We start from the raw sequence: 124,572 nt of genomic DNA on the forward strand, positions 1-124,572 counted from the left end.
GCAGAGGTGCCCTGCAACTAGATGCCACAAATACAATACAGACAACAGCAGCTAAAGCAGATTAAGAGTAAGACACCTAGTATGCTAAAGACAGTAACCGTCTACGATGTGCGCAAAGTATGGAGCCAGGAGATTATCCGGTCAATGAAGAGGAAGTCAAGGGCAGCAGCATCCTGTCCAGGCATAAGGAAAGGTCACCTCTGGCTTCCACAAACCCAGAGCCATCTCCATGGGGTGGGGGGCAAGACCCCAGCTTTAAAGGAAACATTCTGGTGGCCCAGCCAAGTGTCAACAGTCACAGTACAGGTCTGCCACCCCATGTTGTGTTGGGTGCCATTAGGGGCGGGCCCATTAGGTCTTTCCAAACAAAAAGCAGTTAATCCCACTAGTTGGACCTGTGTGGCCAGGAGCCAGCCTATTCTGCTACACACAACATAGCCCGGGGGCATTCATAGGCCGTAATCCTGGCAAAGTGTAAAATGTGTTTTACAGTAACGTTTACCAATGACAGTCCTTCTGACCTATTGGCATGCAGGACAGGAAGAGGGTGAGAGTCTTTTCCCCACACTGCCAGCTGTCCCCACATGGTTGCATTAGCCAGGTCAATTTTCCGTGAAAGTCCAGAGGAGGACACCAACAGCAACTCGCTGTAGACCCAGCAATTAGACTCATTTTGCAGTGAGACCATCGTTGCTGCCCAGTTCCTCTGCTCAGGCTAAGGATGAAATGTAAGGCATCTAACAGGCACAACACAGGGGAGATCATGACCATCAAGCAAAATACAAGCAGTAACCACATTCTTCCATGATTCCACTCCTGCCTGTGTTTTTTTGTCCTGGTCTGTAATACAGTTCGAATACCTCAAGTCTTCAGGAATACAGGAATGTGTCTAAAATCACATATATGTGGCCATCCTGCTCTATTCTGGATGCCTGAGCCATAGTTAATTTTGATTTTTTTTTTTGTGCAGTGGCTTTGAGATATACTTATTAAAAAGGAAGGGAGGGAGGGAGGGAGGAAAGAAAGAAAGAAAGAGAACGAAAGAGAAAAAAAAGGAAGGAAAGAAAAAAAAGGAGGGAGGAAAAATCAGGAAACTTGGATACAATCTGAACTTTAAAAATACAGTTTTGGGGCTTCCCTGGTGGTGCAGTGGTTGAGAGTCCGCCTGCCGATGCAGGGGACACGGGTTCGTGCCCCGGTCTGGGAAGATCCCACATGCCGCGGAGCGGCTGGGCCCATGAGCCATGGCCGCTGAGCCTGCGCGTCCAGAGCCTGTGTTCCACAACGGGAGAGGCCACAATAGTGAGACGCCCATGTACCGCAAAAAAAAAAAAAAAAAAAAATTAGTAGAATAGGTCTTAACAGGCCTGGTCCAGATTTTTGTGTCAGTTGCCTACCACTGTTGTCATCTTTTTCTTGGTGTGGATTTCATTTGGGGTTAGCAGTCTTCTCTGTAGACCAGTCCAATGTAGAGGCCCTTCTTAAGTGGGAAATATGATTACAAGAGTTAATTTCCTTCAGTTCTATTGTGTCCTTAAGGATATCTGATAAGCGTCCTTTTGAGAAAGACTCTGTTAATCTTTTTTTTTTTATTTTATAAATTTATTTATTTATTTATGGCTGCGTTGGGTCTTCATTGCTGCACGCAGGCTTTCTCTAGTTGTGGCGAGCAGGGGCTACTCTTTATTGCGGTGCGGAGGCTTCTCATTGTGGTGCCTTCTCTTGTTGCGGAGCACGGGCTCTAGGCACACAGGCTTCAGTAGCTGTGGCACGTGGGCTCAGTAGTTGTGGCTTGTGGGCTCTAGAGCACAGGCTCAGTAGCTGTGGCGCACGGGCTTAGTTGCTCCGCAGCAATGTGGGATCTTCCCGGACCAGGGCTCAAACCCATGTCCCCTGCATTGGCAGGCGGATTCTTAACCACTGTGCCACCAGGGAAGTCCCCTGTTTTATCATTTGCACTCATAGGAAATATTCCCCCACTCTAGTTTGTAAGGTGAGACCTGCTATCACATCCATTGTAATTATCAATATATATTGTGGGATTGGAACTATGAACACTTCATATTTGGTGGGGGGGTAACTGCCCAGTTTGTAACATCAGTGACATCTTTTTGCTCTTACCATTCCACCGCCATACCCAGGGCTCTCTGTCATACAAAGAGTGCGCCACAGGGCCAGCTGACATTTCCTTATATTAATGTCCATTCAGCCCTGGTGTCCACCAGGGCTAAGATAGTTTGTCTGTTCTTTAGGGACCAATAAATGGTTAATTCTACATGAGGCCTCCAGTTCCCTGAAACCTGCCTTACTGTGGCCCAGGATCTTTCCCTGAAACCTACATTACTGTGACCTGGGACCTTCTGGGACCTTGGCTATACCCCTAATCTAGTGGCCTTGGGGGCTGACACATTCCTTCCACCTCCAGTGGTAGGGCCTCTTCCTCTGGAGGAGTGGAAGGAGTGTCTTGGGTCTCTCTTATTCGGTAAACTCTTGTTCAGACTTTAGCTTCTGCCATAGCTCCACTAACGTAGCATCGGGCTGCTTATCTATCTTGGTCATAGGGTTCCCCACCGCCACTAGGTCCTGCCCCATCTGTTTTCTAGTTACTCGGGTGAGTCCCCGGAAGGAACAAGGAGGAGCCGTACTTCCTTCTCCCACGTCTTTGGGATTAGTGGTTCCGATCCCCTGGTGCCGTATCTTTTCCATTTCTCCCAACTCTGCTATTGTTTGCACCACCCAAGCAAGTGGGTGCCCTACGGAGGGACTCAGGATGCAAACTAGAGCCCCATACCATTGCCCAGGAGCAGACTGGAGGATCGTGTTCTGCATGCCTGCTGTAAATAACTCATTGTCTGGGCCCCAATAGTGCTGGGCATATATGGTGGGTTTCGTGCCTAGTTTTCTTAATACATCTTGTAGTTTTTCCATGGTTTGCCAATGGAGAGGAGGAGTAGGTACATCCCCTTCATTGGGCCAGGTGGCGCAGCAGGCGGCCAGTATCCAAGAGAGCAAGGAAATCACTTTGCCCTCATTGATGGCCCCATATAAATGCTCCCAGAGGGCTGGGTGCCTAGTCACAGAGGCCACCTTTGACATATCCAGGCCAGGTAACATCATGCCTTCCCCACCAACATCCCAGATATGCAGCAACCAAGCCACGCCTGATTCCCTCCCTCTTGTCACCCAGTTCAACTAGTTCAGTCTGGGTGCAATGTCTGAGGGTGGCCAGTTAGCCCCACTCTGGGGGAGGGAGCAGATCGTCATCTGCACTCTGTGGTCTAAGCCGCTATTTATATTTGGTGGTCATCACAGGGCCAGCCACTGGCCTCACTGAGGCAGGGAGTCCTATAACCTCATCCCAATTTTCCTCATCAGTGCTCTTGTAGGGTCCCATACTTTGGGGTCCCAATGTGGACAGACCATGACCATTCGGACTCTCTGTCAGGGAAGTTGCCTCCCCTTTAGCTGGGCCACGCAGCAGGCTAATGTCTCTGATGTCCCATCTTGTTCCCTCAATCTAGCCACTAATGTGTCTGTAGTTTCAGTTTGGGCCAGCTTAGTGTTTTCTCTCGTTTGTTTTTTTTAAATTTATTTAATTAATTAATTTATTTTTGGCTGCGTTGGATCTTCGTTGCTGTGCGCGGGCTTTCTCTAGTTGCGGTGCGCGGGCTTCTCATTGCGGTGGCTTCTCTTGTTGCAGAGCACAGGCTCTAGGCGCCCCGGCTTCAGTAGTTGTGGCTCAAGGGCTCTAGAGCACAGGCTCAGTAGTTGTGGCACACGTGCTTAGTTGCTCCACGGCATGTGGGATCTTCCCGGACCAGGGCTCAAAACCGTGTCCCCTGCATTGGCCGACAGATTCTTAACCACTGCGACACCAGGGAAGTCCTTCTCTCAAGTTTTTTTTTTTTTTTTTTTTTTTTTTGCGGTACGCGGGCATCTCACTGTCGTGGCCTCTCCTGTTGCGGAGCGCAGGCTCCGGACGCGCAGGCTCACCGGCCATGGCTCACAGGCCCAGCCGCTCCGCGGCACATGGGATCCTCCCGGACCGGGGCACGAACCCGGGTCCCCTGCATCGGCAGGCGGACTCTCAACCACTGCGCCACCAGGGAAGCCCCTCGCAAGTTTTAATTCCTCCTCTAGACGCCTAACCTCAGCCTTGTCTGATAGTTCACCATCCATGGCCTTTCTTAACGCAGCAAGCAACGACCAGCCCACAGCTGCAGCCACTACCTTATTGTCTAACTTCTTTTCTCCCACTGTAATGGAGGCCAATAGCTCTGCAATACCCTTGGGGTATCTATGAGTTCTCCGTACTCTCTTGGCGGCCCCCATTTATCAAGAACAGCCGCCAGAGGGTCTCACATGCTAGCGCACAGACACCCTGGGATTTTCCTGGTAACTTTCCATTCCCCATTCTTATTTCCCGACATCTCAGCACTCACGGGAGTTTCCCCGGCCTCCTGGCTGTCTAGACAATTGCTGGGTGCACCTCACAGGCCTGCGAAGCTTGTAGTTGCCCAGCCACAAGACCAAAGAAAGAGCCTGGAGGCACCGACAGAGACGTCAGTGATTTATGGGAGCGGGGAGCTTACACGTCCGAAGCAAGGTCCTGGAGCAGCTCTGCACCGTGGAAGGCTGACAGCAGGCAGGATGAGGCAGCAGTCTTGTACCAGGGGGAGGGGGAAGCTACCAGTTATAGGGGGAATTGACATCAGGTTGGCTCATTGGTTACCAGGGAAAACAGGGAGGAGCAAGTCCCTCATAGCCTCCTGGGGCAGATGTTTCCCTTAGATAAATTATCTGGATGGAGCCGTTCTGGCCTAATTAGAACAATCACAAGCTGGGGGTGGGGGAGAGGAAGAGTAGGTGGGTGCCAAGCACATGGGCAGTTACCAATTAGGCTCTATGATTAAGAGGTAAGGTCAGTCGCCTATAGAGTCAGGGACTGGGAGTAGTGGAAGCGCAGAGGGCGAGAGAACAGCAATCCTGAGTGGCCTGATCATACAGCAGGTTCCCCCCTACATGTTTTTCCTGTATAGTCAAGATATTTTATTAAGAAGAATTTCAAATGTTGCAGGAAAGAAAGTGGGGCACAAGAGGATGGTCACATCCCAGGTCTCAGGCTGGTCCCCGGGACAGCCACCAAGTGTGGGTTCTTGACATTGTGCAGGAAAGAGTTCAAGAGCGAGACATAGTAAAGTGAAAGAAGGTTTATTCAGGGAGATACACACTCCATAGACAGTGTGTGGGCCATCTCAGAAGGCGACAGGCACCAGGGTACAGGGTTGTCAGTTTTTATAGGGTTGGATAATTTCATAGGCTAATGAGTGGGAGGAGTATTCCAACTACTTGGGGGAAGGGGCGGGGATTTCCAGGAATTTGACAACTCCCCACTTTTTGGCCTTTTATGGTCGGCCTTGGAACTGTCATGGCGCCGTGGGTGGGTCATTTATCATATGCTGATGTATTACAATGAGCGTACACTGAGGCTCAAGGTCCAGTGGAAGTCAGTTATCTGCCATTTTGGACCTAGTTGGTTCTATGGTTCTAACCAGTTTATGTCATGTCCTCAATGGCTGTCATTCTTTTAAAGGTTGTGCCCTGCTCCCTTCCTGTGTCACAAACATGCACAAAAGAAGAAAGAATAGTAAAATCAACCTCCATATCCCCATCCTCAGTAATTGCTTCATCCATCCCTTTTATCTTTTTCCTTTTTCTGAATTATTTTAAAACAAATCTCCAAATCGTATCAGTTCACCTCTACATCCTTTGGCGTGCATCTTTAAAAAATATGGACATTTTCTTACACAACCATAATCGTCCTGTCACATTTGATGGAAACATTTTTAAAAACACGTTTAAATGAACAATTCCTTGATTTCATCTAATACCCCGTTCATACTCAAATTTCCCCTTGTCTCAAAAATGGCCCTTTTCCAAATGGTTTCTTCTAATCAGGATAGAGATATGGTTCCACTAAAGATGTCTTGCCTGTTTTAAAAAGAAAAATGGGTCAGTAGTGCTCTTCTGTTTGCTTTCACCCCTTGACATTGTGTCTGAGAAGCGTCCGTGTAAGGAAAGAACTAGGCCATTATTATGAACACCTGCAGGGCCTTCTCTTCTACAGATGTGTAAACAGATAGGTTAGGGGGTCCCCAGAGAAAGAGAACCAGGAATGGCTTTCTTGCCATAAGAGAAGCCTCTTTGGCCTAGGCCATTTTGTGATCTAAGCCTGGCCACAGTGCTTGCCCTTGAACAGGTCTCAGTAATTAATGACCTTTAGGGAACAGAGGAATGCAGGAACAGAGAAAAGGCAGTCAAGCACCAGTGCAGTGATAAAGCAGAGTCCTAGTTCCTCTTAGTTCCTTCCCCTACTTAATAATGTATCTTTGAGTTCTGCAGGAACTAAGGCCCCAGGTGGAGGGTGGGGTGATGTTGACACGCCTGACTTCAATCAGCTAAAGCTTGGACTCTGTCGACCTTTGCCCCAATTCTATGCTGAATTCTCCTCTGCTCAAGCCCCTTTATAAATACGCAGGTATCCTTAGCTTAAAACTTCCCCAATTCTGCTGTTCGGGGAGATACAGCTTTGAGAAGAATCCCCGGTATTCTCCTTACTTGCCGCAAGTAATAATAAATCCTTTCTCCTCCTGATCTTTGGCTTGGTTGTATCTATTGGCTCTACACCCACCAAGAGGTGAACCCAGTTTCTGTGTAACAGATGTGTCATCAAGTTGTAAACCATTTCTGGATATTTAGGTTGTTTCCAGTTGTCTTGTGTTGGGACTTCCCTGGCGGTCCAGTGGTTAAGACTCCACGCTTCCACTGCAGGGAACGTGGGTTTAATCCCTGTTGGGGAACTAAGATCCCGCACACTGCGCAGCTGGAAAAAAAAAAAGTCCTACAACCAGGTGTTTTGTTTTGTCTATCACAAGTGGTGCTGTAGTTGTTGTCTGTCCACATGAACTATTAAAGAAAAAAGAGCCAAATTCAAATCTCTTGCAGCCATGGAAAAGCAGCTCAGGATGAAAGACAAGTCCTCCTGGACCTGGAAATAGGACCTAAGTCTGAAGGCGATGCTGGCGGCAATCAAGCTCCCCTCCCCTCCTCACATCCTGACGAAAGGCTGCTCTCAAGTCGGACTGAGTCAGGTTGTAAGAAAAACAACTGGGGCGGAAGGCAGGAGGGAGCTCTAGAACCTCCAGGAGACCCGGCTGTGTTTACAAGAAGGAAGCACAAATCTTTCAAGCTCCGAGAGTCCCAGGGGAACAGCTGCTTCCAGCATCTGTTTCCTCCTGCAAACAGGATGTTAAACTATTGTCCCTTCTTGGCTCAAGGTTTGCGTTTAATTGTCCATCCTTTCCTTCACTGTGGGCTTTATGGATCTGACCTTTCTTATTCCAGAATGTAAGGAAGGTCTGGGATTTTTTTTTTTTTAATCTCCCAACATCTGGGAAGAGGAAGTTTAACAGGTTTAGTATTCTCACATTTGCTTCCGAACGCTGCCATCGAGTGCTGTGTGGCTAACACATTTGTGGTCGCTTTGTCCTTTGGGGCATTAAGTAATTTCAGGCATGTGTACCTAATCACTGCTCTGCTGTGGGCACGGGGGACATGGCAAGGCTAAGGGCCAGCTTGCTTAAGGTCTGAGGTTTCTCTTCCCCCAATAAGGACACCCTGGGGACTGAGTTTTGAATCTAGATTCAATCTAGGTTCTTTCTCTTGCTTTGAATAGAATTGGGTGTGTGTGTGGGGGCGGGGGGGGGGGGTTGGCTTGTTGTTTTGTTTTGTTTTCTTAAATTACAGAGTCTCTTTCAACTAGACAAAAGAAACAGAAAATCTAAACTTATTTTGTAGGGAATCTCTTAGAATGTACAATGGACCCAGAGGAATATGGATCATTTTGCAAAACCCTGTCATTGATCTTGCTGGCCCAGCAGAACCCTAGGGGCTTTGTTTATAACATGTCTGGGTGTTCCTACAAGCCATTCCTTAAGGAAGTGGGTCTGGCAGAGGGGGAAATGGCTCTGAAAAGCGTATTCAAGGATCTTGGTCCCAAAGAATGTAAAACTTCTGTGGACCACAGGGGCGCTGGCAGCCAGCAAGTACCACGCTGCTCTGTGTCCTTTAGCTGAGGCAGCTAAACCGAGCTCCCGGGTTAAAGGATAAGAACCAGCACCGTATCATCGGGAAGGAGCACACAGTGCAGAGGGCACGGGGTGAATCCTCTGACACAGGACACCTCAAGACACGCCAGGCTCAGACAGGAGGCTAAGCTCATGATTGAATGTTGGCTAATTGAGGTTGAGCAAGAGAGAAAAAAGCTCAAGGGAGAAAAGTGAAATAAACTGAGGAGGAGAGCTAGCACTAGGATGGAAATAACTGGCCTCCTTCCATGACCTCTCTCAAAAATACCATAAGAGAAAGTGAAAGATTTGGGTTCATTGTAAATTTTCTGTCTATTTCAATTAATTTCAAGCTTTTAGATTATGACTCTTCCAGAGCCGCCCTTCAGGCCTCTTCCTCCCTGGGAGCCCGCATGCATTAAAGTCATTGCAAAATGCAATCCCTTCCTGTGGAGGCAAAGGCCTGGTAAAGCAACCTCACCGCTGTATGACCTGGGCATTAGACTAACATCTGATCCATTATTAAGCACTAGTTTGGCATCCTGGAATCACATTAATTGGAGAAATACATATCGATAAGAGGTTTAGCCTAACTGGCCTGATACATTTTCTCCTATGTATTAATAATTCCCCTCTGATCCAAGCTGGTATTATTCTCTGACCAGCCCCTAGATAGTTAAGAAACATATCTATGGAAAAATTTCAAAGAGCCCAGATTCTTGCATCTTCCCATACATAAAAGAGCACTAAAATCATTAATTTGAGATGTCTGTTCTTTGTGATTAGCAGTAATCTTTTTATGTTCAACTACATGTTTTGGGTTTTTTTCCAGCAAAAAAACTCATATATATCCTGGCTCCTCCCCTACTTCTATGGAACAGTTTCTCAGACATCTGAGAGGCTGTCTCCTGCGATATCGTCCTCAGTAAGACACTGAATAAACTCAGCTCACAGCTCTTAGGTTGTCCATGTTTTTTTTAAAAATAGACATCTGTAACCGCTGTGCGGACCATTTCTTATTCATCATTGTAACCCGAGTACAGAGTCTGGCTAGCAGAGTTGATGGTAAGTAATTTTTGTTGATTTCCCTGAAAGTCCATATAGTTTACTTATTCAATAAATACTAGGTTCCTACTTCTAAGAGTGCTTGTAAGAATTAACTTAAGATGATCAAATGAAAATGTGGTTAAATCACTAATTCACATTTCCTAAGCACTGACTATATATCCAGGCACTGAGCATAGCGCTTGGAGATAGGGAATGAGGACAGAGCCTCTGCCCTCTAGGAACTCATAGACTTGGGGAAGAGAGTTCACAGGCTAATGAGAAGGAAGGAAGGAAAGAAAGGGGAAAGAAAGAAGAAAGAAAGAAAGAAAAAAAGAAAGCAGGAAGGAAGGAAAGAAAGAAACAAAGAAAGAGGGAGAGAGAAAGAAAGAAAGAGGGAGAGAGAAAGAGAGAGAAGAAGAGAGAGAGAAAGGGAGGAAGGAGGAAAGAAAAGACAGGGCTTCACTTCTCCGTTACTCTCTGTTCCTGAAATCTTCATCAATTATCTGCCTTCTCCTAAAAAGAATTCTAGCCAGAATCTACCTTCTCAAGTGATGTTCCTGAGAACCTTATGCTGGAAGCTCCCTGTAGATAATGAGGGGCTACCGTGGGAGCTGACATGGTTCTAACTGTTCAGGGCTGAGGCTGTGTAGCTGAAGACAAAAGCTTGGAGCTTGACCAGAAGCTGTTCCTTGGGCCGTGGCCAGAGCAAAGAGCTGGTGCTGCCATCTGCTGGCCACGGAGAAAGTAGACCCACACCCCGCCTGTTGGTAGGAGGAGGGAATGGCTACCTGATGGGGAGGGATGGGAACCTGTCACAACCTGTTTAGTTTAGAGGTGAGGAAACTGACGAAAAGGTCACATAACTGGTTTGTGGTGTAGCTGGGGCCAGAAAGCAAGTTCAGGATTCCTGTAAAGCCTGACGCCGGCTCCTCCGGATGCAGACACGTGGAATGTAAACTCTCTAAATTGCAGTTTGGCCGTTTCCTACTTCTTCCTCTGTTTTCACTTTCTTGGATCAGTGCTTAGGGAATTACCTCATTGTACTTCTAGTAACAGGCTGCCCTCCCCCTGTCGACCTCCTCCAGTCTTTGCTTTGGCTTGGTCAGAGGCCAATAAAATAAAGTGAAAGAAGTTTTGAAAATCTTGGAGGATGAAGGATTGTGGGCACAGCCCAGCCCCCAGCTTCTCCCTGGAGGACTTCATCTGGGAGGTGCTGGTAATGTAAATGAAAGGTTCTGCCCCAGGAGGGGGCGTGTAGGGGGGGTTGGAAGGACGGCACTTCACTTCCAGGACAGCCTCTGCAGAACAGACCCCCAGATGCTTGGCCGAGGACATCTCCTATAAGCTCCACGTCAAACACCTCTCTGCTATAGGCCAAGCGTTGCTCTCACTTTTCTCCTCATGTGCACCCACTCTCCCTTACACACTCACTATCTTCACCCACACTTGCCCTCCACCCTCACCTGGAAGGCACAGGGTAATCAAAATGACTTCCTGTCAGAGGCAGTTCAGCTAAGTCTTCAGAGATGTCTGGGTTTTGTGTGTGCTACTCTCTCCACCATGCTGTTTGCTGTGTACACACCTCTAGTATAAATACAGTGAAATATGGGCTAAGTGAGGTTGACTTGTGTGTCTGTTTCCACTACAGGACCTATGAGCTTACCAAGGTCAAGGATTGTGTCTTTTATGTCTTTGTGTCTTAATCTCTGGTACTTAATCAATGCCTGATGCATGGTGATCAGTTAAAAAAAATGTTAGTTGGATGAGTAAATAAGTGAATGATTAAGATGAATGTTATATAAAATAATGAAGGCAATTAGAAAGCAAGGAATTTTTATGTAGCACATGGGACAAGTGTGCAACTTGCAGGATGACAGCTTTGAAGGGGACAATATTTAGGCAAAGTTCATATCTGATGCATTTGTTTAAAATCAGTCATCTGTCTAATACTAACTTTCTGCTTGTATGGCACAGTGTAATTTTTCAATTCCTTTTTACAACTTTATTATCTTACTTGATACCCACACCCAGTGCTGAAATAGGGTGGTTAGGTGATGAGCCCCCAGGAATATGCTTGTGGCAGGGCTCATGCTAGAACCTAATGCTCTGGTCTCCTAGCCAGCTGGCCTTACCACCATGTCAGGGCCCAGGCCCCTGTGACTAACCTCCTGGTATCAACTGGGATTATCCAACCTCCTTAGTAGAACTCAGTTATATTACCAGGAGGAAAAACACAGCTTTGCCTTTTGCAGAAGGACAATGAAATACAGGCCTATGAAAGAACGCACCCACATGGGGCACTGCCTGTGGAAATCACTAGGAGAATTTGAGGTGTACGTTAATGTCGGACATGTCGATGTCCATCAGAAGAACCTCTTTCCAGGATCAAAAGGTGACTAGAGTCAACAAAATAGAAATCCTGGGGCACCTGCTTGAGGAGGCCACCTGGGTCTGTGAAATGAGTGAACAGGAGGGAGCTGCAGCAACGCAGAGAGGGGCTGAATCTACACGTGTTCCACGTGAACCATCAGAGGCACAAAGTGCCTATGAGAAATGTTCTGTCTGCCAACAAAGAGAGACAGTGACCACAGATGGCACTAGGGCAGCTTCTCCAACATCTGGGAAATTAAGTTGAATGCTATGACTTTGCTAAATATAGAAATATATCGACTCTAAGCATGTAAAAGATACATCAAAATTGCTCATCTTTCCATTTAAAAATTTATTTCCAGGAGTTCCCTGGTGGCCTAGTGGTTAGGATTCTGGGCTTTCACGGCGGTGGCCTGGGTTCAATCACTGGCCGGGGAACTGAGATCCCACAAGCCGCGCAGCCAAAAAAAAAAAAAGTATTTCCACAGATATTTGATCCACGTGGTTAGAGGGGCTTTGGAGGCTGCAGTCACGCACAACAAAGAGGTGTCTCATCAAATCTTGCCCTTACAGGCCATGAGGAGAATTTGCTATTTGTAATCCTGGGCTATATACAAAAGATTAAACAACTGGACATTTAAAAATAACCATTTTCAGTTTAATAGATTAACTAGAAGTGTATCTGTTGCAACATGTACCATTTTGATATTAAAATTTTTTGATCTGATACAATTTTGCATGGGCTGAAAATAAACAGATCAAGCTAAAACAACATGAAAGGCAAAGGGAATTTGGTTAAAGCTGGGAGAGAGGAAAGCATGACACTACCGACCCTTTCTAACCCTCCAGACAGAGGAGAAACCCACAGGTCTGGTTCTGTGTCTGGAACAGAAGGGAATATGCAGGAACCTGGATGGTGCTGCCTATAAAGAAAGGTTAATAATGGATAATCACAAGAGAATGAGTCTTACTAAAATCTTGGCTCTCTTCATGAAATGTTAGAAAGGATTGTCCAGAATATTAACTCTCATCAGGAATTTGTTTTTTTGAATATCCTGCATGTTTACCTTGCCTGATACAACTTTTTCCCATGGTGGGAGACTCAAGAGTGTCTGAAGCCACTGGTCTTCTGTTAACTCAGAGCTTGAGTACCACCATTCCTGAGAGGAGACAAAGAGAACACAGAATTCATCAGTGCTCCTCAGCTTGTGTGGTCAAGAGTGGGGTAATCCCCAAATGGTCAAATGTCCCCGAGCTTTTAAAACCAGGCGAACCCACAGGCAAACAATGAATTTTGCTGCCCAAACTAGGATACTAACACATGACCCTTTAAATAAACATGTAGAAGCGTACATCCATTCACTTATTCAACAAATACCGAGTATAAGGCACTATGCTAGGGACCCAGTGGTTTTTGCATTCTAAGAGTTCACATTCTTGAAGGGAGGCAAGACATGGAACACAAAGTGGAATGTGGTGAGACCTACGAGAAGGTGGAGATCTTGCTAAAGGGGATTTGCAGGAGGGGAAGATCCCATGAGAACTCAAAGGGGAAGAGGAGGTGCAAATACCTGACCTATGGACGTGTCACCCCTTTCAGTAAGCCTCTGATGGCCTTTCACACTGGGTGAAACCCAGCCGGGCAGTGGGCTTCTGGGGCTCCTTCGCATCCCCTGTGAGCATCCCCTTCCCCAGCTTGCTAGCTGATGCTACATACTTTGCTCATGTTCAGCCAGCATTTCTCCAGCACATTCCCTTGTGTTTCACAGAGCTGTAAGGCTGTGTTCAGGAAGAGGTTGCAGTTCTGGCCATCTCCCATTAGTATACAGACATAGGCCATCAGGTGGTAGAGCCTCGGGTAGAAGACAGGCCCAGTGGTATTTTGAGCCACCAGATTCTCCAAGTTCTAGAGAAAAAAAGCAACATTCAGAAACAGACACGGGTCCTTGCCTGGAAAGATTTTTCCTCCTCAGATGATTTGGGATCATTTCAAGGGTATAAGCAAAAAAGCATATTACAGAGACATACACAGAAAGTAGTGGAGATTAGATGATAACTGCCAGGTGGAGTAGCCCCAGTGGCCTACCCAGACCAAGAATGTGATATGGGTGGGCGCAATAACCCTTTTTGCCAACCACTTTTTAAAAATGAAACTAGGTCCCCCTGAAATTCAGTTCCCCTGCTGAGTTTATGATTAACCTCTCTATCTAAAACTTTATTCTCTCTCTTGTCCTGCCTCCCTGTTCCCCCAGGATTGAGGAGTATCAAAGAAAGGGGGTGACGGAAACTAAGCAGGACCCTGCAGGGCTCTCCCACATACAAAAGCCCTTCTGTGTCCCCTGTTTCCTGTTTGTAGAAAAGGGCTTTGGTCTTCTAGGCCTTCCCTGAGTTCCAAAGGGCAGACTCAAGCAGTTACTAATTAGGGAAGTGAGGGGATGCAGAAAAACAGTCAAGAAACAATAGTTCAGTGATAAAACAGAGTCCTAGCTCCTCCCCAAGGGATATACATCACAAACTGATACAAATCTTTGAGTTCTTCTGCAGGAACTAAGACCCCCACCCAGGTAGAGGATTGTGACTACATGCTGACTACAAGATACAGATCCAGACTGGTTGGAACCAGAAAGCTGATGATTAAGATTCCTGAAATACCACCCTATTACATCACCACCAGCCAATCAGAATAAAGTCATGTACCCTACAGCTCTCACCCCAAAATGTTGCCTTTAAAAACCCTTCCCTGAGGGACTTCCCTGGTGGTCCAGTGGTTAAGAATCCACCTTCCAGTGCGGGGGACATGGGTTTGATCCCAGGTCAGGGAACTAAGATCCCACGTGCTGCAGGGCAACTAAGCCTGTGCACTCTAGAGCCTGTGCACCACAACTAGAGAGCCTGCACGCTGCAACTAATGAGCCTGCGCACTCTAGAACCTGCGTGCCACAACCAAGATCCCACGTGCCGCAACTAAGACCTGATGCAACCAAATAAATAAATAAATATTTAAAAAAATAAAAATAAAAACCCTTCCCTGAAAATCTTTGGGGAGTTTGGGTCTTTTGAACATGAGCCACCCATTCTCCTTGCTGGGCCTGACAATAAATGCTGTACTTCCCGTCACCACTACCTGGTGTCAGTAAATTGGCTTTGCTGTGTGGTGGGCAAGCAGACCCAAGTTCAGTTCAGTAACAACAACAAAACCACAATATTTTCTTTTGATTACCAAAGCAATATAAGTTAGTTTTCAAAATTTAGAGAATTATACCTCAATTGAAAAAAAAATGTAGACATTGGAGAGGGGGGAAAAAAGGGAAAAACGAAAAAACAACTCAGAATTTAGGGAAAAAATGAGGATAGAAAAAAAAATCACTCATAACCGTAACACCTAAAAAGAAATATTTTCACATTTGGATACATACTCTCCCGTTTTGTTATTTCTTTGCTGTGGACAGGGAATGTTGCCCACCATCGCAGTTCTACAAGAATCAAGCCATTAGCCACTGCAGCCACCCACCGATGGTGGGGCCTGAGAAAAACAGGAAGCATTTTGTGTTTTGGATACTGGCCATAGATAGTTAAGATGCATATCTAAGGAATAATTTCAGTGAACCCAGATCCTTGCATCTTCCGTACATAGAAAAGTGCTAAAGTCATTAATTTGAGATATGTGTTCTTTGTGACTAGCAGTAATCTTCTGATGTTCTTCCCAGGAAAAAACTCCTATATATGCTGTCTCCTTCCTTACTTCTTCAGAGCAGTTACTCAAAAGCTATCTGAGAGGCCATCCTCCAGGTTACAGCTATAGTCCTCAGTAAGATCCCTGAAGAAAATTTAACTTGCAACTTTTACGTTGTGTGTTTTTCTTCAGTCGACACTGCCTATCACTTACACACACACACACACACACACACACACACACACACACACACACACACTCATACCCACCACAACTGGGATCATACTGAAACAGGAGGGAAGGGGGCAGGGAACAATCTTTGAAAGAATAACATAGCCCTAGGACAGGACATAAACTGATTAAAACCAAATGGGTCCAAGGTGGTGGATAGGTTGACTTTCACTAGACCTTGAGACTCAGTATACACTCACTGTAATACATCAGCAAGCTAAATGACACACCCACAGGTACCATAACCTTTCCAAGAATCCATAAGGATCAAAAAGTGGGCAGTGGCCCAATTCCTGGAAATCCCCACCCCTTCCCTGAAATAGCTGGAATACTCCTCCCACTCATTAGCCTATGAAATTAGCCAGCCCTATAAAAACTGACAACCCCCATACCCTGGTGCCTTTCTCACCTTCTGAAATGGCCCACACTCTGTCTGTGGAGTGTGTTTCTTCCAAGGCCTTTCTCACCTTCTGAAATAGTCCACACTCTGTCTGTGGAGTGTGTTTCTCTCTAAATAAATCCACTTCTTACCTATTACTTTGTCTCTCACTGAATTCTTTCTGCGATTAGACATCAAAAACCTGAGCTTCAGTAATCCCTGAAACCAGGTGTGTGATCTCAGTTGTAAGACTATGGGTTTTGGCCGGGTTCGGGTCCTGGCACGGGGGTTCTAGTCCCAATCTGAGGTGCATAGTTTCAAAATTAATCACCAATACAGTAAAATTTTTTTCTCATTTAGCACCACGTTATGAATATTTTCCAATGACATGATTCTTTTTTTTTTCTTTTCTTTTTTTAACATCTTTATTGAGGTATAATTGCTTTACATTGCTGTGTTAGTTGCTGCTGTATAACAAAGTGAATCAGCTATATGTATACATATATCCCCATATACCCTCCCTCTTGGGTCTCCCTCCCACCCTCCGTATCCCACCCCTCTAGGTGGTCACAAAGCACCGAGCTGATCTCCCTGTGCTATGAGGCTGCTTCCCACTAGCTATCTATTTTACATTTGGTAGTGTATATATGTCCTTTCCACTCTCTCACTTCATCCCAGCGGAACTTCCCCCTCCCCATGTCCTCAAGTCCATTCTCTATGTCTGTGTCTTTATTCCAGTCCTGCCCTTAGGTTCATCAGAATCATTTTTTTTTTAGATTCCATATATATGTGTTAGCATATGGTATTTGTTTTTCTCTTTCTGACTTACTTCACTCTGTATGACAGACTCTAGGTCCATCCACCTCATTACAAATAACTCAATTTCATTTCTTTTTATGGCTGAGTAATATTCCATTGTATAGATGTGCCACATCTTTATCCATTCATCTGTCGATGGACACTTAGATTGCTTCCATGTCCTGGCTATTGTAAATAGTGCTGCAATGAACATTGTGGTACATGTCTCTTTTTGAATTATGGTTTTCTCTGGGTATACACCCAGTAGTGGGATTGCTGGTCATTAGTTCTATTTTTAGTTTTTTAAGAAACCTCCATACTGTTCTCCATAGTGGCTGTATCAATTTACATTCCCACCAACAGTGCAACAGGGTTCCCTTTTCTCCACACCCTCTCCAGCATTTATTGTTTGTATATTTTTTGATGATGGCCATTCTGACCAGTATGAGGTGATAGCTCATTGTAGTTTTGATTTGCGTTTCTCTAATGATTAGTGATGTTGAGCATCCTTTCATGTGTTTGTTGATAATCTGTATACCTTCTTGGAAGAAATGTCTATTTAGGTCTTCTGCCCATTTTTTGATTGGGTTGTTTGTTTTTTTGATATTGAGCTGCATGAGCTGCTTGTATATTTTGGAGATTAATCCTTTGTCAGTTGCTTTGTTTGCAAATATTTTCTCCTGTTCTGAGGGTTGTCTTTTTGTCTTGTTTATGGTTTCCTTTGCTGTGCAAAAGCTTTGAAGGTTCATTAGGCCCCATTTGTTTACTTTTGTTTCTATTTCCATTTCTCTAGGAGGTGGGGCAAAAAGGATCTTGCTGTGATTTATGTCATAGAGTGTTCTGCCTGTGTTTTCCTCTAAGAGTTTGATAGTGTCTGGTCTTACATTTAGATCTTTAATCCATTTTGAATTTATTTTTGTGTATGGTGTTAGGAAGTGTTCTAATTTCATTCTTTAAATGTAGCTGTCCAGTTTTCCCAGCACCACTTATTGAAGAGGCTGTCGTTTCTCCATTGTATATTCTTGCCTCCTTTGTCAAAGATAAGGTGACCATATGTGCGTGGGTTTATCTCTGCGCTTTCTATCCTGATCTGTATTTCTGTTTCTGTGCCAGTACCATACTGTCTTGATTACTGTAGCTTTGCAATATAGTCTGAAGTCAGGGAGCCTGATTCCTCCAGCTCTGTTTTTCTTTCTCAAGATTACTTTGGCAATTTGGGGTCTTTGGTGTTTCCATACAAATTGTGAAATTTTTTGTTCTAGTTCTGTGAAAAATGCCATTGGTAGTTTGATAGGATTTGCATTGAATCTGTAGAGTGCTTTGGGTAGTATAGTCATTTTCACAATGTTGATTCTTCCAGTCCAAGAACATGGTATATCTTTCCATCTGTATCACCTTTAATTTCTTTCATCAGTGTCTTATAGGTTTCTGCATACAGGTATTTTGTCTCCTTAGGTAGGTTTATTCCTAGGTATTTTATTCTTTTTGTTGTAATGGTAAATGGGAGTGTTGCATTAATTTCTCTTTCAGATATTTTGTCATTAGTGTATAGGAATGAAAGAGATTTCTGTGTATTAATTTTGTATCCTGCTACTTTACCAAATTCATTGATTAGCTCTAGTAGTTTTCTGGTAGCATCTTTAGGATCCTCTATGTATAGTACCATGTCATGTGCAAACAGTGACAGTTTTACTTCTTCTTTTCCGATTTGGATTCCTTTTATTTCTTTTTCTTCTCTAATTGCTGTGGCCAAAATGTCCAAAACTATGTTGAATAATAGTGGTGAGAGTGGGCAACCTTGTCTTGTTCCTGATCTTATGGATATGGTTTCAATTTTTCACCATTGAGAATTATGATCCCTGGATCATTATGTAGTGTCCTTCTTTGTCTCTTGTAATAGTCTTTATTTTAAAGTCTATTTTGTCTGATATGAGAATTGCTACCCCAGCTTTCTTTTGATTTCCATTAGCATGGAATATCTTTTTCCATCCCCTCACTTTCAGTCTGTATGTGTCCCTAGGTCTGAAGTCGGTCTGTTGTAGACAGCATATATACAGGTCTTGTTTTTGTGTTCATTCAGCCAGTGTATGTCTTTTAGTTGGAGCATTTAATCCATTTACATTTAAGGTAATTATCCATATGTATGTTCCTCTTACCATTTTCTTAATTGTTTTGTTATTGTAGATCTTTTCCTTCTTTTGTGTTTCCTGCCTAGAAAAGTTCCTTTATCATTTGCTGTAAAGCTGGTTTGGTGGTGCTGAATTCTCTTAGCTTTTGCTTGTCTGTAAAGGTTTTAATTTCTCCATTGAATCTGAATGAGAACCTTGCTGGGTAGAGTAATCTTGGTTGTAGGGTTTTCCCTTTCACACTTTAAATATGCCCTGCCACTCCCTTCTGGCTTACAGAGTTTCTGCTGAAAGATCAGCTGTTAAACTTATGGGGATTCCCTTGTATGTTATTTGTTGCTTTTCCCTTCCTGCTTTTAATATTTTTTCTTTGTATTTAAAATTTGATGGCTTGATTAATATGTGTCTTGGCTTGTTTCTCCTTGGATTTATCCTGTTTGGGACTCTCTGTGCTTCCTGGACTTGACTGACTGTTTCCTTTCCCGTATTAGGTGATTTATTCTGACCAAGACACCGGCTAAGGGAGTATTCAAATAAGCAGTTAAAATGCGATGGGGAAGTTTTCAACTATAATCTCTTCAAAGATTTTCTCAGTCCCTTTCTTTTTCTCTTCTTCTTCTGGGACCCCTATAATTCAAATATTGGTGTGTTTAATGTTGTACCAGGGGTCTCTGAGACTGTCCTCAATTCTTTTCATTCTTTTCTCTTTACTCTGCTTGTGTTTGTTATTTCCACTATTTTATCTTCCAGGTCACTTATCCATTCTTCTGCCTCAGTTATTCTGCTATTGATTCCTTCTGGAGAATTTTTAATTTCATTTATTGTGTTGTTCATCATTGTTTGTTTGCTCTTTAGTTCTTCTAGGTCCTTGTTAAACATTTCTTGTATTTTCTCCATTCTATTTCCAAGATTTTGGATCATCTTTATTATCATTACTCTGAATTCTTTTTCAGGTAGGCTGCCTATTTTCTCTTCATTTGTTTGGTCTGTTGGGTTTTTTACCTTGCTCCTTCATCTGCTGTGTATTTCTCTATCTTCTCATTTTGCTTAATTTCCTGTGTTTGGGGTCTCCTTTTCGCAGGCTGCAGGTTCGTAGTTCCTGTTGTTTTTGGTGTCTGCCCCCAATGGGTAAATTTGGTTCAGTGGGTTGTGTAGGCTTCCTGGTGGAGGGGACTGGTGCTGTATTCTGGTGGATGAAGCTGGATCTTGTCTTTCTGGTGGGCAGGACCATGTCTGGTGGTGTATTTTGGGGTGTCTGTGAACTTAGTATGATTTTAGCAGCCTCTTTGCTAATGCGTGGGGTTGTGTTCCTGTCTTGCTAGTTGTTTGTCAGGGGGTGTCCAGCACTGGAGCTTGCTGGTCATTGAGTGGAGCTGGGTCTTAGTGTTGAGATGGAGATCACTGGGAGAGCTCTCGCCAATTGATATTACGTGGGGCCAGGAGGTCTCTGGTGGTCCAATGTCCTGAACTCGGCTCTCCCACCTCAGAGGCTCAGGCCTGACACTTGCTGGAACACCAAGACACTGTCAGCCACACGGCGTAGACAACTGTGGTAAAAATCTGGCTGATATCTTGGATTTTTCTTTGCTGGGCGATTTATCCTGAGCAAGACCCCATCCCTTGAGCACCAGCTAAGGGAGTATTCAAATAAGCAGTTAAAATGCAGTGCAGGCAACATGGGAATGAGGATCCTCAGGGAGAACACAAAGCAGGAACTTCTTAATTTCTCCTGGAAGATGTGGAAGGGATGTGAGATGTGAAGGAAGAAGACATGGCCAGACAAACAATGTTGAAAGAAAGCAGATTATATATATAAAGGCGCTAGACAAGGGTGGATGGTCGTTGCAAGAATTAAAAATAGTTCTGAAAGTTTGAAGAGTAGATTTGGGTAAAGGGAGTTAAAGAAAATCTGGTGATGAAGCTGAAGTGACATGCAGATGTTCTATCTTGAAGGGCTCTTTTAAACGACATGATTCTTTTACATCAGATCTCACAAATTCAAATGCTGACAGAGCTGGGCAAGAAACATAAATAAGAGGCTGAATGTAGCAAGATAAGAAGCAGAGGGGATTATGTCATACTGAAGAGGGTATGCCCTAAATGTCACCCCTCATCAATTCCAGCCAGTAGCTGCCCTTTAGGATTGGGGCCTAGAGTCATCAGATACTCCAATTTTTAAAACAAGAGTAAGAAATTCAGATTTTTTTTTTAATGTGAAAGTATCCCAGGGACTTCCCTGGTGGTCCAGTGGGAAAGAATCCACCTTACAATGCAGGGGATACGGGTTCGATCCCTGGTCAGGGAACTAAGATCCCACATGCTGTGGGGCAAATAAGCCCATGCGCCACAACTACTGAGCTCACATGCCTCACCTAGAGAGCCTGCGTGCCACAAACTACAGAGCCCATGTGCTCTGGAGCCTGAGTGCCACAACTAGAAAGAGAAGAACCCTCATGCCACAACTAGAGAGAAGCCCGTGTGCCGCAACAAAGAGCCCATGCACCGCAACGAAAAGATCCCACATGCTGCAACTAAGACCCAACGCAGCCCAAAATAAATAAAATATCTTTAAAAGAAAAGAAAAATAAATCCCAATGTTTAAATACACCATTTCTGACTTAACCAATATTTTTGAAAGGCATATGCTTTTTATTTTCCCCTAGTTTTTTAAATACTATAAACCTGAGATCAACATCTTTATAGATAAATTTTTGTTTGCCATCTGATTATTTCCTTAGGTTAGTTCCTAGGAGGACAATTAAATGATGTGCATATTTTAAAGATATTCATGCATTTTGCCAGAATGCTCTCTAGAAAGTTTATGAGAGTCCTTCAGAGTATGAATGTGTCTTCTCTCATGTCTTTGCTAACTTGATGGTCAACAGTACAATGTCTTTTTCTTTTATTGCATTTACTTCAATTTCATAGAAATGGATTGAAACATTGAGTTTTCCTGACTAACCCGTTACATGTTTATTCTGTCTATCAATTATTTATTCACGAAATTAAACATCTGCTGTGTGTAACCAAGCAGGACCCTATGGGGCCTTCTCGGGACAGACCGCTCCCACCATGTCCTCTGCCTTCCTCTTGTCTGCAGAAAAGCTGTAGTCTCCCAGGCCCCCCCCCTGAGTCACAGAAGCCTGGCTCAAGAATGAATGATTGAAAGGACATGACCATGGAGTGACAAAAATGGCAGTTGGGCCAGGAGCACTAGTAACAATTTAAACAGTACATCAGCCATATGGCAGTCACAGAATCTTTAGTTCCTCCATGAAGTAACTAGATAACACTACGTGTTGCACATTTCCTGAGTTGTTTTATAGATGTTAGAAGCTAACTACTTAATGACCATGAGATATAGCCCCCAGACCTACTGGAGCCTGAGGATTGATGACGTTAACCCCTGTGACACTGCCCTGTTACCTCAACATCAACAGTCAGAGAAATGTGTACAAGCTGATCACGTACCCTGTGAATCTCCTCCCTCACCTTGCCTTTAAAAATGCTTCCCTGAAACCTTTTGGGGAGTTTGGGTATTTTGAGCATTAGCTGCCCCAGACTCCTTGTCTGGCACCTTACAGCAAATGCTGCACTTTCCTTTACCACACCTGGTGTCAGTAGATGAGCTTTGCTGCATGTGGGAGAACGAGCCCAAGTTTGGTTCAGTAACATGTGTAAAAGGCATTGCTCTGTGTACTGTGGGAGATACTAAGTTTGATTTTGTGTTCTTTTGTGTTCTTGTGTTCTTTCTACTCCCCACCTCTACCACTCCCTCTCATTCCTGGGCTTCCCAGCCCCATCCCCTTCTGGAACTCAAAGCACAAACTCCTTGAGTACAAAGACAACATTTTACACATCTTTGTTGTAATCCCAATAGCACCTATTGTGTTTTTAACCTGTACTGTCTTTGGGTGAGTTTTATACTTTACTACTCATTAAATAAAGACGTGCTTTCTTTTAACCAGCTGCTAATTTATCTACCTGGATTTCCATATATCAGGTTGGCCAAAATTTTGGTACCTCTTTATTAGCACTGAATATTTAAAAGTGGTAATGACAGTCAACCCATATGTCATACGTAATGTGCCTGGTATTTGAAAGGAAAAAGAGAAGGCTGGAATAAATTAAATCATATTTAAGATGGTAAAAATCTAGTTTTTTAAAACAACATGAAGTTAAGCATGTTTTAAATCCCCCACAAGTAATTTTCTTAAGGAAAGACATTTGCTCCATCAAATTACGTGAAATAAATTACATAATACACATAATAATTACATAAGTCATATGTAATACATGATAATTACATAAAACAAAATGTTTTATATCACCAATTTCCACATACTGTGTGAGAACCAGAAGAATGTTTTATGAATCAGAAATATAAATACATGTTCTATGTCAAAGAGTACATACCTCCAAGCAGTGATGACAGTGAACTTGTGTGTTTTTGGAGGCGGCGATTTAGTCAGCTGGTGTGAACAAATTGCAGGAAGAGATGCTGAGGCTGAGTGTGCTATGAGAGTGGTAGGGAGTGGGCTCCCACCTGGGCAAATTCAAGACTTTTCTATCCAGCAGCAGTGAAGAAGACCCAGCCCATAACAATGGCTCCAAAGATTAAATGAGCTACTATTCTTCACTGGTCTCAAGATGCCTTGTTTTGAAACATTTTAACATCTCTGAAATAGGGATGTGCCTTAAAATTGTCAGCATCTAGATTCTGCCAACAACCTGAAGGAACCTGCAAGCAGGTTCTTCCCCAGATGAGAAAATACCTCAGCCAACACCTTGATTTTAGCCTTTAAGACCCTCAGCAGAGAACCTAGCCAAGCTCGTCCAGACGTTTTTTTTTTTTTTTTTTTTTTTTTTTTTTTTTGGCGGTACGCAGGCCTCTCACTGTTGTGGCCTCTCCCGTTGTGGAGCACAAGCTCCGGACACGCAGGGGCCCAGCCGCTCCGCGGCATGTGGGATCCTCCCGGACCGGGGCACGAACCCGTGTCCCCTGCATCGGCAGGCGGACTCGCAACCACTGCGCCACCAGGGAAGCCCTCGTCCAGACTTTTGGCTGCTAAGCCCGGAGATGAGAAAAGAAGTGCTGTCATTTAAGCTGTTAAGGTTGTGTACTTGGAGACCTAGCAGTAGAAAAGGAATTCACCTGCATTCAGTTTCTAAGAGAACAAGACAAACACTTGTTAAGACGACCCTGGAGGTTCAGCCCTTCATTCTCTTAGGGGGGCTTGCCCATGCTGGGCTGTAGACTCTGGGAGGCAGGCACCAGGTTTAATTTGCTCACTCTTGTACCCCAACACATAGTACCAAGTCCTTACTACGTATCAGCTGAATGTTTTAAATTGCTGTGTGCAAAGGTTTATCTACCAAGATGTTTATCACAGCAACAGCAATAAAGTACTACAGAAAAATTCTATCTAAGAATAGTTTGGCAATATCATCTAATAGTATATCTGTAAGATAAAATACTAGGCTTCCTTTTAACTAGTGGTGCAGAAAACAATTTAACGGCAGGGAATTATTCATAAATATATCTTATTTAGTAGTTTAAAAAATGGAAATGCATGCACACACATGGAAGAAAACTTGGAAAGTGATATCTCAATATGTATAAAGTGATTATCTCTGAGTAGTAAGGTTGTGGGCAATTTATATTCTAATTACGGGGAGGGAGTGGCCTTCAAAAACTTAAACTATAAAACATGTGTAACTTCTGTAATCAGAGAAAATAATTATCACAGGAGGTAGAGAAAAATCCATTTAAGGCATGACTTACCGGGGAAACCAGAGAAGAGGCCTTACCTTGAGTAGGTCAACTCCACTGTCCTGAGCATTCTCTGATTGTTCTTCAATTTGCTTTTGAAGGTAGAGAACTTGCCCTTCCATGTACCTACTGAGGCCTATGTAGTAAAGAGCTGCTGGGGTTCTTCTTGACACTAGACTTTTGGCTCTGTTGGAAAATATGTGAAAGTTGTCCCACTCCTGAAGTCTGGCATACCTGTATCACCACAGAAGAATAAGAGAAATCCCCATCACCCTCGGAATGGGCTGGTTTCCTGAAATGGGTCTCTCTAGAGGTGTAGCTCCTAGTACATTGGTCTCTGGAAGCCTGCCACTGGCCTATTCAGGGAAAATTATGTGGTATGCAGCAAGGACAGAATAGAATTTTTTGATGATTTCAAATGAATATAATTGGGGGGAATACTTGGGCAATATTAGCTACCATTTAATTCTTTGGACTCTTTAAAGTGAGGGGATTTCCTGGAAGTCCAGTGATTAGGACTCCTCACTTTTACTACCAGGGGCCCGGGGTTCAATCCCTAGCCAGGGGACTAAGATCCCACAGGCTGCTCGGTGTCGCCAGGAAAAAAATGAAACAGATCAGGCACTTGGAGCTATAAATTCTGGGGCCTGAAGAAATTGCTCTGATTTCAGAGAGAGCGAGCCTGGGCTGATACTATTCAAGGTGTGGGCCACAGACAGGCATCATCAGTACCATCTGAGTGCTCCTTAGAAATGCAAGCTCTCTGGTCCAGCCCAGATCTACCGAATCAGACAGGCTCTGGGGATGGGGCCAGAAATCTGAGTTAACAAACTCTCCAGATGATTCCCATGCCCATAAAGTGGGAGCAGTATTGGCCTAAGCTACAGCTGTTGCAAGAACGCTTCAGGTGAGGTAGAGTAGAATAAGAAATTAGGGTGATTTTTGGACTTTAGATTCCCTGAACTTTAACTCACAAAGGCAAATTAATTTGACTTTGAACTTTCACTTCTTTAGACTTTAGTTGGCCAGGGTAATTGATTTTTTGGATTTTAATTTCTCCCAATGAGTTTTATAATAAGAGGAGATTTCTATTCAAATTTGAAACTGCTCTAGTTTGTGGCACTTTACATAGGAATGTCTTCGTATTATCATTTAAATCTCATCACAAAATCTTTAGATACTGGACAACATGACTGCATATATAATTTGAGATGGGAGGTGGAATAGGGAATGACTTTCAGTCTTGGGGATGGCTGTGGAAGTAATTTATTTAACGTTCTGGAGCCTCACTGTCCATCTACTTCCTTGAAGCTAAAGCCATAGCTACAGGCTTATTGAGTTTAAAAAATGTAATGGGTTAAAGAGATTAAGCCTCATGCTCAATGGGTTAATGGAGATACAGGAAGCCTGCTTCTTCCACCCTCCTGACGTTTCCTTCCATGTGAGGGAGTTCCACTGGTGCAAAGCTCCACATTTCTTTCCCTGCCTCACTCACTCCTCCAATGACAAGGGGTGACTTAGTAGGCTGGTGACTTTGGGACAGAAATTAGGCAGGTGTAGCTCTCTTCCATCCTGAGAGCCAGTGAGACCCACGGGGAGCATGGTACTTCCTGCCTCAATGGGGTGGGGAGGGGGTGGAGTTTTTTAGAACTGCCTGCTGCTGATGGGTAAGTCTAATCCTGGGGTTCAATATTAGGAAGCTCACTTGCCTGCAGATACAAGCCATATCCTCCAACATCGGCTCTATTAACAATGACTATGATTCCATCTTGGGGGTGGGGAGGGGGTAAGTAGTGCTATTTATTAGTCTCCCTCAAACCCCCAACACTTCTCAGAAGCAAGTACGCTTTTCTTATTCATCTCTGTATTAATACTGCACGCTATGTACGCAATAAATGCTTGTTGCATTGAGTACAATTGAAGTGGCATCGCTTTACTGGCCTCAGCTGAGCGGGATGAACTAGGTGATCCCCAAGGTGTTTTTCAGTATAAATCTGCCCTGTCACTTTCAATCTGTCTTGGGTATAAATTAAAAGTACTTTCTCTTTCTTTTCTTTCCTTTTGTCAAATCTCATAGAACTCTTCCAGGATTCAACATTTTCAAATGTGGGAATTCAGTGGTATGCAACACATTGTTACCAGATAGCGATACAGGAGTAAAGTCCCAGGAGGATTCCATTTTGGAACTTCAGTATTCTGTTGTCTTCGTTTTGGTGTATGAATTCCAAACATTCTTCAAATGACCTATAAACAAAGCCTAAAAAAGAGAGAAACAGGAGAGCTTGGCTGGTAGATTAGGGGTGGAGGGGTATCGTCTTTCTGGCCTAACAGCTCCCAGGAGAATTTCCCACTGTGAGGACAGGCCTCGGTCTCTGATTATTTTATGAATCCAAAGGGTCCCACGGATTGCAACAACCAGGTGACTGCACTGCCCTGTTTGCTGAGCCCCTGCTTTTGTGGAAGTTTATGTGTATAAGACACAAGTCCATAATATCAACTAGGCAGGAGTGGGGTTTAAACCAACCCTCCCTGCTTGAGCCCAAGGAATCAGCCTCAGTGCAGCCTGGGACTTCTCAGTCTTCGCGTTCACACTTCCCTTGCTGGCAGCAATATCCACATCCCTCGGTGAAAACATGGCTGGGAAAAAGAATGCCCAGTTTGGCCCCTCTGGCTTAGTATGTACACTGAGGCCTGCCTACCTGGTGTAACATGAAGACTATCAGGAAAGAACTTGTTTTCCAAATCACTAACAGCTGCCAGTGCCTGGAACCCTCACCTCACCATTAGCAGCCCTACCCTTCATTTTCAAGCAGGAAGTCTCTAAGTCTATCCTGCTAAAAATTAAATGCCCTAGTAGAAGCCACATAGTAAGATCCTGTCAGTCTCTATCACTTGTGTGACAAATGATCTGACGCTTTAACTGGCAGCTTAAATTCTAAATTCTCTTGCTTGTTGGTCCCTTGCAATCCTCGCACCTTCTAGCCAGAAACCCAGTGGTCTCAAAGCCCTAGCCCTGTCACCTGCCACACCACACCAACGCAAGTGTTATTCCCCCAGTTTCTTATAAATTCCAAGGCCATGCTCACCAGAATAAAGCATGATGTCCAGGCAGACAAAGTAGAAAAATGCCTTGCTGAAGATATGCTCTTCTGCTACAGAAAGATCCCACAGCCACCCCAGCACCTGGATCAGTTGCTTGTATCTATGGATAAGAAAAGGTGGTAGGATTAAAAAATAGTGTGTGCGGAGAGAAGGAAGTTCAGTCCTAGTCTCAGTCCTGCCCAGCCATTCAGGACCAAATACGATTCTTCAACAGACTTCAAACCCACTCCTAAATCTCAAGTTGGCTCTCTGTTCAAACTGTTCTTTCCTGGACCTCTCTATCGGGTGGCCAGAGTCAGGCCAAGTTGGCCTGTGCCTCTGGTCCTGGTTTGGAAAATGCCTTGAGATAAATACCTGTTTTTCAAGAAGAGGGATTTACAAAGCCAGCAGAGGACCAGATAGTGTTTGTTGGGATTATGAAGCAATGACCACATCTTGTGGGCTCGAGAGCCTGGGAAGAAAACAATTCCAGTATATTTCTGGGCATTACCTGTATCTGCAAGTTCTTTCTTGACCAACCAGGGCTTACCTAAGTCAATGGCCAAGTCCAAGTGACCCATTAGGAGCTTGATATAGCCAAGTGTATCGGCCACGTAGGTCATGATTTCAACGCCCTCGCGTTTCAGGGGGAGGTTGAAGATGTGCTCCATGGTCATGACCTCATATTTGAACCACACGCCCTGGTAGCCGGCTAGATGGTGGTACAGTGAATAGTCCAGGTAGGCCTTAATGATCTGAAATGGCAGCAGTGGAGGAGAAGAGGAGAGACGGGGCAAGACTGGGATGGAACCCGAAGCAGAAAGCCCAGGATATCACCAATCATCTGCCAGTAAACATGGATTTATTAAGCTTGGGAATGGAGCTGGACATTTGGCAAAACCATAGGCTTAGATACAGAAATTAAGCTGAGTTTCTGCCACCTATTTAATGCATGATCCAGGACAAGCTCAATGGCCCCTTTTGCCTACACAGGATCCTTAAACAAAATATATGAATTTTAACTTTTGTGAAAAATAAAAGCAATAGCTTATATGTGTGGATATATGACCGCATACCAAAAAGCCTGGAAGGATTCATTCCAAACTACCAAACGGGTTAACTGTAAAAAGCAGTTACCTATTTGTTGCAGTTGGAGTAGAGATTTGAGGGACTTTTTACTTTATGCATTTCTGTGAGGTTTAATTTATTGTTATAACAAGCACGTATTGCTTTTGTTGTTTAACAATAAAGGAAGGTTGGTTTGGTTTTGTTTGCTTTCAAAAATAATGTTAAGGACTCTAGTTCTAAACTTAACAGGGAGATTGAAGAGAAGTTGGTTACTCTTTAAACAACTCTTCAATCTGGTGATGCTGTCATCGTTGATATGGTTCCTGGCAAACCCATGTGTGTTAAGAGTTTCTCTGACTATCCTCCTCTGGGCCATTTTGCTGCTCGTGACATGAGACAGACAGTTGCTGTGGGTGTCATTAAAGCAGTGGACAAGAAGGCAGCTGGGGTTGGCAAGGTCACCAAGTCTGCCCAGAAAGCCCAGAAGGCTAAATGAATGTTATCCCCAATACCTGCCACCCCAGTCTTAACCAGTGGTGGAAGAACAGTCTTAAAACTGTTTGTTTCAACTGGCCATTTAAGTTTAATAGCAAAAGACTGGTTAATGATAACAATGCATGGTAAAACCTTTAGAAAGAAGGGAGAATGTTTTGTGGACCATTTGTTTTGTGTGTAGCAGTTTTTCAGGAAAAACAGTGAAAGAACTTGAAATGGGCCAAAACAAAAAAATTCAGTGGGTGTCCTGTCTAGCTCATTCATCAAGGTTATATCTCTGCCTTTCACTGCCTTTGGGAAACTGGTAATAATGTAAATGATTCTTTTTCATAGAAATAGAAATGTTCAGTGGAATACAAGTGATTCTATTCTTGCCCTGTGACTAGACTAGTTTTGTATACATTCATAAATTAAATTCCCCTGGGAACCAGTTGTAACATCTTACTAGTTCTCTCACTAACTTTAATGAGCTCAATAACATCTTTGATGGGTGTTCTTCTACTTTTACTTTTTTTTGGCCATGCTGTGCAGCTTGTGGGATTTTCGTTCCCTGACCAGGGATTGAACTCGGGCCCTCGGCAGTGAGAGCACGGAATCCTAACCTCTGGACCGCCAGGGAATGATTTTATCTTTTTAAAAGAATTATCCTGTTACATTTTCCTTTTTCACCCTCATTCTCTTACAAGTACAATGTGGAGTTTTCCAAGAGAGAGTTATGTGACATTACAAGGAAGTGAAAGGAGAAGCAGATTGAGAATCTAGCTGTCTCTGTGAAGTCAGACATTAAGGTATTTGCAAAAATGTAATACATGCCATTCTTCTCACAAAATTTTGTTTGGGGAAATAAAGTTTTTTTTCAGTGAAAATGTTAATTATGTTCATATGTCATGGGTTTATTTTCTCTAAAAAATATTTTTGAAGTATCTCAGTTTTTGTTTCTTATATGACAGTATCAATAGATATACCCCATAAAAATATACGATCCCATATAAAAAATATAAATATATAAACCCATATAAAAAGCTATTTGAGGTCCTCAATTATTAGGAGTATAAGGGGATCCTGGGACCAAAGTGTTTGACAACTGCTAGCCTCAGCGGAACAATCTAGTCTGGAAGGTTTTTATTAAATCTTCATGATTTTGAATTTTGATTGGCTTTCACTAGGCTTTTCTCTCCAAATGAGATTCAGAAGCGTAAAAAGCAGCTACAAAAATACCCTACCTGGAAATCATCTTGAGTTTCCAGGGCAGTATTCACTTGCATCAGAGCTGCCAGGTGGCAATAATACTTGTAGTGAAAAAAATAATTTAAGCTATAGATCCGCCACAGTAAGGAGAAGCAAGTGGTTTGCTGGTAAAGTTGCGCCAGCCTCTTCTTCCTATTAGATAAAGTACACACATGGGACATAAGAAGAAGGTATCGCCACCAGCATGCCTGAGGGAAGCGCAGGGGCAGAGTCCTCACTACTGGCTTGGGGGTCAAAACAGACTTGAGTTTGAGGCCTGTTTCCTTTACGTGGAAATTAACATGCACGTTAATTGTCTTTTTTTTTCAGTTTCAGCACAAAGTATTTTTTTATCGACACATAGTTGATTTACAATGTTGTGTTAATTTCTGCTGTACAGCAAAGTGATTCCGTTATACATATGTATATGGATACATTAGTTTTTAAAAATATTCTTTTCCATTATGGTTTATCACAGGATATTGAATATAGTTCCTCCTGCTATACAGTAGGATCTTCTTGTACATGTGCATGAATCTTTATGAAGCACAATTTTTCCACCGGACAATGGGGACCATAATACCTACTTTGTGATGATTAATTAAGGTAATTGATGTAACTCACCTGTCCCCTGTCAGTTCATTGCCATTTAAATGAAATTATTTAAAAAGCACATTTATATCATTTTATCACATTTGAGACTGATGACAACCCCGTAAGAAAGGAAGGAATAATTAACCCCATTTTACATGAGCGGAAGGTGAGACTCAGACAGGTTAAGTAATTAAGTCAAAGTCACATAGCTAGAATGTGATGGTGCCAGGACTCCAGCCTTGGCCACCTCCAGCCCGGCCAGTCCAGTGTGTCATTTCTTCTGTTACACATGGTTGTCAGGAACTAGGTCTCAGCTCAACAAAGGAAATGAGCCTTTTAAACAATCCCATTCTGCTGTGGTCTGAATGCATCCCCCAAAATTCATAAGTTGAATTCTAACTCCCCACAGTGACGGTAAGAGTAGGTGGGGTCTTTAGGACATGATAAGGTCATGAGGGTGGAGCCTTCATGACCGGGATTAGAGCTCTTATAAAAGAGACTCCACAGAGTTCCCGGTCCCTTTCCACCATGTGAGGATACGAGAAGAAGCCTGTGACCCTGAAGAGGGCCCTGGCCCAGCCACGCTGGCACTAGGACCTCAGACTTCCAGCCTCCAGAACTGTGAGCAATAAACTTCTGCTGTTAATAAGCCACCCGGCCTGTGGTAATTTGTCACAGCAGTCCAAACAGACTAAAACACATTCTGACAACGGAGTGGAATGTCGCAGGAGATGGTGAACTTCCTGTGCTGGAATTATTCAAGGGAAGGACGGCTGACCACATACCGAGAATGTTTGGGGTCTCAGCCACAGCATCCACAAGTCATTTAACTGGTAAAGTAGTCCCCAATCTTCTCTATTTGTGATAAAAATGGGATCCTAAATTGGCTGCAATATTAGTAATTTAACAAAGCCAAGAAAACAAAATATAACTAGAAATAACTATCAAAAAGCAGATTTTAGGGCTTCCTTGGTGGCGCAGTGGTTGAGAGTCTGCCTGCCGATGCAAGGGACGCGGGTTCGTGCCCCGGTCAGGGAAGATCCCACATGCCGTGGAGCGGCTGGGCCCGTGAGCCATGGCCACTGAGGCTGCGCGTCCGGAGCCTGTACTCCGCAACGGGAAAGGCCACAACAGTGAGAGGCCCGTGTACCGCAAAAAAAAAAAAAAAGCAGATTTTAAATAAAGATGAGAAGAAAGGAAGATATCCTACTAGAGATTCTTAAAGAAGAATTCCAGGTACTTTCAGTTTAGACATTGATGACATTCATTCTGTTGTGGAAATTATTTTTTTTAAAGTTTCTAAGGAAACATGGAGAAGGTAAAATCCCTTATAACATAGGGAGTTCATGAAGCTGTAGAAATTCTGACATTAAATATTGGTTTTTTTTTTTTTTTTTTTTTTTTGCGGTACGCAGGCCTCTCACTCTTGTGGCCTCTCCCGTTGCGGAGCACAGGCTCCAGACGCGTGCAGGCTCAGCGGCCATGGCTCACGGGCCCAGCCGCTCCGCGGCACATGGGATCCTCCTGGACCGGGGCACAAACCCGTGTCCCCAGCATCGGCAGGCGGACTCTCAACCACTGCGCCACCAGGAAAGCCCCTAAATATTGTTTCTTAACGTCCTTATTTTTGAGATGAGAACCTTTTGACTGGACAGCATTTTAAGCCAATTGTTCTGTAGTTTCTTCCTGATCATCACTTTTTCACCTTCTCCTCTTGTGCAGGTACTTCTTATTCCTTTTACAAAATGTGGCTGTACATTAGGCTTGTCAGATTTAGGGAATGAAAATATGGGATGCCAAGTTAAATCTGAATTTCAAAACAATTTTTTAGAATGCATATGTCCTAAATATCTTGTGTGATATAAGGTGTACTAAAAAAAAATCATTTATTATTGATCTGAACTTTAAATTCAACTAGGCATCCTTTATTTCATCTGGCAACCCTCTGTGTGAACCCGAACTCCAATTCTCTCTTACCTCTCCGAGAGATCTCTGCTGAACTTCTCCCCGCCCCTCCCCCTCCTGGTGTCTCCTGAAGCAGCAGGCTTAGATTCTCAGAAGCCTGTCCCCAGCCTGCAAAGGAGCTCAGCTGCACCTCATTTCCATCCCAGCCTCCCCCATAGTCAAGGGAACACTTTCAGGAAACTGGGGAAGGCAGTTTTTGGTGGGATTGCCAAAGAATTGCAGCAATTTGCCCATAGAAATAGATACTTGTATCTCAGGCAGAACCTGTGGGAATATTGCAGCTGGCCTCTCCCAAGATGGAAGAGATCTACTGCCAGCTCTCCAGATCCCCAACTAGGTGGCATTTCTCTTGGTATGAATTGCTAGGTAGGGGGAATACATTTTTAAAACTTTTATTGTGGAAAATTTCAAACATGCACACACAGTAAAACAGAAAAATATAATGAGCCACATGTACCCAGCATCCAGCTTCAGCAACTATCAACATTCTTATTACGTCTGTCCTTCTACTCTGTTTCCTTCTCCTACCCCACCTCATTATTTTTTATAGTTCTTTTATAGATAAAATTTACGTACATTGAAATGTACATATCTTAATGGTATAATCTTGACCGATGGATACCCCATGTAACCCACGTATCTGTATAGAGTTAAAAAATGGGTGGGCTGTTTTGTCTTTTGGCAGATGTCTTCAGGACCTGCCATTTTTTGGGGGGGCAGGGACAATACCCACGGTTTTAGCACTGAATTGGAAGAGGACTTGTGACTGAGGCTCTAGGAACAGGGGGTGCAGATTCCCATTGGAACGTGGATGGCCAGAGGGGTTAGTGGGTAAGATGAGTGGGGAGGGGCACTGGAGCTCACCTTGCAAAGGACTCCCTTAAGGTTTTGTCACCTGAACTCCCTTTGGCAAAAGCTGCCTGTTAAGTTGTTCTGAGGCAACCCAGCCCTGGCCTGAGAGCCCCGCTCCCACACATCCCCTCCCACACCAGCGAGACACCAGGACTCCTTGCGCCCGCTAGAGGCCCAGGCTTTGGGGGCTGACTGTTGAACTATGTGTAGGTCTCTCTCCTCTGGGGAGTGAGATGAGACACCCAGCTCTCCCCAGCTCCTTCCTTACCCTGGAGGTGAACTCTCTTGGGCCTGCTGATTCTGATTCACATAATGAAAGTGTCTGTTTTTTTCAACATGAATCTGGAGAAACAAGGAGATTAAGTTGTAAGGAAAGATTCGATTGAGGAGCTTCAAGGCCTTCCTCAGCATTTTCTTGGCAAGCACCATCTGGCCCATGTTGAAACAGACCTACAAGGAGAAGAACGGGGAAGAAAGGAAAAGAAGAAAAGCAGTGATTCTAAGCTTGGTTGGTATGTTCCAAAAACACATAGTTAAGGAATCTTATCCAAAAAAGGTCATTTAAGGCCCAGGAACAAGATCTCCCAGGGCCTGGCACAATTGGAAATGTTTCTTGGATGTATCTGTGGAAGGATGGTTGAATGACTAGGACTTTGCATCCTCATTGTTCATCATCTACCTCCGAGAAAATGTTTACCCATTCCTGTCCATTTTGGGAGGTTGTTAGATAAACATTTCATAAAGCTGTCAACCGAGAGGCTAAAGAAGATCTTGCTGCAGACAAGTGATGGTGAGGAGGTTTGAGGCCCGGGGCTTGGGGTTCTGGAATCTTGGGAAAGATCTGTGGCAGAGGATGGGAGGAGGATGTAGAAAGTATAGGGATGACTTCTACTACTTCTTCTACGTAAAGCCACAGTGATAAAGAACAGATGAACTGCGTTTCTAATGGTTTCTTACCTGACCTTTGAGGGTAAAAAAGGTAGTCCACTCAAAAGTCTTACTCCAAGATTTTTCCTTCTTGAGAATTTTCAGCAACCTCTCTCCCTCATTCAAATATATGTAAGCCTGCAACCAGCACAAGGAGTAGAAGGTATTGAGTCATCAGGGATTGGGACCAAGGAGGGGCCATTGCCCCAGACTCTACTGAAGGAAGAGAAACAGGACCACCCAGCTCCCACCTCCCTCTCTTCCTTCAGCTCCTGACCAGAGTCCTTCAAACTCTAGACAGAAAGGGTGGGGAAAGTTCCTGCTGAAGATATGGGTCACCTTCATGTTCCTCTTGATTTACTGAATCTCATTCTAGAGGATGAATCTAGAAACCTCCTCCTTTCCTCATGTTGTCATGTAAGTCACCTTACCTGAAGTTTTCCCCAGGGCAATTTCCCTCTTTGAGTAATTCCATCGCCAACCTCCCTATTTCCAATAGTGTACTCATGGCTCCTGAGAGCATCCTCACATCTATGACAAGCCAGTCTCTACTTTTGGAATGAGTTAGGAGCCACTCCCATTTCTTTTGCCAGGGCCATCGTTGGGAAGTGGAAGAGGAAGGTAAGGCCCTGAGCAAGCTTCCTCCCTTCGTCTTCAACGTCCTATGAAATCGTGAAGAGAGTCTTGGCACTTGTAAACACCAAGGCAAGGTCAGACTTGAAGAGTAAAATAAAGTGGGGCACTGTCCCCAAGTCTCATGCAGCCTAAGGCGTAGGTGTTGGATGCAGAAAGAGGGAGACAAGGTTTCTTTGCTGGGAGACGGGGAAGCAAATGGCACATTTTGGGACCCTGCACTGGGGCTCTGCTTCCAGTCATTGTTTTCCTGAGCATTTGTCACTCCCTGGATAATGAGATGAGGGTGAGCACAGGTTTAGCAAGTTAGCCCCCAAGGCTGCCTAAACCTTCTCTTCCTGGTACTCACTGGCCGCATCACTGCCTTCTTCACCTATGTGTATAAAATATGCACAGGAGCCTTTTGTTCATAAATATTTGAGAGAACCACAGCTTACTGACATTTTTAATGGTTTAATTTTAAAATTTCATATAAATCTAAGGTGTGGAGTTTAATTAGGCCACAAATATAAAATCTGAAACCGTCCACAAGTGCAGGCATAAAGGGTGGCAGCCATGGCTACTCGGGTGTGGGAGGCTCTGCCCAGAAAGGCATTTCCTCAAGTGAGTTCGTGGAAGCTTGGTCAGCCAGCTGCTCTATGAAAAGTGGTCTAAGGTCAAATAAGTTTGAGAGAAAAAATACGTCTCAGTCCTAGCCCAACCCTCTGGGAGATTTCTATGGATCTTAGCGTATTAAGACCCTGAAATATTGTAGGACAAAAATCTATTTAGCTTTATTCAGCTCAGCGCTTCCCAACTTACTTACCAATAAATTCTTTTATTTCATCATATGTATCAGATCCCCACATTTCTAAGGGCATATTGCCCTGGAAGGTTATTTACAATTATCCTAGAGAAATAGTCACTAGGGCTTTGGTGGCCTAAAGGTTTGTATGATAATTCAGCACAAGTTACATGAAGACCAAAGTGAGCGGAGCCCCTTCAGGGATCACAAGACTAAAACTAGATTTCTGCTTATTCAAAGACCTACAGGTATTTGTGCTGACAGATACTTGGGGAAGACGGAGAGCAAATGCGGCTGGGACATTACTGAGGGAGACGCTACTGAAACTGAAGAGTTGAAACCAGGGTCCCATGTAGGTAGACGATTCATAGCAAGTTTCTAATGACGGCAGTATTTTAAATGATGTATAATGGTAGTTGTGGTTTGTTCTGACTTTTTCACAATCTCAGCTCATTTCCTTTCTGAGCAATTTGATTTTCAAAGAAGGCGGTGCTGCTCAGAATCAAGAACATGAAGTAATAATAATAAAAAAAAAAAAGCACTAGAGCTTTCTTTCTGGTCCTGTGGGCTGTAGGTCCGTCTCAAAGGTGGAGGGGATCTGGGCAGAAACACCTTACCATATAATTATCACCCAAGATGAGATAAGCAGACGCAAGTTCTAGGAAGTAATATAAGGCTTTGTTGTTTTCTCCCAAAGCCAGAAAATGGTGAGCCAGAGGCATGATGACAATCTCTAAGATTTCCTCACACTGGCAAGATTCCAGAGGGATGATGTCATTCTCAGATGTCCTCATCTTTGATATAATGATGTCAAAGAAACTCAAGATCTTTTCTCTTATTTCTTCAGAACTGTCCAAATGCAGAAATAAATAGGAGTAATAATTTGTAGATATAGTACAGTGTTTGAGATGAAGATATCTTCAAAAACAAAACAGCAAGATAAGAAAATCTAATGTAGATTTCTTCCACTTGGTGGTGGTTTTAGCATCTGTAAAACAACTCAGGAAGTGTGCATCAGATACTATTATCTAGGTACTTCAAAGAGGAGCTACAGGGACTTCCCTGATGGCACAGTGGTTAAGACTCTGCACTCCTAATGCAGGGGGTCCGGTTTCGATCCCTGACCAGGAAGCTAGATCCCACATGCATGCATGCTGCAACTAAGGAGCTGGTGAGCCATAACTAAGGAGCCCACCTGTCACAACTAAGGAGCCTATATGTGGCAACTACTGAGCCCATGTGCTCTGGAGCCTGTGTGCCACAACTAGAGAGAAGCCCGCACACCACAACGAAGAGCCTGCTTGCCGCAACAAAAGATCCCACATGCCACAACTGAGGAGCCCGCCTGCCATAACTAAGACCCAGCGCAACGAAATATGTAAATAAATATTTAAAACAAAACAAAACAAAAAAACCCAAAGAGGAGCTACAGCAGAGGATATGGGGGAGGGGGTCTGTCCTGGGAAGGGCCCATAGGTTCCCGCTCCATTACATAACTACTGACCAAACTCACCACACACACCCTCTGATTTGTGCCTAAAAGACCCAGAGTACTGGTCAGACAAGTGATTCTAACAGTGTCCTGAATTTAATGCCAGTTGTTCAGCTCTACCTCCTAAACAATTACAGAAGCCTGTACCTGAGATTTTCAGAAAATATTGCAGATCTCTTAGAAGTCTCTATTCTGGAAAAGGTGATCTCTTCTTCAGCTGGAAAATAAACAAACAAGTGAGTTGTATGGGTCATTGAAATGTTCATGTGGCAGAGATGTCCGGTGTCCGCTGAAGCTTCCTGTTCCCCTTCCATGACAAAGTTTTTGTTGCCCAGCCAGGATCTACATTTTCCAGTCCCCAGTGCATCTTAAGTGAACACATGTGTTTACTTTGAAAATGGGATTCCATCAGAAGTAATATATGTCACCTCTGAATTGAGATGGTTAGATATCTTCACTACCTTCTCCTTCCACAGGAAAACAAATTAACTGTGGGGATCTAAGGGATAGCAAATCTACAACATAGTCAGGGAGGCTGGGTCCCTGACTGACTGTGTTCAAGGCTATTGGACAACATTCTCATTGGATCATTACCTGGGCAGAAAAAAACCTGTCATTCAACGGTGTTAACCCACTGAAATGCTGGGGTTTGTTTTAGATGATAACATTATCCTAACTAATTTACCCTGCAGTAATTCAAACTATGAATTAATGATGCTGAAGAAAGCGATGTCAGCTTCTAATGGAGAAATACAGACAATTAATGGAATACCCCAAAGGGCTAACTTAAGGGCTGAGAGCCTTGAATTTGAAACCTTCAGTCTATCTAGACTTCAGTAGGTTAGAAAATTCCGTAATGATCTTAAAACAGAAAACAAATGAGGATTGTTGAAATCTAGCCACTTCTCCATTCAGGGAGAAGGAAGAATCCTAAAGAGGGGAAGGGACTTGTCTCAGATCATATATCTGTTCGTGATGGAAGTCTCCTGACTCCAAGGTGAATGCATGACTCCACAGATCTTTTAATTTACAAAATTCAGTTTCAGCATCTATTGATACTTACCACCTTCTTCTGAAAGCTTTCTGTGCCCTTGCCCCATAGAATTAGTCCCTCAACTTGTGTGTGCCCATTGACCCCATGCAGACCTCTATCATCATCCTTTATCACGCTGTATAAGGATTAATTTGCCCACCTCTCCTAGTCTGCTGTCTAGTTTATCTCTAGTAGACTAGAGGCTGAATAAATTGAATTATGCCTTTATCCTCCTATTCCTCTAAAACTTTCTTGTCAGGGTTACCAGTGACAACCAAGTTGCCAAATCCAAAGGTTACATCTTTGTCTGCATCTTATTACACCTCTTGGCAGCATTTACGACAATTGACCACTCCCTTTTTTTCACCGGCTTTCAAAATACCCATTCCCTTGTTTCCCTCCCTCATTGGCTGCTCGCTTTACTGGCTCCTACTCCTCTATCAATGTTCCAAATTTTGGTAAGCCTCAGTTTGACTGTGGGCTCTTTCCTCCATCCAAATTTCTCCCTAGATAATTTCACCTGCCCATGACTTTAAATTCTACCCATATGACAATGACTTTTGGTTTTACATCTTTAAGACCTGACATCAACCCTTACCTACCGACTCATACATCCAAGTGTCTCCTTGGCAGCTACCACGTGGATGCCTAATTGCAAAATTAAAATGATCTAAACAGAACTCTTGAATCTCTTTTCCATAAACCTACATCCACCAACGTTTCGCCTGTCTTAGTAAGCATCACTGCCGTATATTCATTTCTCAAGGCATCACTGCCATATTCATCTCCTCAAGGCAAAAACCTAGACAACGTCCTTGATTCTTTTCTTTCCCTCACCCCTATCCCCATTCAGTCCATCAGAAAGTCCCATTATGTCTACTCCAATACATATCTGAATCCATCTTCTTCTGTCAATCTTCTCTAGAGCACCACCCTAGTCCATCACCAAATTTCATCTAGACAAGTGTGAAAAACTGATCTCCCTCCTATTCCTATCCTCTTCAATCTGTTTTCTAAAATGAAGGCAAAGTAAGTTTTTAAAAACATGATTCAGGACTTCCCTGGCAGCGCAGTAATTAAGAATCCACCTGCCAATGCAGGGGACACGGGTTCGAGCCCTGGTCCAGGAAGATCCTACATGCCGTAGAGCAACTAAGCCCATGTGTCACAACTACTGAGCCTGAGCTCTAGACTCCATGCTCCACAACAAGAGAAGCCACCGCAATGAGAGAAGCCACCACAATGAGAGAAGCCACTGCAACGAGAAGCCCACGCACCGCAATGAAGAGTAGCCCCCCTCGCCACAACTAGAAACAAAAAACCAAACAAACAGAAAAGCCCATGCACAGCAATGAAGACCCAATGCAGCCAAAAATAAATAAATGAAATAATAATTTTAAAAAAATGATTCAGATCTCAGTGGCAGAAACTGCTTGTTTCCTATCTCAACTTCCATTGTCCCTTTTCTCCTTAGTAATAGAACTCAATTTTACTTGGGGAAGCTACATTTTCCAACCTCCCTTGCAACTGGATATATAGCCATGTGACTATTGTATTGTATTGTATTGGTCCTTGAGATATAAGGGGAGTATTGGGTAGGAAGAATTCTAGAAAACTACTGAAAAAGGAAGGGGTATCCCTTTCATTTTTTGGTTTCTTTTCTCCTCCTTCTAGTGTTAAATGTGAACATGATGGCTGGAACTCCAGCTACTATTTTGAACCAAGGATCTCTGATGATCATGAAGACACCAAACCAGTCCCAGTGATGAGACAAGCATTTTACATAGAGAGAAATACATTTAATAATAAATTTAAGCCACTCTAGCTGGGTTCTTGTTATATGCAGCCAATACTAATTCTAATCAATGCTATTCCTTCTTCAACATCCTATATGTTTTGTTTTATATTTCAAATTGTAATAGTGATAGAATGAGATGTGGCAAAAAGCAATATTGGCTAAATAAAGCAAATAAAGTCAGGATATATGAGATATGATTTTTGTCATATCATTCAACCCTTGGGTGAATCATATTATTTTTAGGTCTCCATTTTCTTCATTTATGAAGGAAATATATTAAAAGTTCCCTACTTCAAAGAGGATCTGTAAAAATCAAAAGAAAAGAAATATACGGAATGCTTGTAGGTTCTCAGAATAAAGGAGAAAAGCAAAGAGAGTACTTGCTCACCTGTGGTTTCAAAGACTCAGAAATAAGACTTCAAGTTCAAGATGAAAAACTGACCTCTTTTATTTATCTCCTGACCAGCACATTTTACCCCATTAAAACAAGAATAAAATAATTTTTAAAAGCATAAACTCACAATATACAGAATGGAAGGGGTCAATTCCTATCTTAGGGCCATGACCCTGGCCCTCCCCTCTGCCTAGAATGCTCTTCCCCAGCCATCCATACAATAAAATCCCTCATTTCCTTTGCCTTTCCATGAATCTTACCTCTCACTGAGGGCTACCCTAACGACTCTGCACTCCTCATCTCCCTTGCCCTACCCAACATTCTTTTCTGGTTTTCTCCTTGGGATCACTTACACATACTACAGAATTTACTTCTTTGTTAATGTTTTCTCTCCATTGTCTGCTTCTCTGCAACAGAATGCTGTTTTGTTCCCTGATGCATCTAAGGTGCCTAGAGCACTGTTTGACACATATCAGAAACCCAATAAATATTTGATGAATGAGTAAACGAAACATTAAATGAGATTTCAGCACATGTCAAGAAGATCAAGGAATGAGAGGAGTGCTCCCTGAAGAATTAGATGGAGCAAGTGGAACGAAAGAGCCCAGGAGGGAGCCCATGGGCTGTTGATCCTTGGAATGGATCAAGAGTCAGATAAGTTTTTAGGAAGGACATGAGGATTGATAGAGAATTAAAAAGAAAATCAACTTCCTCACTATCTGATTCATAGCTAATGCTGTGTCCTTGAACCTCTTATGATATGTCCTTCTCCAACCTTTTTTTTTTTTTTTTTGCGGTATGCGGGCCTCTCACTGTTGTGGCCTCTCCCGTTGCAGAGCACGGGCTCCGGATGCGCAGGCTCAGCGGCCATGGCTCACAGGCCTAACCACTCTGCAGCATGTGGGATCTTCCTGGACTGGGGCACGAACTCGTGTCCCTGCATCTGCAGGCAGACTCTCAACCACTGCGCCACCAGGGAAGCCCCTCCAGCATTTCTTAAAAGCATACCTCATGGACTTCCCTGGTGGTACAGTGGTTAAGAATCTGCCTGCCAATGCAGGGGACACGGGTTTGAGCCCTGGTCCAGGAAGATCCCACACGCCGTAGAGCAACTAAGCCCGTGAGCCACAACTACTGAGCCTGCACTCTAGAGCCAGTGCTCCGCAACAAGAGAAGCCACCACAATGAGAAACCAATGCACTGCAACAAAGAGTAGACCCACTCGCCGCAACTAGAGAAGGCCTGCATGCAGCAACAAAGACCCAATGCAGCCAAAAATAAAATAAAATAAAATAAAAATAATTATTAAAATAAAAGCATACCTCACACTTTGGGAGATTCAGGGGTAATGGACAGACTGTCCAGCCAAGATTGAAGCAGGATATTATAAAGAAGACATGGCAAAAAAAAAGTTTCCTAGAAACTCTAGGAAAAATAAACTTCTGTTAAGAAATCTATTCACGAAGAGGAACCAAGATGGTGGAGTAGAAGGACATGCTCTCACTCCCTCTTGTGAGAACACCAGAATCACAACTAACTGCTGGACAATCATCGACAGGAAGACACTGGAACTCAGCAGAAAACATACCCCACCATCCAAAGACAAGGAGGAGCCACAATGAGACGGTAGGAGGGGCGCACTCACAGTAAAATCAAATCCCATAACTGCTCGGTGGGCGACTCACAGACTGGAGAACACTTATACCACAGAAGTCCACCCACTGGAGTGAAGGTTCTGAGCCCCACGTCAGGCTTCCCAACCTGGGGGTCTGGCAACGGGAGGAGGAATTCCTAGAGAATCAGACTTTGAAGCCTTGTGGGATTTGATTTCAGGACTTTGACAGGACTGGGGGAAACAGAGACCCCACTCTTGGAGGGCACACACAAAGTAGTGTGTGCATTGGGACCCAGAGGAAGGAGCAGTGACCCCATAGGAGACTGAACCAGACCTACCTGCTAGTGTTGGAGGGTCTCCTGCAGAGGCGGCGGGTGGCTGTGGCTCACTGTTGGGACAAGGGCACTGGCAGCAGAAGTTCTGGGAAGTACTCCTTGGTGTGAGCCCTCCCAGAGTCTGCCATTACCCCCACCAAAGAGCCCAGGTAGGCTCCAGTGTTGGGTTGCCTCAGGCCAAACAACCAACAGGGAGGGAACCCAGCCCCACCCATCAGCAGTCAAGTGGATTAAAGATTTACTGAGCTCTGCCCACCGGAGAAACAGTCAGCTCTCCCCACCACCAGTTCCTCCCATCAAGAAACTTGCACAAGGTTCTTAGATAGCCTCATCCACCAGAGGGCAGACAGCAGAAGCAAGAAGAACTACAATCCTGCACCCTGTGGAACAAAAACCACATTCACAGAAAGATAGACAAGATGAAAAGGCAAAGGGCTATGTACCAGATGAAGGAACAAGATAAAACCCCAGAAAAACAACTAAATGAAGTGGAGATAGGCAACCTTCCAGAAAAACAATTCAGAATAATGATAGTGAAGATGATCCAGGACCTCGGAAAAAGAATGGAGGCAAAGATCCAGAATACGCAAGAAATGTTTAACAAAGACCTAGAAGAATTAAAGAACAAACAAACAGATAAACACTACAATAACTGAAATGAAAACTACACTAGAAGGAATCAACAGCAGAATAACTGAGGCAGAAGAATGGATAAGTGACCTGGAAGACAGAAAGGTGGAATTCACTGCTGCGGAACAGAATAAAGAAAAAAGAATGAAAAGAAATGAAGACAGGCTAACAGACCCCTGGGACAACATTAAACGCAACAACATTCGCATTATAAGGGTCCCAGAAAGAGAAGAGAGAGAGAAAGGACCCGAGAAAATATTTGAAGAGATTATAGTCGAAAACTTCCCTAACATGGGAAAGGAAATAGACACCCAAGTCCAGGAAGCGCAGCGAGTCCCATACAGAATAAACCCAAGGAGAAACACACCAAGACACACAGTAATCAAATTGGCAAAAATTAAAGACAAAGAAAAATTATTGAAAGCAGCAAAGGAAAAACGAAAAATAACATACAAGGGAACTCCCACCAAGTTAACAGCTGATTTCTCAGCAGAAACTCTACAAGCCAGAAGGGAGAGGCATGGCATACTTAAAGTGATGAAAGGGAAGAACTTACAACCAAGATTACTCTACCTGGCAAGGATCTCATTCAGATTCGATGGAGAAATCAAAATCTTTACAGACAAGCAAAAGCTAAGAGAATTCAACACCACCAAACAAGCTCTACAACAAATGCTAAAGGAACTTCTCTAAGTGGGAAACACAAGAGAAGAAAAGGACCTACAAAAACAAACCCAAAACAATTAAGAAAATGGTCATAGGAACATACATATCGATAATTACCTTAAACGTGAATGGATTACATGCTCCAACCAAAAGACACAGGCTTGCTGAATGGATACAGAAACAAGACCCATATATATGCTGTCTACAAGAGACCCACTTCAGACCTAGGGACACATACAGACTAAAAGTGAGGGGATGGAAAAAGATATTCCATGCCAATGGAAATCAAAAGAAAGTTGGAGTAGCAACACTCCTATCAGATAAAATAGACTTTAAAATATAGAATGTTACAAGAGACAAGGAAGAAACTACATGAGGATCAAGGGATCAATCCAAGAAGAAGATATAACAATTGTAAATATTTATGCACCCAACATAGGAGCACCTTAGTACATAAAGCAAATGCTAACAGCCATAAAAGGGGAAATCAGCAGTAACACAATAATAGTAGGAGACTTTAACATCTCACTTACACCAATGGACAGATCATCCAAAATGAAAATAAATAAGGAAACAGAAGCTTTAAATGACACAATACACCAGATAGATTTAATTGATATTTATAGGACATTCCATCCAAAAACAGCAGATGACACTTTCTTCTCAAGTGCGCATGGAACATTCTCTAGGATAGATCACATCTTGGGTCACAAATCAAGCCTCAGTAAATTTAATAAAATTGAAATCATATCAAGCATCTTTTCTGACCACAATGCTATGAGATTAGAAATGAATTACAGGGGAAAAAACCGTAAAAAACACAGACACATGGAGGCTAAACAATACGTTACTAAATAACCAAGAGATCACTGAAGAAATCAGAGAGGAAATCAAAAAATACCTAGAGACAAATGACAATGAAAACACAACGATCCAAAACCTATGGGATGCAGCAAAAGCAGTTCTAAGAGGGAAGTTTATAGCTATACAAGCCTACCTCAAGAAACAAGGAAAATCTCAAATAAACAATCTAACCTTACACCTCAAGGAACTAGATAAAGAAGAACAAACAAAACCCAAAGTTAGAAGAAGGAAAGAAATCATAAAGGTCAGAGAAGAAATAAAAGAAATAGAAACAAAGAAAACAATAGCAAAGATCAATAAAACTAAAAGATGGTTCTTAGAGAAGATAAACAAAATTGATAAACCATTAGCCAGACTCATCAAGAAAAAGAGGGAGAGGGCTCAAATCAATAAAATTAAAAATGAAAAAGGAGAAGTTACAACAGACACTGCAGAAATACAAAGCATCCTAAGAGACTACTACAAGCAACTCTATGACAATAAAATGGACAACCTGGAAGAAATGGACAAATTCTTAGAAAGGTATAACCTTCCAAGACTGAACCAGGAAGAAACAGAAAATATGAAGAGACCAATCACAAGTAATGAAATTGAAACTGTGATTAAAAATCTTCCAACAAACAAAAGTCCAGGACCAGATGGCTTCACAGATGAATTCTATCAAACATTTAGAGAAGAGCTAACACCCATCCTTCTTAAACTCTTCCCAAAAATTGCAGAGGAAGCAACACTCCCAAACTCATTCTGTGAGGCCACCATTACCCTGATACCAAAACCAGACAAAGATACTACAAAAAAAGAAAATTACAGACCAATATCACTAATGAAGAGAGATGCAAAATTCCTCAACAAAATACTAGCAAACAGAATCCAACAACACAATAAAAGGATCATACACCATGATCAAGTGGGATTTATCCCAGGGATGCAAGGATTCTTCAATATATGCAAATCAATCAATGTGATACACCATATTAGCAAACTGAAGAATAAAAACCATATGATCATCTCAATAGATGTAGAAAAAGCTTTTGACAAAATTCAACACCTATTTATGATAAAAACTCTCCAGAAAGTGGGCATAGAGGGAACCTACCTCAACATACTAAAGGCCATATAAGACAAATCCACAGCAAACATCATTCTCAATGGTGAAAAACTGAAAGCATCTCCTCTAAGATCAGGAATGAGACAAGGATGTCCACTCTCACCACTATTATTCAACATAGTTTTGGAAGTCCTAGCCACGGCAATCAGAGAAGAAAAGGAAATAAAAGGAATCCAAATTGGAAAGGAAGAAGTAAAACTGATACTGTTTGTAGATAACATGATACTATACATAGAGAATCCTAAAAATGCCACCAGAAAACTACTAGAGCTAACCAATGAATTTGGTAAAGTTGCAGGATACAAAACTAATGCACAGAAATCTCTTGCATTCCTAGACACTAATGATGAAAAATCTGAAAGAGAAATTAAGGAAACACTCCTATTTACCATTGCAACAAAAAGAATAAAATACCTAGGAATAAACCTACCTAGGGAGACGAAAGATCTGTATGCTGAAAACTATAAGACACTGATGAAAGAAATTAAAGATGATACAAACAGATGGAGAGATACACCATGTTCTTGGATTGGAAGAATCAACATTGTGAAAATGACTATACTACCCAAAGCAATCTACAGATTCAATGCAATCCCTATCAAATTACCAATGCCATTTTTTATGGAACTAGAACAAAAACTCTTAAAATTTGTATGGAAACACAAAAGACCCTGAATAGTCAAAGCAGTCTTGAGGGAAAAAAATGGACCAGGAAGAATCAGACTCCTTGACTTCAGACTATACTACAAAGCTACAATAATCAGGACAATATGGTACTGGCACAAAAACAGAAACATAGATCAATGGAACAAGATAGAAATCCCAGAGATAAACCCACACACCTATGGTCAAATAATCTATGACAAAGGAAGCAAGGGTATGCAATGGAGAAAAGACAGTCTCTTCAATAAGTGCTGCTGGGAAAACTGGACAGCTACATGTAAAAGAATGAAGTTAGAACACTCCCTAACACCATACACAAAAATAAACTCAAAATGGATTTGAGGCCTAAATGTAAGACCAGACACTATAAATCTCTTAGAGGAAAACACAGGAAGAACACTCTTTGGCATAAATCACAGCAAGATATTTTTTAATCTATCTCCTAGAGTAATGGAAATAAAAACAAAAATAAAGAAATGGGACCTAATGAAACTTCAAAGCTTTTACACAGCAAAGGAAACCATAAACAAGATGAAAAGACAACACTCTGAATGGGAGAAAATATTTGCAAACAAATCAGTGGACAAAGGATTAATCTCCAAAATATATAAACAGCTCATGCAGCTCAATATTAAAGAAACAAACAATCCAATCCAAAAATGGGCAGAAGACCTAAATAGACATTTCTCCAAAGAAGACATACAGATGGCCAAGAAGTACATGAAAAGCTGCTCAACATCACTAATTATTAGAGAAATGCAAATCAAAACTACAATGAGGTATCATCTCACACCAGTTAGAATGGGCATCATCAGAAAATCTACAAACAACAAGTGCTGGAGAGGGTGTGGAGAAAAGGGACCCCTCTTGCACTGTTGGTGGGAATGTAAATTGATACAGCCACTATGGAGAACAGTATGGAGGTTCCTTAGAAAACTAAAAATAGAACTACCATACGACCCAGCAATCCCACTACTGGGCATATACTCAGAGAAAACCATAATTCAAAAAGATGCATGCACCCCAATGTTCATTGCAGCACTTTTTACAATAGCCAGGTCATGGCAGCAACCTAACACCCATCGAAGATGAATGGATAAAGAAGTTGTGGTACATATATACAATGGAATATTACTGAGCCATAAAAAGGAACGAAATTGGGTCATTTGTTGAGACGTGAATGGATCTAGAGACTGTCATACAGAGTGAAATAAGTCAGAAAGAGAAAAACAAATATTGTATATTAACGCACGTATGTGGAACCTAGAAAAATGGTACCGGTGAACCGGTTTGCAGGGCAGAAGTTGAGACACAGATGTAGAGAACAAACATATGGACACCAAGGGGGGAAAGCCGTAGGTGGGTGGGGATGGTGGTGTGATGAATTGGGCGATTGGAATTGACATGTATACACTGATGTGTATAAAATTGATGACTAATAAGAATTTGCTGTATAAAAAATAAATAAAATTAAATTTAAAAATTAAAAAAAGAAATCTATTCACAGTATATTACTACTTAGTTCTCTAATGGACAGCATTTTCATAGTCTTAATAATGTAAATACTTGATTGATTTATCTAATGATAATTCTATAACAATATTGGAGGAGAGGTGCCCAAGAGTGGCTTAATAGAGTTTAAATCCTTACCTACCATAGCAAGACTAAAACAGATGATGTCAAATTTGATTTTTAAAAAAGCAGCATTGGGCTTCCCTGGTGGCGCAGTGGTTGAGAGTCTGCCTGCCGATGCAGGGGACACGGGTTTGTGCCCCGGTCCGGGAAGATCTCACATGCCGTGGAGCAGCTAGGCCCGTGAGCCATGGCTGCTAAGCCTGCGCGTCCGGAGCCTGTGCTCCGCAACGGGAGAGGCCACAACAGTGAGAGGCCCGCGTACCGGGGGAAAAAAAAAAAAAAAAGCACCATTAACATACCACTTAGTATATGGAAGTAATGACTAGAGGGAACAGCTAAGTTAAAAATGTTTGCCCCTGAGAAGAAATATTGAACATACATATGCAGGGCAGTAGGTCATGGGACTATTGCTTTTACGGTAAAACTTTCAGGAAATCTAAAAAATGTCTTTATTTAAAGATGTCTAGTTGATACTCTTTTAAATAGGTGAAAAATTATAAGGGAAATAGTCAAACCCTGGCCTCACTCAGGTGGAGGTTCTGTTGAAAGGACATCAGTAGATATGACTCAGAGATATCTGGTAACATATGCTCCAAGGTCAAACGGTTAAGGAACATTGGAGAACCTGAAATAACTGGAGTTGTTTCCTTTGGTGGCCCTAGCCAGCCTGCTTAAGACCAACGAACTACTCAGGCTAAACTGTCTGCTAGCTGCCAGCTGATTCTACCCCTCACCAAATAAATAATTAAAACATACATATGTAATATATGTAGTTTATATATAATTTGTTTATATATATAATGTGTATATAAAATAAGACTCACTGATCCCACAGAGTCTGGAATACAGTAGGTCCCCTACATACAAATGAGTTCCGTTCTGGGAACACGTTCATCAAGTCCAATTTGTTCGTAAGTCCAACAAAGTTAGCCTTGGTACCCAACTAACACAATCATCTGTATAGTACTGTACTATAATAAGTTTATAATACTTTTCACACAAATAATACATAAAAAACAAACACAAAAGTAAAGCATTTTTAATCTCACAGTACAGTACCTTGAAAAGTACAGTAGTACCAGCTACATCACTGCTGCTTTTATGCCTGCTTCTGGACATCCTGGGCTTGTAATAAAGATACTGTACTACTGTACTCTATACAGTACTGTACAGTAAAGTACACAAAAGCACCACCACTTGTAGAGGATGCACACACCTGACAATGTACGCCAGACACATGAACTAACTTACATGACTGGACATGCGAACGCACGTTCACATCTTTGAAAGTTCGCAACTTGAAGGTTCCTATATAGGGGACTTAACTGTATTCTTTCCCTTTTCTCTTATCTCTGTCAGTTGACTCTCTCCTATTAATGCTTTCATTGGTGCTTTGACTATGGCCCTGTGTTGGGATCCTTCACTGAAGAGCCCCTGATCCAGTCATGCATCCTCTTCAGCTCTCCATCACCTGCCCTCTAGGTGCCTGTTTTATTCTAGCAGCCCACTACTAGGGGTCTTCTCACACTCCTAGGGGTACTCTTGGGAACAACTTAAAATGATGCCAGGCTGGCTTTTTCTCCCAGGTGAGTTATATCTGATTTATAGGAAACCCTCACACATCCTCTCCCAAACTCTGGGAGGGCAGGTTGATCCTGGTGCAGCCACAGGCCACTCTGCCCTCATTAGGTGTGAGGTCTTCTGTGTCATCTAACTGATTCCAAGGAAGACATCTTCCTAGCACTGACGCTCATACATTTTTTCCACTGGAACCTTGTTTCAAACTACACAGAGAGCAACAACATTTTATCTGCCAAGAAACACCACTCCCTCTCGGATCTTGCTCTCCCCCCCCACTTCATGTCAGACCCTGCTCCCTACCCGCTACCCTCCTTGGATTCCATCCCTTGGTGCGAAGGAAGCTGGGTCTGTTTTATTCCTTTGGACATTTTAATTTGGGCTCTGGTCACACCCTATTTTGCCAGAGTCCTTACCCCCGAATCCTCCCTGACAGTCTCACAGTGAGATTGGTTCTGCCAACTCAGCTACATGTATACTCCCCAACTTCCTGCCCTGCTGACCTACACTGCTCATGTCTCATCATTCATGGTGCCCGAGCCTGCAGAGGACTTGAAATCCTCATGGTCCAGACCCACTTCTTCTAGGTCTTGTCTCCACGTCCCCCAGTTATAGTTAGGACTAATTAGGAACGAAGAAAGTTTACTTTGAAATCCATGGGACTTAGCCATCTTCCTAATGGTATCCAAGTCCAAAGTGTTGAGCCGGATGTCCACTGCAAAGTGGTGAAAGGGGACGAAGTCTCCACTTCGGCAGTGGTCACACCTGTGGGCGTTTTCTTCCAGAAAGCGGGCACATTTCAAGTGCATGGCTTTCTTCTGGTCTTTCAGCCACAGCTCATAGGCTGTTTTCTGCATCATCGGGCTGCAGAAGCGAATGATGTGGCACTCAATCACCTCACTTTCCAGCTCACAGAGCTCTTCCTCTTCACCATGGGCTAGAGAGGACAGAAAGGCAGTGGGCCATAAGTCAGCCCCTGCTACAAAATACAGATCAGTTCTTTTAGCAAGATGTGCCTTAAACTAAAGGAAATATGGGTCACTTCCAGGCTCTACTTACCCATTCCTTCAGAGGGTGGCTGCAGAGAGAGGGAACGATAATTCACCTCAAACGAGGCCGCGTTCTGTTTTAGGGCTATTCGTAGCTCCTTGCCATTCCGGAAACAGTCAAAGACGTTGGATTTCACGAGGGTTGCCAGGGCAGTGATCATCATCTTCATGTTCCAACAAGGGAGAATCTCATACAACAGTTCTGTAGTGAAGGTCAGGCCAATGATGGCTGCACATCTCACCAACATCTGGCGGGACAGGCTCATGCTATCCAGCTGGACCAGAGAGATTTCTGCAGGTGGAAAGCCACACAATAGGGAACTAGTCATCTGTCTTTATCAAATACATTCTAGAGATGGACAACTGTCCTGTTCTCTAGTTCTTGTTCAATAGAACTACACCCAGCTGAGCTAGGCCAAAAGAAGTATTTGCTTAGTACCTATTTCACAGATAGCACTTGTGTCAGGAGTATAAAAGATGGAGATGCTATGACCTAAAAATATGCATGTCCCATTGGCCATGACAATAAGATGGATTTCAAGGTGTTCTGATTTTGTGTTAAAGTGTGACAAGGGTGTGTGAGGAGAGCAGAGGTCATGCTGAGAAGTGGTCAGAAGGAGAAGGGCCTGCCATCCGTGTTCTGTGTTGACTTCTCCAGCTGCTCATTCTCTGTCTTCTTCACTGGCTGCCCTTTCTCCTGGAACTTCCCAGCAATAAGCTTTCTCTCTATCTGCCTCAGGGATTCAGTTATTCTTGTGACAACCCATTACCATCTCTATGCTCATGACCAAGTGTCAGAGAGCTCCTAGCTCCAATTCCATCTTCTCATCTAAGTTCGCGTATCATAGCTCACATGGCTTCTTGGACATCTTGACCAGGATGTCCTTCTATTACATCACCCTCCTCAGGGACAAAATATGAACTTCTCAATATGTCCACAGAACATTGTAGAAACCGAGCTAGTCCAGATATAAGTAGGGTTAGCAGATGTAAGCTTTTATATGTAGAACAGATAAACAAAGGCTACTGTATAGCACAGAGAACTATATTCAGTATCCTATAATAAACCATAATAGAAAAAAATATTTTAAAAAAAAAGAATGTGGGAATTCCCTGGTCGCCTAGTGGTTAGGATTCCAGGCTTTCACTGCCATGGCCTGGGTTCAATCCCGGGTCAGGGAACTGAGATCCTGCAAGCTGCATGGTGTGGCCAAAAAAAAAAAAAAGAATATATATATATATGTATGTATAACTGAATCATTTGGCTGTACAGCAGAAATTAATACAACATTGTAAATCAACTATACTTCAATAAAAAAAATATTGATTAAAAGAAACCAAGCTAATCCACCTTGCTATTTTAGTAGACATAGTGAATGAAACACAAATGATGCTCTTTTGGAGATACAGAACTTGAGGTCTCATCCTTGTACTAAACATTTGAAGTTGAACATTTTATAGATGGCATGGATTGGAGCTGAATGCATGCTAGAACACTGCTTGAAATTCATTTTTCTTGAAATAAATAACAGTACGTCCCTGATATAAATTCACTTGTTTGTCATTTCTTATGGAAGTAGATAGCAGGAAAAGTATCACTGTTAGATCTTCTCTCTCACTATTTGATTTCTGTTTAATTGAAAATGTACTATACCTCATTCTTTTATGCAGACGAATAAAACTTTGTTCAAATCAGACTCCAGCGTATGCACAGGGGGAAGGTGGCTACTGTTTAGAAGCAGAAAAGCCAAGCTTGTAATGGAACCTTCCCATTGCCTGGGCAACACACAATAAAAACAAAGTCAGTCTTCTATCTTCCTTTCTCCTTTGTTGGAGGCATCCTAGAGAAAGCAAGAGGGGAATCTAGGTCCTGGAAAATGAACACCAGGTCAAATTTTCTTTACCTTTTAATGATGCTGGCAGTGACAAGTTTTTCAATCTGACACCACTAGCGAGGTTACAGACTTCTTCATTTCCCTCCTCAAGACCAAAAGTAAATTTTTTTAAGTCCTCTGTTGGCTTAGCAAAATTCTCTACAGAGGGGTAAAAGGGAAGAAAAGTTGAGAGTCATTGTCCTATTATCATCTGGATTTTCCAATAAACTTCGAGATGGGTCTCACATGAGAAAGAGCAGGCAGAGATGTGCGTTGGTTTGTAAAGTATTCTGGAATACTGTGTTTTAAGTAAAACTGATATATGAAAATCAAAATTTACTCAAAACATGTTTTTCCTCCCCTGCCCCCAAGAAAAAAAGGATTGGTAATAACTACAGGATGTCTTCCATAAGACATGCAGTTTTACAAATATAGCTTATATTATATACTTATATATATACTGGTATGCACATTGAAATACCCACACTCGGAGGCAAACACATTCTGTGGAAGACTGTACTCTACTTAAAGATGTGGTTATTGTCAGAAAGAGATATTAAAAATGGTGAAGATTTCACGATGGCGGAGTAAGACGTGGAGGTCACCTTCTCCCCCACAAATACATAAGAAATACATCTATATGTGGAACAACCCCTACAGAACACCTACTGAATGCTGGCAGAAGACCTCAGACTTTCCAAAAGGGTGTGCGAGGAGAGGGGATTCAGAACACCGCCTAAACGAGCTCTAGAGACAGGTGCGAGCTGTGACTATCAGCGCAGACACCAGAGACAGGTATGAAACGCTAAGGCTGCTGCTGCAGCCACCAAGAAGCCTGTGTGCGAGCACAGGTCACTATCCACACCTCCCCTCCCAGGAGCCTGTGCAGCCCGCCACTGCCAGGGTCCCGTGATCCAGGGACAACTTCCCTGGGAGAACGCACGGCGCACCTCAGGCTGTTGAAAGATCGTGCTGGCCTCTGCGGCCGCAGGCCCGCCCCGCACTCCGTGCCCCTCCCTTCCCCCCCCTCCCCCCGGCCTGAGTGAGCCAGAGCCCCTGAATCAGCTGCTGCTTTAACCCCGTCCTGTCTGAGAGGGGAAGAGATGCCCTCAGGCGATCTACACGCAGAGGAGGGGCCAAATCCAAAGCTGAAACCCAGGAGCTGTGAGAACAAAGAAGAGAAAGGGAAATCTCTCCCAGCAGCCTCAGAAGCAGCGGATTAAAGCTCCACAATCAACTTGATGTACCCTGCATCTGTGGAATACATGAAGAGACAACGAATCATCCCAAATTAAGGAGCCGTGTGGATGAAAGGCTCTCGGTGCTGCAGCCAGGAGTCAGTGCTGTGCCTCTGAGGTGGGAGAGCCAACTTCAGGACACTGGTCCACAAGAGACCTCCCAGCTCCACATAATATCAAACGGCGAAAATCTCCCAGAGATCTCCATCTCAACACCAGCACCCAGCTTCACTCAACGACCAGCAAGCTACAGTGCTGGACACCCTATGCCAAACAACTAGCAAGACAGGAACACAACCCCACCCATTAGCAGAGAGGCTGCTTGAAAATATAATAAGTTCACAGACACCCCAAAATGCACCACCGGACGTGGTGCTGCCCACCAGAAAGACAAGATCCAGCCTCATCCACCAGAACACAGGCAGCAGCCCCCTTCACCAGAAAGCCTATACAACTCACTGAACCAAACTTACCCACTGGGGGCAGGCACCAAAAACAACAGGAACTATGAACATGCAGCCTGCGAAAAGGAGACCCCCAAACACAGTAAGTTAACCAAAATAAGAAGACAGAAATACACAGCAGATGAAGGAGCAAGGTAAAAACCCAACAGACCAAACAAATGAAGAGGAAATAGGCAGCCTACCTGAAAAAGAATTCAGTAATGTTAGTAAAGATGATCCAAAATCTTGGAAATAGAATGAAGAAAATACAAGAAACGTTTAACAAAGACCTAGGAGAATTAAAGAGCAAACAAACAATGATGAACAACACAATAAATGAAATTAAAAATTCTCTAGAAGGAATCAATAGCAGTATAACTGAGGCAGAAGAACGGATAAGTGACCTGGAAGATAAAATATTGGAAATAACTATCACCGAGCAGAATAAAGAAAAAAGACTGAAAAGAATTGAGACAGTCTCAGAGACCTCTGGGACAACATTAAATGCACCAACATTCTAATTATAGGGGTCCCAGAAGAAGAAGAGAAAAAAAAGGGACTGAGAAAATATTTGAAGAGATTATAGCTGAAAATTTCCCTAATATGGGAAAGGAAATAGTCAATCAAGTCCAAGAAGCACACAGAGTCCCATATAGGAAAAATCCAAGGAGAAACATGCCAAGACACATATTAATCAAACTATCAAAAATTAAATACAAAGGAAATATATTAAAAGCAGCAAGGGGAAAGCAACAAATAACATACACAGGAATCACCATAAGGTTAACAGCAGATCTGTCAGCAGAAACTTTGCAAGCCAGAAGGGAGTGGCAGGACATATTTAAAGTGATGAAAGGGAAAATCCAACAACCAAGATGACTCTACCTAGCAAGGATCTCATTCAGACTCGACGAAGAAATTGGAAGCTTTACAGACAAGCAAAACCTAAGAGAATTCAGCACCTCCAAACCAGCTTTACAACAAATGGTAAAGGAACTTCTCTAGGTAGGAAACACAAGAGAAGGAAAAGACCTACAATAAAAAACACAAGACAATTAAGAAAATGGTAATAGGAACATACATATGGATAATTACCTTAAATGTAAATGGATTAAATGCTCCAATGAAAAGACATACACTGGCTGAATGGACACAAAAACAAGACCCGTATATATGCTGTCTACAAGAGACCCACTTCAGACCTTGGGACACATACAGACTTAAAGTGAGGGGATGGAAAAAGATATTCCACGCAAAAGGAAATCAAAAGAAAGTTGGCGTGGCAATTCTCACACCAGACAAAATAGACTTTAAAGACTATTACAAGAGACAAAGAAGGACACTACATAATGATCAAAGGATCAATCCAAGAAGAAAATATAACAGTTGTAAATATTTATGCACCCAACATAGAAGCATCTCAATACATAAGGCAAATGCGAACTGCCATAAAAGGGGAAATCGACAGTAACACAGTCATAGTAGGGGACTTTAACACCCCACTTTCACCAATGGACAGATCATCCAAAATGAAAATAAATAAGGAAACACAAGCTTTAAATGATACATTAAACACGATGGACTTAATTGATATTTGTAGGACAATCCATCCAAAAACAACAGAACACACTTTCTTCTCAAGTGCTGATGGAACATTCTCCAGGATAGATCATATCTTCAGTCACAAATCAAGCCTTGGTAAATTTAAGAAAATTGAAATTGTATCAAGTATCTTTTCCAACCACAAGGCTATGAGACTAGATATCAATTACAGGAAAAAAATCTGTAAAAAATACAAACACATGGAGGCTAACTAAAAGTACAATACTAAATAACCAAGAGATCACTGAATAAATCAAAGTGGAGATCAAAAAATATCTACAAACAAATGACAATGAAAACACGATGACCCAAAACCTATGGGATGCAGCAAAAACAGTTCTAAGAGGGAAGTTTATAGCAATACAATCCAGCCTCAAGAAACAAGAAACATCTCAAATAAACAACCTAACCTTACACCTAAAGCAGTTAGAGAAAGAAAAACAAAAAAACCCCAAAGTTACCAGAAGGAAAGGAATCATAAAGATCAGATCAGAAATGAAGGAAACGATAGCAAAGATCAATAAAACTAAAAGCTGGTTCTTTGAGAAGATAAAATTGATAAACCATTATCCAGACTCAAGAAGAAAAAAAGGCAGAAGACTCAAATCAACAGAATTAGAAATGAAAAAGAAGTAAAAACTGACACTGCAGAAACACAAAAGATCACGAGACATTACTATAAGAAACTATATGCCAATAAAATGGACAACTTGGAAGAAATGGACAAATTCTTAGAAAAGCACAACCTTCTGAGACTGAACCAGGAAGAAATAGAAATTATAAACAGACCAATCACAAGCACTGAAATTGAAACTGGGATTAAAAATCTTCCAACAAACAAAAGTCCAGTACCAGATGGCTTTATAAGTCAATTCTATTAAACATTTAGAGAAGACCTAACACCTATCCTTCTCAAACTCTTCCAAAACATAGCAGAGGGAGGAACACTCCCTCTGCTATTATGCGAGGCCACCATCACCCTGACACCAAAACCAGACAAAGATGTCACAAAAAAAGAAAACTTCAGGCCAATATCACTGATGAACATAGATGTAAAAATCCTCAACAAAATACTAGCAAGCAGAATCGAACAGCACATTAAAGGGATCATACACCATGATCAAGTGGGCTTTATCCCAGGAATGCAAGGATTCTTCAATATATGCAAATCAATCAATGCGATACACCATATTAACAAACTGAAGGAGAAAAACCATATAATCATCTCAATAGATGCACAGAAAGCTTTCGACAAAATTCAACACTGATTTATGATTAAAAACCCTCCAGAGAGTAAGCATAGAGGGAACTTACCTGAACATAATAAAGGCCATATATGACAAACCAACAGTCAGCATTGTTCTCAATGGTGAAAAACTGAAACCATTTCCACTAAGATAAGGAACAAGACAAGGTTGCCCATTCTCACCACTACTATTCAACATAGTTTTGGAAGTTTTAGCCACAGCAATCAGAGAAGAAAAGGAAATAAAAGGAATCCAAATTGGAAAAGAAGAAGTAAAACTGACACTGTTTGCAGATGACATGATACTATACATAGAGAATCCTAAAGATGCTACCAGAAAACTGCTAGAGCTAATCAATGAATTTGGTAAAGTTGCAGGATACAAAATTAATGCACAGAAATCTCTGGCATTCCTAGACACTAATGATGAAAAATCTGAAAGAGAAATTAAGGAAACACTCCCATTTACCACTGCAACAAAAAGAATAAAATACCTAGGAATAAACCTACCTAAGGAGACAAAAGACCTGTATGCAGAAAACTATAAGACACTGATGAAAGAAATTGAAGAAGATACAAACAGATGGAGAGATACACCATGTTCTTGGATTGGAAGAATCAACATTGTGAAAATGACTATAATACCCAAAGCAATCTACAGGTTCAATGCAATCCCTATCAAACTACCACTGGCATTTTTCACAGAACTGGAACAAAAATTTCACAATTTGCATGGAAACACAAAAGACCCTGAATAGCCAAAGCAATCTTGAGAAAAAAAAATGGAGGTGGAGGAATCAGGCTCCCTGACTTCAGACTATATTACAAAGCTACAGTAATCAAGACAGTATGGTACTGGCACAAAAACAGAAAAATAGATCAATGGAACAGGATAGAAAGCCCAGAGATAAACCCATGCATATATGGTCAACTAATCTATGATAAAGGAGGCAAGAATATACAATGGAGAAAAGACACCCTCTTCAATAAGTGGTGCTGGGAAAACTGGATAGCTACATGTAAAAGAATGAAATTAGAACACTCCCTAACACTATACACAAAAAGAAAGTCAAAATGGATTAAAGACCTAAATGTAAGGCCAGACATTATAAACCTCTTAGAGGAAAACATAGGCAGAACACTCTATGACATAAATCACAGCAAGATCCCTTTTGACCCACCTCCTAGAGAAATGGAAATAAAAGCAAAAATAAACAAATAGGACCTAATGAAACTTAAAAACTTTTGCACACCACAGGAAACTAGAAACAAGATGAAAAGACAACCCTCAAAATGGGAGAAAATATTTGTAAATGAAGCAGCTGACAAAGGATTAATCTCCAAAATTTACAAGCAGCTCATGCAGCTCAAGATCAAAAAAGCAAATAACCCAATCCAAAAATGGGCAGAAGACCTAAATAGACATTTCTCTAAAGAAGATACACAGATTGCCAACAAACACATGAAAGGATGTTCAACATCACTAATCATTAGAGAAATGCAAATCAAAACTACAATGAGGTATCACCTCACACTGGTCAGATTGGCCATCATCAAAAAATCCACAAACAATAAATGCTGGAGAGGTTGTGGAGAAAAGGGAACCCTCTTGCACTGTTGATGGGAATGTAAATTGATACAGCCACTATGGAGAACAGTATGGAGGTTTCTTAAAAAACTAAAAGTAGAACTACCATATGACCCAGCAAACCCAGTACTGGCCATATACCCTGAGAAAACCAGAATTCAAAAAGAGTCATGTACCACAATGTTCATTGCAGCACTATTTACAATAGCCAGGATATGGAAGCAACCTAAGTGCCTGTCAAATGATGAATGGATAAAGAAGATGTGCCACATATATACAACGGAGTATTACTCAGCCATAAAAAGAAATGAAATTGAGTTATTTGCGGTGAGGTGATGGACCTAGAGTCTGTCATACAGAGTGAAGTAAGTCAGAAAGAAAAAAACAAATACCATATGCTAACACATATATATGGAATCTAAAAACAAAATGGCTCTGAAAAACTTAGGGGAAGGACAGGAATAAAGACGCAGATGTAGAGAATGGACTTGAGGACACGGGGAGGGGGAAGGGTAAGCTGGGATGAAGTGAGGAGTGGCATGGAGATATACACACTACCAAATGTAAAATAGCTAGTGGGAAGCAGCCGCATGGCACAGGGAGATCAGCTCGGTGCTTTGTATCCACCTAGAGGGTGGGATAGGGAGGGTGGGAGGGAGATGCAAGAGAGAGGAGAAATGGGGATAAATGTACATGCATAGATGATTCACTTTGTTATACAGTGGAAACTAACACACCATTGTAAAGCAATTATACTCCAAGAAAGATGTTTAAAAAAACACAACAATTTAACCAAAATCCTTAAGATTATAACTTTCAGCAAGGTAATTTTTCATATTAGAAACTCATATGATTACAGTGATCCAGAAAAAATATGTTGAAAACAGATGCTCATAGTCTCCTTAAACATTAAAATATTGTACATAGCCTAAATATCCAGCCATAACACAGTGATTACCTTAAATATTACATAGCCATTATGGTACAATTGTTGAGGAATACTGAGTTTGGAAAATCTTCAGCTGAGTGAAATAGGATAGTAAATATACCATATGATACCAAAAAAAAAAAAAGGTGAAGTTTGAATAGTGAGCTTGCCTAGTCATTTTTCTCCCGGTACTCCAAAATGCATTACTTATTTGTCCCTCCAGTCACTCATTAACAGTTGAGTTGCAAGACACTGAAATAGGTGATGTGGAAATATGAGGGTGAACGTACTAAGTTCCCGACCTCCTGGAAAGATAAGGTATATACACAGAGAGCCAGACGACCAGACAGTAAACAAGTGCCACGTGAGTAGGCACAGACAGTAAGGGCTGGAGAGTTCATATCAACACAGTACAGACTTTTTATGCACCATAACCTGGGAAGGCTATAAATGTGGCTAATGCATGCTTCCAGCCCTCAAGGATCTTAACATTTATGGAGACAGATATCTAGGCAACAAATCATAATACAGGAAAAGTGACTTAATAAGATAATCTCCTAATGTGAGTCAGTTTTGTGAAAGAAATAAACTTGGTGATAGAGACTAACAGGAAAGTGCAGACAGAGGAAGGCCTTCCTTTAAGCAGGGCATGGTCAGAGAAAGTGGCTGTGAGGAGGTAACACCTGAGCTAAGGGAGAGAGGGAGCAGGTATGTGAAATGCCAGAGGAGAGGGAGCAGAAAGGAGCTCGGGTGCTGGAGGAGCAGAAATGTGGCTGGAGCACATTTCAGAGTATTGGTGAGGCCACAGAGGGGGTGGAAGGAAGCTCCCTCAGGGATCTCCAGTCCAAGGTAAGGAGTTTGGATTTCATTGTAAACTCAGTGGGAAACCACTAAAAGTTGTTTGGTTTTTCAAAAATTCTTTTATTTAGTAAGTTTCAAATTTATGAAAAGTTATAAGAATAACACTATATAGTCTTTATTCCAATTCATCTACTGTTAACATTTTGCTCCATTTTTTATAGCCTTTGTTCTCTCTATATGTACTTATTTTTTCTGAAACATTTCATTTGAGTGTTAAGTTGCATAATTCATGCCCTTTAATCCCCAAATACTTTACTCTGAATTCCCCAAGAATAACAACATTCTCTTACGTAAGTAGAATATACTTATCATCTTCAGAAAATTTAATATTGATACAATAATTTACTGTCCATAATCCAGTTTTGTCAACTGACTCAGTATGTTCTTTAACATTCTTTTTCTTCTTTTTTTTGTAAACAGCCCAGATGTCCTCCAACAGATGAATGGAGGTATGTCCATACCATGGAACACTACTCAGCAGCTAATAAGACCAAACTATTGATACACACAACAACCTAGATAATCTCCAGAGAGTTACACTGAGAGAAAAACAAATCTCAAAAGATTACATATACAATATTATTCCACTTATAAAAATTTTTTAAATGACAAAATTATAGAAATGGAGAATTGATTAGCAATTACCAGGGGTTAAGAAGGAAGTAGGGGTAGGAGAGAAGTGGGGGGGTGGCTATCATAGGGCAATATAAGGGATCCTCATGGTGATGGAAATGTTCTGTATCTTGACTGTATCAATATTAATATCCTGGTTGTGATATATATATATATCTAACATCTTCATTGGACCTGGTTGTGATATTATACTGTAGTTTTGTTGATGTTACTACTGGGGAAAACTAGGTAAAGGGTATACAGAATCTCTCTATATTATTTTTTACAATGGCCTGTAAATTTATAATCACCTCAAAAAGTTTAATTAAAAAAAATCAATGAGACAGCAAAGTATTATTGTATTCAGTCACTTCATTTATACTCCAAGAGGTCCCCAGAATGCTTCCTGTGGTGTCAGACAGAGAGAAGGTGCTCAGTAGATGTTTGTTGAATGAATAAATAAGAAAGGATTTGAGTTGCCTTAACCCCCCCACCCCCATTTTATAGCAGGTACCTGGCCATAAAGGTTGTGACTAATACCAAAATACTAGCTATTAAATGGCATATGTGGAACTGTAACTCTGGACTCCTAACTTCAAGGCCAAAATTTTCTTTTGATTACATCTTTTTTTTTAACATCTCTATTGGAGTATAATTGCTTTACAATGGTGTATTAGTTTCTGCTTTATAACAAAGTGAATCAGTTATACATATACATATGTCCCCATATCTCTTCCCTCTTGCATCTCCCTCCCTCCCACCCTCCCTATCCCACCCCTCTAGGTGGTCACAAAGCACCAAGCTGATCTCCCTGTGCTATGTGGCTGCTTCCCACTAGCTATCTATTTTACATTTGGTAGTGTATATATGTCCATTCCACTCGCTCACTTCGTCCCAGCTTACCCTTCCCCCTCCCCATATCCTCAAGTCCATTCTCTAGTAGGTCTGTGTCTTTATTCCCATCTTGCCCCTAGGTTCTTCATGACCATTTTTTTTTTAGATTCCATATATATGTGTTAGCATACGGTATTTATTTTTCTCTTTCTGACTTACTTCACTCTGTATGACAGTCTCTAAGTCCATCCACCTCACTACAAATAACTCAATTTCGTTTCTTTTTATGGCTGAGTAATATTCCATTGTATAGATGTGCCACATCTTCTTTATCCACTCATCTGTTGATGGACACTTAGGTTGCTTCCATGTCCTGGCTATTGGAAATAGAGCTGCAATGAACATTTTAGTACATGACTCTTTTTGAATTATGGTTTTCTCAGGGTATACGCCCAGTAGTGGGATTGCTGGGTCATATGGTAGTTCTATTTGTAGTTTTTTAAGGAACCTCCATACTGTTCTCCATAGTGGCTGTATCACCTTACATTCCCACCAACAGTGCAACAGGGTTCCCTTTTCTCCACACCCTCTCCAGCATTTATTGTTTGTGGATGTTTTGATGATGGCCATTCTGACCGGTGTCAGATGACAGAAAGCCCAGAGATGATTACATCTTTATACTCTCTCTTTTCATGGAAGAGATGCTATCTCTTAAACCTTCATGGTCCTCTTTGTGTCAAAACATAGTTTCTTTCTTTCTTTCTTTCTTTCTTTTTATTTTTGCTAGAATATGATTTTTTTCTTCTCATCACTGCCATCTCTCTAAACAACTAGTATATCCACCACAGATATTTTCTTATCATTCACATTAACCTTAATCCTCTACATCCCAGCTTGCATCCTTACCCCATTCCCCAACCCCTACCCTTCTCCCTTCACTAAAACTATTTTCTTAAAAATTCCAACTGCCCTCTTTGTGACATCATATCAAAGTTCATCCTTCTGTATGTCTCTGTAGCATGAGAACCTTGTTGACAATTCACTTTGAGCTCTAATAATTTTACCTTTTTCCCAGATAACATCTACATCCCCCGTCAGTTCTGATTCTGGGCTTTAAGATTCTCCAGTGTTCTTTCATTTCTATTACACGTCTACATTTATTCTCCCAGTTCAGTGAGTCCCGGGCAATGTTAAGTTCTCTCACAATCTGGGATATCAAGTCCAACGTTCTTTGCCTCCCCAAAGCCTCTGACCCGTATAGGAAGCAGCCTATGGAAAAGCCCACCCTTGCCACTCTCTCTGCAGAAGGAGACAGGAAGAACCATCATTATGGGACTTACTGAACAGGTTATTCCAGGTCACACTTGTCTTCTCCTCAGACTCTATTGTTTGGAAAACGAGTACCCTGTGATGGTCCAGGTTTTTAAGCAATTCTTCACAGTAAATTGGAATCCCACAGCTTCCCTCGGCCAGGTACCTGTAGTGAAAACAACGCAATCTATTTATATCAAAGAACCATCTTTAAAGAAGTAAAAATATTTGCGTTTTCTCAATCACCTGAAAATAATCACTTCTCTTTCTCCATTTGTTTTGGTTTGTTTTTCATTTTTAGGGATTGCTTTTTCTTTCTTTTTTTTTTTTTTTGCTCTACGCGGGCCTCTCACTGTTGTGGCCTCTCCCGTTGCGGAGCACAGGCTCCAGACGCGTGCAGGCTCAGCGGCCATGGCTCACGGGCCCAGCCACTCCGCGGCATGTGGGATCTTCCCGGACTGGGGCACGAACCCGTGTTCCCTGCATCGGCAGGTGGACTCTCAACCACTGCGCCACCAGGGAAGCCCTTTCTTTCATTTTTAAAATTACATAATAAACCATTTAAATCTTTCCGAAGTCAAAGCTATGTAATAAGGTACATCCTCAGTCTTGCTTCCCTTCCTCACCTTATAAGTAAGCATTTAAATTAGTTTCTGGTTTATCTTTTCAACGTTTCTTTTTAAAACTATAGAAAATGCACACACGTATTTCACTCTCTTCTTTAGATAAAAGACAGCAAGTTATATATACTGCACACTAGGCAACCCCTTGTTTTTTCACTCAACAATGTATCCTGGTCATCCCTTCATATCAGTAGATCTTTCTTATTTCTCTTTATAGCTACATAGGGCTCAATCGTGTGGATGCATCCTAGTTTATTCTGACTATCCTCTTAGAGATGGACATTTGGATTGCTTTCAGTCTTTTACTAGTACAAATAATGCCTCAATAAAAACTGTGCCCATATGTCACTTCATATTTTTGTCACTATATATATTTTAAAAGTTTTTAAATTTTTTAATTGAAGTATAGCTGATTTACAATGTTGTGTTAGTTTCAGGTGTATAGCAAAGTGATTCAGATATGTATATATATATATATATATATATATATATATATATATATATATATATTCTTTTTCAGATTCTTTTCCCTTATAGGTTATTACAAAATATTGAGCATAGTTCCCTGTCAGTATATCTTTGAGATAGGTTCCTAGAATTGGGAAGGCTAGATCAAAAAGTAAATGCATATATAATAAATGCATACATATATAATAAATACATACATAATAAATAAATAAATACATACATACAGAGAGAAAGAGGGAGAGACAGAGAGACAAAGGGAAAGAACACACAAAATTCATGCCCGCGGGCTTCCCTGGTGGCGCAGTGGTTGAGAGTCTGCCTGCCAATGTGGGGGACACGGGTTCGAGCCCTGGTCTGGGAGGGTCCCACATGCTGCGGAGCAACTAGGCCCATGAGCCATGGCCGCTGAGCCTGCGCGTCTGGAGCTTGTGCTCCACAGCGAGAGAGGCCGCAACAGTGAGAGGCCCGCGCACCGCGATGAAGAGTGGCCCCCACTTACTGCAACTGGAGAAAGCCCTCGCATAGAAACGAAGACCCAACACAGCCAAAAATAAATAAATAAATAAAAATACAATTTAAAAAAAAAATAAATTCATGCCTAGAGTTATTTTAAATGAGACTTTGTCCAAGACATTTCTCTTCCAGAAGCAAAGCAACCTCATTAGAAAGAACAGATACAGATACCAAGGAGGCTTGTAAACAGCCAGCTAAGGAGGAGGCATTGTCCATGTTGTTAAGGGGACTGCTGTCAAGACCCCAGGAGAGGAGTCACTGAGAAGCTCAGAGAGCACTGACGTCACCATCTGCCATGACAGGGAACACCAGACCACGTTATTGCCAGCGACTAAGACCTTGCTCAGCTGTGGGCTGTGGTGCTTAAGGCTTACCAGTTTGCCTTTCATGTTACTTGCCCGTGACAGTGCCCTTAGTCACTGTGGCTTAGAGTGAGTGTGCCCATAGCCAGCATGATGAAAGGGAAACAAAACTGATGTCCTAAGCAACGTCTGAGACGGTGTAACAGGGACCATAACAAGGAAAAGTGAGCGGCATCCATCCTATCAAGCATGTTCAGTGGCCCCTTGGAAAAGCGGGACCAGCAAGAATCCTGAAATGGCCGCTTTCAGACACATCTTAAGGAATCTGATGAAGCCTGGACCTGGAGAATGAGTGCAGATGTCAAGGCCTCAGGATAGAAACAGGTTACTCACGTGTCTAGTTCTTTGGGGATGCCCCTGACGTTGAGGTCTAGGCAGACCTTGTTGAGGATGTCCTTAGGCTGCACGGCTCCAAGGATGACATAGGTGGTGTTCCTGTTCTTCATTATGGCACGGGCAGCTGCACAGGGCATGTCAATGAAGGGAGACAGGGACATGATGATGAAGATGGGAACAGACCGGATAAGCTTCTCCATAAACCTCCAGGAGGCTGAATCGATAAACTGGCCTTCATCGATGATGAAAATAATCCTTTCCTCTTTCACTGTCTGGACAAGGTGGAGAAACACAAAGAAAAATGCTGTAGGACTTCAGGGGTTTTTTTTGTTTTTGTTTGATTTTTTGGCCGCACCGAGCAGCTTGCGGGATCTCAGTTCCCCGACCAGGGATTGAACCCAGGCCATGGCAGCGAAAGCGCCAAATCCTAACTAGACCACTAGGGAACTCCCGTGACTTCAGTTTTTTATACACATGTATGGGTATGCATGTGTATCCACCGAATTTTGTGAAGCTAAGTTAAATCTGTTCTTTCTAATAACTTTGCGTTAATTTAGATTCCGCTAATTGGAATCTGTGGCAATTGGGACAGAACTGGCTGGAATAGACTCTTACTTGGTCAAATATTTGTGTAAAGATAATGTAAATATATAGGATAGATGGGGTTTTAGTCAACCTAAACAGCCATTACATAAAAATTACTGAGGTTTACTTCAAGTCATTCTAATCTATTGAAAAATGAAGGTCTCCTGGAAATACCTATTTGACATTTATTCAACCAACATCGATTCAACACATACTTACCAAGCACCCACTGGGCTAGGTGCTGGAGGCAGGCTGCTGAGAGAAACTCACCTGGTCCTTGCCCTGCCGGCAGTTTATGCTGTTCTAGCTTGAACTGCGGCACTTGTTACACTTAAAAACAGATCGTGTGTCCCTCTTCTTGTGTAGAGTACCTTTCCCTAACAAGTCTGAATTATTTATTTACTCATTAAGCATTTATTGTGCATCTGTTAGGGTCAGGTACTGTTTTAAGCACTGGGGATAGAGTATTAGACAAAATATAGAGCTTACATTTAGTGTGAGCCCCTGCATAGCGGGCCCTGCATTTCCATAGTGTAAGATGTCTAAATGGAGAAAACCTTCCCCACTCTTACTGCTCCAGACTGCTCTTGGCTTCTTTTGTTTCCCTCTGGGAAGAGATTGGGTTAAGCCGTTCTTTCCCTCTGCATGTTTTTATAAACTAGAGCAGCAAAGGCTACATTCAAATTTCAAATTTCAGAAGATGATCATTATAAAGTATTATAGCCTGCCTTATCACATATATGTAAGTCCCCTCTTACAGCCCCATTCTGTCACCAGATCGTTAGCTCTTCACTGACCCTGAGAACATTTTAATGAATAGGGGTTAGCATCCCATTGTTTTGTTTTGTTTTGTATTTGACTAATATCTTTAAAACTACGGGGCAGGGAATTCCCTGGTAGCGCAGTGGTTGAGAGTCTGTCTGCCAATGCAGGGGACACAGGTTAGAGCCCTGGTCCGGGGAGATCCCACATGCCACAGAGCAACTAAGCCCATGCACCACAACTACTGAGCCTGTGCTCTAGAGCCCACAAGCCACAACTACTAAGGCTGCAAGCCACAACTACTAAAGCCCGCACACCTGGAGCCTGTGCTCCATGGCAAGAGAAGCCACCGCAATGAGAAGACTGCGAATCGCAACAAAGAGTAGCCCCCACTCACCGCAACTAGAGAAAGCCTGTGCAGCAACAAAGACCCAACGCAGCCAAATAAATAAATAAATAAATAAATAAAACTACGGGGCAGTTAGAAATGAGAGTTTTAGTCATAGAATAGCCTTGTCAGTGAATTATTTGTGAATTGGGGAGAGTAAAGCAGGAACCAAAAAACCTACATGAATTCAATAGTACATCAATGGTGCCAGCTTCTTCACATTTAAAATGAGGAGACTGAAATATTACTCAGCCATAAAAAGGAACGAAATAATGCCGTTTACAGCGACATGGATGGACCTAAAGATTATCACACTAAGTGAAGGAAGTCAGACAGAGAAAGACAAATATCATGTGATATCACTTATATGTGGAATCTAAAAAAAAGGTACAAATGAACCTATTTACAAAACAGAAACAGAATCACAGATGTGGAACACAAACTTATGGTTACAAAGGGGGAAAGGTGGGGGGAGGGATAAACTGGGAGATTGGGATTGACATATACACACTACTATATATAAAATAGATAGCTAACAAGAACCTATTTTATAGCACAGGGAACTCTACTCAACACTCTGTGATGACCCATATGGGAATAGAATCTAAAAAAGAGTGGATATATATATATATATGTATAACTGATTCACTTTGCTATACACAACAAACTAACACAACATAGAAACTAACACAACATTGTAAGTCAACTATACTCCAATAAAAATTAATTAAAAACATAAAATAAAATGAGGAGATGGAATCAGGTCCTCTCTGATGTGAAAAAAGCCAACACTTACACTGCACCTACTATGTTCCCAGCACTGCGTGATGTGCTTTCATAAATGAACTTATTTAAAATCTTCGTTAATGGACTTCCCTGGTGTTGCAGTGGTTAAGAATCCACCTGCCAATGTAGGGGACATGGGTTCGAGCCCTGGTCCGGGAAGATCCCACATGCTGCAGAGCAACTAAGCCTGTGCGCCACAACTACTGAGCCTGCGTTCTAGAGCCCACGAGCCACAACTACTGAGCCTGAGTGCCGCAACTACTGAGCCCACATGCGGCAACTACTGAAGCCCGTGCGCCTAGAGCCCGTGCTCCACAACAAGAGAAGCCACCACAATGAGAAGCCCGCACACCGCAACGAAGAGTAGCCCCTGCTCACCGCAACTAGAGAAAGCCCGTGTGCAGGAACAAAGACCCAATACAGCCAAAAAAAAATTTTTTTAATTAAAAAAAAAAAATCTTCGTAACATTCATAGGAGGTGGCACTATTGAATCTATTTACTGAGAAAATTTAGGCACAGAGAAGTTAAACCACTTGCCCGAGGTCATACTGATAGTAAATGATCCAAAGATTGTTGTCATAGCACAGAGTCAAAGCACAGCTTTACTCATGGTTTCCAACTAGGTTGTGGATTGGAACCAACTGAGAAGTTTCAAAACAAAAAGAAACAACTAAACAGATTCCTAGGCCCCAACGAAGCCCTTTTCAATTTGGGGTAGAATTCACAAATCCATATATTTTATGAAGCTTCCTGGACACTTGTGATGCAAACAGTCCAAAGTCTGACATTTAGAAACTACTGATATAGCCTTATTTGCCTGCAGTGGAGAAGAAGGAAGTTGTATTATAAACTTACACAATGCCACAGACTTGAATTGTTTATTTATTATGTGCCAGACACTCCGCTGGTCAGTAGTGATACAAAAATGAGAAAGAGGCTCCCTTTCCTTAAGAAGCTCACAACCTCCTGAGGGGGAGAGACGCATATATAAGTAGCAAATCGCAATACAGTATGGAAAATACAGTAAGAAAGATGTTCAAAGTGTTACAGAAACACAGCAGAAGAGGAATTAGTCATGCCTTGTGATTTGGGGGAGTTCTCACTGAAGAGGTGACACTGAATGATGAGTAGCATTTCTCCAGGTTTAAAAAAAAAAAAGTCTTTTGGCTTTTATCTCATTAGTATTGAGAATTACTTGGATAGTATAAAGTACAGGTTGGAGCGATTTGCATACACTTTGGCAGTTGTATGGAGGATGAATTGGAGTGGAGAGGTATGAGGCACAGAGATTAGTTGGAAAGCTATGGAAACAGTCCAGGAAGAGAAAGAGGCTGAACTACAGTAGGGAACAGAGGACAGGGAGATTCCAGAGTCAGTCTGAGGTAGACATGGTAGGACTTGTCAACTGAGCAAAGGTAACTTTAAATGATGTGTGAATGAATTTGCTATTGACTAAATCAAGGGTCAGGATCAAGATGAGGGAGATAGGGCACTAAAGTAGGGAAAAAAATGAATTTAGTATTAGACACTGAACTGAGTGTGAGTCCCCATACCCAAGTGGAATATACAGCTCTTGGAAATATAGTTTTGGTGCTGAGGAGAGCTGAGGAATGGGATATAAAGTTGGTGATCATCAACATATAATGGACAGTCATGATATTATTCAGAGAGCAAAAGTTAACATTGGTTGAGTGTTTCCAATGAAAGAGGCACTAACATAGGTTTTACACATAATCTAGTCATTTAAACCTTACAACCCTGTGAGCTAGGTACTATTATTTCCTCATTTTATAGAAGGTAAAGTAAAAGCATGGACAGGTTGAGTCACTTGATCAAGGTTACCCAGGTAGCAAGTGATAGGCCTAAGGGCTCAAACCTTGGTAGACTGATTACAGAGCCTATATACATAACCAGTTTGATAGACTGCATCTCATACAGAAGGAGAGAAAAAGAGGACTGGTTTTAAGGCGAGGCCAAACTCCCAGGAGTAATGTTAAAGGACTCCTTTTAAGCACAGCTAAATTCTGAACAGACGCTTAGCTCGAGGTTTGGAAGGATGGAGGAAAATGAAACACTTTGGGTTAAAGCTTTCACATACTTCAATGCTTCTTGCCATTGGAGTCTAAACCCTTGAGGTCACCTGGCTTTGCGGTGAGACGCCCAGTTTCCCCCTCCCCATTATTTGACCTATAGACGCTCTTACTTGCTCCAAGATCTTCATAAACAACGCTTCCAACTGCTTCTGCTTTCTCGTGGTGCTCATCCTGGAAACCTCTCGTGAAATAGGGAACTGTATAAAGAATTATGAGAATATTGAGTATGGGCAAATAGCAGGGGGAACTACTAGTTGTATGACTCTGGTAATTCACTTTACTGTTCTGTGCCTAAAAATCCTCATGTACTAGGTAATCCATAACATCCCTTCCAGCTCTGATACTCTATGTCATTGAATCTAATAGATACAGGAAAGAACAGGGCACATTCTTGTCTTTGCATTGGCAGTCACCTGTGGGAGCAGAGTGATTTCGTGCCCTGGACTAGCTAGTATAGTATAGCTATGATGGGAAGGTGAGAAAAGAAATGTATCAGCAGGTGGATATTTGGGTTTTCTTGAGTCTGGTACCAATATATCTCAGGAAGGTGGCTCATTCAAGGATTGGGAGTCATTTCCTTACCACCTGGACGCTGCAGATGAGAAAACAAGAGGATAATAAAAGCCAAAGAGATGCAAAGTCATAAAGCATCAGGGAGGAGTGGCCACATCTGCCCCTTCACTATTTCTAACAGGAGTCTAACACTAGCTAGTTACCTGCACATGGAAAATGTCATTAAGAAGACAATGGAACTTTTCATCCAGCAGTAACTTGACTTTATTTTGAAGGTTGGTCTGTCGTTCTTTATAATGTTTGCAAGTATCCAGACCTAGTACATTGGCCATGAGTATCTGGATGGTATAAAAATTCTGATGGAAGCTGATCTTAGTCAACGCAATAGCAATAGTCCTGTTTATAAGAAAGTCAGGAATCAGAGTTTTAAAATATATTTTTTGAAAACAATAAAGGTTGAAGGAAAGCCCTGACTCCTCATATTCAGTTGTAATGACAGATTTCCCAAGCTATCTGGAAGCTGTTCTTTATTGGAGGTTCAGATACCCTCCCTTATTCCACTATGCTTCTAAGCTCTGTAAATGTATCCTAGCTATCCCCTCTTCTCTAGCCCTACCGCCAATGCCTGGGTTCAGGCCCTCATACTCTCACCTATACTCCCTAACAGCATACTACTACCCCTGTCTAGCGCCAAGACTCTCTGAATGCATCACCTTTATGGAAGCCTGAAGCACCTAGGGAGATGCAAGTCTAGGTTAAGTCTAGACTCCTTCACGTGACATATAAGCCTTTCCAAGTCCTCATGGTCATTTCTTGCCACTCTCTGCCCAGCAGTCTACCCTCCACCAACAACAAACCGGTGAGTGTTCCCTGTACATCCAACTGTTTCTTCTCTTTATGCCTTTGCTTTCCTCAGCCTGGAGTGTTATCACTTCTCACAGTCCCTCCTAATCCCTCATTTCCTGTTCATTTGTATATATCAGCTCAGGAGTAACCTCCTGGAAATCTTCCCTGATGCCCTCAGGTTGGATGACATACCCCTCTTTCTCGTAGCTTTTATAGTACTCTACTGCGTGCTTCTATCACTGTCCTCACCACATTCTATTTTTACTGTCATCTCTCTTTCCTTCTCTTTTGTGAGAACTCCTTGAGGGTAGGGATCAGATATTATTGGTCTTCAAGGCTTTGCAACTTGTTATGGATTCATTTATGCACCCCTCCCCCCCCACCAATTCATAGGCTGAAGTCTTAGCCCTCAGAATGTGACCTTATTTGGGAATAGGGTCATTGCAGATGTAACTAGGTAAGTTAAGATGAGGCCATACTGGAATAGGGTGGGCCCCTAATCCAATATGACTGTCTCTTTATAGGAAGGGGAAACTTGGGGGATTCCCTGGTGGTCCAGTGGTTAGGACTCGGTGCTTTCACTGGTGTGGCCCAGGTTCAATCCCTGGTTGGAGAACTAAGATCCCGCAAGCCACGCAGTGGGAAAAAAAAAAAAGAAGAGGGAAATTTTTTGGACACAGACAGCACACATGGAGAACATCATGTGAAGATGGAGGCAGAGAAGGGGGTGATGCTTCTACAAGCCAATGAACACCAGTGACTGCCAGCAACCACCAGAAGCTAGGAAAGAGGCACAGAACAGATTGTCCCTCACAGCTGATGGAAGGAACCAACTTTATGCCACCTGGATCTTGGACTTCTACCCTCCTGTACACCAAGATAATATACTTCTGTTGCTTAAGCCACCTAGCTTGTGATGCTTTGTCATGGTAGCTCTAGCAAACTAATATAGCACTAAGTTCCTGGAACATAGTAGGTACTCAGTAAGTGATGGAATAAATGAGTGTTTTCTGGCTATTTTGAATTATCCTTTCAACAATGTTAAAGATATTTTAAAACTAGTGTTTCTCAGGCCTGGCATTAAAAAAGAGTAGAAACATAGCTAAAAATAAGATTAATAAGAACTTTCCCTAACTTAAAGCCTTTAGGTTAGATGGTGAAAGGATGTGAGACACCATTACCATTGTCTTGGTCATCACCACTGTTACTGAATACCATACCGTCCACCTCCATGAGATGGGTTGTCCCAAAGAGAGCCCTCATGACATTCCTTATATGAAAAGAGACAAACAGCATGAGGTAAGTGCATCAGCTCTGCCTTCCGAAGGAAAATCCAGAGGCCTTTCATTCTCTAACCATACGCTCAGGCCTCAGTGGTTTGAACTAGTGATTCCCCGTCGGCCACATGGATAAACTTACGTATTTGTTCTGCAAACCCAATCTATCCTCAACATTTATACCAGTTGTTCTCAAACTGTGCATTAGGAAACTTAAAAATATCAGTGTCCAAGTCCGTCCTGGCATTAAATCAGGATCTCCAGGGGTCAGCCCATCTTCATTTTCTCAGTTTGATATGTTTATCATTAATTACTTATCTAGCACAAGGGGCATGACACCCAATAATAACTGATAGATTGTGGATAGTTTACATAGGCAACTTATATAAAGGAGAGGAACATTGAAACAAATGAAACTCTTAAAGATGTCAAGATTCTCTGGATTCACAAAAAAAATGGTCATTGCAAGACACTCACCTGTGGTTCTCACCTTGGGCCAGGTACTCAATTTCCACTAGTAGCTCGCTTTTTCCATATCCTGATAATCCTTCGTACATCAGGACTCGGCTGCAGTTAGATATCAAAAATTCCTTCATAGTACACATGAAGTATTTGATCTCCTTATCGCGTCCTGTTATTTTCATTTTTTAAAAAGGGAGCAAACCCAATCAACATAAAATAGTCTAGAAACATAAAAAAGCACATAGTGATACAGCTTCTAAGAATACCCTTGGAATTTCCATGGCATTGTTCATGGAGTTTCTTGAGGTCCTGTGCACTTTAAAATTAAAAAAAAATCTTTCTCTAGAACTTTCCAGTTTAACAATGTGGTTTTACAGTTTTGTTTTGGTTTGGTTTGGTTTTTTTTGATTCCCACAAGCTGTGAGGGAAAGGATTCTTATAATGCTCATTATGATGTCCATTTAACTTTAGTGTAGAAAACTGAGATTTGCTTAAATTATACAACCAGGAATTAAACCAGGGCTATCCGACCCTAATGCTTGTTTTCTTTTCCTTTTTCTGTAACACACTAGAAGTAACTATAGATTATTACATTAGGAAATCAACTTAATAAAGTTAGGATTCCCATGTTGAACAATATGGATAAACAGTTTTTACTTCCGATTCTGTGAAGGAAAACTTGCTCTTTGTAAATGAGAAATTATACTTATCTCAGGGCTACTAAAAGTATTAACGGTGATAAAAAAATTCAATTTGCTTTAAAAAACTCATATATAGATTAATTCTATCATAAGAACAACCTAAATTCTTAGTAAAAATAAATTATAGTTTTTTTCCTTATTATAAAACTAATGCATGCTCACTGTAGGAAATATAGAAAACTTAAAAAGGAAAAGAAGAAAATAAAAGTCATCTTGGGTTACAACCCTATCACTCTTATTTTTCTTATGTGTCTTTAAATATGTGTAACAGGATGCCCTGACTGAAATCTGAAACTCAGCCTACAATCTTTGAAACCTGGGTGGGCGGGAAGGAGTTGGCAGAACGGTAATTTCTGTCAAAAGAGCTGGAGACCAAATCAGGGCTGACTCTTCCTTCTTTGCTGGACAGATCACTGTGGAGGGCCCATTCTGTTATCCATTAATAGAGTAAATACATACCTAGGTGTTAGCTAAAGTCTATTGAAAACCAAGACCACTACTCTAAGCTTAGATGTTTTATACAAAGAAGCTGAGTGTTTATTTGGTAATGTAAATTTCTGGGTAAGATTTAGTGAGAATTACTCTGCAGACCATATTGCTTCTTTTAGGTGCAACATTTCCTTTCTGAAAGCACATTTGAATTTCAATTTTGTGAGATGTGTAGTATTGTTCTTTGGCCTAAAGTTTACACAGGAACTTAGAAGATGCCCAGAAGGCTGCAAAGCAGACTCTTCTAGCTGTTTTATGTTCTATTTGTCTAGAACACATACAGGTAAGAACTTACTGATTGTCTTTTTAGTTGGATTCTAAAATGAGGTTAACTCAACTTGCCTTGAAGTATGCATACCTTGTTTCTATTTGAACAAGGCCCTAATACCTGAGACTGTTGTACGCATTTTTGACACTAAAAGAACACTTTTTGTTCACTTTAGTTTTGTTATCAGTTAGCATATACAATTTCACTTACAGGCACTCCTGTAAAAGAAGGGTGTTTCCCATACTCCTAACCTCTGACAGTCTGTTTTTGGTTATAGCTTTAAGGAAAGATATGTGGGCCTGATCTTTACCTTATACTGGTGAAATCAGGGCAAAAAGTCAAGTACAGAGAATTCCCTGGCAGTCCAGTGGTTAGGACTCTGAGCTTTCAATGCTGAGGGCCTGGGTTCAATCCCTGTTCAGGGAACTAAGGTCTCACAAGCCATTCAGCAGCAGCCGAAAAACAAAACAAAGAAAAACACACGCACAGAAAACAAACAAACAAACAAAGGCAACTAGACCAGGCTGAGAAACATATGCCTATTGTAGCAATGTATTCTAATATGTCTGTCATAGTGAGTCCTCAATTTTGTAGAAAGGGGGTTAGGACTTCCATTTACTGTCAATCATTATCACAACAAGCATATCCTAGGATGAAAAGTTAGGCCTCAGAGGAGGGTGAGAGTGGGCATTCCTTCTCCTTTCTAGCCTTCAAGAGTTTGGGGATCTGGACTTATAAAAAGTGATGTGCTTGCAGACTCTGAAAACTACCTGAATGCACTGAAAGTTAGGCATTGCTGCTGGCTCAAGTGCTCTTTGAAGTTCTGGAACTGTTGCCTTCTTTTATGCTCTGCTGACATCAAGATTCTGTCCTAATACTCCCCCAAGGTGTGGGACAGAGCCTCTTCTCAATTGCCCTAACACAGTTATGACCGAGATTTAATTTATAATGATACTTTTAGGGATGTTCAAGTCTAACAGAAGGAAATTACAAGTGTTACTTGAAATGGCTGCCTTCAGAATCCACAGGCCAATCTTCATGTGGGTCTCTTCTCTACCTCATTTTGTGTCTACTTCCCTGCATAGTCTTGAGTTAGCTTTCTTATGATAGGGTCTCTCTCACCAAGAATCACAAAAACATCACTGCCGGATGGATCATAGCTCTAAATGTAAAAGGTAAAACAAAATTTCTGGAAGAGAATCTAGAAAAATATCTTCATGACTTTTGGATGAGGAAAGATTTCTCAAACAGTATACAAAAGCACTAATTATAAAGAAAAAAATTGATAAATTGGATTTCATTAAAATCAAAAGTTGTGTTCATTAAATACATCACTAATAGAGTAAAAAGGCAAGCACAGAATGGGAAAAGTTACATACAGTAAAAACAAAGGGACCCATTTTCAGAATATACAAATAATTCCAACGGATCTATAAAAAAATACAATCCAATTGAAAAATAGACAAAAGATTTGTACAGACACTTTATAAAAGATGATTTCCAAATGGCCAATAAATATTTGGAAAAGGCACTCAACCACATCAGGGAAATACAGATGGAAACCATGGTGAGATACCACTATAAACCCAACAGAATTATTAAAATTATAAAGACTGAGAAAACTATCTACCAAAATTGTACCCTTTGCCCCAACAGTATCACTCCTATATATATACTCAACAGCAGAAATGCATACGTATGTTCACCATAAGACTTGTACAAAAATCTTTATGGCAGTATTATTCATAAGAACCCAAACTGGAAACAACTCAAATGTTGTACAAAAGCAGAATGAATACATTGTTATATACTTATAAAAGGGAATATAGTCATCCCTCTGTATCCACAGGAGATTGGTTCCAGGACCCCCGGGGATATCAAAATCTGCGGATGCTCAAGTCCCTTATATAAAATGGTGTAGTATTTGCATACAACCTAAACACATCCTCCTGTATACTTTAACTCATCTCTAGGTTGATTATAATAGCAAATACAATGTAAATGCTATGTAAATAGTTGCCAGTGTGCAGCAAATTCAAGTTTTGCTTTTCGGAATTTTCTGGAATTAAAAAAAAAATTTTTTTTTTGATTTGTGGTTGTTTGCATCCCTGGATGCACACCCTGCCGATACAGAGGGCCAACTGTACTACAAAGCAATGAAAATGGATGAATTATAGCTACATCCAACAATATGGATGAATTTCATAATGTAATGTTGATTAAAAGAAGGCTTATGTAAATGAAGACCCGAGAGGCTTCCGGGAAGATGGCGGAAAAGTAAGATGCGGAGATCATCTTCCTCTCCACAGATACACCAGAAATACATTTACACGTGGAACAACTCCTACAGAACACCTACTGAACGCTGGCAGAGACCTCAAACCTCCCAAAAGGCAAGAAACTCCCCACGTACCTGGAAGGGATTAAGAGCGCTGCTTAAAGGAGCTCCAGAGATGGGCGCGAGCCGCGGCTAAAAGCGCGGACCCCAGAGACGGGCATAAGACGCTAAGGCTGTTGCTGCCGCCACCAAGAAGCCTGTGTGCGAGCACGGGCCACTATCCACACTCCCCTTCCGGAGAGCCTGTCCAGCCCGCGACTGCCAGGGTCCCAGGATCCAGGGACAACTCTCCCGGGAAAACGCACGGCGCGCCTCAGGCCGGCCTCTGCCGCCGCAGGCTCGCCCCGCTCTCCGTGCCCTTCCCTCCCCCACGGCCTGAGTGAGCCAGAGCCCCCGCATCAGCGGCTCCTTTAACCCCGTCCTGTCTGAGCGAAGAACAGCCGCCCTCCGGCGACCTACACGCAGAGGCGGGGCCAAATCCAAAGCTGAGCCCCAGGAGCTGTGAGAACAAAGAAGAGAAAGGGAAATCTCTCCCAGCAGCCTCAGAAGCAGCGGATTAAAGCTCCACAATCAACTTTATGTACCCTGCATCTGTGGAATACATGAATACAACGAATCATCCCAAATTGAGGAGGTGGACTTTGAGAGCAAGATATATGATTTTTTCCCTTTTCCTCTTTTTGTGTGTATGTCTATGCTTCTGTGTGAGATTTTGTCTGTATAGCTTTGCTTCCACCATTTGTCCTAGGGATCTATCCATCCTTTTTTTTTTTAATTTTTTTCTTAATAATTAGTTTTTATTTTAATTATTTTATTTTATCTTACTTTATTTTATTTTACTTTATCTTCTTTCTTTCTTTTTTTTCTTCCTTCCCTCCTTCCTTCCTTCCTTCCTCCCTCCCTCCCTCCTTTCTTTCTTTCCCTTTCTTTCTTTCTTTCTACTTCTACCAATTCTTTCTTTCTACTTTTTCTCCCTTTTATTCTGAGCCGTGTGGATGAAAGGCTCTTAGTGCTGCAGCCAGGAATCACTGCTGTGCCTCTGAGGTGGGAGAGCCAACTTCAGAACACTGGTCCACAAGAGACCACCCAGCTCCACATGATATCAAATGGTGAAAATCTCCCAGAAATCTCCATCTCAACACCAGCACCCAGCTTCACTCAACGACCAGCAAGCTACAGTGCTGGACACCCTATGCCAAACAACTAGCAAGACAGGACCACAACCCCACCCATTAGCAGTGAGGCTGCCTAAAATCATAATAAGTCCACAGACACCCCAAAACACACCAACAGACGTGGACTTGCCCACCAGAAAGACAAGATCCAGCCTCATCCACCAGAACACAAGCACTAGTCCCCTCCACCAAGAAGCCTACACAACCTTAGCCACTGGGGACAGACACCAAAAACAATGGGAACTATGAACCTGCAGCCTGCAAAAAGGAGACCCCAAACACAGGAAATTAAGCAAAATGAGAAGACAGAAAAACACACAGCAGTTGAAGGAGCAAGATAAAAACCCACAGGACCTAACAAATGAAGAGGAAATAGGCAGTCTACCTGAAAAAGAATTCAGAATAATGATAGTAAAGATGATCCAAAATCTTGGAAATAGAATAGACAAAATGCAAGAAACATTTAACAAGGACCTAGAAGAACTAAAGATGAAACAAGCAATGATGAACAACACAATAAATGAAATGAAAAATACTCTAGATGGGATCAATAGCAGAATAACTGAGGCAGAAGAACGGATAAGTGACCTGGAAGGTAAAATAGTGGAAATAACTACTGCACAGCAGAATAAAGAAAAAAGAATGAAAAGAGCTGAGGACAGTCTCACAGACCTCTGGGACAACATTAAATGCACCAACATTCGAATTATAGGGGTTCCAAAAGAAGAAGAGAAAAAGAAAGGGACTGAGAAAATATTTGAAGAGATTATAGTTGAAAACTTCCCTAATATGGGAAAGGAAATAGTTAAACAAGTCCAGGAAGCACAGAGGGTACCATTCAGGATAAATCCAAGGAGAAATACGCCAAGACACATATTAATCAAACTGTCAAAAATTAAATACAAATAAAACATATTAAAAGCAGCAAGGGAAAAACAACAAATAACACACGAGAGAATCCCCATAAGGTTAACCAGTGATCTTTCAGCAGAAATTCTGCAAGCCAGAAGGGACTGGCAGGACATATTTAAAGTGATGAAGGAGAAAAACCTGCAACCAAGATTACTCTACCCAGGGCTTCCCTGGTGGCGCAGTGGTTGACAGTCCGCCTGCCGATGAAGGGGACATGGGTTCATGCCCCGGTCCGGGAGGATCCCACATGCCACGGAGCAGCTGTGCCCGTGAGCTATGGCTGCTGAGCCTGAGCGTCCTGAGCCTGCGCTCTGCAGCGGGAGAGGCCACAGCAGTGAGAGACCCGCGTACCACAAAAAAAAAAAAAAAAAAAAAAAAAAAAAGATTACTCTACCCAGCAAGGATCTCATTCAGATTTGATGAAGAAATTAAAACCTTTACAGACAAGCAAAAGCTGAGAGAGTTCAGCACCACCAAACCAGCTTTACAACAACTGCTAAAGGAACTTCTCTAGACAAGAAACACAAGAGGAGGAAAAGACCTACAATAACGCACCCAAAACAATTAAGAAAATGGGAATAGGAACATACATATCAATAATTACCTTAAATGTAAATGGACTAAATGCTCCCACCAAAAGACACAGATTGGCTGAATGGATACAAAAACAAGACCCATATATATGCTGTCTACAAGAGACCCACTTCAGACCTAGAGACACATACAGACTGAAAGTAAGGGGATGGAAAAAGATATTCCATGCAAATGGAAACCAAAAGAAAGCTGGAGTAGCAATTCTCATATCAGACAAAATGGGCTTTAAAATAAAGACTATTAGAAGAGAGAAAAAAGGACACTACATAATGATCAAGGGATCGATCCAAGAAGATATAACAATTGTAAATATTTATGCACCCAACATAGGAGCACCTCAATACATAAGGCAAATACTAACAGCCATAAAAGGGGAAATCGACAGTAACACATTCATAGTAGGGGACTTTAACACCCCACTTTCACCAATGGAAAGATCATCCAAAATGAAAATAAATAAGGAAACACAAGCTTTAAATGATACATTAAACAAGATGGACTTAATTGATATTTATAGGACATTCCATCCAAAAACAATAGAATACACATTTTTCTCAAGTGCTCATGGAACATTCTCCAGGATAGATCATATCTTGGGTCACAAATCAAGCCTTGGTAAATTTAAGAAAATTGAAATTGTATCAAGTATCTTTTCTGACCACAACGCTATGAGACTAGACATCAATTACAGGAAAAGATCTGTAAAAAATACAAACACATGGAGGCTAAACAATACACTACTTAATAACGAAGTGATCACTGAAGAAATCAAAGAGGAAATCAAAAAATACCTAGAAACAAATGACAATGGAGTCACGACGACCCAAAACCTATGGGGTGCAGCAAAAGCAGTTCTAAGAGGGAAGATTATAGCAATACAATATTACCTTAAGAAACAGGAAACAGCTCAAATAAACAACCTAAGCTTGCACCTAAAGCAATTAGAGAAAGAAGAACAAAAAACCCCCAAAGTTAGCAGAAGGAAAGAAATCATAAAAATCAGATCAGAAATAAATGAAAAAGAAATGAAGGAAACGATAGCAAAGATCAATAAAACTAAAAGCTGGTTCTTTGAGAAGATAAAGAAAATTGATAAACCATTAGCCAGACTCATGAAGAAAAAAAGGGAGAAGACTCAAATAAATAGAATTAGAAATGAAAAAGGAGAAGTAACAACTGACACTGCAGAAATACAAAAGATCATGAGAGATTACTACAAGCAACTCTATGCCAATAAAATGGACAACCTGGAAGAAATGGACAAATTCTTAGAAATGCACAACCTGCCAAGACTGAATCAGGAAGAAATAGAAACTATGAACAGGCCAATCACAAGCACTGAAATTGAAACTGTGATTAAAAATCTTCCAACAAACAAAAGCCCAGGACCAGATGGCTTCACAGGCGAATTCTGTCAAACACTTAGAGAAGAGCTAACACCTATCCTTCTCAAACTCTTCCAAAATATAGCAGAGGGAGGAACACTCCCAAACTCATTCTACGAGGCCACCATCACCTTGATACCAAAACCAGACAAGGATGTCACAAAGAAAGAAAACTACAGGCCAATATCACTGATGAACATAGATGCAAAAATCCTCAACAAAATACTAGCAAACAGAATCCAACAGCACATTAAAAGGATCATACACCATGATCAAGTGGGGTTTAACCCAGGAATGCAAGGAGTCTTCAATATACGCAAATCAATCAACGTGATACACCATATTAACAAACTGAAGGAGAAAAACCATATGATCATCTCAATAGATGCAGAGAAAGCTTTCGACAAAATTCAACACCTATTTATGATAAAAACCCTGCAGAAAATAGGCATAGAGGGAACTTTCCTCAACATAATAAAGGCCATATATGACAAACCCACAGCCAACATCGTCCTCAATGGTGAAAAACTGAAAGCATTTCCACTAAGATCAAGAACAAGACAAGGTTGCCCACTCTCACCACTCTTATGTCAACATAGTTTTGGAAGTTTTAGCCACAGCAATCAGAGAAGAAAAGGAAATAAAAGGAATCCAAATCGGAAAAGAAGAAGTAAAGATGTCACTGTTTGCAGATGACATGATACTATACATAGAGAATCCTAAACATGCTACCAGAAAACTACTAGAGTGAATCAATGAATTTGGTAAAGTAGCAGGATACAAAATTAATGCACAGAAATCTCTGGCATTCCTAGGCACTAATGCTGAAAAATCTAAAAGTGAAATCAAGAAAACACTCCCATTTACCACTGCAACAAAAAGAATAAAATATCTAGGAATAAAACTACCTAAGGAGACAAAAGACCTGTATGCAGAAAATTATAAGGCACTGATGAACGAAATTAAAGATGATACAAATAGATGGAGATATATACCATGTTCTTGGATTGGAAGAATAAACATTGTGAAAATCACTCTACTACACAAAGCAATCTACAGATTCAATGCAATCCCTGTCAAACTACCATTGGCATTTTTCACAGAACTAGAACAAAAAATTTCACAATTTGTATGGAAACAAATAGCCAAATCAATCTTGAGAACGAAAAACCAAGCTGGAGGAATCAGGCTTCCTGACTTCACACTGTACTACAAAGCTACAGTAATCAAGACAGTATGGTACTGGCACAGAAACAGAAATATAGATCAATGGAACAGGATAGAAAGCCCAGAGATAAACCCACGCACATATGGTCACCTTATCTTTGATAAAGGAAGCAGGAATGTACAGTGGAGAAAGGACAGCCTCTTCAATAAGTGGTGCTGGGAAAACTGGAAAGGTGCATGTAAAAGTATGAGATTAGATCACTACCTTACACCATACACAAAAATAAGCTCAAAATGGATTAAAGACCTAAATGTAAGGCCAGAAACTATCAAACTCTTAGAGGAAAACATAGCCAGAACACTCTATAACATAAATCACAGCAAGATCTTTTTTGACCCACTTCCTAGAGAAATGGAAATAAAAACAAAAATAAACAAATGAGACCTTATGAAACTTCAAAGCTTTTGCACAGCAAAGGAAACCATAAACAAGACAAAAAGACAACCCTCGGGATGGGAGAAAATATTTTCAAGTGAAGTAACTGACAAAGGATTAATCTCCAAAATGTATAAGCAGTTCATGCAGCTCAATAACAAAGAAACAAAGAACCCAATCCAAAAATGGGCAGAAGACCTAAATAGACATTTCTCCAAAGAAGATATACAGACTGCCAACAAACACATGAAAGAATGCTCAACATCATTAATCATTAGAGAAATGCAAATCAAAACTACAATGAGATATCATCTCACACCAGTCAGAATGGCCATCATCAAAAAATCTAGAAACAATAAATGCTGGAGAGGGTGTGGAGAAAAGGGAACCCTCTTGCACTGCTGGTGGGAATGTGAATTGGTACAGCCACTATGGAGAACAGTATGGAGGTTCCTTAAAAAACTACAAATAGAACTACCATATGACCCAGCAATCCCACTACTGGGCATATACCTTGAGAAAACCATAATTCAAAAAGAGTCATGTACCAAAATGTTCATTGCAGCTCCATTTACAATAGCCAGGAGATGGAAACAACCTAAGTGTCCATCATCGGATGAATGGATAAAGAAGATGTGGCACATATATACAATGGAATATTACTCAGCCATAAAAAGAAACGAAATTGAGCTATTTGTAATGAGGTGGATAGACCTAGAGTCTGTCATACAGAGTGAAGTAAGTCAGAAAGAGAGAGACAAATACCGTATGCTAACACATATGTATGGAATTTAAGAAAAAAAATGTCATGAAAAACCTAGGGGTGAAATAGGAATAAAGACACAGACTTACTAGAGAATGGACTTGAGGCTATGGGGAGGGGGAAGGGTAAGCTATGATAAAGCGAGAGAGAGGCATGGACATATATACACTACCGAACGTAAGGTAGATAGCTAGTGGGAAGCAGCTGCATAACACAGGGAGATCAGCTTGGTGCTTTGTGACCGCCTGGAGGGGTGGGATAGGGAGGGTGGGAGGGAGGGAGACGCAAGAGGGAAGAGATATGGGAACATATGTATGTGTATAACTGATTCACTTTGTTATGAAGCAGAAGCTAGCACACCATTGTAGGGCAATTGTACTCCAATAAAGATGTAAAAAAAGAAATTAAAAAAAAAAAAAGAAATGAAGACCCCATTCACTAAAAAAAAAAAAAAAGAAGAAGGCTTATGTAATTACACAATATGTGATTTCATTCATATAAATTTTAAGAACAGGTCTAAGTAATTTAGGGTGTTAGAAATCTTTGGGTAAAGGGAGAGGGATAAAGCATGTGAGGGTTTCCAGAGTACTGTTATTTTTCTATTTCTTGGCCTGGATGGTGATTATACATTCATCTTGTGATAATTCATTAAGCTGAAGACTTATCATTGGTGTACTTTTCTGTATGTTTTGTTTTAGTTCAATAAAGAGGTTTAAAAATCAAGGCTCACTACCTACCTAGCAAAGGGTAACCCTCATTTCTGTTGCAGATGAGGTATGCCATCCCAAACATGCTGAAGAGAAGAAAAGAAAAGATGTTAGCATCAAAACAGGGAAATACTGAGAGCCAGAGGACTAGTTCTTAGTTCCCAGAAAGCCTCCTTTTCAGTCTCCAACAGGAATCTATCCCCTGTTATCAAGGGGTCTATCAAAGGGTGCAGATGCCAAGAGGAAGGGAAAGGAGAAGTTCTTACCTGGTAATAGAGTCTCCAAACAACTTATGTAGCTGCCTTTACCACAGCACCTGGTACATTGTTCAAAAAATGCTTGTTGAGTCTGCATTGGTAGAACTGACCCTTTTCTAGGGAAACCAGACACTCAGTATGGGACCCAATACAGTTAGATGTGTTATATTGTCTCACAGCATGGAAAGATTCTACCAATTGCTCAAACAATGATAGTTTACCTTTGTGGAACACATGCTATGTGCCTGGCAGTTTCAAGGGCTGTACATGTATCATTTCTTTACTCCTGACAAAAACCTTATTAAGAAGGTATTATTATGTCCATTTTACAAATGCGAAAATTGAGGTACAGAGAATTTAACTTGAACAAGATCCCATGGCTAGTGGTGACAGAGGATAGTGACAGAGTCAGTATCTAAAACGAGGCCAGAGGCATGTGTTTGCCCACTGCATAATATCATCTCTTGAAGGGGCCTTTTTAGACAAATGGCTCATTCCCTTGTTTATACTATTATACTACCTTGTTATGCCTCTGTTATAGCACATACCAAAGTTTCCTAGGTAATATACACCTAATTTTGTGTATGTTGTCTTCCCCATTAGATTTCAGGACAGGAACCAGGCCCTGTTCATATTTGTATGTGTATTTCTATAGTCTCTTATTTGCAGAGATGGTACAGAGAAACCATAAAGAGGGCAGGCTTTGGGATCAGATAGTCCTGGTAGTTTCAGAAACAGTAGATAGTTTCTGTGGTAGACTGACTGCATTAATGGCGCCACGTCTTCATCTCTACTTGTATCTATGTCCTTTGCTATGTACTGTACCTTTGCAGTGTCCTCCCACTCTGGGCTCAGACTTGTGAATGTTTTGGCCAATGGGATGTTAGCAAACATGACATAGAGGCTTGAAAAATGCTTGCTCTCTCTTGATCTTCTGATATTGCCATGACAACATGCATGGGTTAGCCCAGTATAAGATGAGACACATAGAGTCAAACTGTCCCAGTTATGTCAGCCAAAATTCCCAGTTATTCCACCTGAGGTCATCCTGGATCAGCCAACACCCTGTTGAACCCCAGGCATGTGAACAAGCCTAGGCAAGATCATCCAAATCCGCCAAGATCAGCTGAACCCCACATATTCATGAGATAAGTAAAAATTTACTGTTGTATACAACTGAGGTTTTGTGGTTGACTATAATGCAGCATTATTGTGGCATTTTGAAACTTGGCTCAATTATTTACTAGATTTATGACTATAGACAAGTCATTTCACATCTCAGAGTCTCAGTTTTTAAATTTATAAAATAGAGTTAATAATAGTTTGTTTCTACCTCATATAGTTGATATTGAGGTAAAGTGCCTAATATTTAATAAGGGCTCACAAAAATTATTATTCATTCATTTATTCGAACAGCATTTTATTGATGATCTACACATGCCAAGAACAGTGCTGAGCCCTGGGAATACAAAGATGAATACTAAAGACTCCTTGAACCAATTATAGCCCCGATTCTGTTATCTGACGCTTTAAGACCTAGATTCTAGCTTGCTAGTATAAAGAATAATACCTTTTCACTTTCCATCCACCAAGCACTACCATATAGAGCTTTCCATGCTGTTCATTCATTTATTCATCATTACTAATGCCTACCAAGCATTGGGGATACAAGAATGAACAAGAAATAATCGCTATCCTCAAAAAGTTCCCAGTGTAGTAGGTGAAAAGGCACATCGAGTCTGTGATTGTGATGAGTGTAATGAATGTTCTAATGTGCTGTAGAGTTACACAGAGGAGGAGACAGCTAAACTGTCTGAGCTGGGGTTGGGTAGCTTCCAAAGGCAGCTTCAGAGAGGAGGACATCCTTGAGCTGGATTTCAAAAACTGACTGTGTTAGCGTACGCTATTTGTTTTTCTCTTTCTGACTTACTTCACTCTGTATGACAGACTCTAGGTCCATCCACCTCACTACAAATTTCATATGGAATCTAAAAAGAAAAGAAAATGGTTCTGATGAACCTAGGGGCAGGACAGGAATAAAGACACAGATTGTAGAGAATGGACTTGCGGACATGGAGAGTGGGGAGGGTAAGCTGGGACGAAGTGAGAGAGTAGCATTGACATATATACACTACCAAATGTAAAACAGATAGCTAGTGGGAAGCAGCCGCATAGCACAGGGAGATCAGCTCGGTGACTTGTGACCACCTAGAGGGGTGGGATAGGGAGGGTGGGAGGGAGACGCAAGAGGGAGGGGGATATGGGAATATATGTATACATATAGCTGATTCACTATGTTATAAAGCGGAAACTAACACAACATTGTAAAGCAATTATACTCCAATAAAGATGTTAAAAAAAAAAAACTGACTGTGGTTTTCCTAGGAGACTGAGGATGGAATGAGTGAAAGGGAAGATAATCCCCTTAGAACGCCCCCTGGATCCCCACCCAGAGGAAAGGGCACAGGAGGAGGTGAGGTAGGAAAAGCAGGTGGTTACTTTGCATGTCATTGCAAGGACTTTGAAAATTATCATGAAAATGATTGGAAGATACTGAGGGGTTTTAAGCCCCAATGTGAGACCAAGTTGGGCTTTGAGGGAATGTATTTCACTAAACACAGAGGAGGAGCAATCCCTGTTAATGCCTGGACACACAGTTGATGTGATCAATAGTTAATGGTTGGTGATTGGGTCCATCTGGGTCCAAATAGAAACTCGAATGAGGGGATTCTCTGTTCTCTTTACACAACCTTTGAAGAATTACCCTCATAGTCTCAGAACTGAGGGTAGAATGGGATCTTCCACCATGCTATACTATCAGCAGGATAGAGGAAGATGAAGGAATTTGAAATCTGGGCCTTGGTCTGGGAAGGAATAGATTTTAATTTCATGAGCTGCCTTTGAATCTGAAATGGGTGACCTGTTGTTTTGCTATCATAATTGTCCCACTTCTTTACTAAAGAGTACTACAAGATCAATGCCCCACACTCACACTTTCTCATTAAGGCCCAAACACTGATACACTGGTCCAGAATCTGCAACACCTTTCATGACTTTCTTTGGAAGCTCTTTAAAAAAGTAGGCTGGTAGGTTGCTGCCATTGTAGGTGACGGAGTCACAGGTCACGATTCCTGGGTAGTACATCATCATCCTGGCAGCTATGTTGACTTTTTGACCAATGACTATAATAAGAAGGAGAGAGAAAGGCAAAGAGCTGGGAGAAAACAGCCATTGAACTGAATGTAATCTGAGGCATACTGTCCCCAAACGGCATTGTTACCCTTTACTCCCTTTGCCTCTCATGGATGACACAGCAATCTCACCTTCAACTACCCAGATTCAGCCAATGGCTATTTTAAAATACATAGGGAGTTAACTCATTTAGCCACCTGGGAGGCTAAGGGGATGATCTGCTCAGGGATAGCAGGACCCTGAATATGGAGAGGATTCTGTTAAGTGGGATGGTGGACAGGACCTGAGGGCCCTCAGATGAGGTATACTTGGTCTTCTGCTACAAGAGAGATAAGCAGAAGCTTGGGCCTGGAACAGTGATCTCCAATTGGGTCTGCATGTTTCTGTGTATGAGCCTTCATTTAATTTTTTAAGAGTGAGTAAATGGGGCTGGAAGGAGTGTGTGTGTAGGATTGGTTTAGGGGATATTGTAAGAGGTAATACATTGTAGTGCACAGAGTCTGAAACCAGGTTATGCAGGTTTGGATCTCAGCTCTACCTCTAACTACTATATGTAAATTACTTGGGCAAAATACTTGAACTCTTCCATGTCTCAGTTTTCTAATCTGTAAAATGAGGTTGATAACAGTACCTCTCTCAGAAGGTAGTTTATGAAGATTAATGAGTTACTACACATAAAGAACTTCGAGAAGTGCTGGGCTGCTAGTAAACCCTCAGTTAATAATACTACTAATTAGGTATTAAATGTTGCACTTTGACATTAACTTGAATATTCCTGATTAAGATATTCATTTTTTAAAAACAGTTTATTATGGGGAAATTTGACCATACAATAAAGCATGGTATCATGAATCTATATACCCATCACCCAGTCCCCAAAACCATTAACCCGTGGCCAATCCCGCTCCATCCCCATTCCCATCCACTCTCCACTCTGTATTATTGTGAAGAAAATCTCAGATGTCGTATCATTTCAGACATAACTTTCAGTTTTATATGTATTCAGTATTTTAGATGTATTATTTCTGAACATTTAAAACCGTAATAGCATTGAAGAGGAAAAAGCAGTGAAATCTTGAGATAACACCTACTTACTATTTCCTTTTGAGATTAGTACTATTTATCAGTAATGCCAATAGTCATAATTTTTAAGAAGCAGTCCTGGGGCTTCCCTGGTGGCGCAGTGGTTAAGAATCCCCCTGCCAATTCAGGGGATAGGGGTTCGAGCCCTGGTCCAGGAAGATCCCACATGCCACGGAGCAACTAAGCCTATGCGCCACAACTACTGAGCCTGCACTCTAGAGCCCGCGAGGCAGAGCTACTGAGTCTGCGCACCTAGAGCCCGTGCTCCACAACAAGAGAAGCCACCGCAATGAGAAGCCCGCGCACCGCAACGAGAAGTCTGCGCACCGCAACGAAGAGTAGCCCCCGCTTGCCGCAACTAGAGAAAGCCCGTGCGCAGCAACGAAGACCCAAAGCAGCCAAAAATAAATAAATTAAAAAAAAAAAAAGAAGCAGTCCTAACCTATCCCAGGAATTAAGAGGAGTAACCGTTTAATGTGAACAGAAAATTAACATAAAGGTCCATCGTCCCATGAGATTATGGCCCCCCATGGCTCCCCTCCATTGACTGCATATTTCTTATACTCAATCATAGCCCCAGAAATGCATATTTGCAATCATTGAGCTATCAAGGGGCAAAGCTATATGGCTTGGTTCCGTCTGGAAGACTGTAAACTTTCTGAACGCAGGGCCCACGTCTCACTTATTTTTGTCCTTCCTCCCACCAAGCCCAGTGGCAAAGCACAGTGTTTGCTGAAAGGAAGATGGAGATAAGTTAGCCCAGCACACCTGTGTACTCGTGCCTCACAGAGTGTCCAACGATTCCGCAGAAGACAATCCCGCTGGCCACGCCGATGGAAACAGTGCTGGCTCCGGGCAGAAAGAGAGTTGTGAGGAAAGAGACAAAAACAGTGAGGACAAAGAAGGCAGGGAGGGTGGGGACAAGGTGATGAATGGGATGGGGGAGGGGTGGGAAAGGATCTTCAAGAAATAACTCCCTTCCCTTTGTAGTTAGGTTAGGGCAATTGTACATGGCCTGGAGATGTACAGGAGGGGCACTTTGTGACTGAGAGCTAAGTTCTTAGAAGTGATAACTCAGTTCACTTTTCTGCTATTTTTAAGTATTCATCTGAGCTATTTTTCTGTAAAATAAGCTCATCACCCCAAATGGACTTTCAATATAGAATGACTTTGAGTAAACAATTTTAACTATCTTTTGTGATTGCTAGAAAGAACAAGGTCATTGTTTTGAAAGGAAGTAACTCAGTGTGTGGCATCAAAAGCTAACTTGGCTAATGCATACAGATGACTAGAGGCTGAGAAGGTGGAATATTTAGGGCAAGGGGTGCTACCTGTTAGAGTAGACCAGAGTGGGCCGCAAGTAGGGTCACTGGGGTGCTCAGTCTGGGGGAGCCTGAGGGCACTGGGCTCTTGGACAGCTGGGGTTGAGGATTGGTAAACATTAACTTGACAGTTTTGTTCAGTGGATCATCTTGGGGCCAGATCAATATATAAATTTCTAACCCAAGGACTTACTTTATCTCCTAGTTATTAAAAATCAACTCAGGTCTCCAACATAGTTGGGAGTGCGACCTCTACCAGAAAGTAAGCCAGAGTAGAGAGAGACAACTCAGTTAGACTCTCTCTGGTACATTTGGACTTTTTAGGAGTATCCTTTCTCCACCTGGCCTTGACCATCCCCCGTCTGACTGCGTCAGGGCTGGGTTTGCTCACCCTACCTGTACATTAGGTGAGTAATGAATGCAGACATAAGGGCACCCAGGCAAGGACAGCCTTCTCCTGCCTTCCTCTTTCCTGACACTTGTCCTATCTCCCCATACCCTACAACAGGGTCAGGGACCAGACGGAATCAGGGTCTGGAAACACTCACTGGATCTTGTGGACGTGAGAGCAGAAGTCAAATATATCCACAGCACTTTCCAAGGCATGAGTGACCTCATCACGTGCCTTTTCCCCGGGAAAACCAAAGACACAGAGAAAGGAGCAGCCCTGTGAGGGAGAGAATCAGCAAACACAGCTGGTGGACAGTCAGCTTTAAACTGGACCAGCTAGAAGGCCCAGTGGAGGGTGGGCAGCAATTTTCACTCTCTGAAACAAATTTCATTGTGATTTCTCACACACCCATTTTATTTTTAGCAAACTTCATGTAACTTCTAGTGCATCATCAACAGTAGGGCTTGAGCCAGAGAGGGGCTTGTTTTTGCTCCAGAGATAGTGGGTTGTACTGAGCTATTTGTGTGCACCCTCCTCTACTCTCTCCTGTGGCCAAGGTCTTAGGCTGCAAGGTACTAAGTTTCAGGCCAAGAAGCAGCACAGAGCAAAAGGTACCAGCTCTGGAATCAGAAAATCTGTGTTCTCAGGCCACTTCCCAAGTGTAGAAACTTGGACAAGTCAATTACACTCTATGAACTTCAGTTTATGAATCTGAAAATGGGTATAACCTAGACTTGCTGAGGTTGGTTTGACTACTGAAAATATTAATATATTATATATATATATTCACACATATATACACATATACCTTATAAACTCTAAAGTTCTTTTCAGATATTGTTATTATTCATTTTTCTTAAGGATAAAGGCTTAAGCTGGGAGTGGTTTTTCTCACAAAAAGTTAACTCTTTCAAGCAGAGAGTAAACTCTAAAACTTGGCACTTTTACTACCAGTCCCTTAAAAAATGATCTCAGACGCTGTTTTCTGTAAGAAAAGGGCATAATGAATAAAGCCCAATGAGTTAAAAATTTGAGTCTATGTATGTTATATCCTGATAAAATGCAAAAGAACAGTAAAATGCCTCAATGTCTTCAACCCTCTCCAAAAAGCAGCTGACCAAGAATCAAATCCTAATTGGCGCTGGGTTCTGTTGTGATGTGCGAGGGAAGCCCTGAATCCAGGTCTGTGAAGAGACTAGAGGGCAGCCCCTTTGGGGCCACTGGTGGGTCTGCTTTGCCTGGAAATTCTGCCTAGTGGCTTGGGAAGGTCTCATGCTGGCAGTGAGACTAAGCACCTCTCATCTGCTGAGTGCTGACGTGAACTGGCATTGCAACAAGTGCTTCACACATATATTTTTTAAAACTTCCAACAATCATTTGAGGCAAATACTATCCCCATTTAAATAATATCCCTATTTTTATTCAGGAACAAACCAAGTCTCAGAGAAGTTCAATGACTTGCTAAGGTCACACAGCTGAGAATTGCTGGAGCCAGGAACTGTCTCTCCAGGAATTGTCTGGAGTGTCTGTTAGACACCGAAGACTGTTCTCTTAGGTTCTATGCTCTTTTCTGATGATACTCATGAATGAATATGGAAGAAAGTACTAGAGCACACTGTGCTGGAGGGCCCCACTCCCTCAGAAGCACAGAGTTTATTTTTCCTACAAAGAATTTGTTCTTTCTGCCTGGTTCTGGGACAACGTGTGTGAGTTACCCATCTTTGCAGCCCTAGCTTTCAGTGGCTATGAAATGCTCAATAAGTGCTTACTGAATTAGTGAATGAATGAGTGTGGGGCAGTAATTGAGTGCCCTGCTCTTAAGATACAGAAACACCTGAGATGGGGAGTCAATTTTTTTTTTTTCTTTTTTTTGCGATATGCTGGCCTCTCACTGTTGTGGCCTCTCCCGTTGCGGAGCACAGGCTCCAGAAGCGCAGGCCCAGAGGCCATGGCTCACGGGCCCAGCCACTCCGCGGCATGTGGGATCTTCCCGGACCGGGACACGAACCCGTGTCCCCTGCATCGACAGGCGGACTCTCAACAGCTGCGCCACCAGGGAAGCCCGGGGGAGTCAATTCTCATGAGCACTTCTGTGATAATTTATCACATCATTTTTCTCTGAATTGAATAAGAGCAGATTGAAAACACTGAGAGCTAGATGTGACACCCACCACCCACCCACCCCAACTGATTAAGAAACTGAAAGGGGAACTGGAAGTGTACCTACGGCAGGTGGAGGTTATCGGAAATTACAGCTTCTGGGGTATGACGGTTACTAGAAACCTGACCTAAAATCTCTGGGAGATGCATTATACCCTGGGTTGCAGATATAGGTATGTATAGTGAAAGCTAGTTGAACACAGGGGTTAAGAGCACAGACGAAGAAGGCACATTACCTGGGTTTGAATCCCAATCCACCATTTAATCTCATCTTGTCTCAGTAGCCTCATCTCTACCTAAACCTCCTCATCTGTCAATTGGGGACAATAAGAGCAGTACCTACCTCTTGGAGTAGTCATGAGGAGAAATGAGTGAAATATGTAAAGTGTGGAGAACAATGCCTGGCACGTAGTGAGTGCCTTATCCCCCATGTAAGCTGTAATTATAACTATGAATAAAGACTGATAGTTCTAGGTTAGAGGTGTCTATTCCCTCCCTCTCCCCCATGTCCACAGACATGAACGCTAACCTTAAATTATTGGTAGGTTCCCACACCTTTAGTGGGAAATTTACCTTGTCAAACATGAAGACTTTGTTGATTTGGCCTCGGAAGACCCTCAGGACAGAATTAATGTGCACGCAGGCATCCTGGATGGCCGAGCCTATGACTTCTGCTTTGTCTTGGTCCTTAAACACCAGGTTCACAAACACGATCGTCACTGGGCGAAGCTCAGACAGATAACCCCGAAGCTGTTTGTCATCAATCTGCAATTCAGAGGGAAGCTTTCCTTAACATGTGTCCTTGGCAGTGGCTCTTTCCTCCCAATATCACCCCTACACCCAAAATGATCACTGGGATAGAACTAGCCTTTTGAGGTTCTCTAGGGAAGCTGAAGTTATCAAAGTTGGGAGGTACAACACAGAAGAGGCAACCCAAAGTAAAAAAGATGGAAATGGAATGGCCTATCAAAATCCCTTCCAGGGCTTCCCTGGCGGCGCAGTGGTTGAGAGTCCGCCTGCTGATGCAGGGGACGTGGGTTCGTGCCCCGGTCCAGGAGGATCCCATGTACCGCGGAGCGGCTGGGCCCGTGAGCCATGGCCGCTGAGCCTGTGCGTCTGGAGCCTGTGCTCCGCAACGGGAGAGGCCACAACAGTGAGAGGCCCGCGCACCGCAAAAAACAAAGAAACAAACAAAACAAACAAAGAAAATCTCTTCAATGGAAACCTACGCACCTGCTCATTTTTGGCCAGACACCACTCCCTTGCCCCAACTGCTAGCTCCCTCATGCCAATATGAGCCATCACAATAAAAAAAGGACTGCTGCTCTTTTGGCTCCCTTACAATGTAGGAATAAGAATAGCATGCTATGTAATTCAACCTTATGTTTTCAGAGAATATTTTCATATTCTACCCTATTTTATCCTCAAATGAAATAAAATCAGCATTATTATGCCCACTTTACTAATTAGATAACTGAGAGATGGTGAAATAACATAATTTTCCCAAGTCACATGGGGAAACAGTAGCAAACAAAAATGCAAATCTATAGACTTCTAGTCCAACATTCCATTTATAACATTCCCGTGCACAGGGAAAGGAGAGGAGGGTGCTCCCAAATTATCCCTGCCTATATCATCAGCCCTGAATTTTGTTAAATTAACTGCATAGCAAACCAATGGGGGAGCATCACTGCATTTTTTTCTCCCCCAAATAGCACAAAAGTGTCAAATTCTCCATTGGCTATATGAAACACATCTTCTGGAGGAAAGAGGAAATTGTGTATAGGGAATCTTGCAGCCAATTGTGTATAGGGAATCTTGCAGGCTGAGACAGTCCTGGTTTCATGTAATTTGAGACTTTTCATAAAAGATAATTTAATAATTTCTAACTCACCAATATGATAACTTTCTGAGTTTTCAAATGAATTTCTTAAATAAGTATCAATAATTAATATTAAATACATGATTTTAAATGTTAAATTAATTAATTAATTTAAAATTTATTCTATCAGGCCATGTGTTCTGAGTTTTGGTTTGGAAAATGCCACCACATCTCTGTTCTTTTTTTTTTTTAAACATATCTTTCTATTATATGCCTACAGCTCTCTGTTTTGTTTTACCTTGAATTTTTAGGGGTGCTTTTTATTTCTTTATTGTTATTATTTAAAATTTTTATTTTATTTATTTATTTTGGCTGCATTGGGTTTTCATTGTTGCACTCGGGCTTTCTCTAGTTGCAGCAAGGGTTACTCTTTGCTGCAGTGCACGCGTTTCTCATTGTGGTGGCTTCTCTTTGCTGCAGAGCACAGGCTCTAGGCGTCCGGGCTTCAGTAGTTGTAGCACGCATGCTCAGTAGTTGTGGCTCACGGGCTCTAGAGCACAGGTTCAGTAGTTATGGTACACAGGCTTAGTTGCTCCGCGGCATGTGGGATCTTCCCGGACCAGGGATTGAACCCGTGTCCCCTGCATTGGCAGGCGGATTCTTAACCACTACGCCACCAGGGAAGTCCCCACATCTCTGTTCTTGAAGTGCAGGGACAGGCCTTGGTAAAGCTGTAAAAGGTTTCTCTTTTGCCTCCTTTCAGCCCCCTTAGCTGTTATATCTTCAGCTGGTCTTCGTCATTCCTACCCACAATTTTCACAGTGACTCACGGAGTCTCACATATCCCATTCCTGTAGACCTTGCTCTCAGCTGGTAACAGCTGAAGAGGCATAATGTGTTATATCTCTTAGAGGGAGGGAGGGGAAGAGGGGGTGGCTCTCTTGAGCTTCAAAAACCTTGAAGAGTCGAACAATTGCAGCCACTAAAGGGAGTGTTTCTAAATTGAGCAGAATGTGGAAGGGTGCATTCTGATAGCTCTTCAACCCATACTGTGAAGGCAGCTGCCCACTGATCAGGCTTGTCCTACAAAGATTTCCTCTAGGGCACAACTGCATTTTGATGGGATTAAGAATTAAAACAGCCATATATTAGAGGCAGTGTATAGCCTGTGCAAAAAATGTAGGGTTCAGAGAGAACAGAGTTCAAATCCTAGGCACATTTGCTACTTTACAACCTCAGGAAAGTTCATGGCGTCCTCTGGGTCTCAGTTTTCTCACATATAAGGGATAAAAATACCTGCCAAGGACTGTGAAGAATAAATATATGAAAGGGTAGAGGGACTTCCCTGGTGGTGCAGTGGATAGGACTCCGAGCTCCCAACGCAGGGGCGCTGGGTTCAATCCCCGGTCAGGGAATTAGATCCCATGTGCATGCTGCAACTAAGAGTTCGCATGCCACAACTAAGTAGCCCACCTGCCACAACTAAGACCCGGTGCCACCAAAAAAATAAATATGAAAAAAAAAAGGTGAACCACTTGGCTATAAATGTAGTTCGGATATATGTAGGCTATAAAAAGAAAGAAAGAGCAGAGTGTCTGGCATATGGTGAGTGCTCAGAAACAGTTATAATTTGCACAGATTAATGCATTTGAGAGAACCTAGATCTAAGGAAATGCAAAGGGAAAACTTTGGGGGCTGGAGGTAGCTCTGAGAGTTCTAATTATCTGTATTAACTTTCAAAGCTTAAGATCCAATTCAAGTGACTTAAGAGAAACGGTATCATTCACTTGACGTCTTTCTGCTATGTGGCCTATAGAAAGGGTAACCATGTGTTCTTATATGCTTGGGACAGGTTCAGTTTGCCCAGTTGTGTAAGGCAACACAGTCCTAGTTTACGCCTGTTGTCACAGTGTAATTATGAATAATGCTCCTTTAACTCTTAAAAGTATCCTGACGTGAACAATAAACTTTTCAGTCACCTAGGCATGGAGAATGTCAGCCCCACCTCTTTTTACTTCAATGAAACATTTTACAAGCTATTGATTTTCTTGATCTTAACAGCTGTCCAAGATCCCTGACACACCAAAAGCCAATAAATTAAAATATGAAAATACCTGTTTCGATATGCTTTCCATCACATACTTTTGTAGGGACAACTCCAGTTCAGGATCGGACTCCAGCATGCAAGCAAGCCTCAGGAGGTCTAAGAGGGCAGAAGGAGGGGCAGGCTCAGAAAGGGAAGCTTGGCTCTGCAGTGCTAGAGAGAGGCACCTCCCAGTCCCCATTCCCTTGGGCAGTGGTCTTCACTGTTCAGTCAGGACACTCTGGGCTACCTAGTGGCCAAATAGGGCCAAGGGAAATCCAATGAGAAGTTCTCAGAAGTTGCAGGTTTCCCAAAATTCAGTTGCGTGTAGCTCAAAACCCTGTTCTAATTGTCATCACGCTTCAGAACTTAAGGAGACTCTCACCTCCATACTTGGCCTAAAAGTCTTGCCACAGGTGATGGGAATGGAGAGATGAGGGAATGCCAATGGAGGACAATGGTGACAGAATGTAGGGGATGACAGAGTTGAAAGAGCAGCACAAGTAAGATTCAGGACACTGGCTTCTGATCTCAGGTTTGATACCAACTCACTGTGTGACTCTGGACAAGTCGCTTCACTGCCCTGGTTGATTCCTACTTCCTTGTCCAGGGAAAAAAAGCACTGGGGTTTCATTATTGCTATGGTTCTCGTTACTGTAATGGTTGATAGTTCCATACTCTAAAATAGACTGATAGGAGGTGGTAAGAATGAGCTTGAAGAAATCAAAAAGTGAGGGAGAAAGAAAGGATGATAGGCTTTTAGCAGGGAATAAAATAATGATAATGTGAAAAAAAAAAGTTGAAAAATAACAACGGAGTCTGAAAGGGATACAAATTAAGAAGAAAATTTACTTTTAAAGTCTTTATGGGATATATTCAAAACCTAGTATATTTAAAACACCATGCTAGGCACTGTGTGAGGAAAAAAGTCATTAGGAAACTTGGACTTTTTCCTGGAGGCACTGACTTACGGACATTCAAGTATAATATTTTTAGAAAATTTAAATAGAAAAGAGGCCAAATGGGCTAAAAGATTATAAAGACCAGAGAGATTCAGAGGAAGCAGGGGCCTAGACAAACTGGTTTAATCTGAAAAGGGTTCAAAGGAGAACTAGGGATTTTACTCAATCTTGAATGACTTACAGCTTTTTACTAGAAGGATTAAGGAGGGCATTCCTAGCAGAGGGAACCAAGTTGGTTAAAGTCAAGAATGAGCACAGTATGTTACTCTAGCCTGCCTGGAGCCCCATGTGAATATTGGAGATTAACAAGAAATGACACTAAATAGACTGTGGAAAAAGGCAAAGAGCTCAGGAAGAGAGCAGGAGTTGTAAAGGTCTAGACCATTACGGTGGCAATGGTTATGGAGACAAAACTTATAAAGAATTTGCCTGGTTTTCGTTTCTGGTACCTGAGAGTAACTTCTAAACCGTTGGGATTTCCCAGTTAATAGGATTGTCTCTGTTATTCACTGTGGGCCCTTTGGACCACACCTGAATTTATGCTAATGAGATGATTCAGGATAGGGGTCTATCTGGAAAGACCAAGCACATGATAAGAGGGTTGGGGCTTTGAGCCAGGTGATTAGAGCCTGACCTCCAGGACTTCTGAAGAGGGAATGGGGACTGGAGATTTAGTTCAATTGCAAGGCCAATGATTCAATCAACATGCCTACTTAATTAAACGCCAATAAAATCTCTGAACCCCCAAAAGCTTGGGTGAGCTTCCCTGGTTGGTAATCATACCTTGATGTGCAGGGAGAGTGATGTGTCCTGAGGATATAGAAGCTTCATGTTTGGGACTCTCCCAGACCTCACCCTATGTGTCTAGAGATAAATACAACACTGGTCTTCATTTGTATCCTTTACAATAAAGCCATCATTATAAGCATAGCACTTTCCTGAGTTCTGTGAGTTATAGTGAATTATTTATTGAACCTGAGAGCATTGTGGGAACCCTTGGATCTGTAGCCAATTGGTCAGAAGTGCAGGTGGCCTGGTGATCTCAGAGCTTGCAGCTGGTGTCTGAAATAAGGAGAGTCTTATGGAGGACTCCACCTATCTGTGCTAACTCCAGGTAATTAGCACCAGAATTGCACTGCACTACTGCAGTGACCAAAATAAGGCCAGAAGAAGCTCTTTATTGAAGGCACCATTAAGATCTAGGAGTTGGGATGGGATACAACTCAAGGAGTGTCACTAGACTTTCTCCATCCTTGGAGCTTTGGGGTTCTTGGCCTTTCCTGGTCAATTTTCCTGCAGTTCCCCTCAGTGTCCCCCCCACCCCATTACCTACTGCAATTTTGTAAAATTACAGTCTACTATTTGTGATGTTCAAAATATTCAAGACCTACACATAAATGATGAGAAAGAAAAATGATTCAAAGATGTCTCTGAAGTTTCTAGTTTGGATGAAGAAACAGTTTTTAGGGAAAGATAAGTAGCATAGAATTTAGACAATGTTGAAATAAATTTCTAGGCCCAAGATGGAGCTGTTCCCTGCCCAGGGTGCCATGTCAGCAAACCAAGACTTAGATAACGTGTGTTTCCCTGTAAATGCTCCTCTTAACCAGAAATGCAATAATCCAGTCAGCCAATCCCCAAATGCCAAGCCAACTCTGGGCCTTCTCACCCCACACAAGACTAACTATATGACCCCACCCAATCAGATATTTTTTATTTGTCTCTTCCTTTATTCTTTGCCCTATAAAAGCTTCTTGCCCTCCACACCATTTTGCAGAAGACTGTCTACTTCATGAAGTGTTAAAGTTTGTTTTGTGTCACCTAAATTGTCCTGCTTTCCTCCTAGTCCCAGCCCTGTGGAGTCATGGGGAAATCCAGCATAGATGAATGGTTCCACAAAATGTGGGTAGAGAAGACCAGACAGTCAAGGACGGATCCCTGAAATCATCAGCATTTAAGGAATAGAAAGGGCACTGAAAATGGGTAGTTTGAGGGGTAAAAGCAAAACTAGGAAAGAATCTTCTTGAAAGCAAGGAAAGAGGAGAAGGTAGTATCCAGAAAAAGAGAGTAATCTAAAGCCAAGCACCTAGTATGAGGCCTGAAGAGAGGTCAGCTGGTTTGGTAAGTTGATGGTTATTAGTGTCCTCAGTAGACAGGAGAAGTGGACAGAAGCTAGATGTCAGGGGCTCAAGACTGACAAGTAGGCGAACACATGCCCCCTCATCTCCGAGGTGCATGTAATCAATGCTTATTAGGTGAATAAATAAATGAGAGGATAGAAGAAGAGGCAGAGACATATAGATTACTATTCTGAGAAGTTTGGTGGTGAAGGTTAGAAGGGAAAAGTAGGGTTCATAGAAGTTTTATTTTTTTCTTTTATCATGGAGAAGACTTACAAATGTTTGGACGACGAGGGAAGGAGTCATTGCCAAGGGAGAGGTAGAGGACCCGAGGAAGGTTGTGGGGAATGGGAAGGAGGTCCCTTTTGTGTGCTGCTGGGGCTGGGAGCTGTACTGAGGAGGCCAATCCCTTGTAATGGAGCGCCTGGCATTGGTATAAGACCCTACTGACCAATTGTAGAGGCAAAGGCTTTTGTCTGTAGAGGGTACTTACCTTTGTGGTCACTAGAAGGATAATAATCCATGAAAGCCATACACCTTGTGAAAAACTCGTCAAAGTTAAAAGAAGGGGGTGGTTTTAAGAAATTAACCTAAATTGAAAAAGAAAAAAAGAGAAGTTTTTGGTTATTCTGAGGGCTGTCTGGTCCTTTGAATGTAATTTCTCAACAGAAAGGGCAGGGTGTATGCTTTTGAATATCCAGGACATGATAAACAGGGACTAGCATACTTAAACAATGAAGAGCTTTATTTGCATGTGACTACGTTAAAAATATCTCCGATCGGTCATTAAAATCTCAATCTTTGGTATATACACAGAGGGCCATTTCCAAGGGGCTGACCTGTATACTTTTCCAGTCTTAGAACTTTCTTCTTCTTTTTCTTATTCTTTTATAATATTTTAATTCAAATAAAGCCTGGTTAAACTGTACATCATCTCTTTCTTACAAGCGTAAAAAGACAAAGGGTGCTAATGCCCTGATACGGGTGTATCAGGAACAGCACCAGTAATAAGATTCATATCAAACCATGAACCCCAAGGTATGATACATGGAGAATGGCACAACCTCACTTCTGTGACATTCTTGCCCCCCAAATGGATAACCTTAGTCCAATAATGAGAACCTATCAGGCAAAACCAGACAGAGGGACATACACTAAAATAACTGATTAATGCTCTTCTTACATGTCAAGGTCATAAAAGACAAGGAAAAACTAAAAAACTGTTTTAGAGATTGCAGGAGGCTAGGTAAAAATAAAAAAGTGTGGTGTGAGATCACGGATAGAGTCCTGGAACATTCTACTGAGGACTTTAGTGGGAAAACAGGTGAAATCCAAATAAGGCCTTTAATTAGTGAGTAGTATTGCACCAATGTTAATTTTCAGGTTTTGACTAATTGCACTCTGGTTATGAAGAATGCTAACATTTGGGGAAGCTGGGTAAGGGATATATGGAAACACTCATATTATTTTTGAACTTTCTTGTAAGTCTAAAATTAATTTAAAAATTAAAAACAATTTTTAAAGGTATAAGGAACAATTGAAGAAGATGGGGAATGGGGGGCATTGCTATCACCCAGCTAGGTCATGCAGCTGGGATGTGTATTACTGGGAGAGTGAGTGGGGGAGGGCTGTGAGGGTTGTAGACTGATGCATACCTAGTACATTGTGTGTGTGAGGGTGAGGGGGCTTTCATCTTTGCCTTCAATTCCATGTGTTCACCATCTCTTCTTTCCATCTGCCAAGCAGTCTCATTCTTGCTTCATCTAGCAGCACAGCTCTGCCCCCTTTCTCTAATTGGCTATATCCCAAGGACAGTTCTGCTTATAGTTGGTCTTCAGCTTAACTACAGTGCTTTCTACTAGGCAGGGCCTAGTAGAGACAGGAAAAGTCTCTTCCTTCACTAATCTTTGCTGCCCCTGCTCACCTCCAATCCTCACCCTCGGTGATTCCTCACACTGAGTTAGGAGAGTGTTGAGTAGAGAACCTGAAGGCCAATGGCAGCCGTCAAAACTACAACCTCTGCTCCTAGGGAATAGCCAGGAGACTCTTCCTTTCATTAAGCAAGGGCACTGTTCCTCCCAAAGGCCTCCATACCCAAATTCCACATCCTTAATTATCACGGAGAAGCCTGATCATTTCCTCTTGAACTCACCAGCCTTGGTTCCTCCCAGAGGAGGTGTTCTGGACCAATACTTTACTTATTTATTTATTTATTTATTTGGCTGTGTTGGGTCCTTGTTGTTGCAGGCAGGCTTTCCTCTAGTTTCAGGGAGCAGGGGCTACTCTTCATTGTGGTGTGTGGGTTTCTCATTGCAGTGGCTTCTCTTGTTGCGGAGCACGGACTCTAGGCGCCCGGGCTTCAGTAGTTGTGGCATGCAGGCTTAGTAGTTGTGGCTCATGGGCTTAGCTGCTCTGTGGCATGTGGGATCTTCCTGGACAAGGGCTTGAACCCATGTCGCCTGCATTGGCAGGCGGATTCTTAACCACTGTGCCACCAGGGAAGTCCCTGGACCAATACTTTTTAATCTAACTCAGATTGACCCCATCCAAGTCTCCAGCCTGGAAGCTTCATGGAACCAGTGGCTTCCCAGTGGCTTTTCTGACAGGAGGCCCCTGGCACAGAATGGCAGAACTTTCTGCAAGTGACAGGATCACACCTACCTTTACTGCTCTCTGATCTGGAATCCTCTCAATTTCAATCATGCTCCGGTCACAGAGCTGCCAGCAGTTTGGTGATAGAATGACATCATTCATCTGCGCCATGTTCTGCGCCAGGCGTACGTCATCCACCGCCTGGCCAATCACTAGGAAGTAGTTTCGAGTTTCATCTCCAAAGACCAACATGGTGATGTGGCCGGCAGCCAGGCCTGGCAAGAAGGCAAGCAATGGATTTGCATGAGAAGTTCTGGCTTGGTCCCCAGCAGCATGAGTTCTTGGACAAATCAGAATCTTGAGCATCCCAGAGCAAAATCTAGTTTCTAAAATTTTACATGGAAATCAGAGCAGTCTATTCTGGGCCTGGCCCTTCCCAAACTCCTTTTCTCCCAAAGCTAGCAAGTTACCTACTTGTTTTCACCTTTCTATGACATTTAGCTCCCTAGATATCTGGCCCTATCAGTCCCCAAAGTTATTTTATCATTTCTTCAATTTATTTATACTTTGACTTATTTACACTTCTTATTTATACAGAGGACAGTTTTAATGATTTCTGTTTGGGAACAACTTGCATTTTATCAGAGATTGAGGCTCTTGCTGAAAAGAAGCACTTAGGGTGAAATTTCAGGCAACAGCCAGAGAAGAAAAGGTAGGGGAAAGGAACAGGCATTTTGACCATCAAGTTCTATCCCAAGAATGTGTCCTCCAGTTGTTTTCAAGTTGGGAGCTGAAGGTTTTGGTACCAAAGCAACAGAAGAGAGAATGTTGTAAAATATGACATGTATGCGAAATGTATGTATACATGAACTGTAAGTGATACACAGTTCTTTTAAATGACTATAATTAACATAATCAAAATTTGGTGTGTTTTTTTTTTTTGCGGTATGCGGGCCTCTCACGTTGCGGAGCACAGGCTCCGGACGCGCAGGCTCAGCGGCCATGGCTCACGGGCCCAGCCGCTCCGCGGCATGTGGGATCTTCCCGGACCAGGGCACGAACCCGTGTCCCCTGCATCGGCAGGCGGACTCTCAACCACTCCGCCACCAGGGAAGCACCAAAATTTGTCTTTTATCTTCGCTCTCTGCCATGCTGATTTGTCAAAGCTGATTTCCCCTGATATATACATATGGTTTTTTTTCCCTCTGAAACATACTGATGCTTAGGCTCGTTAAAAGAAAAGTTACTGCAATAGAATAGAAACAAAAATAAACGAATGGGACCTAATCAAACTTACAAGCTTTTTGCAAAGCAAAGGAAACCATAAAAACAAACAAAAAACAGAAAAGATGACCTACGGAATGGGAGAAAATATTTGCAAATGATGTGACAGACTAAGGCTTAATCTCCAAAATATACAAATGGCTCATACAACTCAACAACAAAAAAACAAACAACCCAATTGAAAAATGGGGAGAAGACCTTAAGAGACATTTCTCCAAAGACATACAGATGGCCAGTAGGCGCATGAAAAGATGCTCAACATCAGGAATTATTAGAGAAATGCAAATCAAAACTACAATGAGGTACCACCTCACACCAGTCAGAATGGCCATCATTAATAAGTCTACAAATAACAAATGCTGGAGAGGGTGTGGAGGAAAGGGAACTCCTACACTGTTGGTGGGAATGTAAGTTGGTTCAGCCACTATGGAAAGCACTGTGGAGGTTCCTCAGAAAACTAAAATTAGAATTACCATATGCCCACTTCTGGGCATATACCTGGACAAAACTATAATTCAAAAAGATACATGCACCCCTATATTCATAGCAGCACGATTCACAATAGCCAAAACATGGAAACAACCTAAATGCCCATCGACAGATGAATGGATAAAGAAGATGTGGTACATATATACAATGGAATACTACCCAGCCATAAAAAAGAATGAAATAATGCCATTTGCAGTAACATGGATGCAACTAGAGATTATCATACTAGTGAAGTAAGTCAGAAAGAGAAAGACAAATACCATATGATATCACTTATATGTGGAATCTAAAATATGGCACAAGTGAACCTATCTACAAAACAAAAACAGACTCATAGACATGGAGAACAGACTTGTGGTTGCCAAGCAAAGGACTGGGAGTTCGGGATTAGCAGATGTAAACTATTATATATAGGATGGATAAACAACAAGGTCCTACTGTATAGCACAGGGAACTATATTGAATATCCTGTGATAAACCATAATGGAAAAGCATATAAAAAAAGAATGTATGTGTATAAGTGAGTCACTTTGCTGTACAGCAGAGATTGGCACAGCACTGTAAATTAACTATACTTCAATTTTAAAAATTTTTAAATAAATAAAATTAAATTAAAAAAAAAAGAAAAGGTACTGGAACCACTTCACTTCTCTAACAGCCAATCAGCATACACATGAAGGGTCTCCATCATTTTCCAAGAAGGATAATATGTCAAAAATCTCTAGGTGTTAACTTGGAAAAATAAGATTCAGTATTATAACAACTTTGATTATTTTTTCAACAGAAGATTTAACTAATTTGGAAATTCTGAATAACCTAAAGAAAACTGAGAAGCAGTTAATTGGATAACCTCTGATCTTCTCATCATCTATGATACTGGAGAATTATAAAGTTTAGTTAGGCAAAAGCTAACGTCAACAGCATCAGCTGTAACTCATCATTTACACTTCTCAGAATCTCATTCCCCACCTGTGAAATCCTTTGATGCCTGTACCTCAGGACTGTGGTGAAGTGGAAATGACATAGTGTAATGTCTGCAACACAATTGGAAATATGTGTGATTGCTATTGTACGTGTGAATTTAAGAAGCCCTCTGTTAAGTGGAGCTGTGTCGCAGGTTGAACTTTTAAGCTTTTCTTGCACATGATTCTTATGAAGTGGGGGAGGACCAGTCTTACGACATTGCTGAATCTATGTAATCACAAGCTGCTGCCTGTTGTGCTTAATGATACATATTGTGGACAGAAGCAAGACCTAATCATAATAACAGCAATAGTAATGATAAAGACTATTTTGTGGAGTGGTGACTATGTGCCGGGTACTATACTAACCACTTAAATTTACTTTTTTGTAAGTCTATGGGGTAGATATTAGTTCTCTTGACTGATAAGTGAGGGAACCAAAATTCACATTCTGGTTAACCTAATCCAAAGTTCAAGACAAGATGGTGGACCTGAGTTACAGTGTTCTACTGTTTTCTCTTTACCGGGGAGATGCCTCAGGAGTCAGGACCTATATCCAAACTGCTATAGCATCTCTTCTTTCTCAAGAGCTTACCTATCTTGACTCGGACATCCAGGCCTTCTTCAGACTTCTGGGTCTCAAACAATCCATGGATCTCCAGGCTACATTTAATTACCACCGTGATGATGTTTTTCAGTTGCCTCCGCTCCACCTTCCACAGGGCTAGCAGAGCATCACCTTGAAAAGAAAGACACACCAGAGGTCCTGACCTGCCCTGGGGGCCAGTCTATTTTGTATGAAATCTGTACAGAATTATGCTTCAAACATTTCTCCACCCGGTCTGCTGGCCACTGTTTTCTCTGAGATGCTTCGTTTGTCAGAGCACAGGCCCCTTGGCATTCCTTTCTTACCCCTGCTATGTCGGTAAGCCCCCATACCTGCAAATTTTAAGATGTCTCCTCCAAAAATCAACACTTCTGAGGAAAAAAAAAAAGAAAAGAAGGTAAAATCAAACTCTGGTTTCTTTCTTTCTTTTTAAATTATGTAAGTTTCAGGTGTACAGAATAACTTTGATTTCTTAAAGCTAATAAAAGGAATCTACTCTTCAACAGTGGGATAGAAATTAGGTCAAGAGAAGAGCAATTCAGAGAATAGGTTTATACTAAAGATGTCATCTCAGACAAGGCATTTAAACCCATTTGAGTCTCTTTCCTCAACTGCAGAATGAGAACAGTGAACTAAATTATGTACCTGCTCTGTTTTTGTGAATGGGAAAAGATAGGAACGAAGACGGTGGGATTGCTGAGGAGGCTTAAGGACAGCTATCCTACTCCCATGATAATGGGACGTTCTTCACTGATCTATGTATGTCATGAGCAGGGGCTTGAGTGAGCGTGGGTGAGTACATGAGTGACAGGACTCCATAAGAACTGAAAATCAGAAAAAACCCACAACTATGGTCAACTTGGGTTTTGTTTATTACCAACTTGCATTTTGTTTATTTAGGCTTTCTGACATAAATGGACATTTTTCCTCTTATTTCTGCATCATCACAAATTTGTTGAGCACCGTTGTGCTGAGTGTAATGCAAAAAGGAATTAGATACAGTTTCTGCTTTTAATGACAATCAAATTTTATCTAGCGGGTGATATTAAGATATTACTAGGGAACTCAGAGCCTGATAATGGACTAGACCTAAGATTTACCTTGATAGAATAAATCCTTTTCTTCATGAATAGTTCGAATTAATAATGCAAACAACAATGCAAATAAGTCCTACAAGTTGGTAGGCAGAGGTTGAAAAGGAGACCAAAGTTTCAGTCAGCTGGAAGTACTTCAGAATCCATTATTAGGACACAAATTACTGACAAGTTGATTGTAAATCACTCATGTATTCATACCATATTCTCTTAATGACTGTGTTTGAGTTATATTGATGCTAGTTTTTTGGAGTTATTGAATATAACTAAAAGAATTACTACTACGGTTCTTTTAAAAGTAGTCTCTAATTTAGTTTTGTAACTAATGCAAAACTAATCCCTCAAATAGTCTGTGTTAATGAGGTTTGATTGCATTCCTTCATTTGTACTGTATTATATTTCAAAAAGACTAGTTTCATACACATTTCATGGAGACAATGAAGAATGCTAAGCAACAGTACTTTATCAGGTTATAACCACCAAATACAGAAAAACAATGAATTGAAATATGCTTGAGCCAGAAACCCATGGGGACACTTACTCTCCACTATTGCACTTATATAGTGGTTGAGGATCTCCACCAACTGCTCAGCCCCTCTGTCCATGTACATGGCTGTGCTGAACTTCTCAGTCATTGCAGTAAAACCTGTAACAAATGTGCAGCTAGTTTCCTTGTGTGCTGGGAGGAACTAAACAGTCAGGAGAAGAGGACCACACTGGTGAGCAGTGGGCCTCAGCTTTTAAGAACTGGCAGGGTTTCTCTTAAATGATCTATGTGGCTGGTCAAATGTCAGATATTGGGTCTTCTCTATTTATTATTTTAGGGGTCAGGGAAAGGCACCAGATAACTCTTCCCTCCTAATTTCTCAACTTGTACAGGGATGACTGCAGTTTCTTTAACTGGATATAGAACTTCCATTTCATGGCAATGAAAACTCATAAAATTCAAAGACTTCTGAAGAGGTGGCAAGTTTCCTGTTAAGCTGTAAACAACATCTGGAGAGGCCATTTCCTGAGGTCAATTTTGCCTGGGATGCTGTTGGGTGTGGGGGGTTGAGTCAGTTGGGACAGGGCCATTGGAGCCTGAAGTTCCAGGCCTGGGACGTGGACATCTTAAAGATTTGCCCATTACTGGACATGCTGGGTAAGGGAAGAAGAAAGGGAGCCAGGTCCACGGGTTATCCCTCCTCCCTCCAGTTTTCTCAGTAGGAATATTTGCAGTAACAGCACAAAAACTCGAAAATGCCGCCCCCCCCGCCCCCACTCAGCAGTCAAGCTCTGCATGTAATTCCGATTCAAGCCTGTTGTTCCCCCACATTAAACATCCCTTTTGTGCTTGCCTGAAATATCAACAAACATCAAGACTCCGTCAAAATAATCCACAGAAGGTCGCTCTGGAGAAAAATCTCCATAGACAATGAGGTCCGGTAAATGAGCTGCTATTTTGACGATGGACCGATCCTGTGATTCATGTTCTCTTTGAGTGCTCATGTTAAGGCAGATGTTCAGGGTTGTATGGTCACCGCAGACAGTCCCCAGATAGACCTTCTGGAAAGCAAAGCTGAGAATGGTGGCAATCTGACTTACATTCATTCACTCACTTTCCTATTTCTTTCTTCCCTTTTGCTTTGTCTAACCTGTGGACTGCTTATTTAAGTGGTTGAGGTGATAATGGCTGAGTTGTTGACCATGCATTTCTGTGAAGGGGTGAGCCCTCAGGGTACAAGTGCTGTGGTAGAGGGGCCAGTAGTACTAATCCCTCTGTCCAAGCCCCTTTTCCTTCTGTCCACATGTCTCCACTTTCCCTCTCCCTCCCTTTTGGTCTCTCATCTTTTCTCTCTCCTTTTTGAAAATTAAAAGAGAAAGTGTAGACATGAGTTTATGTTTGTGGATGTTTATATAAAGGTGAGTAGCAAAGTGGAGTATTATATATAAGAAAGAGATTGTTTTAAGGTATAGGCGCCTTTCATATGATCTCCCGCTCATTCCCCCCACATCTCCCCAAAGGTGACCTATCTCCTGATTTCTAGCACCATAGATCATTTTTACCTTATTTTTTAACTTTATATAAATGGAATCATATATACTTTCTTATTTTTTCTCAATTGTTTGTGATGTTTATCCATGTTGTTGTGTGTATACAGTACTCATTTATTTTCAGTGCTGTATGATATTGCTTGATTATACACAAATTATTTATCCCTTCTACTACTGACCTATGGGTTGTTTCGTTTTAGGCTATTAGAAATATAATGCTAAGAACATCCTTGTATATGTGTTTTCGTAAACACATGTATGCATTTCACTTCGGCATATACCTAGGAGTGGAACTGCTGGGTCAATTTACACCCCACAAGCAAGATGTGAGAAGTCAGAAGCTCCATAACCCAGCTAACATTTGCTATTGTCAGTCTTTTAAAATTTTGGTCATCTTGGTAGGTGAGTGGTGTTATCTGTGGTTTTGTTTCCCTGGTGGTACTAATGAAATTAAGCACCTTTTCATATGTTTATTGGCCATTTGGATGTAATGCAAATCTTATGGTAGTAAGCAGTGTTCATATCTGATTCGGAGTATTGGGTTTAGTTTTGCCCACTTTATTTGAAGTTCATGGACTATGGAATGTGAGGAATGATGGGAGAGATTGGAAACATTGTCAGATGATGACACTTGGGTGAAAATGGCCACTGTCTTCCGGTATTTATTTATTCTTATTATTTTTTAATTTTTATTTTATATTTTTTACATCTTTATTGCAGTATAATTACTTTACAATGGTGTGTTAATTTCTGCTTTATAACAAAGTGAATCGGTTGTACATATACATATGTTCCCATATCTCTACCCTCTTGCATCTCCCCCGCCCATCCTACCGCTCCAGGTGGTCACAAAGCACCGAGCTGATCTCCCTGTGCTATGCAGCTGCTTCCCACTAGCTATCTACCTTACGTTTGGTAGTGTATATATGTCCATACCTCTCTCTCGCTTTGTCACACTTACCCTTCCCCCTCCCCATATCCTCAAGTCCATTCTCTAGTTGGTCTGTGTATTTATTCCTGTCTTACCCCTAGGTTCTTCATGACATTTTTTTTTCTTAAATTCCATATATATGTGTTAGCATACGGTATTTGTCTTTCTCTTTCTGACGTACTTCACTCTGTATGACAGACTCTAGGAATATACAACTCACTACAAATAGCTCAATTTCATTTCTTTTTATGGCTGAGTAATATTCCATTGTATATATGTGCCACATTTTCTTTATCCATGCATCCGATGATGGACACTTAGGTTGTTTCCATCTCCTGGCTATTGTAAAAAGAGCTGCAATGAACATTTTGGTACATGACTCTTTTTGAATTATGGTTTTCTCAAGGTATATGCCCAGTAGTGGGATTGCTGGGTCATATGGTAGTTCTATTTGTTGTTTATTAAGGAACCTCCATAGTGTTCTCCACAGTGGCTGTATCAATTTACATTCCCGCCAACAGTGCAAGAGTGTTCCCTTTTCTCCACACCCTCTCCAGCATTTATTGTTTCTAGATTTTTTGATGATGGCCATTCTGACTGGTGTGAGATGATATCTCATTGTAGTTTTGATTTGCATTTCTCTAATGATTAATGAAGTTGAGCATTCTTTCATGTGTTTGTTGGCAGTCTGTATATCTTCTTTGGAGAAATGTCTATTTAGGTCTTCTGCCCATTTTTGGATTGGGTTGTTTGGTTTTTTGTTATTGAGCTGCATGAGCTGCTTATAAATTTTGGAGATTAATCCTTTGTCAGTTGCTTCATTTGCAAATATTTTCTCCCATTCTGAGGGTTGTCTTTTTGTCTTGTTTATGGTTTCCTTTGCTGTGCAAAAGCTTTGAAGTTTCATTAGGTCCCATTTGTTTATTTTTGTTTTTATTTCCATTTCTCTAGGAGGTGGATCAATACGGATGTTGCTGTGATTTATGTCATAGAGTGTTCTGCCTATGTTTTCCTCTAAGAGTTTGATAGTTTCTGGCCTTACATTTAGGTCTTTAATGCATTTTGAGCTTATTTTTGTGTATGGTGCTAGGGAATGATCTAATTTCATACTTTTACATGTACCTATCCAGTTTTCCCAGCACCACTTATTGAAGAGGCTGTCCTTTCTCCACTGTACATTCCTGCCTCCTTTATCAAAGATAAGGTGACCATATGTGTGTGGGTTTATCTCTGGGCTTTCTATCCTGTTCCACTGATCTATCTTTCTGTTTTTGTGCCAGTACCATATTGTCTTGATTACTGTAGCTTTGTAGTACAGTGTGAAGTCAGGGAGCCAAATTCCTCCAGCTCCGTTTTTCGTTCCCAAGATTGCTTTGGCTATTCGGGGTCTTTTGTGTTTCCAAATAAATTGTGAATTTTTTTGTTCTAGTTCTGTGAAAAATACCAGTGGTAGTTTGATAGGGATTGCATTGAATCTGTAGATTGCTTTGGGTAGTAGAGTCATTTCCACAATGTTGATTCTTCCAATCCAAGAACATGGTATATATCTCCATCTATTTGTATCATCTTTAATTTCCTTCATCAGTGTCTTATAATTTTCTGCATACAGGTCTTTTGTCTCCTTAGGTAGTTTTATTCCTAGATATTTTATTCTTTTTGTTGCAGTGGTAAATGGGAGTGTTTCCTTGATTTCACTTTCAGATTTTTCATCATTAGTGTATAGGAATGCCAGAGATTTCTGTGCATTAATTTTGAATCCTGCTACTTTACCATATTAATTGATTCACTCTAGTAGTTTTCTGGTAGCATCTTTAGGATTCTCTATGTATAGTATCATGTTATCTGCAAACAGTGACAGCTTTACTTCTTCTTTTCCGATTTGGATTGCTTTTATTTCCTTTCCTTCTCTGACTGCTGTGGCTAAAACTTCCAAAACTATGTTGAATAAGAGTGGTGAGAGTGGGCAAACTTGTCTTGTTCTTGATTTAAGTGGAAATGCTTTCAGTTTTTCACCATTGAGGACGATGTTGGCTGTGGGTTTGTCATATATGGCCTTTATTATGTTGAGGAAAGTTTCCTCTATGCCTACTTTCTGCAGGGTTTTTTCATAAATGGGTGTTGAATTTTGTCGAAAGCTTTCTCTGCATTTATTGAGATGATCATATGGTTTTTCTCCTTCAATTTGTTAATAAGGTTGATCACATTGATTGTTTTGCGTATATTGAAGATTCCTTGCATTTTTGGAATAAACCCCACCTGATCATGGTGTATGATCCTTTTAGTGTGCTGTTGGATTCTGTTTGCTAGTATTTTGTTGAGGATTTTTGCATCTTTGTTCATCAGTGATATTGGCCTGTAGTTTTCTTTCTTTGTTACATCCTTGTCTGGTTTTGGTATCAAGGTGATGGTGGCCTCGTAGAATGAGTTTGGGAGTGTTCCTCCCTCTGTTATATTTTGGAAGTGTTTGAGAAGGATAGGTGTTAGCTCTTCTCTAAGTGTTTGATAGAATTCGCCTGTGAAGCCATCTGGTCCTGGGCTTTTGTTTGTTGGAAGATTTTTAATCACAGTTTCAATTTCAGTGCTTGTGATTCATCTGTTCATATTTTCTATTTCTTCCTGATTTAGTCTTGGCAGGTTGTGCAGTTCTAAGAATTTGTCCATTTCTTCCAGGTTGTCCATTTTATTGGCATAGAGTTGCTTGTAGTAATCTCTCATGATCTTTTGTATTTCTGCAGTGTCAGTTGTTACTTTTCCTGTTTCATTTCTAATTCTACTGACTTGAGTCTTCTCCCTTTTTTTCTTGATGAGTCTGGCTAATGGTTTATCAATTTTTTTAATCTTCTCAAAGAACCAGCTTTTCGTTTTATTGATCTTTGCTATTGTTTCATTTCTTTTTCATTTATTTCTGATCTGATTTTTATGATTTCTTTCCTTCTGCTAACTTTGGGGGTTTTTTTGTTCTTCTTTCTCTAATTGCTTTAGGTGCAAGGTTAGGTTGTTTATTCGAGATGTTTCGTGATTCTTAAGGTAGGATTGTATTGCTATAAACTTCCCTCTTAGAACTGCTTTTGCTGCATCCCATAGATCTTGGGTCATCGTGTCTCCATTGTCATTTGTTTCTAGGTATTTTTTAATTTTCTCTTGATTTCTTCAGTGATCACTTCGTTATTAAGTACTGTATTGTTTAGCCTCATGTTTGTATTTTTTACAAATCTTTTCCTGTAATTGATATCTAGTCTCATAGCATTGTGGTCAGAAAAGACACTTGAAAAATTTCAATTTTCTTAAATTTACCAAGGCTTGACTTGTGACCCAAGATATGATCTATCCTGGAGAATGTTCCATGGGCACTTGAGAAAAATGTGTATTCTTTTGTTTTTGGATGCAATATCCTATAAATATCAATTAAGTCCATCTTGTTTAATGTATCATTTAAAGCTTGTGTTTCCTTATTTATTTTCATTTTGGATGATCTGTCCATTGGTGAAAGTGGGGTGTTAAAGTCCCTTACTATGAATGTGTTACTGTCGATTTCCCCTTTTATGGCTGTTAGTATTTGCCTTATGTATTGAGGTGCTCCTATGTTGGGTGCATAAATATTTACAATTGTTATATCTTCTTCTGGGATCGATCCCTTGATCATTATGTAGTGTCCTTCTTTCTCTCTTCTAATAGTCTTTATTTTAAAGTCCATTTTGCCTGATATGATAATTGCTACTCCAGCTTTCTTTTGGTTTCCATTTGCATGAAATATCTTTTACCATCCCCTTACTTTCAGTCTGTATGTGTCTCTAGGTCTGAAGTGGGTCTCTTGTAGACAGCAAATATATGGGTTTTGTTTTTGTATCCATTCAGCCAATCTGTGTCTTTTGGTGGGAGCATTTAGTCCATTTACATTTAAGGTAATTATCGATATGTATGTTCCTATTTCCATTTTCTTAATTGTTTTGGGTTCGTTATTGTAGGTCTTTTCCTCCTCTTGTGCTTCTTGCCTAGAGAGGTTCCTTTAGCAGTTGTTGTAAAGCTGGTTTGGTGGTGCTGAACTCTCTCAGCTTTTGCTTGTCTGTAAAGGTTTTAATTTCTCCACCAAATCTGAATGAGATCCTTGCTGGGTAGAGTAATCTTGGTTGCAGGTTTTTCTCCTTCATCACTTTAAATATGTCCTGCCAGTCCCTTCTGGCTTGCAGAGTTTCTGCTGAAAGATCAGCTGTTAACCTTATGGGGATTCCCTTGTGTGTTATTTGTTGTTTTTCCCTTGCTGCTTTTAATATGTTTTCTGTGTATTTAATTTTTGATACATTGATTAATATGTGTCTTGGCGTATTTCTCCTTGGATTTATCATGTACGGGACTCTCTGTGCTTCCTGGACTTGATTAACTATTTCCTTTCCCATATTAGGGGAGTTTTCAACTATAATTTCTTCAAATATCTTCTCAGTCCCTTTCTTTTTCTCTTCTTCTTCTGGAACCCCTATAATTCGAATGTTGGTGTGTTTAATGTTGTCCCAGAGGTCTCTGAGACTGTCCTCAGTTCTTTTCATTCTTTTTTCTTTATTCTGCTCTGCAGTAGTTATTTCCACTATTTTACCTTCCAGGTCACTTATCCGTTCTTCTGCCTCAGTTATTCTGCTATTGATCCCATCTAGAGTATCTTTAATTTTATTTATTGTGTTGTTCATCATTGTTTGTTTCATCTTTAGTTCTTCTAGGTCCTTATTAAATGTTTCTTGCATTTTGTCCATTCTACTTCCAAGATTTTGGATCGTCTTTACTATCATTATTCTGAATTCTTTTTCAGGTAGACTGCCTATTTCCTCTTCATTTGTTAAGTCTGGTGGGTTTTTATCTTGCTCCTTCAACTGCTGTGTGTTTTTCTGTCTTCTCATTTTGCTTATCTTACTGTGTTTGGCGTCTCCTTTTTGCAGGCTGCAGGCTCGTAGTTCCCGTTGTTTTTGGTGTCTTACCCCAGTGGCTAAGGTTGGTTCAGTGGGTTGTGTAGGCTTCCTGGTGGAGGGGACTAGTGCCTGTGTTCTGGTGGATGAGGCTGGATCTTGTCATTCTGGTGGGCAGGTCCATGTCTGTTGGTGTGTTTTGGGGTGTCTGTGGACTTATTATGATTTTAGGCAGCCTCTCTGCTAATGGATGGGGTTGTGTTCCTGTCTTGCTAGTTGTTTGGCATAGGGTATCCAGCACTGTAGCTTGCAGGTCATTGAGTGAAGCTGGGTGCTGGTGTTGAGATGGAGACCTCTGGGAGATTTTCACCATTTGATATTATGTGGAGCTGGGAGGTCTCTTGTGGGCCAGTGTCCTGACGTTGGCGCTCCCACCTCAGAGGCACAGCACTGACTCCTGGCTGCAGCACCAAGAGCCTTTCATCCACACAACTCAGAATAAAAGGGAGAAAAAGTAGAAAGAAAGAATTAGTAGAAGTAGAAAGAAAGAAGGGAGGGAGGGAAGGAGGAAGAAAAACAGAAAGAAGATAAAGTAAAATAAAATAAAGTAAGATAAAATATAATAAAGTTATTAAAATAAAAAATAATTATTAAGAAAAAAAATTTTTTTTTAAATGTACGGATAGAACCCTAGGCCAAATGGTGGAAGCAAAGCCATACAGCATAAATCTTGCTCTCAAAGTACACCTCCTCAGTTTGGGATGATTCGTTGTCTATTCATGTATTCCACAGACATCAAGCTGATTGTGGAGCTTTAATCCGCTGCTTCTGAGGCTGCTGGGAGAGATTTCCCTTTCTCTTCTTTGTTCTCACAGCTCCCAGGGGCTCAGCTTTGGATTTGGCCCCGCCTCTGCATGTAGATCGCCGAAGGGCGTCTGTTCTTCGCTCAGACAGGATGGGGTTAAAGGAGCTGCTGATGCGGGGGCTCTGGGTCACTCAGGCGGGGGGGGGGGGGGGGGGGGCGGGGAGCGGGGCACGGAGGGCGGGGCGAGCCTGCGGCGGCAGAGGCCGGCCTGACGTTGCACCTGCCTGAGGCGCTCCGTGCGTTCTCCCGGGGAAGTTGTCCCTGGATCCCGGGACCCTGGCAGTGGCGGGCTGGACAGGCTCCCCGGAAGCGGGGTGTGGATAGTAACCTGTACTCGCAAACAGGCTTCTTGGTGGCGGCAGCAGCAGCCTTAGCGTCTCATGCCCGTCTCTGGGGTCCGCGCTTTTAGCCGCGGCTCGCGCCCGTCTCTGGAGCTCCTTTAAGCGGCGCTCTTAATCCCCTCTCCTCGTGCACCAGGAAACAAAGAGGGAAGAAAAAGTCTCTTGCCTCTTCGGCAGCTCCAGACTTTTCCCCAGACTCCCTCCCGGCTAGCCGTGGTGCACTAACCCCCTGCAGGCTGTGTTCACGCCGCCAACCCCCGTCCTCTCCCTGCGCTCCGACCGAAGCCCGAGCCTCAGCTCCCAGCCCCGCCCGCCCCGGCGGGTGAGCAGACAAGCTTCTCGGGCTGGTGAGTGCCGGTCGGCCCTGATCCTCTGCGCTGGAATCTCTCCGCTTTGCCCTCCGCACCCATGTTGCTGTGCTCTCCTCCGCGGCTCCGAAGCTTCCCCCTCCGCCACCCCCAGTCTCCGCCCGTGAAGGGGCTTCCTAGTGTGTGGAAACGTTTCGTCCCTCACAGCTCCCTCCCACTGGTGCAGGTCCCGTCCCTATCCTTTTGTCTCTGTTTATTCTTTTTTCTTTTGCCCTACCCAGGTACGTGGGGGGTTTCTTGCCTTTTGGGAGGTCTGAGGTCTTCTGCCAGCGTTCAGTAGGTGTTCTGTAGGAGTTGTTCCACGTGTAGATGTATTTCTGGTGTATCTGTGGGGAGGAAGGTGATCTCCGCGTCTTACTCTTCCGCCATCTTCCCGGAAGCTTTCCTGTCTTCCGGTATTTAAACTGAACTGTGAAAGTTGTGGAGTAACCAGGAGATACATGTGCAAAGTCTAATGCAGACCCCTGAATTTAACAAAAGAATTCCCCTACTTTCTCCCTCAGGTAGGGATTGGATTTGGCTAAGCAAGAATAAACTTCATGGGAGGGCTGAAGAGGGAAAGGAAAGCTGGCGTTCTTTTTCCTCAGTGGAGGGAGCTGCTCTATCAAAGAATAGGTAACCTTAAATAGTATACGTTCTGTAGGAATGGGTGCTCCGAACAGGCTTCCACAGATGGGCTGAGCGGCCATGAACAGTTAGGACTGAGCAGAACTGAGCAGGGTGTAGCTCTATTCCTCCCTCTCCTGCCCCTCTTTGTTGACTATCTCAACTTTGCTCTCTTTTGCTGTCACTTGAAAGAGTGTCAGATTTAGCAAGTAACAATATAGGACATCCAGTTAAATTTGAATTTTAAATAAACAGTGAGTAATTTTTTAATATAAATATATTTCAAATATTACATTTTATTTAGCAACTCTACTACCAGCCCCTTCAATGTTGGCAATACCACATACTCTTCACATGCACAGTATGGAATGTTTTGCTTTAGTCTTAAAACTCACACTAAAACGGGTTAGATTTATTTATTGATTGATTGATTCAAAAGGATCAAGTGGGATCAATGGCTGGCAATGCCTGGGAGGCAAATTTAAACAGTGTAAGGATGAACATTGGACCTGGGTATTAGGAAATATTGGATTTCCTTGTGAGAGACTGCATGTCCATCTGCCTTCAAGGTTGTAGAGGTGATTCTCCTCTTTAGTGGAAAGATGAATTAGATGATTGCTAAGATTCCATTTTTATTGAAGTATAGTTGATTTACAATGTTTCAGGTGATTAAATGAGGTGATTTGAAGATTTAGACAGATTTTTCTAAGTTTACGATTACTAGGTAAGGAAAGTAGATGCATTTGGAGATTAAGATGACAAATAAAGAAGGGAAACTAGAATAACAAAATTATTTGTTCATGGGCTGAAGAGGCAAAGACATCTAAGATGAACACCTGAGCTTTTCTCATGAACATCCATAAGAACACAATTGGAATTTTCTCTTTTAGAAGACCTAGTTTTCTGCTTTAAGTTCTGCAACATCAGAAAATGATTAGTGATATGGCACATATTACCACATTGTAATAATAATTTATTAAGAACTTTTTTAAAATAATCTTTTTTAAATTAATTAATTATTTATTTTTGGCTGCGTTGGGTCTTTGTTGCTGCGCATGGGCTTTTTCTAGTTGTGGCGAGCAGGGGCTACTCTTTGTTGCGGTGCATGTGCTTCTCATTGTGGTGGTTTCTCTTGTTGCGGAGCATGGGTTCTACGCGCACGGGCTTCAGTAATTGTGACACTCAGGCTCAGTAGTTGTGGCGCACAGGCTTAGTTGGTCTGTGGTATGTGGGATTTTCCTGGACCAGGGCTTGAACCCATGTCCCCTGCTTTGGCAAGCGGATTCTTAACCACTGCACCACCAGGGAAGCCCTATTAAGACCTTTTTAATGTAAAGCATTTTACAGAGGTTGCCTCATTTAATCCTCAAAACAGCACTGTGAAGTAGGCCTCATCCCCATTTTATAGATACAGAAAATGAAGCTCAGATGAATTTGCCTTAGGTCACATAGCTGGAAAGCAAGCCCAGGTCTGTGGAATTTCAAAGTCCATATTCTTTCTACTATACCACGGTATACCCCATTTGTATATGTTTTATGACACTTTGGGGATGTTTATGACCTAGAGAAAATATGTATTTAATTTTAGAGCACTTTCAAAGCATGTTGATGGTACCCTCATCAAATATTTGGCCAATTCAATCACAATCAAGAATAGAGCTTGAACAGAGAGCGGACACTCAGAAAGCATGAAAGCATCTAGGAATGAGGGTACCTGACAGAGTGAAAGAGCAAGGCCCCAAAGATATACCAACAACACAGATTTTCCTGAATGGAGAGTGTGTGTCCAGTTTTATTCTGCTTAAAGAGAACTCAGCAGTACCCCCAAAGGCAAATGAAACTAAAGATCAATCAATTATATCCATTATTGTTTCTCTAAATATCTTTTCTAGAAACTTCTAATAGATTTCAGTTTTCATCCCATTTTTCATCAATACGTAAAGTCAGGTTTTACAAGAATCCAAAGGAGATACTCTCAACATAAAGGGATAATGTTATCTGTCGCGAAAGCTTGCCAGACCACTCTAGCCAAGGCAATTTTTCCTCTGAGCTATTAGGGCACTTAGTGTTTGTAAACTTAAGTGCTTTATTATCTATTTAAAAATCTTTGACTATCTATTATTCTGTTTATGGCTTCTCTGAATTGAAGCTTCTCTGTGTTAGAGATCACGTTCTACATATATGTTCGTTTCCTCCATAGTATCTTTCTAGAGCCCCTTCACATGGTAGGCATTTGCTATTTGATGACTGATAAGAAGGATATTATGTGAGAAGATGCAGAAGATAGGTAAGTAGACAGGAAGCTAAAAAAATAGAGCATCTAGGGTAAATAGGATGAGGTAACATTGAAACCTTCAAGCTTCTAACCTCACTTAAATGACTGACACAGACATATACAAGGGGGACCTCTATTCCTAGCCCAAGGCCTTCCCACTTTCCTTAAGCTCCCAAACCTGTCTTCTTCCCCAAGGGTTGCCCTCATCTTTAGCTCTGCAACCATTCTTTCTACTCAGACTCCTACTGCCACATACCTCTTCTTTCTTCAAGGCTGAGGAAAAGTCAGAGCTTACATTAGGGCCTAGATCTTTCAGGAGTGCAGAAAACAGGAAAGGGGCCTGGATGACATTATTCAGAAGACAGCAGAAGTGCCATGTCTGTCTATAGCTGACACATAAAATGACAGTTGTGTCTAAAAACCGTTTTCCTGGCCACAACCTCATCAGAAGCTCATTGTTTCATGGGCACTGACTATGCTTCTGATTGGCTGGCACTGCCCTCCCCTCCCCCACCAGCCCCAGTGGCCTATTGCTCACGCAAGGACTGTTTCAGGTTCTCTAGACTGGATATATGGGGCAAGGGTCAGGGAGACTGATAAGACGCCAGAGTAGTTTTCACAACTCTTTCTCTATGTGGTGGGTGGTTGAAATTAGGCAATAGTTGGTAGGTGATTATCGTAAAGACAAGTATCTCCTGAGTAAACACCCAATTTTGGTCAATAATGACTGTGACTTTTACCAGGACTATGAAATTTACGTTACAATACTTCTCTTCAGAGATTTTTGTGAGGTAAAATTTTGACCTGTTCTTTCTGACTGGTCAAGCCCATACATCCACTCAAATTCACCCCACAGATAACAGCAATACAATGTGGCACTGGATTTGAGTTTCTTCATCCTATGGACACTGGCAAAATGTGTTTTAAGAGGGCGGCATACTTTCTTTTCTTTTTTTTTTTTTTTTGCGGTACGCGGGCCTCTCACTGCCGTGGCCTCTCCCGTTGCGGAGCAGAGGCTCCGGACGCGCAGGCTCAGCCGCCATGGCTCACGGGCGCAGCCGCTACGCGGCATGTGGGATCTTCACGGACCGGGGCACGAGCCCGCGTCCCCTGCATCCGCAGGCAGACGCTCAACCACTGCGCCACCAGGGAAGCCCAGGGCGGCATATTTTCTAACAGCTTAAATCAATTTTGATTTTCTAGCTGTTCTTATGTATATCACAATGACAATTAATATTTAGTGACACATTTGTAAAACCTGAATTTTAAAAAGTTGAGCTGAAAAACAAGCAAACATTTTCAAACAAAGCCCAGCCCTATAATTAAGTTTACTGTGTATTTCAGAATGTTGAAAAACACAGTTTTCTTAAGGGAGGAGAAAAAGAAGCTCATTTAATTATGTTTGCTGAGTAAATTTTCTGGCATTGTGGAAACCGATCTTAACATAGTTACATTCATACCTCATATAATTAAACAGACTCCTTAGGGAGAAAGCCAGTCTTAATAAATACAAGTACTTTCTATCTCTGTTTCCTTATATAAACAAGCTCCAGTAAAACTGTTCTGTTTTACAGAGAGGAATCTAGGCTTTGAGGTCAATCCTTGTTTCGATTCAACCTTTCACCATCATTATAACAACTTAAAAAAACAATCTGTTTACCATGGAGAAACAACAGTATTGATGTACTTTGGATCAATGTTGTTTTTTGAAATGAATGCCAAACCATAAAACAGATTAGGTTAAGAATTTATCTCTTACTGAGCCTCTCTACCTCACCTCTGGCCCACCACCCCCAAACAGCTTGTTTTCTGCTTTAACCTGTGTAAGCCTCAAGAATTCCAACAGTTAGGGCCTCAGAAGGTGTGCAAATAAGTTAACACATTATATCCTTTGGGCAGCTAAATTAAAACTCCTTTGTTTAAGAAAGTGCTTTTTGGGTCTGTCTTCAATTAATAAGCTTCCCGAGGAGATTGGTTCAAGATGGCGGAGTAGAAGGACGTGCACTCACTCCCTCTTGCGAGAGCAATGGAATCACAACTAACTGCTGAAAAAACATCGACAGAAAGACACTGGAACTCACCAAAAAGGATACCCCACATCCAAAGACAAAGGAGAAGCTGCAATGAGACAGTAGGAGGGTGCAATCACAATAAAGTCAAACAAGACAAGGATATCCACTTTTGCCACTATTATTCAACATAGTTTTGGAAGCCCTAGCCACGGCAATCAGAGAAGAAAAATAAAAGGAATACAAATTGGAAAAGAAGTAGAACTGTCACTGTTTGCAGATGACATGTTACTATACATAGAGAATCCTAAAGATGACACCAGAAAACTACTAGAGCTAATCAATGAATTTGGCAAAGTTGCAGGATACAAAATTAATGCACAGAAGTCTCTGGCATTCCTATACACCAACAACGAAAGATCAGAAAGAGAAATTAAGGAAACAGTCCCATTCACCACTGCCACAAAAAGAATAAAATACCTAGGAATAAACCTACCTATGGAGGTAAAAAAACCCCGTACTCAGAAAACTATAAGACATTGATGAAAGAAATCAAAGATGACACAAACAGATGGAGAGATATACCATGTTCTTGGACTGGAAGAATCAATACTGTGAAAATGACTATATTCCCCAAAGCAATCTACAGATTCAATGCAATCCCTATCAAATTACCAATGGCATTTTTTACGGAACTAGAACAAAAAAAATCTTAAAATTTGTATGGAGACACAAAAGACCCCGAATAGCCAAAGCAATCTTGAGGTAAAAAAATGGAGCGGGAGGAGTCAGACTCCCTCACCTCATACTATGCTACAAAGCTACAGTAATCAAGATAATATGTTACTGGCACAAAAACAGAAAGATAGATCAATGGAACAGGATAGAAAGCCCAGCGATAAACCCACATACCTATGGTCAACTAATCTATGACAAAGGAGGCAAGGATATACAATGGAGAAAAGACAGTCTCTTCAATAAGTGGTGCTGGGAAAACTGGACAGCTATATGGAAAATAATGAAATTAGAACACTACCTCACACCATACACAAAAATAAATTCCAAATCAATTAAAGACCTAAATGTAAGACTGGACACTATAAAGCTCTTAGAGGAAAATATAGGAAGAACACTCTTTGACATAAATCACAGAAAGATCCACCTCCTAGAGTAATGGAAATAAAAACAAAAATAAACAAATGGGACCTAATGAAACTTCAAAGCTTTTGCACAGCAAAGGAAACCATAAACAAGATGAAAAGACAACCCTCCGAATGGAGAAAATATTTGCAAACAAATCAATGGACAAAGGATTAACCTCCAAAATATATAAACAGCTCATGCAGCTCAACATTTAAAAAAACAAACAACCCAATCAAAAAATGGGCAGAAGACCTAAATAGACATTTCTCCAAAGGAGACATACAGATGGCCAAGAGGCACATGAAAAGCTGCTCAACATCACTAATTATTAGAGAAATGCAAATCAAAACTACAATGAGGTATCACCTCACACCAGTTAGAATGGGCATCATCAGAAAATCTACAAGCAACAAATGGTCGAGAAAGTGTGGAGAAACGGGAACCCTCTTGCACTGTTGGTGGGAATGTAAATTGATACAGCCACTAATTGATACAGTATGGAGGTTCCTTAAAAAACTAAAAATAGAATTACCATGTGACCCAGCAATCCCACTACTGGGCATATACCCAGAGAAAACCATAATTCAAAAAGACACATGCACCCCAATGGCCATTGCAGCACTATTTACACTAACCAGTCATGAAGCAACCTAAATGCCCATTGACAGATAAATGGATAAAGAAGATATGGTACATATATACAATGGAATACTACTCAGCCATAAAAAGGAACGAAATTGGGTCATTTGTAGAGACATGGATGGACCTAGAGACTGTCATACAGAGTGAAATAAGTCAGAAAGAGAAATACAAATATCATATATTAATGCATACATGTGGAATCTAGAAAAATGGTACAGATGAACTGGTTTGCAAGGCAGAAATAGAGACACAGATGTAGAGGACAAATGTATGGACAGCAAGGGGGGAAAGCGGGGGGAGGGATGAATTGGGAGATTGGGATTGACATATATGCACTAATATGTATAAAATAGATAACTAATAAGAACCTGCTGTATAAAGAAAAATAAAATTAAAAAAAAAAAACTTCCCATTTTCTGACATTTTCTACGTTTTATTTAACACCTGTCACGCACCAGGCACTGTGTTAAAACATTACCTCGATTATCTTGACGACAATCCTATGAAGTAAGTACTATTATTTCCCCCATTTTACTCTTGAAAATACTAAAGCTCAGAAACAAACATTAACAAGGTCTCACAGTTAATATGTGGCAGAGTTGGGTTGAAACACAGGCCTATCAGACCTGGCCTTGAGAAAATGTACCTATTGAGGCGATCAATAAGGATTTGTTAGAAAATTTTGATATAGAGTTAAACTCAACTAGACTGAGTGATTTTTTACCACTGTGAAAGCTTCTTTTATGAAGTTTAGTAGCTATATTGATAGTAAGGACTTCTGGTATACAGTTGCTTCTTTCTAAGTTTTTGAGAGTAGTTATGAAACTGATCACTGACAGCGAGAGTTTTCGATTGGATACATATTAGAATCTTTAATTTTTAAGATTTAATAGTGGGATGGATGAAAGTTTTTGGGCAGAAAGGAAGCATGAGACAGTCTGTCGATGTAGCTTCTGGGAATCAAAAGGATTGTCTGTGATTGCATCTAAATGCTACAATTAATTTGACTGACAAGTGGGGCTTAGGAGAACCCATATAGGAAAGAGCAGGTTTTAATGAAAAGGAAGTGAAACACCAATTCAACACACATATTTTCATAAACTTTTTTGTATCTGTGCCATATTTCAGAGTATATGTTTTCCTTAAATGCTTAACCCTAGAAAATACGTACACATGTGTGCATTCACATGCCAAACAAATATAAGTGTGGCTTGAAAAGAGAAAGCAGTAATACTTTGACGCTTGAGGACCTCTTCACTTTTGCCTGTGTCAAATTTTCTAATCCTTCCTCTTCAAAGATGGACAGTGCTTTAATCAACTATACTCCAATATAAAATAAAAAGTTTAAAAAAAAACCCCAAAACTAGACCATGGCAGAAGTGATGGGATATAACTTATGAGATTAGGTTATAAAAAGACTGCAGCTTCTGTCTTAGGAACTCTCTCTCATCCTCTCTCCCTCTCGGGTATTTTCACTCTGGGGAAAGCAGCCCTTTTGGTGAAGAACTGATGTCTCTGGCCAAGAGCCAGAGAGGATGTGAGAATGG

At 41.6% G+C, this 124,572-nt stretch overlaps 1 protein-coding gene across 1 annotated transcript; it reads right to left on the minus strand.

Moving 5' to 3' along the window:
* Positions 1–12,301: 12,301 nt before the first annotated feature.
* ADCY10 (adenylate cyclase 10) lies at positions 12,302–108,407 on the minus strand. Its single transcript, XM_060009236.1, has 32 exons — positions 108,257–108,407; positions 107,458–107,562; positions 106,155–106,193; positions 105,811–105,954; positions 102,550–102,755; positions 100,382–100,478; positions 96,838–96,926; positions 93,475–93,666; positions 90,899–91,017; positions 89,797–89,873; positions 87,746–87,935; positions 84,527–84,582; positions 73,577–73,730; positions 71,180–71,372; positions 70,574–70,660; positions 65,846–66,120; positions 63,576–63,712; positions 52,914–53,042; positions 51,020–51,301; positions 50,607–50,897; positions 37,789–37,858; positions 36,767–36,998; positions 34,763–34,870; positions 34,074–34,255; positions 30,391–30,547; positions 28,155–28,359; positions 27,980–28,076; positions 27,610–27,725; positions 26,663–26,780; positions 24,562–24,757; positions 13,261–13,449; positions 12,302–12,703 (listed from the first exon to the last, which is right to left on the minus strand). Exons 1-32 carry the CDS (start codon positions 108,405–108,407, stop codon positions 12,542–12,544), a joined length of 4,845 nt encoding a protein of 1,614 aa, XP_059865219.1. The 3' UTR covers positions 12,302–12,541.
* Between the last annotated feature and the right edge of the window lie 16,165 nt (positions 108,408–124,572).

This window comes from Delphinus delphis, chromosome 1 (genome assembly GCF_949987515.2).
Source record: "Delphinus delphis chromosome 1, mDelDel1.2, whole genome shotgun sequence".
Classification (NCBI taxonomy): domain Eukaryota; kingdom Metazoa; phylum Chordata; class Mammalia; order Artiodactyla; family Delphinidae; genus Delphinus; species Delphinus delphis.

What these genes read in the sequence shown, in the direction of transcription:
- ADCY10 (XM_060009236.1), bottom strand. Translation starts at nt 108,407, where the DNA reads ATGAGCACTCAAAGAGAACATGAATCACAGGATCGGTCCATCGTCAAA. An exon ending in GATGTTTGTTGATATTTCAG is followed by an intron (nt 107,563 to 108,256) that starts GCAAGCACAAAA and finishes CATTTGTTACAG; the next exon opens with GTTTTACTGCAATGACTGAG. An exon ending in TCTCACGTCCACAAGATCCA is followed by an intron (nt 89,874 to 90,898) that starts GTGAGTGTTTCC and finishes GCCCGGAGCCAG; the next exon opens with CACTGTTTCCATCGGCGTGG.